The sequence below is a fragment of the Sylvia atricapilla genome, chromosome 3, assembly GCF_009819655.1.
Source record: "Sylvia atricapilla isolate bSylAtr1 chromosome 3, bSylAtr1.pri, whole genome shotgun sequence".
In the NCBI taxonomy this organism is placed as follows: Eukaryota; Metazoa; Chordata; class Aves; order Passeriformes; family Sylviidae; genus Sylvia; species Sylvia atricapilla.
The window spans coordinates 65,917,067-66,061,245 of NC_089142.1; the positions used below are offsets into that span (position 1 = coordinate 65,917,067).

A 144,179-nucleotide genomic window follows, 5' to 3' on the forward strand; every position below is an offset into this window, starting at 1 on the left:
ACTCGTTAAAGTATTTTGTTGGTTTATACCTAATAACAACATCAAGCACTGTGGGAGGACAGAGAGAGGGAATCCTGAAGGCAATCTTGCCCCTGATATATTGCAGCCGTGTTAATTGCCACAGAGTGGGAACAGCCTTGCCCTCACAGCTATGGGTGTGATAAAAAAGTGAGTTAGCTGGTAGGGAGTTAGTTGGAGTGTGCTGGCCGTGCTGTGAGGAGGAAGGGGTAAATTGTGCAAGGGACAGACAGGGTTAGATGGTAGTGTAAGGGATCGGAATGACTTAGGAGAGGGTAGAGAGAAGGAGTCTGTGTTGTGTGGAGCTGACTAGGGGAAGGGTACAGAGAAAAGGTCAGTGCACTAAGAGGCTACTAACTAGCTGGTGCTTGAGGTCTTCTTCAGTGTCAGTTGTACATCCACCATCAGAGCACTTCTATAGCTTTGCTTACCTTAGTGACAAAAAAGTTAATGTAGTTAAAAATACTAATTTTTCTATTATAGTACATTTAAAAAAAATATAAGAGTCTTCCTACTACCCTTGTCTAATAATGCTGTTCATTTTTATTTATGCCACTGTGTATTTTGCAGGCCACCTATGCATTCCAAGGTAGCTGCTTCCCAGGAGAAGAGCAAATTTCCTATTTGGCCAGAATGGAATGATGCAGATATCAATGCAGAAAAATGGGATACTGGAAAAGCTGGAAAAGAAAAGCCTGGGAAAGGTCAAATTTCAGTAAGTTTTATGACACATATTATTTCCACTTCATTTTTTGTACTTGTATTTAATAGAGTATTCGTAAAAACTTCACAATTATGTGATACTGATAAACTTATTAATTCTAAATCATATACTTTTAGTATGTTTAGTTCTTTACTAAATTACATAAATAAACCAGAAGTATCATGCATTTTTATTTGCTGCTTTTAAAATGAACTTATATCTGTGCGCATTAATATGTGTACATTAATGGTTTAAAAAAATACATCTCCAAATCTGTTTCATAGCATAACTAGAACTGAGTATATGGGAACAGCTGAACTGTTGCATTATGTCGGGGCACTGCAGTTTCTGTGGGCTTCAAAGGTTTGATGCATCCGTCTTCATTACGGCAAAAATGGATGTTGAAGTACTTTCTTTTGTATGCTGCAGTTTCTGGGAGTGTGAAGCACTGCAGTTCTAGTATGTAGAAAATGACTTTGCAGAAAGTAAGGACCTGATACGTGCAGAAAAATTTCTGTTTTCCATCTCTGAAATGAATTAAAAGTGTCATAGTGTTTTACTCCTTCAAAATTCCTTTGAAATTTAAAATGCATTCAGTACCTTGCTTTATCATCTATTTTACAACAATTTATCTATTTATAAATTCTGCAATGCTCATGTGTTTCTTATGAGTGTGTCCTTGTGTACTATGTTGGTTTCTGTATATATTCCTATATTGTTTTATTCTTAATCCAAGGTTGACTATATTATATCCCTGTGAGGTCAAAGTATTGTTTTGAGAGAAGGTATACATTCTGTATCAAATACTGCCATTAATTGGCAAGTAAATAATTTCCCTTTGTGTCATTTTCTTGTTCCATTACCACATAAGGTGTCTTTGTGCGGTACTCAACATTTATCTAGCACTAATTTTTTTGGTCTACCAGACATTACTGTCATACATAAACTTCAAAATAACCATATCTGAAAATCTTCCTTCTATTTTAGCACAAGAAATGTTCTGTCTTCTTCACTGGACTCTTCAGTTCAGCTACAAGCTGTATGAAACATTGTTTATTTTACAGGTTTAAAGGAATTATATATCAGTCACAGCAGATGAGTTTACAGATCTAATGTATTTTGTAGTGTGACCTCTTTCAATCCAAGAAGGTAGCCAGAATTCAACATCATTTATGTTGTTTCAGTTGGAAACAAAATTAATAATGTCATCCAGGACCTTTGAGTACCCTTGGAACGTGAATATAAACAGTGCTATTTTCTCGTATGGGTGAAGAAATCAACGTGAAATGATCTCTTTCCTTATAACACTGAAGGTCTTTTAACAAGCACCTGTACACTATGCCCTCTCTTAGAGCAGTGCACTGTGTTGCTGCAGTTGTGCATTTGACCTTGTCTTTGTCTCTTGTGCCCATTTCTTCCATGTCCTTCCTGTTGAACTTGTGGCTGCGACTTCTGTCCTTAGAGCATGAACCCCTGAGACTTGGCACTTGTCTCTTATAGCCACCTTAAATAAATGACGAGTTAAAACTTGACTTTTTTTTCAGCCAAGTTTAGCTAAACTGACAATATTCTTCTTCAAAACACTTTTTGCAATACTAATCTCAAGAAAGGCTGATCTTTCCAGGTATGGATTTGTTTGGTTTCTTTTTTGTTTGTTTCGTTTTTTCCTTTGCTTAGTGTCATGTCATTCCCATCTGCCTCCTTTCTCTGGTTTATCTAGTGTTTAAGAGCTAAACTTTCCTGTTATGCCATGAAGTCAGGGTTGAATGTCTCTGAAAGCAGAATATAAACTCTGTCAATACAGTTTTGTATGGTCCAGGCTCCAAGACATTCTTTAAACTTTCAGGGAAAAAAAAAAATAGAGTATTCCTAAAACATTCCTTCTCTGCCCTCCCCACCCCCGCCCCCCCTCCAGCTTATCTTTTTTCCTTCAGGTGCTGAAATAACTTGTTGCACATTATTATGTTGAAGGAACTAACACAAAGAAACTAACAAATAAAAAATATGAGGGAAAGATTATTTAGGAGTCTTTGGTTAGTGTTTGATTTTTCTGCTTTTGTGATGTACTTTGTTTTGCCTTCCTTTAATCATTAAGGACTCAAAGTACAGAGTTTTGTTCCTGGCAACTCTTCCTCTGGTCTGTAGAAGACAGAGTGCATCGTAGACTGTGGAACACACACTGATGTATAATATGCCTAAAAGCTGTTTAAGATCTAGGCACAAATAAAAGGCATTAACCATGTAACTGATTAGCTTATCAGTGGATATGACCTGTATCAGAGGCATGTCCTCATCCTCCATTGTGCCAGTAAGTAAACTGTTATATATCCTGGGTGCCTTCTGTGCTCAAGGAGGATAAGCATCGCTTCAAAAATGCACGTTTGAAAATGACCCTCTCTTTTTAAAGGGCTAATTCATGCTGTATAATTATAGCTTTCTTTGGTTTCTATAGCAGTGCTATGTGTATAGAACATGCTTATTTTGTGTCTTAATAATTACTTTCGATATTTACTTTCAGTCCTCAACTTAAAAAGCTGTAGAAATAAGGGAGTTAGAAAAAGTATGTAGGAATAACTTGTTAGAAGAGTAATTGATTCTAAATTTAAGCTCATTTTTGTAGCTCTTTCTGAAAGGGGAAAAGAAAAAGAATATTTTCATATAGATTTCTTAGAAAGTGTACACCACATAAACTTCTCTGAACAGTGTAGGTGCTGCATCTTGGGCTTTGGGCTCTTTTTGTTCACTTGTAGGTACTAATAGTTCTTTTTTATGCTATTTTTCTCCTTAAGTGCATTATCCTGAACAATATATTATTTTAAGTCTCATGGAAGATACAATACTGTAATTAAGTGGTCATTTTTTCATGCTTATTTCATGTAGCCTGGATTTGATGATCCTGAAGGGAAAATCAAGTTGCCAGCATCCTTAAAAGTGCATTCATGGAAACGTCCACAAGAGTTTTTAACAAATGAGGTAAGAAACAAGCAAGGTCATGATGAAAAAATGCTTATTGCTAAACTTGTGAAAAGTAGAGTAAAATTAGCAGAGGAAGTTGGTTCAGCAGATAAAAGCTACTTGACACACAGTCAGTCCTGTCTTGGAGACTGGTGTACATGAGGGATCAGTGGCCTGTGTGACAGCTCACCTGTGCTGCACACAGGGCTGGAAACCCTGGGCCCAGGGTGAGCTCACACAACTGATGGTAATGGAGGAGCCTGTAGGCAGCTCCTGCTCCTTACTGGCAATTACATCACCTGCATCTCCTTGACTTGATGTAGGCACAGCAGCAAGTTCTTCAATGCCCTTTCATTTTACGGCAGAAATTGTCAGTGGAGTTGTTTTCTTGTAAGAATATCCTTTCACAGGCCAAATTGTATCATAGATCAGTAAAACCAAAATGGATGGGATCTGTACAGAGTGCTGCATAGATGGATCAGAGGTCTGCTTGATGCCACACAACACAGATTTCTCAGTGTCTAAAAGGACGTAAGATTACCTATACTAACCCCATTCTTTACAGTTAACTGTAATTATAGCATTCTCAATTATACTATTCAGAATCATATTAATGGGATAAGATCACCATGGACCAGCACTTCCTGGTGCAAAACATCATGATAGTGTATTCTCCCACATCTGCTTCCCTTTTTGACTCCTATATAAATTTGGAAGACAACTGGATGGAGAGATGCCTTTCTGTTTTTCTTTGTGTTTGTATTTTTTTCTTTTTTTCCTGATTTAAGAATTATTGTCATGGGTACAGAACAAATTCTGTATGTTCCAGCTGTGGCTTCTATTGAGCAGGTATCTGAAGTATTTGTATTTGTCATGAAACTATGAACTAACTTTACCAGAACTACAGTACTTTTTTTCACTTCAGCTATCATATTTTTCTGGGCTACACAGAGTACATGTCCATGTCTTTGACAGTAGTTGTCTACAAGACAATCATTACATTTTAAAATTATGCATAGTTGTTATTCAGTTGAAGTTTAAAATTAATCACAGAGAAAATAAACAGCCTCCCATTTCAAAGGTTAGTGTTCTCCAATACTGTTACTAATCTAAGGGTTTACATGAATTACATCAGATGAAATATTGACGTTTTAAAGCACTTGGACCACCCTTCCAACTTTTTCAGGCTTGTCACTTTTCCTTTTGTCAGCTTGTCAGTTCCATTTTTTATTAATTAGACACTGAACAGATCTAAGTTTAATTTTTAATGGAAGGAGAGGGGGAGGTCAGAGGAGTAATTGACAGGACCAAAAAGATTGAATATTAAATGCTGCCAAAATGCATAGACTGAGTGGAGGTATCTGAAGAACGAGGGCAAGAGAGCTGGCTGCCCAGAAAGTCATGGAAACATGTATCTGTATTAAAAATAGCTTTTACAATCTATGTCTAGAATACTATGAAAAAGATTTTTTTTTTTCTTTAGGACCTGATTAAAACATTGTTGCTTCTTTTGGTCCAATATATTTTGGATCATCACAAGCAATGATTACCAGAGTTTTTTATATAAAAATTAGTGAAAATGTCAAGCAATGAAAGGCTATTAAGAATTATTTGTTACCTGTTATATTTTTAACTGTAAAACAAAGCATAAACAAGACTATTTATTGTGGTAAGCAAAGAATGAAGCAGTATATGGTGAGAGGCACTGATACATTTAGTTCAATAAACTGCACTCCCAGTCTGTTATTATTAAATTGCTTACAAAAAGGAAATGGGCAGTGCAAGAAGGAAATAGTCATGAACACTATGTAATGCAGCCAAAGGTTTGATAAAGTCACTGTTCGGACAACATCATTGTCAAACTGGCCATGAGCAAATCAATCCCTGTGAACCCTGGTGAGTGGCTAAGGGTATCTCAAAGTATGAAACAGTGGTATGATCATGATTTAAATGCAGAACTTCAAATCTCTTAGAAATTGAGAGCATCCAATTTACTTATGTGATTATTTGATTTGATGCTCTTTAAATCTTCTGGTAAAAATAATAATAATTTTTTAAGAATTTGAAACCTACATTTAAGGACTAAGAAATACCAAACCATCTACAAGATGATCACTTCTAGTTTTCAAATGTGCAGTGAATGTTTGCCAGGTGTCCAACATTTGCATGTTCACTGCAGTTAAATGCTAATATTATTTTTTTACAGATAATTTAGTTATGGACCTAACTAATTTACTTTGTACTAGGTTCCTGTGGTAGTCAACAATGAAACCTCATTTGACCTTGTTTCAGCAAATGAGCACATATTTTGTTGCGAGGTAGGTGGAAATGCATTAATGTTTTTTTAAAAAGGAGAAAATGTTCCTTTAAAAAAAGTTTCATTCAGTACATTGACACAGCAAATTCAGAATTCAGCCCCAGAGGTGTAAGGGAGGAAACAGCAGAAGACAGGTCATGTAAATTTTGATGTCCACAAAACCACTAATTTATTTTAGGACAAGTTTCTTGGAGCATCTGTAGAACTGCTAATTAACTTTAGGGCAAATTTCTTGTAATAAAAGCTTTTTTTCATTCCAGTTTATATAAATCATTGTAAGATTTTGGTAATACTTGCTAAAGTATGACATCTATCAGAAATCTGCATGGTATAAAACACAAGTATAAAGCATGATCAGTTAAAGCTGTTATTTTAAGTTTTAAAATTTACTAAGTACATTAAATAATTTAGGATTTCTTTTACTGTGTACAAATAATGACTATTGAAGGCAATACTGATTTTTAGAAGCTGGCTATTTAATGAGAAATTAAAGAAGTGACAACTCCATAATTTCTTTTAAGATTGTATTTTTTCATTAGCCTTTGTTAAATGATGAATAAATTTATTTATATTGTGCTTTTACTGAGTTTCATTAAGTCATTATTGTAGATAGGTATTGTAATGATTTTAGGAGAAGTTGTAACAGTGAAGTTATTTATTCCATTAAACCCTAGCTATATTTTATTTCACTTTTTTATTTACAACAGGGTTAGTTTTATTCTTTGATCATTATAATATAACTTGATTGGTTTTGAACTATGTGTTACTTAAAAAGATTTTTTTTCTATTTTTTTTTTCTTGTTTTAGCTGATGAGATGGATTGTAAGTGAAATCTATGTTGTCTGGAGGATGCATAATGAAAATTTCTTAAATAGTGAAACACCCACACTTGTTTGGAAACCTTGGGAACACATTTATGCCTTATGTAAAGCTACGAAGGATCACATACCACTGTACAATAAATTTGGGAAATATGTATTGAAACTTTATTGGATGGTGAGTAGTTTCCTCCAACAATATAAAAATATGATGCAGCTAGCATGGCAAATTTTAATGGTTAATGGACTTATATTTTATTATTGGAAATACATAGGTTTTTTGGAGTGGAAAAACTGAGAAATTGTTGGTACTTGTTAATTAAAAGAGCTCTTACGGTTCACATGATTTTTGTACATCTTGTGGCTTGATAAATGTTATTACTTGAGAAGACAATATTTTATAGTTTTGTTGGTTTGATGCAAATGCTTAGTTGAGTCAGACGTGTGGGCCACACTTCTGGTGTATTAGGCTAAATTTTTGGTTTTATGTTTAAGTAGTTGTCTGTCTTTACAGACCTATTTGTATCTAAGCATATTTAAAGACAGTTACATACTTCAAGTGTGAGTACCATTTTCTGAAGATGTACTGGTAAAACTAAAACAACACAAGAATTTGTAAAGATAACGGACAATAACTTCTTAACATATTTGGCAGCCAACAGAGAACAATTAATTGCACATTGGACCTTTAATAAAGAAATAATGACATAACAAAGAACTGACATCTAAAAGTTATCGATGTTTTTGGAGTTATTTCAGTTACATTTGTCTTTTGGAAACAGAAAATGTCACAGCATTCTAAGACCTGTAACTAACCCTATTAAACTTCCAGTTGCCCAAAGTTGAAAATATTTTTGAGACAGTCAGTTGGAAATGAAAACTTGAAAGTGACTTCCCTGAAAGGGGAACACTCATCTGATTAACATGCCCATGCTTTCCTCATCCCTTACTGCTGCCTCCATATGTGGAATAACTTATATTCATAGAGAAAGGAGTTGCATGAGTTTGAGAAGGCATAAGTTGCGTTGCTCAAGTTCTTCAGTAGAGGACATTATTCTGAGTGTGGATTTAATGCTGCAGGTATTTTGTAGTCATGTGGTAAAAGACTAAATTGTAAAGCATATCTAAGAGTTACAAGCATGCTTAATTTTCTTTGTCACTTTTGTCAGTTTTTGTCACACTTCTTTGGGGGTTTTTTTTGTTTGTTTGTTTGGGTTGGTTTTTTTGGGGGGGGTTGTGGGGTTTGTTTGGTTTTTGGGTTTTGTTTTTTTTGGGGGGGGTTGGGTTTTTTTGTTGTTTGTTATGTTTTGTTTTTTGGGGGGAGGGCCTGTTTGTTTATTCTGGGTTTTTTCCTCTGGATATACAGCTGTAGTTTACAGAAAGTAAAAGAGGGTCACATGTTGGAAGATTAGCGAAAATGTACAAAGAAGGAAAGACAAATATCAGAAGAGATGGAGGAGAAGGATTTCATAGGGGAAAGTAGAAAATTAAATGAAAAAGAGGGCAAAAGGTGGAAGAATAATGAACTGATTTCACCAATATTCTGCATTGAGTCCAGAAGGCATAGTGGCGCATGACATCAAACCTGTGGATGATATTTTTTCACATAATTGGCAAAATATATAAGTTCTACCCCACATTCTACTTTCACTTTGCATTCCTGGAGTTTATTGAATTTGTTTCTGTAATTATTTTTTTCTCATTTTTTTCCATCTGTAGATCTGCCCCACATTTTTTAAAATTTTCTTTGGTTTCTTTTCCTTTATTTATCAACTTGTACTGTTCTCCTTAGAAATCTTCAGTAATTATTGGCAAGGAGATACACGATCATATCACTGACTAGATCCTTTTCAAATTAGAGAAGTTTAAATATTTTGTTTTGGTTGTCACAAAATTGTTCTTGCTGTTTTAAAGCTAAACTATATTTGCTTTTTTAATACCCTCTGGCCTAAATTTGTTTTCCTCTTAGACCTATAGAATTCATAGCATTAATCAACTGTTATTTCAGCTTGAATCCATAGTTTACTTACAAGCAGAGAAAGGGTTTTGCACTCTCTGAAAACACATGTTGGACACTTTGGACACTTCAGTGATTTGGTCATTCTTCATCATTTTGTGAGTGAATTAGCAGAAGTACTTGGTATTGGTCTACCTATTTTTTATTATAACTTCATCACTAGGAGAGACACTTTTATTTGGAGAATGTTAGACAATATTATTTTGTGGAATATTAGCTCAGTTTACTAATGAAGTATTTGTTATTTTAGATATCAGTACTTTGTCTTACCTGTTTGTTTCTTATCCCAGAAATGTACAAGTATTTTCCAGACTGAGACCTAGAGAGGCATTTAAAAGCTGCTATCTTGGTTCAGCCTTTTTTAATCATTACTGTTTCTGAGGCATCTGTCATGGCAGCTGAAGAAACAGCAATGAATGCATGCACATGATGTACTACACGTATGCGATGAAATATGTTTGGAAATAGTGGCAATTAAATTGATTTCTGAAACAAATAAGTCAGAGCAGTAATAAAATGCTGTTTCCATGCTTCTCATATATTATGTGAGAACTACTTTTAAAGCCATCTGTGATGCAAATCAAGTTACAGCAGAATTGGATTCTTGGGAAAGCATTAAAAGTTCTCTTAGATACTTTTCATTTGTCAGCCCACAAATTAATTTTTCTTCTTTCTGCTTTCCTCCCCTTCCCCTGTCCCAGGGATGTTGGAGAAAGATCATTGTGGATGACACTATGCCTTTCAGCGAAGAGGAGAATTTGTTATTACCAGCTACAACCTGCCAAAATGAACTTTGGCCAATGTTGCTGGCCAAAGCTATCATTAAGTTAGCAAATACTAGGTATGTTTTGTTATCTCACTTTTGCTTTTTGTGAAGGCACATGGTAATAGCAAAGAGTTGATTTAGCATATATAGGAAATATATTTTGCTAAATTTTTGCAATGAAAATTGTACACTTCCAAAGCTGACACTGTAAATCAGTAAAACATAATCTTCTATGATTACAAAAAGTGCAGGCTTTCCTTTTTAGATGTGTTTGTAAATTTATTCACAGAAAACTTACAAAGAAATGGAATAATCTCATCATTTGCTTCATTTGTTTGTCATTATTCCTTGAAACTGCACATACGGCTTTCTGCTAAACAGAAGTACCTGTGAACCCTTAGTGAAATTGTTATTGTCAGCCTTGACGAGTATTGACTCAGCCAATATTGACAGTAGAGTTTTATGGGCTGGTTTTGATACCTTTGCTACAGTTGTGCTGCCATGTACAGTGATCCACTTCCCTTGAAGTGACCAGAAAAGTAGAAGGTGACCTATGATACAGTGATGGATGATTATGGCTACAGGTTCCTATGAAATGAGCAACGAACACCAAGAGTTTAGATGAATAATCTTGAGGAAAGAATTCAAAACATTCATCTGGGTTGTGAAGCTTCCCTGTTCTTATCATATCAAATTATGTTTGTTAGAGTCATCTAAAGTATGTTTACACAGGCTAAGGAGTTGCCTGTTAGGAAACTGCAGGAATGTGATTGAAATACTGCATTTCTCCAGAGCACAAGGGTTAGCCATACAAGTGCTGGCATCTCTGGACTTGGTCATCCCAGGAAACCTCTCCAGAGAGTAGCAGAGTGTCAGTTTGAAAGAATGAACTTTGTTAGAGTGGAAGTAGAACCAGCCTGTTCAGAATAACCTGGGAGTAAGAGAAGCTGCTTAGGAAATGGAAGTTGTAGGATCATAACCCTATTTTAACACAAGGCATTTCAAACCCACATCTCCAACCCTGCAACTGTGAGCAAGTATATATAGTATGCTTGCTAACTAAGTTGAAAAAAATTTCCATTGTACCAGAGGGAACACTAAAATAAAGGAACCTGATGCAAAGGCACTGACTTTGTAGAGGAGTAGTCAGTAGTGCTTTGGAAAACTCCTAAAATGGCAAGTAATTACTTGTTTTTCATCAATCTATTCTGTGTATGGTCTTATTCCTACAGAAAATAATGTAGACTACAGAGTTTACTGTATTGGTTACATTATAATTGTGAAATGTCTGCTTTTGTCTTATAGTATACATGAAACTGGAAAAAGAGAGATGGAGGAATTTACAGTTCTACAAACACTGACTGGATGGATACCAGAAGTTATTCCTCTCCAGTGCGTTCTTTTATTAAACAATTTATTCATTAGCTGCTTAATGTTTAATTATGTGATGCATTATGAAAAATAAAGCTGATCCCTGAAAGTCCTTCACCATCAATTTTGGAAAGTGAATGGTTTATAATTCAGGCATTTGGGAAATGTACCTTTGAGAAATGCAATTTTATTGTGTTTTTGGTTTTAAGTCATATGGTTCGTTGAAAAGCTATTTAACATGCTGATGCCTATTCTTCACAAAATTAATTTAACTGATTTTAAACAGTGTGTTGAAAACAAGATTAGAGAAAACTATGTCTCATTTAGTATGCAGTTACAAAATGTCTGCCAATAATAATAATATTATTATTATAAAATCTGAATATACCATAGAAAATATATGTCATGAATTTGGAAGGAATCAATGTCAGCTAGTATGATGTTTCCACCCTTTAAATTGTAACAGTTGGCAGAACTTTTACTTTCAACTAAAAAAAAGTTTCCTACCGACAATAACATTTTTCTTGTTTCCTGTATGTTTTATGTTCATTTTGTATTTTTAAAGAAAGACATTCTGGCTTTTGAGCATGACATTCTTTTTACTAAATGAATTAGCTGGATAATGATACTAAATATTTAGACTTTTTCTTTTGAATTACACCTTGTTGCCTTTTTGATATGGTTATGGTTTATATATAATTGACTTAGATATAATTGTTTATTTTTAACCATATTTCACTATTAAATAAATTTAGTCAAAGAATATTTTTTTCCATTGTTCAGTAGTTTTTACAGCTCAAGTTATTCTTGCAATTTAAGTATATGGTATATTGGTGTCCTATAGTTGTGTGTATGTAGTTCAAGGACTTAAAGATCTAAGTAGCCTTTTTTTTCTTTCTATAGTTGATTTTACAACTTCAACAGCAAAAACAATATTCACTTACTAAAAGTATATAGTATCATGGAATATGAAAATGTGAATACTACAGAGTTTTTGGAATAGTAGTATGAGATGACTTTAGCTCATTTTACAATCACTTACTTTATGTAAAAAAAAGTTGAATGCAGTTAGCTTGCATGAAACTTGTTCATGGCCCTGTTTGAGATTATTTCTGGAATCACTGAGTTTCTGTGGAAAACTAACATGACCGCAGCTGTTATGTCATATCAAAACTTTTCCAGTTTGTAAGTATCTTTGAGAGGCTTTTTAATATGCAGAATTAAAAACACAATATTATATTGTATAGTTGTAAAGTGGTCTGCAAGTTTCTCTGCCATAACTTGTATCTGCTAAAAGTCTTGAGAAAGTGGTTATACATGCATGCAAATAAAATATCCTATCTTTTTTTTATGTGTCTTTCTATAAGCTGTCTCAACAAATATTTCAGATACAATGTGTTCTATCTAAAATATCTGCTAAAATAACCCGGTAGCACTTTTTCGAGTTGGACTATCAATTATGGTATAGTGTTTTCTCAATGAAAATCAGACTTTCTTCTCTTATTGGAAATATCCCTACCATTGACATATGCATTTGTGTTTTCTCTTAAAGGCCTGAATACCTGGACAAAGTTTGGGGCTTTTTGAAGGAGATTGTGCCAGAATTCAAGTTGCCAGAGAAGAAGGCTTCAGAGCTTGAGGCTGCTCAGGATGACACAAAACCTGAAGAGACCAAAGACTCAGAGTTCAGAAGTGAAGTTTCATCTGTGAATAAGCTGTCAGATATAACTGAGAAAGTAGAGACAGCCAATAGTGTTAGCAAAGGTCTGTAATTTTGCAGTCTAATCTTTGTAGGCCAAGCATAAATAAGTTTAACATCATCTCTGTTTCAAATAAGTATATTTTGCATATATTGCCACATACGGCTCTGAGGGTTTGTTATTTCACTAAACATGTTGCAATGATGTAAATTCAAAATACTTTTGCTTTAGCTATAGATCACATTAGAAGTAATACTAGTCTTTTATTTTATAAAAATAGCTTCACTTTTTGGCAGAGTTTTTTTTTTTTCAGATCCATGTCACAGCCATTTCTCTGAAGTCTGGTTCCTTGCAGAGAGATACCAATCAGGGAGGTTACAGTTTCTCCAAAGGCAACATTTCTCTGACCATCAATTAATTAAACATTTCATAATGGGTGTTGTAAATTGTGATTACCTACAGAGTTGTGACAAATACATTCTAATGGCTACCTGCATTTTTATTTACTGTAGCTTTTCTTTTATGCTGCTAGGTGTAGGCAATAGTTTTCTTTAAGAGCTGCTAATCCTATTTACATTTAAATGAAAAAACTTATTTAGAAACTTGTTTGTTCCAGTGTATTATTCTTCATTGTTTTGAGACTGAGTTTTCTTAACTGCTGTTTTTATCTTGAAGGCCTGTGTGCAATTTCAGACCACTTCTCATGCTTTTGGAAAATACAAATCCTATGCTAAAATTTCTATTTCTTCCTAGATTTTCAGAAAAGTCTGACTTCCTCACTTTGAACCCTAAAAGCTATGTCCCAATGTCAAAAGTGTTATAGAAGTCTTAGAAGTTACGTGGCTGCGGTAGCATTCTCTCTTCTTAGGAAATCCTGCTATCATTTTGACCCAGCAATCAGTGTGGTAGATATTTCGGAGTATGGAATGGGCATGCCACTGGGAACAGCGCTGTTATTCATCCAACAGGGTGCTCTCTTTTTTTTTTTTTCTTTTTTTTTTTTTTTTCTTTTTTTTTTTTTTCTTTTTTTTTTTTTTTTTTTTTTTTTTTTTTTTTCCTAGCAAACTAAGTAAATTGAATTCTGCCTAAGTCTTAAAAATCCTATTAGTAGCTGAAATAGCTAAGAATCAGGCAACGATTGTGTCACAATACAGCTCTGTAGTCTCCAACTCTGAGGCTGAAAGCTTTGTTCACATGTTCTGTTGATGTTTGGGATTAATGTTTGGATGACAAAAAGCCATCCATGACACCGTGAAAGATAAGGACCTTGAGGGTCCTGGTGGACAACAAGCTGTCCCTGAGCCAGCAGCCCTGGGGTCAAGCAGGATAACGATGTCCTGGGATATATCAGGAAAAGCCTTGCCATCAGGTGGAGGGAGCTGATCCTGTCCCTTTACTCAGTCTGCATCTGGAATGCTGTGTCCAGTCTTGGGCTCTTCAGCACATTAGAGACATGGAGTTCCTGAGTCAGCTCAGCAGAGAGGGCAATTAAGGTGACTGGGAGACTGGAGCATCTCTTAGAAGGAAAGGTTGAGCAAGCTGGGCCTGTTCAGCTTTGAGAAGAGACAACTGAGAGGGGACTCAGTGTGTGTAAGTATCTAAAAAGTGGGTTCCAAGAAGATGAAAACAGGCTCTGCTCCGTGGTGCTGAGCAATAGAAAAAGAGGCAATAGATGCACAGGAAACTCCACCTGAACATGAGGAAGAACTTTACTGTGTGGGTGACCAAACAGTGGAACACATTGCCTAGAGAAGTTGTAGATTCTCCTTCACTGGGAATGCCTTTAAACTGGAGATGTTTAAGAACTGTCTGGATGCAATCCTGTGCCATGTGCTCTAGTATGACCCTGGTGGAGTAGGGAGGTTAGACCAGATGACCCACTGTGGTCTCTTTCAACCTGAACAATTCTGTGAAGCTGTGTTGTGCAGTTTACACAGAGGAAGGAAGGAATGCCATCCGAAAGGACTTGGACAAATGAGAATTGGACCCATGAAAATCTAATGGGTTCAGAAAGTGCAAGTGCAAGGTGCTGCACCTAGATGGAGACAGTCTGAGGCGGAGTACAGAGGGGAAGAAGAACTGAGAGCAGCCCTGTAGAGAAGGACATGGGAGATCTGGTGGATGTGGGGCAGTATATGAGTCAACAGTCTGTGCTCACAGCCCTGAAAGTAATTGTAACCTAGGCTGCACCCAAAGCAGTGTGGCCAGCAGGATGAGGAAGGTGAGTCTCCTCCCCTACTCTATTCTTCTGAGACCCCAACCTGGAGTGCAGTATCCAGCTCTGGAGTCCCAGCACAAGAAAGACACAAGACCTTTTGGAACGAGTCCAGAGTAGGGCCACTAAGATGATCAGAGGGCTATAGAACCTTTCCTATGAAGGCAGTCAGAGAGCTGAGATTGTTCAGCCTAGAGAAGAGAAGGCTTCAGGGAGACCTTGGAGCACCCTCCAGCACCTAAAAGGAACCTACTGGGGAGGTGGAGAGGAACTTCTTACAAGGGCATGTAGTGATAGAACAAGAATGAATGGGTGTAAATTCATAGAGGGCATGTTTAGATTGAATATTAAAAGGAAATTCTTTCTGAGGATAGTGAGCTCCTGACACAGGTTCCCCAAAGAATTTGATTGCTTTATCCCTAGAAGTGGTCAAGGCTGGTATGGGACTTTGAGCAACCTGGTCTAATGGAAGGTGTCCCTGCCCACTGTAGGCTGGGTTGGAACTGGATGATCTTTAAGATCCTTTTCAGCCCAAGCCATTCAATGGTTCTATGGGTTGGGATTTTTTTGCATTTAAGAAGTCCTTCTGTAGTCTATGTTCTAAGGCTTCAAAGAACGTTTGGACTGTGAGAGACTTTCTAATTCCATATCGATTGGGAATCTATGCATTGTCTATTTGAAATTTTTTTGTAACTACTGATGCATGAGAGCAAGAACATGAAGAAAATATTTGGCACAGTGTCAGATATACAATGATTTCTTACACTGTGGTAAGAAAATAAAAGTTGTGCAATAACTAAAAAATGGGACCAAAGCCTTCCTGGCTCCTTCTCAGTAAATAGTCATTTACATCTTAAGGACTACTTTTTATTTTTATTTATTTTAATTAAGTTATATTAGTTTTATATTGTGTCTCAACTCTTGACTTCAAGGAGTTTGTGGTTGATTGTTTTTTAAATTCATCAAAAAATTTCAGTCATCAAATGTCATACAGTGCAAATGCTTTAATACGATTTTAATCTGAGAAAGAAAAATATTTCTTCTTTATTTTGCTTAATAGAAAAAGCAGAGCAGAAAAAAGTAGGAAAGAAAAAAAAAGGAGGAGAGAAAGAAAAAAAGGTAGCACTTCAGTCTCCAGGAAAGTTGGCAAAAGCCCAAGGTGTTGAGGACTTAGAAGAAAGTAAGTCCTATTGTTTTCAAGCTAAAAATAGAGACTGGAGTTATATGTAAAGCAAAAGGCTTTGTTCTAATTTGGTTTTGAACTTTAATGGGGGGAAGTTATAGTTACTTTTTTATTTAGTTTAAATTGTAATTGTTTATAGCTCACATTACATGCTGAAGTCATTCTGACCTAATCTGTTACATAGATTAAGAATAGTATATTTCAGTACTTTGTTTTAGTGGCAAGCTGTTTTGCAGTTGTTCTGTGTTTAACACAGAACAGCTCTTTCATAATTTATTTGTTCAATATCTACTTTATACACTAAATTGCAATTGGAAAAAGCAGGAATGCTTCTTTGTTGAAGGGCAGGGGAGCTGGGGTGGGGGGCAATGGTGCAGAAATATTAGTTAGAATTCACTCCATGATGTAAGTCTTACTGTTTTCCTAATCTTTGTCCAGGAAATACATAGCGATTAATTTAATTTCTGTATTGATATATTCATAAGAGCACAAAAATTAGGTAAATTCTTGCTTTGTGCATTTATATTTAATGCTTAAAAAACTTCCCAAAAATCTCAAGAAAATGCATTTCTTTAAAAAAAACAGAAGTAAATACTAATCAGACAGCTAAACAATCAACTAAGATATTTCAAATTCACTTGCATAAACTGTAGAACTTCACAAATGTACAATAAGCTCATATGCTCTTGGCTTTACTTATGTTTGGATAAATGTGTCATTTCCATGTGACTAGCGGCAAAAAACAGTTATTAACTGGAATAATTTGCAGTTGCAAATCAGTAGGTGAGAATAGGTAGAACATCCTCCTAAGGGAAATAACTGCAAAGTAAAAATGAAATATACTACATAAATCCTGCTTCTTGATTTGAATCTTGATTAAAATTAGTGTTTTAAATTATTTTAAACTACAGCAAACTAAGATTGTGGCTTGTCATCAGCAAATATATTTATTTAAATCCCTGCCTTACATACCACTAAATGAGTTAAACAGCAGTGAATTTTAAAATATATTACAGGACTATAGTTTGCTTTAATGTAGCTGGTATGGAATAGGAACTGAGATGTTTTATGTGAATATAAGTAATGTGACTAGCTAGTACTCAAGCACATAATGGCAAAACAAAGGAAAAGGATCCAAGATATGTATTCTTGTACATGTGTACAAAAATTGTACAAAATGAGTGAAAGAACATTAAAAAAAAGAGGCAGTGCTTCCATTTGAAAAATGACATGAATTTTAGGGTTCTTTTCTGCCACTTAAAGCACAGTTTATGCTTTTTTCTGAAAGACAATTAGTGTCCTGTGAAGAGGTTATTTAGAAAGATTATTAGTTCAGGGCTCAAGTACATTGATCAGAAAACTCTTTTCTGCTTCAAACTTAGGAAAAAAAGACTTCTGGAGAAGAGTAAGAAGTAGGTATCTCTATAGCAACAGAGCAAATTTAAGATTATTATACTGCAAGAAAAAAAAAAGGAATTGTAGTTTGATATAATACTCAATTGCAATGCATTTTTCTTGTGAGAGTAGCCAAAAAAGGACTTTACACATGGCCTGCAGAGTGGCCCAGGACAGTAGAACCATTGTTGTGCATAAAATAACATCTGAAACTAGGCCTTGATTCAAAGTCAGACTCCAGAGGCAATAGTTGTAAAAGTGCCTGAATTGTTCTGGTGGAATTTTGTAATGATGACTTTAACTAATGCAGCAACTTTTTTTTTTTTTTTTTTTTTTTTTTTTTTTTTTTATATATATTTGAAAAGTGTTTCATTTCCACCACGACAAAAGTTCTTATTTCGCTGCTTCAAGTTTTCATTCTACCTGTTGACTTCAAGGGAATTTTTCTTCTTTGTGAAAAATATGGACTATTTCTAAAGAGATATTTAATTACTCTAGATATTATTTATATTTGACTTTTAAACTGGCTAAACCATCTGTATTCATTGCATTGTATATTCATTACCTTGTTATTCATGGCATATTGAAGTACCAGTTACTTCTAAATGCTTGGAGACTTCTCTTACAGGCTTTTGATTTTGTGTGGGCTATAATAGTTGATGAGGTGAGTTGATGCTGTATGGCAGCTAAGCTGCGACCCATCCAGCTGCTCCCTCCCCACAGTGGGATGGGGCAGAGAATGAGGGCTGAACCCTTTGCCCGCCCCCAGTGTTCTTGCTGGGGTTGTGGAGTGAGGAACAGTTTTATTGGTGTGTGAGCTCAGCAGTCACTGGGTGTGTTACCCCCAGTGTTTTGGTCACGTATCTAAAACAGCACCATGAGGACTGCTCTGATAAAAACTCAATCCCAGCCAGGTACAATACAAACATATGCAGATCTGAATCACTTGCATATTACACAAATGCCTGCTGCACCCCACAAATGCAGTATGAGTTGTGGGATCATTGAAGCATTGAACTTGTTTCTCTGTTCATCCAGTTGTGTGGATCCAGCTGCATAACAATCCCTTGACATGGTCAGTCTGAAGTCTTCCTGAGAGCAACCAACTCTTTGGTCCTTTGGCTTATCAGTCAGCCAGTCTTCAAGAAGTTTTGGCAGACAATTCGTATGTTCCTACTGACCCATTTTAACATAGAAATATGCACTTTTCTACTCAGCAGCTTTTTCTTCTGGTAACAAACCTTTCATACTTAGAGTATGCCCTTGTTTTATGAGGAGTTTTACAGTGAAATTATATAAGATGAGGTACTGTGAGGTGAGTGTCCAAAGTGATGTGGGGTTCCCATGCAGGTGCAGAGGAGAGTTGCTTTACTGTAAAAACCAGGCCTTTTAAGCAGTTAGCCCATTATCAGTTACATACTTTTAAATCATAACAAACATAATTCAGCTAACCACCATGCACACGATGTGGACATGTGATGGTTACATAACTTGTTTTTCTACCTCTAATTCAGCTGAGTCACTTTCCCATAGTTCTTTTCTCCTTAGCTGAAGTAGCAGGACTGAGCCATGGTTTTGCAAGGCCTTCCTTTTGTAAGGTTTTACCTATATGCAACAAGGTACCCAGTTGCCTTGTTACTATAAAGAATCACTGCTTTTATTTAGGTTTCCAAACTACTGAGTTTCTTAATAATTTCTGAACTGCTGGAAAGAGAACACTCTTCCATTTGAAAAGGCACTAGCTAGGAACTTGGAAGTTTGTTCTACAAACAACCATGTATTTTGCTAATGCCACTGTGCTTTGACAGAAGTTCTGTAATTAAAGGTAATATTTTCTATGTCACAGAAATATTGAGATTATCCTTATACTTAGAAGTTTTGGAAGTCAAACAAGTAGACCTGTAATCATCAGAGGCAATGAGATAGACGTCACATAACTTTGTAATTTTTCTTTTACCTATTCAAGAGTTTTCATTTACAGTATGGATTGAAGCCTAATGTTTTGGTTTTTTAAATGTGTATTATCATTCCTCGATATTTATGTCCATTCTGAAGAGCACACAGAAAACGAAGACATACTTTCTGCTATGCAAAGCTAATCCACGCCTATCACAAAAGCAGAAGTTGACATCTGAGCTGCATGCCTGATGATCAGGATATTGAAAGCCAACTGATGTGTTTTCTTAGAATGGTTTGAGTTGGAAGGGATCTTAAAGATCATTTAGTTCCAACCCTCTGCCATGGGTAGGGACATCTTCCACTAGGCCAGATTTCTCACAGTCCTCTGCCCTGTGCAACCTGGCCTGGAACACATCCAGGAATCCACATCTTCTCTGAACAACCTATTCTGGTGCTTCAACATTCTCATAGTAAAGAACTTTCTTTTTACATCTAAGCCAGCCCTCTTTCAGAGGGGTTACTTAAAACAATTGCCCCTTGTTCTCTCACTCCATGGCCTGAAGAATCTCTCTTCAGCTTTCTTGTAAGTTCCTCTTTAAGTACTAGAAGGCTGCTCTAAGGTCTCACCTGGAGCCTTCTTCAATCCAGGCTGAATATCACAAACTTTTTCAGCCCTTTTCATAGGAGAGGTTCTCCAGCCTTCAGATTACCTTTGTGGTCCTCATCTGGCATCATTAGTCCTTGGAAAGTTAAACTACACCATCAACTGTTGTTTGATAGATAAATATTTAAAAGAAACATTAAGGGTGAGAAAATTCTTTGCAAGTCATATGCAAAACATATGATAAACAAATAAAAATGGTTAAGATCTATTAAAACCAACAACTTTAATTCCTAGCCTTTCTTTTTAAATGGTTGGATATGTATTTTACATAGATCAATTCAAGTCTTACTTTGTCTTCTCAAAGGGACTGAAGCAGTTGTTCAGGTTGTTTAGTATTCATTCTCTGCAAGTGAATTTGCAAAGCTGCAACTGTGAAACATAAGTAGCTACATGGATTCAAAAAGTTTTAAACAAAGCACTGCAGAATTCTTATATCCACACTGATAGATAGAAATAATAGGCTTTGTGGAATCTGTTTTGTTGTACTGTATAACATTTTTCATCTAATAATGCAATTTTATCAAGGCTATCAGTTAACCAGTTTCCCCCAAATGCTGAATCAACACTAATCATCATTACTTGGTGCCAAAGAATTTGCATACATCATCCTCATTTTTTCACAGTAAAAAAACATCAAATAATATATAATTTTTAAAGCTACTAGCATAATGTACTAGTATTGTCATAGTATTGTTAAAGTGGATATGATGTGCCTAGTTAATCATTTGCATGCTCTAATAATTTGTTCATTGCTGTTTATTGTCTGCCCTGCAGACATTTTATTTCACAACCCATCTGGACTGAGTATGACAGCTTTGCCTTCCACCTGGTATTTGATTAAATACTTTCATTTGAGAAATACTTCTCACATGCAATGAGATCAGTATGCCTTGTGGCACATACTGTTCTGTAATGTGCAGGATATCACAGCTAATATTGCTGTGTTTGTAATCGATCAGATATTCATCTCTCAGGTAAGGACTGAGATGAAAGTTAATTACAGCCTTGCTTTTGAATAAGTTGAAACGCTCAACTAACCCAAGAGCTGTGGTTAACATGGATATCACAAGCATGCAGTGAGAAAAATTAAGAATCCATTGGAAAGTAACTTTTACTTGCCTTTAGCTTATATTTAATTGAGTAATTGAATTCCTGGAAGAATATTTAAGATGCAAATATATTGTACTTTGAGAATAAAATGTTGAATACCCTCTAAATAAATAGATTTTAGATCTGTTAAATCAAATTTTCCAGGCGCTTGCCTGTTTACATGTAGATAGTTTTGTTTTATTTCATTTCACAGAAAATACCTATTCTTACAGCAACTTCCAGCTGAATATTTACTAAACAGAGGAAGCATTTTTCTTATATTTGAGATGAAGCTGAAGGGAATAATGAAAGACAGATAATTTTACTGTGTTAGATAGGGATAGAATCATAAAATCATTTAGGTTCGAAAAGACCTCTACATTCATCAAATCCAGCTGTTAGACTGTACTGTCAAGCCCACCACTGAACCATCCTAAGTGCCACATCTACACATCTTTTAAATACCTCCTGGAATAATGTGCCTCTGTTTGTATTCCTTGTCTATAGCAGAATTATGGGCAAACAAGCTTCTATAACGTATGTGGGAAAAGAGCTTCATACTTTCTGAGGCAGCCATCATTACCTCCATTTTTTTACCTACTTGACAGAAGTGAGAGCAGTAACCCTGGTTTACAGGCACTATGTCTCTCAAATTACTTATCTCAGTCTCCGTATGCCTTGGTAGCAGGGGCCAGAGCTCTGGCTTTGGGTCCTTTTATTGGCAAGATCAAATTTTGCCTTCACTGGTGAGAAGCAGTGTACTAGTACTGACCAATCAGGATGTTTTTACTCCATTTACGTGGATTATGTGTATTATTTTCTTTTTGCTAGTATCTACTGTTTTGAAAAAAAAAAAAAAAAAAAAGTAGTTGAAAGCTACCTCTGACCTCTCATTTTTAAATTGTATTTTCTGTTACTCATTTATGTAAAATAAGCAAAATATGCAAATACTGTTGATGATTTAAGTGAGGTGGGGTTTTTTTCTATCCATGGTTTCTTTTCAAAGTGCATTACAATGAGGTCTTCTTTTGAATAAAATAACAGTCAGACCAAGAACATAGTAATAAAGATAAGGCAGAGAAAGCACAATAATCTAGTGTGAGGTAGAGCTACATTTTTTTTTACTGCTCACCTTGTTCTAAAGCATTTTGATGTTCTCTGTGTAGAATCACCCGTACCAACCCAGCCAGAAATGGTCGTGTACGCAGGCTGTGTACCGCTGCATTTGTTTGAAGAGGATATTTTTGTACTAGCACGAATGGTAAGATTCTCTGCTCTCTGGACAGGAAAGCATTACATACTTCGTTATCAGAGCGCTTCATTTTGCTGCAACAATGTTGTAACAAAAATAATACAGTTAGCACAGTGAAACAGTCAATAGATGATGACTATCACTTGAATTTTTATCTTGATATTTCTGTATTCTGAACACGAATTTTCCTGCCAAAGCCTGCAGATTTTACTCAGTTTTCCTCAGGATTCTGGAAGCTGAAGTCACCTGGGAGAGACTAGATGTGAACTAGAAAATGTATCATGATGACATACTTCTGAACAGAAAGTCTAATTATTTTAAGGGCTACTTGAAAAACAGGAATTTTATTTTTTTAAAGACTACAGTTAAGACTACTCCCTGATAAACATTTTCCAGTATGTTGTTTATTTTTATATTGAAATAACATGTTTATATCGATTTCTATCATTAGTGTTGTAACTGCTGAATGTACCTAGACAAAATGCACTTAATGCAGCTGGGGTAAAAACAACACTTAAATATCCACTTAGTGCTCACACTTCTCAGAAAGCTTTTTATAGTGCCAGAGCAGGCTTTCTTGAGTTGATTACTTAGGTTTCCTTTTTTTTTTTTTTTTTTTTTGTACATTTAAGTAATATCTACCCTATTTAGATCATTACATTTTAAGCTGCCTTCTCAGGAAACTGGTAATCTTCATAGAGTGAAGAAATTTCCAGAAATTACTTGCAGGTGTTATGCTTTAGTGCATTTTTTTTTTCACTTTTTAATTTTTTATTTTTTTTTTAATTTTTGCGGTGCATTTTATGCAGTGTTGAAGATTACGTTGTTATCTGTGATATTGGCTTAATTTATTTTAAGGTCTCAGTCAATATTGTCTCTTTGCTAATTATGAGTAATGCTAGCCATCAAAAAGCAGAGTGGAAGGGGGTATATGGGTTTATATCTTTCTTGCCACCTAACACCCTGAGTCTCAAACTTGACTACAGTCTGTTGGGATATAGAGGTTACTGAAAAAGAGGTATGGCAGATCAAATAGGATGAGACAGATGAATCTATATGTCTAAACTAGTATTTTAGTACAGAGTTGATAGAAAAATTGGAGTTGACAGAAGTTAAATATAGAAGTATAGAGGATTTCTTATGGATAAAACCCTCACCATTTTCAAGCTGTATTTAGGGCCTGGGACAAGCTACACTGATTGAAATAAAGTTTACAAAATTGATTCACTGGGATAAGAGTTGCTCCCTAAAGTTGGAGAAAGTCATTGACTTCAATTGTGCCAGAATTTCTCTCCTGAATTTTTGCAGTATCCCTTTTAACTCTACTTTCTAGTATGGATTTCCTTGGATTGTTGTGGCTTGAATTTGTCTTAGTTTGCTCAAATAAAATGAAAAATATGTCAGTAATTGAGTCCTATAAGTGTGTAGTGTACTCTACAGCTGAATTCTCCTTTATGACACCTAACTGGCTGTCTTCAAAATCCTTTCTAATCTTGGATGTTTTAACTAGCATTTTTAGTTTAATTTGTTGCCCACTCTTCAAAAAACTGAAAACCACAACAACATCCTTCTCTACAGAGTTCATAAATACAGAACCTAAGGAACATTTTAAAATTAGTAGAAGCAATCACAGACTTGCTGGTGAGTATGTTAAAGAACTACGTTTTTGGTGATTTATTTAACATGTAAAAGAAAGTGTGATTTTATAATTTAAAGGATGTACAAATCTTCTAACAGAACTTTCAGTTGTGATGTTAAGTACTGGGCCATTATTATTTTAGTGGGAAGAGCACCACTCAATGTCCACATCTAAAACTGCTCTTAAGTGTGTTCCTATGGGCTTTGATATAGAGGTCAACTGACATGCCTTTAATGTGTTTTATAAATAAGCCATCAAATAAAAAGTATAGCTTTAATGATGTGTTGGTTTAAAGCAATACATTATGGAGTTTTTACAAATTATCTAAAAGACCAATTGATTTTAGAATTCTAAATCTAAATTTAGAATCTATTAAACTTTATAAATTCAGCATGAAGTAGGGACTTTTTCCCTCAGAAAATATTTTTAAGTATGATTATTTTAAAGAAAATGTTATGCCTCTTGCTTTCTTGCATATTCATTTTCTTCACTTGTATGTTATGATTATCTAAATAAGTTAAAAGAAGTGATGAATCTACTATGAAAAGTAAAATACATGTAAATACTTCCAAGGATACTTTTAGTGCTGAATATCAAATTCTAATCAACATGGTTTTGGATAGTCTGTCAGGTGGAATATTTCATTTGTTATACAAGCTGTTAGATTTTTTTGTGTGCATACTGTTGTTTGTTAGACAGATAAAAGGACAAAGAAGATCTGACCCAGTCAGATTATCCTTCCATGTTCCATAGGCAGATTCTTCAGAGAAGATGAGGCAATATGGACTTTCTCATATACACAGCCATCCTGTCCTGATCACTAGAACTAGGTCCTGTCCTCTGGTAGCACCACCAGAACCACCACCACTTCCTTCTTGGAAGCTTTTCCGTCAGAAAAAGCACATTGTTGTGACATCTGAACCTCAAGGTTTGTCTACTAAAAACTGCAAAATAAATTTGTAATTATATTTTAATTATTTCAGGACCATACTTATAATCTGTTAGCTTAATTTCAATTGAACTCAATTTTGTATCGCTTCCTCTTAGCCATATTTCCTACGGGCTTTGAGAAATGTCTTAATTTATGCTGAAAAAAGCATTCTAGTGGAGCAAATGAAGAGGGGTTGTTACCAAAGTAACACAGAAGGTCTCTGATGGAGAACCATGAAAGCTTCTGAACACCTATTAAAAGTTTAAAGTATGTGACTAGTCCTGCTGCATCAACTCATAGTTTTAGAGTAATCTTCTTTTTGGCATTTGTCTGTACTGCATAATGGAGTTAGATGCATTATATGAGATAGCTTGGACATGAAAGTCTTACAGGCAGGCTAGCAAAGTGTACTGGGATGAGGAGTAGAGGAAGTTGGCAAAGGCAAAAGGTGCTGCCATAGTTGTTTTGAGCTACCCTCAACAACCTTACATATAACTCAAGAACAATTTAATACTTTACAGGCTGAGGATCAGAGTGTAAAGTATTGATTTTTTCATGATATGTCACCTAGAACCCCCTCTGGCTTTTTTTGTTCCATTCAAGTGTATGGGATGATACTTGGAAAATTATTTAGGGGTTATGAATCCCCATTGGGAATTATTTCTCAACATTAATAGTATTAAATACTTTAATGAATGTATGTTTTTAACAAGATGCTTTTTTTTTCTAGAGCCTGCAGTAGAGAAACCTGAAAAACATGTTGAGATCGTAAGCCTATTTTTTAAATACAAATTGGATATTATCACAATACCAACAGACACGTAAGTATATAATGCAGTTTCAGCATTAGCATTGTGAAATTCCACTGTGAAAGTGCAATGGCTTATCTTTACTTGTGTCACAGGGAGAAACTGCTCAGATCAAGTCTGAAGCACATCAGGACAAAGCACTCTGTTAATGTGTTGGTGTCATGTAATTAATCAGCTAGAAGTGAACTGTTTAGGATCCATATCAGCAATACAACAGCTAAATTTATATATTAGGTGCTTACAAAATGTTAATAAACACCTAAAAAATACTGAACACCTTCTTTCAGCTAATCACAAGAAATTCTAATCAGTCACACAGATTCATACATACATAATTATGTTCACCCTCCTGTCTCTGAGGTTTACAAACGCCTCCTGTTTTAGGAGTGCAGCACACACTTTGCTGTTGGAGATGAGTCTCTGGGCTTAGCTGCTTCTCCCTACAGTCTGCTCATGTCTGCACTGCTGAGAAAGCTTCCCAGGGGGTGGACATGCATGCAGGGGTCCCTACTTGTCACACCCAGTACAAACCATCCCTTAGGCAGATGCACACTTCTCAGGGCTTCTGACCTTGGAGGACAGGGAGTGCTGTCGGGCAAAGACATGTTGCCACATTCTCTACCCAGTGGGCCCAAAGATGTAGAATTTTTGATAGATTACTCCTGCCAGAAATACGAATATTCTTTGATGTCTTTAAAATTTTTCCTCAAACTACTGGTCTTTTATAATTCTAACATAACAATTGACTGGCCATTCAGTATTTTCACGGGCATCACCAGTTTGATATGGAACGCTTCATGTTTATGAATAAAAGAGGCTGTTCTCTGTTCATGATAGTTCTTACAACAAGCCTGAGAGAGAGTGCATGTGAAAAATCTCAGGGTCAAAATGCAGCTTTGTATAAATGCCTTGAGCTAAAGACTGTTTGGAAGTCCTACAAACCCTTGAAAACCAAAGTCTTCATATAGGGTATCTTAGAGATGTTTTAAAAATTTTTGTATACATAACTTCTAGTCAATATTCTATGCTCAGCATAATACTTGCACCCTGAAAAGAAAAGAAAGATAGCCATAAAGTGTATCAGAGCTGTAGTTTTTTTCCTAGGACACACTGCATAATGCACATCTGTCAGGCTTCAGCTTATGATGTGAACATTCAGACAAGCTCTAGAATTATTAATCCTGTCTCTTCTTTTTTTTTTTTTTTTTTTTTTGCTGAGCTTCTGTGATGAAGCACTGAGTGTGTCTTATACCCAGTGTACACAAAAAGGTTTATGTAATTTTGGAGGATATGCCTTTTGTTGAGACTGAGTCCAACAACAGGTTGTAAATTGTTGGAGATCTACGTATTATCCTAGGGTGTCTGTACACCTTAAGTTGTGTACATCTCTAAATAAAATTACTAAATTACATATGTGTCAAGTTCTACATTTTGATCATCCTAGTTGAATGGACTGATAATAAACCTAAACTAAATATCTAAAATAAACTTAGATATTTTTAAGTTTTTTTGAACAGCAGCATTTGTCCATAGAAGACTTGATCTTGGAATATTTTGATAATGTTATGGGTTTGCTGATAGGGTTATATTTTATTTGTTAAAAGTACTTAAATTACTCTTGTTTTCAAAAAGTAGGAGTAGAAATACGTTATAATGCTTTAAGCAATTAAAAGGCTATCAAAGTAATGAGAGATTGTTAATGAAACTGTTGAAGTATTTGCATTTTAACAGATTTTATTTTTTTTTCATATTTGATAGATAGCTTCATGGTCAACTTGCCCCATTTGGGGAAGGATAGCTTATTTAATATGCTAAGTTTCCATGACCATTAGCTAATTTAATCTTTGTGATTTAATTAACAGGTAGTAGCCAAAAATATATAGCAGGTATTAATGTTTCATTAAAGTAATATTGCTGTGTAAATAAGATAAGGGACTTGGATACACAGTTGGGACTGAAAGTTTTTAATCTTTCTTTTCTTCTAATAAATTATTTTGAAACACTAAAAGGTAATTATCACTGTTACTTCAAAAGATTTTGATCTTTCATTATCTCAGCTGTTAAAAAGGGGGCTAGATAACACATTTTAATTTGTTCTTTATTGCTGTTATAGCACAATTACACACTTAAGTCTAATTAGCATGTATGCAAAATTGTTTTGGTCTTGTTCTTCTAGTTCTTCACTAACAAACAAAGTGTTACTTACATATCCTTCAGTTTTTATTCCTGCCTCCAGTGATGTCAGCCATGGAGCTTTCTTCTGCTAGTCCCAGAATAGGCCTGCACAGGTTTCCTCGATTATCCTATGTTTTAGTAGTCTGGTAGCTATGGAGACCCATTTTGAAAGAAAAGCCAAAATGTATTCTGACACAAAATATTTTGATTTTCGCCTTACTTCCACTCAAGTAGTAGTTTTTCTTGTCTAGGACTATAGTAATTTATTCACTTCTAACATTAGCATCTAATTTTCAGCTAGCTTGGGTTTTGCTTTTTTGAGGGTTAGTTAAGAGGTGTTTCTACCATAGGTTTGTGTGTAGTGCCAAGCCAGTAATGACAAGAAATATATGAAGGGTGTGGATTCTGTGCTGCCCTAGGAGTCTTTCAAAATAAAGGATACACAAATTATTTGGAAAAAAAATCTATTAAGAATAGTTATGAAGACTGTCATTTGAAAGAAAATGTATGGATTAAAGTGTTTGTGTTCTCTTTTACTATTTAGCCACTTTCCACAGTCTACCCTCAAAAAAGGATTTCATTCTATATCCCATCTCCCTTCTGTTACTGAAACTGATGAAAATGAAGATGACAGTAATGGGGATATGAATCAAAACGGGAGACACTCAAATCCAGAAGATTATTCTCAGGTAATAATATTTCTATTTTTTAACTTGTCCTAGTTTTATATTACAAAGGATAGTGAAAGACAAAATAGAAACTATTTAATTCTGAAGTATGTGTTTTCAAAGACATTTGAGAAAGCTTTTTCCCTTGCTATTTAAGTAACTTCACTACCCTTTCCACTTTATAGTCATATTGATGTGTATCAGATGGGAAATCTTTCTTAATACCTTTTACTTTAACTTTCTTTTTTTATGATTTTCCCTCAGATTATAAAAGTTCTATGGCTAACACTGTCTTGGTTTTGCTCTTTAAAACCCTTTTGATGTGAGTATATTAAGAAGATAGTCTGCAGTGTTTTAAATAAACCTTAGTTTATATTATGATTAGGTTATTTCTGCTACAGTGGAAGATGTACCTAGGCATGTGACTAGAAAAATGTAAACTTTATTAACACATGCCTTAAAATGGCATCCTCATTTAGGATTGAACGGAAAGACTTCTGACTGGGATCTGGGAAAAAAGGTAAGGCTTCACTACTCAGCTGGCCTGCTCTCAAATTTCAGCAGCTCTGCATTCTAAAGAAATCCTCAGCTATGGTTTAGACCCTCAGGCTTCCTGTGCAACTCTATGGGGGAATAATATATCTCCAAACAGGTTTACTAGAGGCAGCACTGACTACAAGTTGGCTCAAACCACCCAAGCCAATGCTAGTTACTAGGTAGAAGTCTCCACTGTAATTTTCCAAGCTAGATAAGATTAATCTTACTTAAGTTTAATAAAAAATTGCTAGGATGACTTTGGGAAGTTGTAATTACTGATTTTTGTAATAATTTTTTTTTCATTTCTGTTTTAAATTGGAATGTGTATATGCTACCAAAGTCTTCTTTTAGATAAAAGAAGACTTGAACAAAATCCTCCTTCTAATATTTAAATCTTACATGCATAAGAGAGAAAAAATGATACTTTCAAAGAGTTTCTGAAGGATACCTTTCATGAAAAAATATTTCGTACAGGAAAATAATTAGCAACATAGAAAAATAAAGACTCACTTAAAAACAAACAAAACACAGCTCCACTGAAGTTATTTCCCTTGCTCAACACCTACAAAGAAACTCATTGTGGCAGTCCAGCATCTCTTCAATTTCATTCTTACTGCAGCAAACACTACTCAGAAGACTGTTCAATTGCATTTCCCTTTCGGCTTTAAATTTTTAAATTAATGGGAAGCAATTTTCAATGTAATTTTTGGAGTGTCTATTTATATTTCCTCTGCATATTCATATGTACAGAGTACATTCATACCATTTTTATGTTTCAGATCTATATGTATACTCTGTGTTTAGATAATGTACATGTATGGATATCATTAGTGGATTTAATGATTTTAAAATAAGGCAGTTCTGCAGTGAAGAAGAATACAATAGACTCCATCTATTATCTGTGATTGTGATATATTTAGCTATTCTGTATTTCGTGTACATTTTATAAACAATAACCTGCTTAGTTCTTCAATAGCACTTAACCTTTAAAGTATTTTTCATACGGGCATTGTACAAAAATCATTACAAAAAGCAGCAGGGTAAAAAGGAGCTGTAAGTATGTCTTGCTTTGGGAGAAATTTGGAAGGAAATTTGTCAATGGGGTCTTCCTAGAAAGCAAATTCAAGCTGCCCCTCCCCACCACCAGTTTAGGAAATATTTCCTTGGAGAAAAGTTTTTCCTTGGAAAAACCTATTCATTTAACAAGCAAAGTATTCAAAAACATGAAAAAATGAGTAATACTAAACAATAAAAACTCTTGCTGTTCTGAAGAGATGGCAAATTCAGACAGTCCTTGTCGTGGGGTGTAGCTTGGCTTGCTCACTCTCTCCTGCATTGGAAAATGCATCAGTCCCTCCTGCACTGGAAAATGCCATTTCCCAGGGCCTAGTGGGCTGTAGATGTGAGCATCTTATATTTTTTTTTTCCTAAACTTTGAATCCAAAACTAGTTTGAACAGTTCCAAAAAAAAAAAAAAGCCCCCAAAAATACAGTCAAAAAAACTTCTCTGCTTCAGCGAGCTAAAAAACTAACTAAAAGCAAAAGAAACCTCTTTCTCACTGTCTGTGCTGCAAACAGCATGCCCTGAAAGAAAGAATGTGAAAGAACAAGTGCAATTTCTGCAAACAAGCTCCATGCTTCTTCTCCTCCCCTTCTCTCTCAGAACCAATCTTAAAATGCAAAACTTGATATCCAACATAAACAGAGCAGACAATTAGAAATGCAAGCATCATAAAATCACCAAGCAAAAAGTAGCATCTTACAGCATATAATAATTGTTTTCATTACTTCAGTCTCTAGGTACACGCATACAGACTTGGCTAGTTGCCAAGTAATAGCAGTTTATGTGCTGGAAGCATCAAAGGAGTGTGAAACATCCCTTAGATTTTCTGCCCTAGTCCAAGAGTGATTTAGAGGGCTGATTTATCACAGTAGAACATGCAGTCAGGGAGAGACAAGGGCAAGTACGAAAATACATGAGGGAGACTGACAAAACTGGAATGGTTGGAAGACATGAATGTGATGTAGGCTGATTCAGAGATGAAATGTAAGAAGTTATGAGCAGCTAATTGACTTGTACATGAACTTTACTTTTGCCTCAATTTAAACCTCAGCTGAAAAATGCTATGCCTGTTAATAGCTTAAGTATGCAAGTAGAACTTCGTTTTTACAGATTGGAAAAGAAAATGGTTTTAACCTGAAGAACAATCTTTTTTTCACATATTAAATCTTTTCAACAAAATTATGTGGATACCTCTGGCAAATTCATAAAGACCTTGTTTTCTACAGTTTTAAACTTGACATAGTAATATATACTTTTTAAAAACAAGGCAATTAGTGATTAAAAAAGCAAACACTAAAAGAGAAACTTCGATATCCCAAATTCACTATATTATTGCTAATTTTTAGAATTTTGTATTGCAATATACTGAATGTGAATAACTTTGTCTCCATTTTAAACTGTGTGATTACTAGTCAGGAGACATCTGCTTTAAAACCTTTGATACAGATTTGGTAAATCTTTGGGATACAGCAGTTTTATGCTTTAAGCTGACTGAAATTCAGTTAGCTGCTATGGCAGATGCTCTACAAGTTTAAATTGCCATATTTCAATTCACTCTAATGTAAACTGCATGAAGTAACATTACTGAATATCTGATTCACTGTTCCTAAGATCTGTTGTCACAGAAACAGAGACTAGTGATACCTGAAAGACAAAATTCTAGGAGCTGGATGTACCTTCTTTGAAAAATATGAAGTTGAAAGATATGACATTATATATATATATATAATATATATCCCTCATGTCCTCAAAGTATTCATGCCAAAAAAAAAGAAATGCTTCATTACTGAATTTTTCAAAAATTTTTTTTTATTATTATTATTTTTGCTCTGACATTCCTATTCACTGTTTTTACTGTCCTGGAAACACTTGGATTTGCATTAGGGAAAAAATATTTTAAAATATCTTATTTTGGTAGTTAAATTGATGTTGAACCACTGTTCTTAGGAAAATGCATTTTGTTAATTTTTGTTTAAAAACTCCATTACATAGGGCCAAATTTTCAAATGGAGAGGCCCTCTTTCATTCTTGTTCAATAGGAAGTCAAGTAATTTATAAGTGTAGGACACATTGAAATACATGTGAAAGTATTTTGTGGCCAGGAAAAAATCATCATCATATATAAATTGCACAGTCTTGCAGATTTATGCAACAGTAATTTTGTCAAATGCTTCTGAGAAAGAGATTATCCTGGAGTAGTGTTTCCTTTTAGATCTGCCATTCAAAAGCCTACTTGAATATTCTTCATCAGGATGAAATTTTTGATAGAAGTTATCTCAAATTCCATTGAGAGTAAAGCTCTATGTGTTCTGTTTGAGGAAATGCAAAGCAAGAAAATCAGAATCTGTTTACCATCAGTATGTGCAATGGCTACAAGGTATTTTAATATACTGACCTGATTGTTATGTTCATACATCTTAAGCAGAACATTCATATTTCTCTTTGTGACTTCAGTGTCAATCTCCTTGGCAATGCTAACAAATTAGCATTAGAGCAAAAGTGTTAGAGTCTCCATTCTCTTCCAGTGACAGAAATACAAAAAGCTGCTTCTTTAATGTTCATGTTTCCTTCATGTTTCTTACTTCAGTCTGTCTATTATATATGCAAACTCAGTCTTATCTTCTCATGTGCAACTGGTAATAGTTTATTTAATTTCTACTCTCTGTTGAGTGCTCTTTTCATGTTCCCTAAAAATATTACTGACTGTTGTATCATAATAAGTTTTTTCTTCTTTTCACTCCAGTCTTGTTTTGTGTTTTGTAAGTGCTGTGAATTGGTATTGAGTCACCAGCAGAGCTACGTAGGAAATTTTAAAAAAACTTATTTTCTTTACAAATTTTATCATTTTTAAAATTACTTCACCCTACATAAAATGGAAATTCCCTGCTTATTATTTTCAGGGAAAAATTACACATGACATATGAGGCACATGAATGAGGAGAGGGACTTGAGAAGAGGCATTTAGACATTTGTGGTATAGGGACACTTTGATGGGCCCACAATCATCTACTTGCAAATGCATATTGGGCATCTTCAACATTAGAGACTGAAGAAAAGAGATACCAAATTGGTAATACAGTACTTTTAAGCTATTTCTATATCTCAGTTTGTGCACAGCTTTGCAGATGTTTGTCCTTTTGTAACATTTCCTTTTTTCAAAACCCACCTCTGTTACCTCACATCACAATTAATGAGAACTGATATCCCATTTAGTGAACACAGTGACTGAGGAATAAAAAAAACGACTGTGCAAAACCTGTAGATGCAAAATCCTTTGATGATATAACTCTCAGGTCAACATCAAACTTTGAAATTTAAGACAGGTTTAGACTTTAAGAAATATTGTGATCATCTTCATCATTTTGAAGGAATTTAAATGGATTTTTTGTCTTAAAAATAGAGTGCCTGAAACGTTATTCCTTCACCTGCAGTTATATTCAGAGAGCTTATTTTTTGAAGATGACTTCTGCTTTTCACAAAAAAACTGGTGTATTAAGTTTTGCCATGCATCATTTCTGCAAGAGAAAAGGCTACTGTTTTTATAAGAATATCAGATAAATTCTAAAATTTATTATTTGGTAGATTTAAATAATATAAAAATATAGCTAATGTTAGGAGGCTGAAAAAATGAATGAATCCTTGAACATAACAAGATAGTTATATATTTATGAATTACTACTGTTTTTACAAATATGCATTAATTATTATGAAATATAAAATATTATAAACCATATTTTTAAGTTATTTATGGAATTTTCATTCAGATTCGCCATTCACTGGAGGAAGAACAATAATTATTTCTCCCAGAATCTGTGTGCATCTTTCCATGTTCACAGCTGGATCTAAGTATTTTCCAATTTATTTCTTTATAAGATACTGTGGCAGCAGAGCTGACTTTTCAGGCAATGTGTGTTCATTAAGAAGGGAAACTGCCTTTATTTTCTATTTCTGTGCCAATGTCTTAGGCATGGTACATGAGGGAGGAGAAAAGAGTGAGAACTTTCTTGACACTCCAGTAGTCTCCAAGTCAGTGAGGATTAGGTAGATGACCACATCCTGTACCATTGAAAAAGCAGGCAGCTTTTGACTGTGTTATGTTTGTGCCCCAAAAACTGAGTAAATGAGCCTATGGGAATCTCTACACATCTGTGGTTAGATGGTTTCACAGCTCAGACTGTATGAAGATACTAAGCATCCAGATTTTCCGGGCCACATTCTCCTTCTATTCTGGAAATTCTGTTGAGGCAGTTTTTGAAGATTTTCTGTATCTCTCCAGGCTTTCCTGCTGCCAACTGCTTGTACTGAAAAATTAGCTCTATATTAAGCTACCTCATGTCCATACTAGAAGCATGGATCATGTGCACTGTACATGAGCAGTATATTGGGCAGAAAGTGCTAGACTTGTTGTGCAGATGTTGCAGTCTCCAAGGCTTATACAGTAGATCTCATACTTTTTATACTTTGGACACGACCAGGATTTCTGAGAAGGAACGTGATAAATTTTATAGCTGTCTTGTATCTGGGTGGTAAATCCTGTGATTCCTACAAGAATGGCCACAATGGAATCTTGAAAGTTGTAGGCTCACACAGAGAAATATGACAGCTCTGTGGTTGTGTACTTCTGAACTCACAGTTTAAAGGGAAGAAATAGTCTGTGTGATTTTTCAGTATCATATGTTGAGATATGACTCTCAGTGTGACATGACAAGTGATCACAGCCTGACTTGTTCTGAACAGTTGTGTGTACAGAATTCTGGAAACAGGAGCTGAAGTATATGGATATTTGCAAATCCTTTTCAGCTCATGGAAAAACAAGAAATTATCTTAAAAATTACTGTAAAATGCAATATATTTCAATCACTAAGTTCTTAACCCAGGTGTTAACAATTTCAGCAGTGTCTTAATTTTTCTCTTAATTGCTCTTAATATTAGTTATGTCCCCAGCTTTGACTCATGAGCATTAAAAAAAAACAAAACAGACATGGAATAGAATTTCAGATTTTTGCTGTGCAAAAATGGGACTTACAAATCCTCATAATAACCAATATCACAGTTAAATTATGTGTATTAAATTATTTTCTACTTCCAGTTTTTGGGTAGAGATTCTTAAATCTGTAGTTTACTTGCTCAACTCATTCCTTTGCTAATTCAGAGAATATCAAACACCTAAAATTTTGCCAGAATTGAAATTCCTGAGCCTGTTTTCATGTCCTAAGCTCATAGAGATTCTGTAAAATGCTGCAGGAAGACTTTTATTGTAGCCAGAAATTAAAGTAGGAAGCCATAAGGTTTTCCTCTAAGGAAGTATTCGCCTGTCCCTTCACATAGTGTGTGCAGAGTAGTCTGTAATAGGAGGGTTGAGGCAGACCTGGCTTTCCAGCACAATGACCTCGTGCAAGATTTAGATACTGTTGTGGCCTGTCATCCAGTCTAACTCAGACTCTAAATTATGTCACTCTGCACCTCAAAATATATTTCTTGATTGTACTGAAAAAGCGTAAAATCTGCAAGTCAGCACAGCTCCTCTTTGAAATGTGGAACAGAAAAATCACTGTGTCTGTCCAGCTGTTAGCGAGGCCAGGGCTACCAGCTTCAGCATCAGCACCTTTGACCCATGTAAAGATATATGAGGGAATATATGAGGAGTTTGGGTGGGGAGAAGGGTGACAAATCTAGGTAAAGGGAGAGCTGGGGTGAAAGTAAGCTTGCAAATTTGTTTGTAATAGCCTTTTTAGGCCTTAATATTTGTCTTTGCAAAGGCAAAGCTAGTCCAGCTAAGCCATTCAGACATATGACATTCAGAAAGTAAACTGGAAACTGTGCAGTCTCTTTCTCCTGCCCAACCTCATGAAAAAAAAAAAAAAAAAAAAAAAGAGAGAGAAGTGACTCTTTCAATGTATGTCATATTGCAGATAAGAGGACAGTCAGAAAGAAGGATGACTAGGCACGTGTTTTTTAAATCGAAGATTTTAATCTCCTAAAGACAAGGACCCTATCTTCGTAAATTTAATGAGTGGGCCTTCTGAAAGGCTGGCTAACTTCATTTGAATTCCAAGTGTAAGCAGCTATATTGTGTTCATATTAGTTCAGCAATCCCAGTTTGCATTGACCAGGATAAAATTGTTTGCCAAAAACATTAAATAAGAGGCTACTTTTTATTTGTACAGTGATAGAAAATAAAAGATGCTGTTGTAATCAAGGATGCTGTTGCTAGTGACAGTTGAGTACTGTTGCTTGCACAGAGCAAGACATGCTTGTTGGAAAAGGAGTCCTCTGTATATTTTTCAAGAATGAAAACAAGAAAAAAAATTGAATTGGGTGTAGAATAGGAATATTGGTTCTTAGAATAAAACTTTTTTTTAATAGTGAAGTGGTAGGTATATGAAACAGCTTTTATCTTACATTGCAGATGACATGTACTTCTCTAGAAAAGCATTGAACTGTTGACAATATGTATGTAGGTATTACGGTGAAATTTGCTATGTTTATTTTTAATTTAAAAACTCAGCCCAAACCCATTATGATAACTTACCAGCTTGTTTTTCTGTCTCTGGAAGGACTGCCCCAAAATCAGGTATTTTCTCTAACAAAATAATGCAGGATTATAATCACCATCATTAGTTTTTCTTGTTTTGTTTTTTTTCACTGCATAGGAGACCACTCCCTTGTTGCAACAAAATGCAGAGATAGCCAGTAAAGGTAAGTTGAGTGGAAAGTTTTTAATCAGAGTTTTCCCATTCCCATGTCGTTTGGCATCGGTGTTAATCCTAATGTACATATATCAGCAGTCTTACTTTTTTTATGGGTGTTGGTTTTACTGGAAAAGATATCAAAGAACTGGTAATAACCTGTATAATGTCGTGAAGTCTTCTGTGTGGTATTCAAAAAGTTTCAAACACTTCTCATAAGTTACTCTCCGGGAAAATACAGTGGATTCTGTACATAGAGATCTTTTTAAGGACTGTGAATTATAATATTTTCTCCTTTTTTTCTGAAAAATGGCAAAAAACAAACTAACAAACCAGCTTTCATTTTAAGGAATGTTTCTTTAAAATGTGTTTTATATCACTATTTGAAGAATATCCAAAATCTTTTTCTAAACAAATACCTCATTTTTAAATTACTTTGAATGTTTGAAGAATTCGGTCAGAAAAATAAGAGGCTCTTAAAAGTAAGAGCACTGTGGTTGTTTAACTGAAAGCCTAACACTCATGTTAATTTAAATTGAAGAGCAAGTGTAGATTTTACAGCTTTCAGGTAGTTTTTCCATAGCTGAAGGAAAGGAAAAAGGCCTTTGGTGCCTTTCCTTATATTGCATTTCTTTCAGTTCTTGAAAAATAGTTGCAAACTAATTTAGAGCCGTACATAATCTCTGTGTGTATTAATGATAGTGAAATATTACAAAGCAGATTTAAATATAAATTATGTATGTTTCTAATAGCTTTCTCATTTTTTATACCTGATGTTTGAATATTACCTCATCTTTTTCCTCAGCAAGCATTCTGAATTAATAGCAATTCAGTTCTTCTATTCTCAGTTATTGATCTATTCTCAAAACTATGTTTTGGGCCAGGTCAAACATTTTCAGTAACTATTTATATGAATCTCAGAGAATAAATGCAGAGAATGTTCCATTACAACACAAAAAGTTACTGAGTGATTGCAAAATCTGTGTACATATGTCCATGTTCATATTTTAGTATGAATCTGACCTTAATTCTGATTTTCCTGCAAGAAAATTCATGTAATCTAGTTCAAATCTGTTTCTGTTTAGAAATTCTGTTTAGAAGCAGTTAGACTGATTTGTGTGAATAGCATCATAGGGGGTACTGAGTGCCAGAAGCCAGGCTAGGTCTTTGTGTCCTCCAAATTTCTCAATATTTTTTTTCTGTGGCCTGCAAAATACTGCCTCTTTACACTTTCACTGAATAAGAGCTTTGGACAAGGGGATGTATTTTTCTTTATTTACATGAATTTAAGTTTGTAGAAATCACATGTATGTGCACCTAACAAGCTGATATTGAAGATTCTAGGACACAGTTCAATATGTGGTAGTTTATTGAGGCAGATTACTTAAGCAGTTGCAAACCCTGAATTTCCATATAGAGTTGCTTTAGTCACCATTTGAGCTCCTTAGATTAGTGGGATAGCTTTTAGTTTTAAACTATATGCATAATAACTGATGTATGGATAATTTCCTTGTATTTTTAGGATAATTTTTAAGAATGAGACTAGTTTAACTTGTGTATTGTCACTGTATTGGCTCTGTGTGTCTTTTTATCTTTGCAGAAGAACATGACAGTATCAGTTTAGATGCAAAACAAATGTCAGAAAAAGCTGATACTGATATGAAGAGCCAGACAGAGGCTAAATCAAAGGACGAAACAGTGTCAGAAAAGATTTCAGTTTCCAGAGAAACCTGGATTACCTTTGAAGATTTTTGTGTTTGTTTCCAGTAAGGAATAGAGGGTTTGGGGTTTATGCCATACAATGTAGTGTGTAACAATGGTAAAATTCAAAACATGACTATATAAAAATTGTATCTTCTTAACAGATCTTCTTTGTATATCTATCCTGCCTTTCAGTCTGGCTTCAAGGCTACCCTTCAGACCAGACCTACTGTCCCTGTTGACAGTGGGTCTGTAGCTGCTGCCCTCCTCTGTGTCTTGGGTGTGTCCTCCAGAATACTGTGGAGAACACAACACCAGCTCCATAAAGCAACTGTCAGACTGCAGCTGGGCTGGAAGATTGTAGGTCATGGAGTATTGCAGCCATTAGGTGCTTTTATGACCCATGAGGTGCAGGGCAGACACAGTCTGCATCAAGACAAGACAATTTTAGAGAAAAAAAAATGGTTGAAATCTGTTGCCATCAGCATAGCTTTGCTTGATCAACTAGATGTCTTGTCTCACTCCCTTTTCTATAGAATTCCAAGGCATTTATGCCTCTGAAAACATTAAAAAAAACTAGTGTACTTGTAGCATCATATCTTCAGCTTCTTTCAGATTTAAGGAGCCTGGTACAATATATATCCTTTGGAGAATCTAAGATTGCTGAGGGAAGTATATCACAGAAAATTCACCTGGTTTTCTTCTTGCTTGAATGTGTAACTGAGATTTCTTTGTGAAGCTTCTGTTTCCATAAATAATTATTTAAACTCTGCTCGCTCTCTAAAGGAGAATGTATAACTTTTATACCAGCCAGCAGTACAGGAACTTGGAATACAAAGTCATAGATCACTTTAGGCCTTGTTAAGATTTCTGTGCTACTTTTAGGTAATCCCAGGTCCAGGAAGATAGGACATGCAGAAAAAGCATCACAAGCAATTTAATTTCCTTTAAAAGTCTTGCTCACATACAGAGAATGTGAAATATGAACTTTCTATCTTATTAGCCAAATGTTAAAGTACTGCTGACCTTTTGTAGATCAATATAAATATTAATTAGGGCAAAAAAGCATTTGTCAGTTTCTTATCACTAAATGAGTGAGAGTTTATTTTCAGGCTCAATTGATAAAGTAGCTGTTAACAAAGCATCTTGATTGACCTTTGAAGAATTTATTCCTCAGAAGAAATCAGGCATCTAAGATTTTCATTTTACCTGTCTGTTCAGTTGAAAGCTTTTCCTTCTCTGTCATGCCTACCTTTCAGATACAGTGAAAATAAGAAGAATGTTCATAGTTCATATCAACTTTGAGAAGTGAGGAATATTTTAGTAATTGTAGGAATTGATATGTCAGCAGTATATCAGGATCCCTGTGGAGATTTTGAGTAATAACAACATTGGTTCAGATCTGATTCCATCCTCAATTAAAGCTGAAGCCATTTATGTCTCCCTTGGTGAAACCAAAATCAGAAAAAAAATTGTTGCCAGAAACTATATAGCTTTCTGAAGGTCTGCAAAGAGCACAGAACTGAAAAAAAAATATTAATGAAGTGTATAAAACAGTCCTTCTTTCAGTAATACTTTGTATAAAACTTCATTACAGTAATTTTCTTGTATTTTCATCACACATGCTTTCATGAGTAGGGAAGTTTTTGAGTGATATTTGCATGTTACCATTTATAGATTGAAAATAAGCCAATTAGGGGCCTGACTCTCAATGGAGAAGTGTAGAAATGCAGCGAATATATGAATTAATTTTAGCTGCTTTCTCTGGAAGTTAATTTTATTTACCTTTTTATAGCTAAAAGTGTTGAACCATTTTTGAGAAATAGCTGTGAGTCTAACTTATGAAAGCAAAATTAACATCTTGCACTATGAAATAGACATTTACCTAAACAATGTAATTTATACTGATTATTTTCTTACAGTCATGTATCTCTTATATTTCAATTTTATTTTTTTCTTAGGAGGCTGTATGTTTTCCACAAGCCACATACATATGCTCATAATTATCATAAGACATGCTTTAAGGTAAATTACTGTATTGTGCTTTTTTTTTTTTTCAAAGTCTTACATAATTAGATAATGCATATATCCTGAAGAATATTGGTAGAGCATATAGAACTGCTATTACTGAAAAATAATAATCCATTAAGATTACTATTGTCAACACAATGCATGTTTGCAAGCAAATATTCAGCATTATATATATGTGTTTAAGAAAAGGAAAAAATGCTGTGGTGTGCAACTGCACAAAAACAAACAAAAAAAAGGCTTATGTAAAGAAAAATTATAGTGAATCAAATCTCCAACTTCTCTTTATTTTGATTTAAAACTACCTTCTTTTAAAAATTTGGTGTCTAAATTGAATTTATTGATGATTTAGCTACAGAATCTTCTCAATTCTCCTTCATCTTCCCCTGTCACCTAAAACCCAAATTGTGAGTCTGTTTAGCATAGCACTCCATTTTCTCTTTATATGCAAAGTCCTTTTGCTATTTACAGCATCCTCTAGCAGGGATTTAGAAATACTCTGTAGTTACATTTGAATAATGGAATTTCTCTAAACCTGCCATTAGTTCATATCATCAGAAGGTTATTTGACACGCTTGAATATCCTGTCCTAGCTCTTATTTTATAGTGTATCTGAAGTGTAATTGCAGAGGACGAAAATGTAAACTCCAGGCAGGAGTTCATGTTAAAATTCTGTACTGAGAAGGTTAACTACATGGATTATGCTCCATAATTGTAGTACACCTGCAATTTCCCACCTCTCTGTAATCACATCATGAGAAAATTTCCTAATGACTGCGCAATACACTTTTGTAAGCCATAATCAGCATTAAGACTATATAATAGTCTTGCTTGTAGTGTGCTCGTGTGCCAAAAAAAAAAAAAACCCTAACCCTTTGCTGTAAAACCATTCTAATTTCTAACATTGAAAGAGATGATATATTTATAGTGTTTGTTAAATTTTGTATCGTGCTTATAAAAGAACATTTTCATATTATGATAGGAGAATAAAAACAAATGGATATAAGTCTGGAATATCCAGGAAGACCTGTACTGTAACAGTTCTGAAGAATAAAGCTCATTCACCATTACATTTTGAAGAATTATAGGAACAGTAGAATCATTCTGTAGTTTCTAATATTGGCATAAGAATAATGAATTAAAGTTTAGAGTGAAAAATGTTGCCTTCATAGAGTTTTGAAGGAGAAAAACCCATTTATAAGGGATGTTCACTCATATCTACAAATTCAAAGAATACTTATTTCTTTCAAGCTTTCTGTAATTATTTTAAGTCAGAAAATTACAGCAGAAACCCAAAATTTTTGGTTTTCTATTAATTGTTTATTGCCAAGTAAAAGTACTTATTTTATGTTTTTGTACTTTTTAATACATATGTACCTAAAGAGCATTTAATGATCAGTATAATATAAAAATAGAAATATTCTCATGCAAAAAAAATTCTGTTTCCTTTTATCTCTTAACTGAACACTATTATATATGCAGCATGAGGATCTAGGCTCAAATATGTCTGAAATTCGGAAGAAGTAGTGGCAGTTAATTGCTTACTTCCCATACCATAGCTAAAGTCACCATATCAAAAATCTTATTCCTACTTTGTATGAGGCCAGTTGGACAGTATTCCGTGCAAATAAATGAACAAACATCTATTTTTCTATACAGTCTTCTGAGGAGGAAGTCTTCTATTATTTACTTGTGGACAGTCTGATGCCCATTGAAATCCTGGTTAGCTTTTCTACATTAGTACACTGGTATGATGGTAAGGCCAACAGGCAAAAGTACATGTAAATGTTGTTTTCCCATTCTTGAATATGTTTGTGCTGTTGTGTTTGTCTGTTGTGTGCTTGGGCACAGTTTGAGAGTTTAGCAATAGTTTGAAACAGTCAAACTAGTTTTAAGAAATACACTAATATTCCAGAAATATTTTGTCATTATTTCATATTTACAGTGAACATTTTCATGAAAGATTCCCTCCCTTTTCTCTTTTGTTTATTATGATTTGCTGGAAGGTTTTCATCTGTATATTTCTGGAATGGATTTCCTTGTTTCTTGGGTTTTCTTTTCTGTGGATTCCATTCTTGCAAGCTACTTTATGCCTTAGCTGACACTAATGCAGCAAAAACAGTAATATAAACAAAGTAAATTTTGGAAATTATTTTTAAATTGCTACACAATAAGCTCTCAAGTATGTTTAATTTGGCTTTTTCAAGACCTAAAAACTTGAATGATTAAAATATTAATCCCTTGTATCTCATGAATGAAACTCATGAAAGTTACGGCATTTTATGGTAGTTGGCTTAGGTTAATCAGATATTTAGACACTTGATGTGGATGTAATTCAGTGCATCTGGAGTGGAGTGGAGAGAACTAAAAGAAAGCTTAAAAACCAAAACTGACCATTCTGTAAAAATAATTAAACTATAGCCTATAAGTGTAAATAAATATATGTATTTTTTACAGCTATTTGCTTTGTTTGCATGTGGCCAGAAAGGATTTGTTTGAGTAGCCTTGAGTGACTTGGAAGATGTGTGATGTATGCTTCTTAGTAACATATTTTATAACTATTATTTTCTAGAAAATAGTACAAATAAGCCAAATTTTGTACCACCAATGCATTTTAAGTAACTGGGGTTTATATGTGTTAGCAAAACCTATATTAAGTCTCTTATGACTGTGAACTAGCTACTGATTCTTCATAAGTGTGTCTGAATGTTACTGTTATTCAACCTCCCCATATTATGTCAGTTGTGTATTGTTTTGTTTTCTTGACTTAGGTACTAAAACTGAAGGTTCAATGGGTATGCTGAGGGTTGAATATTTCTCTTGGAAATCTGTGACTCCTGGAGAACTTGTGTTAAAGATGAGTACATCTGCAACCAAAGCTACTGTGGTAAATCTTCCTATTGGGTACGTATGAGGCTTCATCTCTGTCCTGACTATTTAGTTAAGGCTTGAAATGATCATTTACACAGTAACCCAGTAAGAGTTAATTTCCTAAAACATAAGTTTTTGGGGTATCAGACTGGTTGATAACTAGGGTTTGGTAAGACTGGCAAATTACTGTTAGTTTACCAACACTTTTATAAAGATTGAGGTTTTTACTCTTACTTAGGAGCATTTAACAAGAAAAATCACACTGACTTGCTAAAAAATAGATTTAAATTCCTACATATTCCTACTTAAAAGTGTTTCTAACTAGAATGATTTGACATGTTCCCTGGAGTAGCAAGAAAAATGTAAGAATTAGCATTTTTAGTGGAACTGTTAAAGCATGATGATTCCATAGGAGGTTTCAATGCTTTTCTTGAGAAAGGATTTAAGAAATATGACAGGAGAAATTCTAACATGGTCCATGAAGTCTTGCATATCTTACTTCCCATTCACATTCTGCTTAATATGATTTTTTTCTCTTTGCATGTACTCTAAATATTCAGTGTGGGACATTAGCTGATAGTTTAAATAAAGAAATAGATAAAAAGCAAGAGCCCTTGATAAGTTATGTTCTGAAAACCCTTCCAGGGAAACCAGGAAAAGGACATCTTCATGTCTTGTCATAAACATAATATTCCTGACTAATTCACTGAGGCCTTCTACTTTCCCAAACAGGGAAAATCATCAGTTTAATCTCAAAAAGATGAAACAAAATGTATTTTTAAAAAAATTAAGTAAGATGTCAAGTAAATAGGCATAGAAAGAAAATACCACAACACTAGCATACTGAAATTAAATCAAAAGTCTTTAATAGTGCTCTTTATTTATTTTGATTCAGACTAAAACTGGAATAATTATTATTATGTTTATGGACGACATTCACATGTAGTTCTGCACTCATGTGTATTTTCATAGTGTAGTTTCTAAAAATTGTCTCTCTCTATACTGTAGGGGAGCCTAAAATATGTATCTTTTTGCACCTGTAAATTTCAAAGTTAACAGAGATACCATCATCTAAAAATTATAAGTTTCCCCCTTTGATTCTCTTTATTTCGGTCAGAGACAGGAGGCTTTCAGTCAGATTTAATTTGCAAAAGGTGTGGGAGACATATGATTTGTCTCCCCCATTTCATTCCAAAAGGGAAGTCACTTGGTAAGCATGGAAGGCATCCTCTTCCCACTGTCTGTTTTTGGCCGAGGGGCATTTAAATGTCAGTTGAAAAAAGATGTAATTAAATCTATCAGTGTATCTGGAGGGCATTAACTCTCCTTTCTTACTCTCACTGCTGGATCTCTGGTTAGCACTTTGAAGCTGTGGCCTGGATAATTTTCTCCATCTAAACGCAATTCTGACAATGATATTACCAATTTGTGAAAGGAAAAGCTTAAGAATTGCTGCAATTAAAAAATAATTAAAAAGTATGTTTGTTTGTTCTGTCTTGATTGTAGGCGACACATCCTACTCTTCACAGTAACTTGTCCCATAGGGCACCACATTCATCTGTGTACCATGGTGCCCTGTGTCTTCGGAGAGGAGGCTGCTGTGATGCCATCTCTTCAGAAGGTGTGCATAATGACTCATCAAACATTGTGATAATAGTTTTTCTGACTACTAATTAAAGTGAAGTAGTATTGGATTTCCATTTAGAGTTGTGGTGTTAAATGGTATGGTATTAATTTTAATATGAAATTGTGAAGGACATTAAAGATCTGTGTTTCACAGCATGACAGGTAGTGGATGTATATTGCAAAAATTGTCTTACTTAAATATGCAAGTTAAAATTGGCTACTATTGTGGTTTACACAGAAGTGCAGCAAAAAATGTGAAAAATGCTCTTGTTGAAATACATATGTTAGGGTAGCATATAACTCACTCTTTGAGGCATGTCATAAAATACTTGTATAAATATTAATTAATATTGAAAAATACCTACCTGTTTAAATAAAATCTCACATCAGTGAAGTGTGTTTGGTCCCTTGAGGTTGCGTATTACTCACTGGGTCCCAGAGCAGCTTTTATATGTAAAAAGAGAAATTAAATCAAACAACTTTTCATAGCTAAGAGGCCCAGGGGAGAAATTACTACAGCTTTTGTTCTTTGTTTTTCATAATCCAGACAGACGCAAGTGTCATCCATATTTTTAAGGTTTCTTTAGCAAGCACAAGGCCCAAATACTTGTTGAAGTTCCTGAGGGAAGGGAATATATTTTCTAGAGAACATTTGTGCAAAAACATTTTAAAATGTAAGTGTAACTGCAAATTTATACAACTGTCTAGATTCTGGGTCCTAATAATAGAGCACTAAAACAGCTTGTGCAAATTTATCACATTTATTGTGGTAAAGAATTCGAAATACAAGAAGTTGGGTCATTAAAAGTATCTGTGGCTGTACTATACCCTTGCCTTCAATTTTTGGAGGACAAGCTATTATTCATCAAGAAAATAAAGCAGAATTTTATTGTTGGCTTTTCCCTACTCTTCTTTTTGAAGTAACTTCTCCACAGGCTGTTATTTGCAGGAAAGCATCCACATTCTTGCACAGAAATCCTGATGAAGATTATTGAGGCTTTAGGTAGTGTGTATATGATCATTTTTTCAGCAGGATACTAATACTAATTTGTCTTTCCATAACAGAAGATGCTGAGCACTTCAGGTGACAGTCTTATTATCACTGCAGTAGAAAGTCTCTATGTTTTTTTATTAAATTTCCGAGGACTAATGATACAGGAAAAATGAAACATTGAATAGGTATATCTTATGGTGCCAGTTATTTATTTCACTGGCTAAAATCAGTGAGAATTTGATATGCTTTTGAATATCAGAGACATAATTGATTTGTAATATGAAAAAGAACTGCATGAATTCAGAACTTGGTACCTCATCACAGAAAAGAAATGTTGTATTATGTCATGGCCCAGAAAGAAAACCAAATACAGTCTTAAAGCAATCTTTCTAGCCATGGTTGGTTTATTCTCTTTCCCCAGGAGAGCTCTCGATTTATAGAACAGGCTACCACTATCCTGAAAGCTATTGGAAATGTGATAAATAATTTCAGCAATAAGGATGAGCTTCCTAAAGCCTTGAAGGAATTGAAAGTAGCTTATTGTCCTCCTGGCCTCCATGATACTAAAATAGCTAAAGAAAACGTCAAGGTGAGCAAACAGTTTTAATGAACGCATATCTAAAAGCTACAGAAGATGGATAACTGCTTAACATTGTCATTGTCCTCTTCAAAACAATGCCTGTGCACTTAACAAGGACCACCTGCATGCTCTGAATGTGGCATTCATTATAAATCCAAATGACATAACTTGCAACTGTATGATAATTATCTTCTTAAAAAAAAATAAATTCAATCACACAGAGTAGCACATTCTAAATTTAGTCTTTTTTTGTCAATCTAGTTTACTTAGCATACTTAGGGGCAAAAAGCATGAACTGTTTTTATGTTACAACCTTATTTTGAGTTTGAATGATGCTGCCTGAAATGCAGAAAAGTCTAATGGGTACTTTCTGTGCCTAATGTTGATGGAACAGGAAAATATTATTGCAGCTTATATTTCTGAAGGCAGAAATGGGTTCTTTCATTCACAGTATTTCAAGCTGGTTTTCTTTGTTTCTTTGAACTACAGCTTTCTTATTTAACTTTTCTGCTCTGTATGTGTGATAAATTAAAGGCATATGATGAAAACATTACACTTTTCTGTGAATCTCTGTGCTATAGAGCTTTCCAATATTATAAAAAGATTGCAAAAAAAATTTTATAGAACATACATTATTTTTTATCTGTATGCAAATGTTGATCATATTGCTATAGCTTGATTTTTCTATAGTCAATATTTTATATATTTCAGATCAATTTATTTTCATGAAAGTGCTAGAAAGCTCATGCAATTTAGACTGTGTAGTTTAAAAGATTGAATAGAAGAAAGAGTTTCATATTTTTATAACCACTCATATAAAAATTAGAACTCCTGAGCTAGCACTTTTATACATGGGCTTGACACCAGGCTCAAATTCAACAAAATAACAAAATTAATAAAGGATGATTACAGGTGGATCACTCATGAAAGAGGTAATTTACAAGCCAAGTCCACCAGGAAAAAAAAATCAGTTTAACTCAGGATTGGAATATACAAATTTTAAATGCATATGCTTATGTAAAAAAAGTGCAAAATTTTGGGACATCACAAAAAATTCAGTAGTTATAAACACGCATCCCTTAATTTCTCCCTCTCTGCAAAGACTGATGTATAGCTGAAAAGGAATAAAAAGACAGAAATGAGATAAGTGAAAGGCACTGAGCTGACAGTGATTCAAGGATGAAAATATGGAAATTATGTCTTTAATACAAACAGTGAAAAATTGTTCTGAACACAAGAAAGAATCTACTATATTCTTTCTTCCCTAGTTTTATAAATTTAAAAATAAAGGACATGTTTATTAGTATTAAAATACACTAATTATTTCCAGAAAGCAGAAAAATCTGAAACTAAGGGCAATGAAAGAGAAAATTCTTGTTTTTTTCCAATAAGTTATTACTATGTTGTTCAACTTGGATTATGAAACAAGGTCTGTAAAACACACTCTAAAATTCCCATCTACTAGGAGTGGGGGAGGAAAAGACTGGATTTCTGCTCTTTAAAAAGCATCAATATGTCAAAGCATAAAAACAGAGCCAAATCTTCCCGTGCTGTGGCACCTTCTAATGTCAAAAGCATTCCCATTCAATTGTCAGTCTCTGTTCCGAAGCCTCAGGTTTAGAACTACCATTGTCATGATTGCAATTATGTTCTTCCGTCTTCTGGTTTGAGGCCATCAACCCCCTACACATAAACTATTAGCATGTTTCTGGGTGGTAAACACACTGTACAAAAAGTCCTATATTCTTATTTTTATAAGCCAGGCATGAAACATTTTTTCTCTATTGTTGTCTTGAAGCATTGTAGTTCTACAGTTGGGATTATTTTTCAGATACAGTATTTGTTAGACGAAGTTAAAGACTTCATTTATACATGGTAAGAGAAGAGGGAAACAGTTTTTGAAACAATAATGAGAAGTATAAATCAGCCTTTATAAATGAATGATTCTTTGAATGCTTTTCTTCTTTCTGATTTTAGGTTTTTAATAATGCATTTTGGTATTTGATCAAATGTGTGTTAGACAAGAAGGATCTTTGCAGATATAAATTTGCCTTCAGGTGCTTCACTTTGGATTTTAAAGACATTGATATTTCTGGGGATGACACTGTGTTTTCAGGTAATGTATTGATATTGCTCATCAGTTCAAATGTATCTGCCCATTCTTATTCTCAGGGAAGCCAAGTCTTCTCTGTTCTTGTTTTTTCTTGCTAAAGTAGGCACAGTTAATTTTTAAGCCTAAGACTTTAACTGTGGACAGCACATCTGAGGCTCATCTCAGAACAGAAATGATCCTTTTTTTTTTTTTTTCCAGAAAGTCTGTTTACCCTTTGTTAATTTATAAAAATGCCCTTTGTCTTCTCTGAGTTGCATTTGTCAATATTGACAAACGTTAAAAAACATCTGCACTTTTTTACCTGATGTACTGCACCTCATCACTTTTTCCAAGTATCAGCTAAGAAGACCTTAAATGCATATATTGTTCACAAAATGAGAGTGAAGGAAGACTCAAGTTAGTACCTTTATTGAATGTTCAACTGTTTCTTAGTGATGTGTTGAGAGGATTTTGGTTTTTGTTTCAGGGAGGGCTATTTTAATTTTTCTTGGCTTGCTTGCTTGCTTGTTCTTCAAGCTTGCTATATGGGAAATTATTATATGGCTTGGCTAGTCATGCCCATGTAGTGTGGAACTGGCTACAGCACCATCTGCCTCTTCTCCAGCCTGCGGTCAGGCTGTGTTGTGTATCTGAACATACTCTGAGAGAAGCCATTGGAAGGCAAACATATTTATTATGAGCAAGAATAATTCTCTTTCCACTGTTTCTTTGCTTCATTTTTTATGCAGGCTGGAGTTTTATGCAGTTAGAATTAAGTTTGCCTGGCAACCAAATATATGGCTCTTTTCCATTTTAGGACTTATTTTTCAATCTCTGTAACTGTTTAATCTATTAATGTTAGGAATGAATTAAGTAATAAAAGACTTATGTATATGGTTTCATATCACAACAGAAAAATAATTTATCTGATTGGGGGGAAGAGACATGATCACTGCTTGAAGACTTTTTATGGGGACTTCGCTTTTCCTTTGTCTATTGTGAGCTTACAGAATAAATTAAGTTCTACTTAATCAAACAAAATAATACTAACTTCCTTTTTATTAATCAGTTTATTTTGGCAAAATAATAGCAAAAAAAAGCTAAAATAAAATGTATGCAAATATGTTTACTGACACAATGTTGTAATACATTTGTCCTTTTAAGAAAGCATTTATAAGCACATCTCTCTTTACTGCGAACTTTCCTCTGAATCTCCTCTCTTCTGAAGGTTATTCTTCTGTGACATATCAGGTATTTTTCAGAGAATTTCATCCCATGACAAGAGTATGTTACAAGGGTCAGCATATTGACATTTATCACACCACTTGAAGTAAACAACACCTGTCACATTTGTTTAAAGATGACTATGCTAGTGATTTCTGTATCCTAAAAATACCCTTAAACACTTGTCAGCATTAGAAGACATTTTTTAAATAGATTTGAATAATTAGCGCAGTTGACAGGTTGTAGCAAAGATCTTTTATAAATTACTAAAGTATGAGATCCACTGTGACAGAATATTTTTTAGGAGTTGGGCAGGGAATCAAAAAAGTGGAATAAATATTCGGCGATAGAAAGTTCTGCTTCAGTTTTTTTTTCCTCCAGTGCCCTATGTATCCTTTTAAATTATTTGCTTTTCTAGAATTAAATTACAAGAGATCCCTATTGGACTGGAAAGGTAATTGTTTCCCTTTAGTTTTATTGACATTTTTTTGACCTTTATTGATGTTTTGCCCCGCTTAATAAAGATTGCTTTGGAGTAAATGCGTGCTTTTGTTCAGGTTCCATCCAGAACCCTAAAGAAATAAAGCATAAATCAAGTGAAATGTCAAGGAAAAAGAAAGATAGCAAGAAAAACCAGTTGAAAACTGCATTGCAGAAAGGCCTAGAAAGATTGGCCTCAGCTGATTGCCCTGGCCCACATTAGCACTACTGCGATGTCTGGTTAGTTGCTCAAGACATGATGAAGTTGTAAGTTGTAACTCTTTGGAACCTAAGGGACATCAGTGTAAACTACCATACAGATGAATGAAATATTTTTGTCATCTATGTCTGCGAGTATATCAGGTCAGATCTAAGCTTTCTTTGAAACAGCTCCTCTATTCTATGTTGGCATATTCATTTTTCACTTTGTGCTAAATTAATCTCAAGACTTAAACACAGACCAAGGTAGTATGATTTACTGCAGTTTGTGGTGATGCCTGCTAAGGTTTCTGAGAAGCCATCCTGAAAATGATCTAGTCATATTTATTTGACTGCCAAGTATCATCCATCCCCATGGAGCAAGTAGCTGAAGAGACACAAGAAATAAGTGGAGGCCATGACATGTGAACATACCAAAAAAGGATGGAAGTACCTGAAGCTGAGTGCTTCACCAAGGCATGGCTCTTCTGTTGTATCCTGGAAAGAGAGTGAATAAAGGGGCCCTGCAGAACTTTGGGCAGTCATGAGGTACTGAATTTACACAGCTATGTGATGCTTCCTGGGAAACGAAGCCTATCTGGATGATGTTACACAAGAGGCAGCGTTGGCAGTTCAACACAGCCTGCCTGCTCTCTGTTGCACATGTTCTTTGTTTACCTTGACCTGCATTCATTTGGCCCCATAGTGGGCCAGCAGAGCCAGTAGAGGTCTGTGGCACTTAGCATCAAGAGTCTCAAACTCTTGACAGTAATTTAGGCACATTACAAGGCCTACATTTCTTTCTCATGGACAAATTCCAGCTTTGAAGTTGGAAGCAGAGCGTCCTTTGTGTACAGTTCTCTTAAAACCTTCTGGTCTGAAATTTTATCTAGAAGTTGAGCTGTTCTCTGTAAGCTTATCTCTATTTAAGAAGTCCTGCTCAGTTCTTTTTCAGGATAAGCTTGTCTCTCCTCCAGGAACATAGGTTAAGATTACTAATTATACAGTTGCATTATCTTGTATGACTAAAAAGAGAATTCTGAAAATTTGTTTCTTCTTGCACTTTGGATTTGAACTCGAGTTCCAGTAAGGGGTGTGGGAAAGTTTGACATTATTTGGTTGAATATGTAAAGTGCTTCTTGAGTACATGCAAAAGACTCCTTTTTCAAAAAAATCATTGCTACATTGCCTCCAGGAAAACTGCAATGATTTTATGGTGAACAGTGTATTGCTAGGCTGCTTTGAAAGCTTGAGTTTTATTATTAGCACAGTGTCTTCTGATTAACAGCTAAGAGTTGTCAGAGATTTTTGACAAATCTGTTTTCAATCAAAATGTCAAATTTGAAACATCCATTAGTTCAATATTGATGGATTTAAAGCATTCACTAGTTCAAGATTGGTTGATTCAAAGCATTTCACAGTATAAATTTCTCTGCTTATAAGAAAAAATATTAAGTTAAAAAAAAACCTTGATCAGAAGATCAGAATCATTAATTTAGACGACATTATTTTGCCTTAAATGTTGCAAAGAAAAATATTTTTATTTTTATAAACTTGTATAAAAAATTTTGAAAAAAAAAGAAAAGACTCTCCTTAATTATATATAGAATATATAGTTTAGGAATTTATACTCATAATTTTTGGGTTTTAGCCTGATCTGCAGTAACTTTTGACAGTTTCTATAAATAGAATTGATTTCTGTGTGACGGTCCATGCAATTTTTTTATATTTGTGTTTTCAGGAACAGTTCAACATTTAAATAACTTACTGTATATCCATATATTCTTTATCCTCACAAATTAAATGTTTTATTTCTAGAGGTGTAGGTATTTATTTCTAGTTATGGAGTCCACTTGACATCCTCAGTGGTTGAAATTTTCAGCTGGTTCACAGGGCAACACCACACCAATAGTTTTTGTATTTACTTTTCTATATTATTGATTCCTGCTCCATGTTAGGATATTCTTACCTATTAGGTCAATCTGTGTATATGTGTGTTCATATATACAAAACTCTTAGTTTATAATACATTATTTTGCCTTATATGAGGAATGCAGGCTCTGCAGCAGCACTCATTCTTCTGAGCCAAAGCATGAGCTGAAATTTGAAGTCTATTTCCCTTGAAATGAAGACAATGATTAGTGAGGTCAGAAGTCATCTTATTATTTAATGGTAAAATAGACAAATTTGTAGATTGAACAAATTCACTTTGAAATGTGTTACAGTGGTGAATGAATGGGTGAGCCAAACCTTTCCAGAGGTGCACAGACAGGACACATCTTAGAACATGTTAAATTCCAGCTGGATATTAGGAAAACATTTTTTACCATGAGGCTAGTGAAAAATTGGAAAAGAATGCCCACTTAAATTATGGAGTCTCTATGGTTATGGAGTATTAAAAAATGGACTGTACATTTATTCAACAACAGGAGCAACCTGTTCTAAATTCCTCTGACTTTGGCTTTGGGATTGGACCAGATGACCTTCAGTGGTCCACTCGGTTCTGTATTATTCTGTGATTGATTATATGCTTCTGTTTTATAAAAGCACTTGTGTCATTCATATTGTTGAATTCTAATCTGGTTTCTATTAAAGTGGGCTGGTGTAATCTTTCAGTCCCAAGTATTAAAGAGGCTTTCTAGGGTTTGGTAACGAAATACTGATGAGAAATTACAGTTTGAGAACATAGCCAGATTTAGCAATATTGGGTAAAAGTGGTTGGATTGAAATGTGTGATCTGACTGATGAAAGCAGTATCTTAATATAGTTTGTTTGCCTTCTGTGTTGTCTACATTTTTCAAGCAGATTTCTCTTCTCCTTTTCATTTGTTGGAATTTCCTTTTGCAGCACTGTTTCCTTCCTATCACATGGTCTTGCTCCTTTTGTTCCATATGTGTGCAGTTCCAAACTACTCCCCTGGCACTGGCCCCTTGGGGTGTTGCTCCCCACACCCTTACCTAAGTCCTGGTGCTGATGGCTCCCAGGATGCTAATTTCTAGGCAAGAATACCTTCAAAGAGCTCATTTTTAATCTATCAGAACCCGCTAATTTCTATTCCACTTCAAAACTCCTTTGTAAAGTAAAATCAGTCAGATAAATGAACTCTCCCTTTATCATAGATCTTAGCCTTATTCCATGGCTCTTTTGTGAATGCTAAGAAAAATGTTTTGAACAACATTGGTGTTGAAATTATTACTTGATAAAATTATCAGATTGAGAGACAGAAGTACTTCAAATCATGTGAAGCTCTTTTAAGCTTTGTATTGAGTCAGGCTTTGGTATATCAAGTCCTCTTGGTTCATGTTTGGAAGAACATTTTGAAATTATGGTAGGAGATGTGATTTTAAAAAATGTCCCGCAATATCTGTCCATGAAGAGAAAAATTAAATTATTTGATGTTTGTAATTAGCAAAGTAGCTGTCATTTTGACTTTGTGTAATTATACAGTATATTTTCTCCAACTTATGATAAAAACAAAATTTCAAGAGTGATATTTTCATCATAAAATGCTCAAAATCACTCTCTTGCTCTTTTGCATTTGGTTTCTTGTTGTTTATTTTTTCTTTTTAAATTCATTACAGGCAGCTACAGTACACCCAGCTTTGTTGATGTTACTCATTCTCCCATTCCTCCAGAGAGCAGTGAGGAGAAATCCCATAGTAGTTGGGAGAATCGAACACCCACACCTGAAGAAGAAGAAGCAGCTCTCAAAATTCAAGCCATCTGGAGAGGAACCTATATTAGGAAAATACTGAAGAGCAGAGAACCAGGTGTGTAATTTAAAAATGCCTTTCAAAAATGTTTCATACTTTGTTTTATTCAAATCTTCACTGTAAAGATTGTTTTGCTAATTAATATCTAGGTAAAATTAACTGAAGCTAATGAAATAGGAGTTATAGTTCTATTAAGTACAGCTAACTGCTCAGCTAGCACAAACGGTACTAAAAGTATCTGAAAGATACACCCCCCTAGATTTGCATAGATACTAAACCAGAATGTACATTAATGTAGATTTAGGTCAGAGCTGGACTAAATGTTGGAGGATTTATTTCTGGAAATATAAAGGAGATCATACAAGAACCTAAGAATCATAATGAGTAGTTACTGGAACACATACATGGTCAAAGTCCAATGCTGTCCTCCAAAGATGCTGTGTTGACACTCTTCTTCATTATTCTGCATATAGATAGAGGAATCTTGCATAGCAGTTCAGGGCTTGTAGCACATTTCCTATTCAGCAGTTCTATTATCTCAGCTGGACTACTCTGTCCAAGTGCAGTGTCCACAGTCCAGGAAGAAAGATAGATAACAACCGCAAAATTCTGAGTAGAGATGTAAGGATTGAGATTAAATATAGGCCTTGTACTTACAGATTGTTAGTCTTAATTTCAGAAAGACCATTTAAGAAAAGACTTTGCTATAATCTTTAAGTACCCACATGAGGAAAAGAATTTGGTAGTAACTATCTTTAGGCTGATATGCAAAAGGTTACCAAGAAGATCTTTCATCTGATCAAAGTCTGTGGCTTGAATCTGGACATATTCAAGTTAGAAAAAGTGGCATTTATTTTTAAAAAGGATAAGGTATCTATTGGAATAAACCAAGATTCTTATTGTTCTACTGAAGACTTTAAAATCAGTCAAGTCTTCATCTGTATTCCATGTAGAGAAGCAGACACCTTGAGATGACAACACATCCTGTTATGTGAGTTACTCAACATGGGTGGGATGAATTACCCATTGGAGCTGCCCAACTCTTTTCCTGTTAGCTACACAGATAGTTTAGGTACATCCCTACCCCTCCTTGGTATCTGCAGATGAAAGTTGCTGGGAGTTAAAGAACCTATTCTCTGAGGACAGGAATTACCATGTATCACTACAACATGTTACAATGAAAAATCTGTAAATTGGAGAAAATATTAATAATATAATTTCTGCAATTGTAGAAGCCCTAAAAAGTACAAAGATGATGATGAATGGAATATAATTAGTCAAAGGAAAAACAGTTTTCAGCTCAGTGAGACTTCTGTAAAACTCCAAATAAATAAGGCAATTTACTTGTGCAAATGGCATTTTTCAAAATGTTTGACAGGTGTAAATTTAGAACAATAGGAAAATTGGATGCTATATTTTCTGACTTATTTTATTACCTCTAGGTACTAAAGAGAACACTGATGTTGAAGAAACTTTGAAAAACTTGTGGACTATGATTGAGTCAAATTTTGAAGAGTATGCTGTAATGTTGTTAAGGTAATCATGCAATAAATCAAACTATTTTATTTCAGGCAGTTTTAAATTCTTTTTTCACAAAATAAAAAATGGTAAGAACATTATTCATGTCAAAATTACAAAACCCTGATGGAATGATGAAATGTTTTTTACTAAATATATGCTGTGCATTATTCTGTGTACCCTACATGAGTAAAATCTAATTTTCAGATATGTTACAGATTTTTTCTACAGCTTGAGCTCAAATATTAACTTTTTCATGAATTTTATTTTTGAGCATTTGCCAGGCTGCTTCATAAGTATAGATCTGATACCGATTCCTTAGTAAAGCAGTTAACCAGTTGATTTAAAGAAACTTTTTGATTTATGCTACCTGTTAAGCAATCATGGTTGACAGTAGAAAGGAGATAGCTTTACTGTTTATTTGTACCCAGTTTATCATCTCAACAGAGGACATTTTTGTTGCATATACTTGAAGGAAAGTAGATGTATTTCTAGGTAGCAGGAATGTAGTCGGTGTATTTCTATGCTTTCTCTGATATTGTGTTACAGCTTTTGGAAAGACGGCTATTCTAATTTCAGAAGTGTTCATATAAGTAATTTTCAAGCCTAACACTCTTTGGGGATCACATATTTCCATTAAGTCCTCAAAAAAATCTCTCTGCAAATGTTCACACAACTGATCTAGCAGTAAATCAGTTCCTTCAGGGGTGAGGAGTGAAAACTGGCAATAATTACTGCCTGTGGATATAAATCCTCACTCCTTATAACCAGCAATTTGAGCAACACTCACACCAGGAATAATTTTATTTCGCCTTTTAGTGTTTCTAACCTTGTAAAACCAGTTAGGTTTGATGGGATCAGCACTTTGCAACCACAGCCTTTTTCCAAATATTAGCCATCCATCTTAGATTTGCAGTGTTTCTACATCAGCAAAGATGAGATGCAGTTTCTAGTCTGACTTCAGACTTCTAAAACTTACAGGGTTCATAGGCATTGTCCTGAGGGATACATTTGAGTGTTAAAATCATGCTAATGTGCATATGCCTAATTTATTTTTTTTAACAGCTGACAGATTTCCATCTAACATAACAATCTAACACCTTGGCCAATAAGTTTTGCTTTTACTCTTTTGTTGTTCCAAAAAGTTTTAAAACTAAATAAAGGTATTTTAATCTCCTAGTGATTCCACAGCTTTAAGATGACAACTTAAAGAAAGTGAAGTTATGCTAAGTGACATTTATTAGAAAAGAAAAGAGGAAAAGAAAGAGGTAAAGTTTTGTAGAAGTCGTAATATCTTAGGATATTAGAAGCAGCTGTTGTCACAGACTGATTGATAGAAATTTGTGTATATATTTGCCATGAGGTCTGAAAGAACTGATCCCTCCATGATTTTTTTTTATTTAAGAGTGAGCAACTACTAGCGAAACATTAGTAATACATTTTATGTTGTTTTACATTCATGCACAAAGTAGTGTTCTTCCTAATTAGCCTAAGTAAAATTCAGTATATATATATGCCATCCTGATTAAATTGAAGTCTTTATCTTGTTTTTTGCTTTCTAGAGAAATGTTTAAAAGAAACTCTGATTCAGCTGAAAAGTTTCCTTGTTATGCAGATGAATGGTGTAAGATGTATTTCACTGACTATGCAGTAACATATGCCCATCAACCACCACATGCATGGTTTCTGGTTTTCAGGTGAATTTCACAGATTCCTGTACAACTCTTATGGGGAAATAATATCAGTATACTGTGGTTTTTCCCTAACCTGCTTAAAAATCTTCTTATCCGTCTGCTTTCTTTAAAGTCTGACAGGTACTTCTGGCTTTGGCTGGAGCAGAGTTCATTTTCTTCTTGGATTGAGTGTGATAATAATATTGATAACACACTGATATTTTGTTTGTTGAGTCCTTACCCCAAATTGAGGGCTTTTCAGTGTCTCACACTCTGCCAGTGAGGAGGTGCACAAAAATCTGGGAGGGAGTACAGCCAGGACAGCTGTCCTGAAGTGGCCAAGGGATGTTCCATACCAGAGAATGTCATGTTCAGTATATAAATTGGGGGAGGATTACCTGGAAGGGAGCTGATCACTGCTCAGGAACAGGCTGGGCATCGGTCAGTGGGTGGCAACCAATTGTATTGAGCATGATTTGTTTCTCTGGGGTTCTGTTACTCTCTCTCAATCTCCTAATCATTAAAAATATTAATATTATTGGAATATTTCTTAGCGTATTTTGTTTCTGTTGTTAAACTCTTCTAAACACATGAGATTTTTATTTTCTTTCTGATTCTTTCCCTCAGGTGGGTTGGGTGTGGGAAGTGAGTGAACAGCTGCCTTGTTCTTAATTGCTGGGCTTAAACCAATATTTTTTGCTTTGTGTCTCACATATCCTTTTATTTGGGAAAATAATGTTGATATAATTTAATTTTTTTTTTTAGAGAAATATTTATTGTCCCAGAAGACATGCTTATATTGACAAAGGTATTTACCACTATCCCTTCCTGTAGACTTCATGTTCTTGATAATGACACACAGGAGGAAATGCCAAATGCCTTTCTCAAAATGACATCTCAAGTTTATCCCAAAAATAAGGTAAATGCAGTAAGTTGTTGCAAAAAGTATAATTTTAAAACTAATAACAAATGCCCAAATTCTGTGGAGATTTTTAGCTATGTCATAGTGTTCTACTTAAAAGCACAGCCTTATTAATCAGCACGTTTGAACAGAGACTATCACTGATCTGCTTCTGTGCTGAACATTTATTAGTGAACTTTTGATTATTCTCTCTTCTGTACTCTTTCCAGCTGCTGTTGTTTTGGGATTTTTTCCTGTTTATCATGCGTAACACTAAGCACAGTAAACTTTGCACCAATGTTTAACTTGTGGCCATAAAAATTTTGAATAAGTAATGATAAGGGGACATCTTTTCTCCTCGTGGGTACAGCACAGTAGCCTCAGTGATTCTGTCAATTACTAATGAAAATGGCCCTTTTCATTGGATTGCTGCTCTTCCCTATTGAAGAAGTCCCCTCTTAAAGCCATATTTTTGTTATTGTTTACTAAACTAATGGTCTATATTTTGTAATATTAAATGTGGTAAATAGTAGTAAAGACTGATTTTTAGAGTATTAAAACAGAATTGTGCAGGCATGCTGTATTTTTCTACTTATTCTTACTGCATTTCTCAATCACTGAGCTCCTGAGTTCCTCAGTAAGAGTATAACCTTATAGCCTACAATTTAGCTTGTTTCTTCCTATCTCTAAATAGTTGATTATTGTTTCAGCGGGCCTGCACAAGCTTTTGAAAGCTCTGTTGATACTTTGACAAGGCATTTTGCAATTAGTAAACACAGAATACAACAGTATTATTTTAATCTGTTACTTTTTTTTGTGACAATATTTTGTAAAAAATAATCAACAATGTAATACATCAAGCAAGAAATTACACAGTATGCCTGAATTCTTAAATGTCAGTATTATTACATAAAAAAATCATTTTTTTAAAAAAAATACACCTACCAGTTCTGCTTCCAAGCTGTGACTCAGCAGTTTACAACAGTGATAAAAAGGAATCCTGTCAACAGATACTGTTACTCTGCTGCAGAGACAATCCTGGAACACATTAAAGTTCATTTCAGAATGATTGACAATGAAGATAAAATCTGCACACTAGCAATAAAGTCTGTCTTCTTTTTGCAGACTTTACAGCCTAGATGGAAGCTGGCTACTTGCTTAGCATTATTTGGATTTCTTCGGGTTGCATTAAATTTTCTTCTTTTTTGGTGTATTTTTTTCTACTGCTGGATACAGTTAAATTTGTTTTAGTTCTCGGTGGGTTTTTTTTTAATTCTACTCTCTTATTCACAAGTCTTTTGAACAGATTGTAGAAAAGGATAGAGATAAGCACTCAAGCTTCAGCTGACCTACATAGATAAGAGTTTAAGAAATCATCACAAGCATCATATTTAGTCCAGAGAATAGGAGTCTATTTGAGCAAGGACACTGCTCAGTTATTTCTCTTGACTAGTCATAGAAGGACATAAGGGATTCATCTTACTTTGCCATAAAGTTAATTTGGGTAGTATGTTAGGAAATAATGCTTCTGATTCTAGAGGTAGTGAATTGTAACAAGATAGTTACGTAAGTAGTGAAACCTCTTGAAGGTTTTTTAAGAAAGAGACATAAATTTAATGTGGTTGCATTTCATGTTGAGATCTATTTTCTTATTTCTCAGTAGGGACTTGATCTTCCTACCAGATACAAAATTCAGTTATTGTGCTTTCTAATTGCTCATAGTATTCACAAAGTGCTCATTAAAACAAACTTTTGGTCCTAAGCCTAATTTTTCTGAATATTTTTAGTGAATGTTGAGATTGTATAACATTATCTTTATAGATAGGTATACAAAAGAAATTGTACTTCTCATGCATCCCGTGCTGTCAGAAACCATTTGAATATCTGGCTAAATCCTTCTCCATTTCCAGGTGTACTTGATAAGAACAGAGGGATCTGTATGTCTGTGCTTTACTATCTGTCTAAATAAGTGAGTTCTCCTGAATGGTAACCATGAGTGGTTGCTATTACCTTGTGGTGATTAAAGGTTGCAAAGTCCCTTACTGCTACAATTGCACAAATTGGAATCATGAATAATTTACTTTACTTTCATTCTAAATATTCAGTATTCCTGGAGCCACAGCCCTGAATTATTGGATAGTCCTATTTTATTATAGGGATATTTTGACAAAGCTGATTTTGCTGGTAAATGCTGATTTCTTTGAACAGAATTTAGAAGAGGACTGGAAGAAATTAAAGGAGTCTTTCAAAGAATTTTCATTTGGACTATTTCTTGGGTTTAACATGAAATTTTAATATTTGAAATATGGAGATAGTAGGGCTAGTTAGACTACATGAAGAAGGGACTTAATTTTGAGTTCCCCTGCAACATTACAAGTGGTCATTTCACTCCTTATATCCCTTTTTCCTGCCCTTGCCTTTCAAGTAATCACATTCATATTGCCTTCATTTTCACAAATACAAATTCATCAAAGTTTGAAACTTTTTATCTTGAATCCTGGCTTCTTATATTCCTATTCTCAGGATTAATAAAAAACACCTAAATCTGCATCAGCCCTATTAATTGTGTGTTGAATTTTTTATTATTTTTACTTGCATTTCTAATACCAGAAATAATTTCTATTACATCGACCTCTTCATAAAAATAAGATTACTATCTTGTAATTTCATGCTGTATCTGCAGTGGCATTATTAAATTAAGGTAAATGTCAATTTAACCTCAGATTTGAAGACCAAAGTAATCTCATCTCTAAATTTCCATGCAGCAACCTCATCCACTCCTACTTTCACACTGCCTAGGCATGAAGGAGCATTTTAAATCATCAAATAATTTGGTTAGAAAGTGACTTCAGGACTTTGGTTGTACCTGCCCCTAAAAACACCTGCCAGCTTTCCAGTTAGATGAAATTGGATTTAACTTGCTATGCATCTCCTTTGCCAAATATAAATTGCTACAAAAAGAGATGCTCCATAAGTTAGAATAGACTGGAGTTATAAGATTCTTGCTGATGAAGGACATCTTATTTCATTAATAACTGTAATGGACAAAAAAGCATGTTGTATGTAGTCACAAAGTGCCTTTGAGTAGTGTTATTGCCAGATAAAAATGAGTTGTTTTCCCCTTTCAGAAAGGATACACTTTTGTGGCTGAAGCGCACACTGGTGACCAACCTGTGGCAGCTGGAAAATGGACACTGCGCTTCATCAGCTCCCAAAGCGCCCTTCCATTCCTCTCCCGGGAGGCTGTAAATAATCTCTATTTTACTCGACAGTTTAAGGAGCATTACATACCCAACAAGGAGTTCCTAATGTTCAGGTAAATATTGAGAGAAGAATGCATAAATTCTGACTTTTATATCGGTCATCCCTATCAGAAGAGTGTGTTCTTTCCTCTTTCTTAGAAAAGGAAAATATTGATGCAAATAGCTGAATTTTATGGGCTGTCAAATTAACATTTGATTAGTGAAACTGTTATTTGTGAAATATTGCCACTACTTAGTGAAGGACAGGTGTGAAGTACACGGACTATAACTTTAAAATCAAAATCTAGTATTTTCATTTCTGTAAGCTCAGTCTTATCCATACGCCAATTAATGAAATGCCATAGCACTTTAGGGGAATAAACACGTATTAAAATCAGGATTTTTCAGGTGGGGAAGAGGCAAAGTTTGGGGGTTTTTTTCAGCCCTTGGGATAAAGTTTTAATTAATACAGGAATACAATCGTTTTTTCCCAATATATCAGATCAATTTCCATCTTGAAGTATTGGCAGAAAAGGTTATATATGTTTTATTTTAGCGTGCTGATTCCTATAGGAGAATATATTTAACAAACATGTGATTGATTACATTTTTATGAATCCTTTTTAATTGATTAAAGTTTATTAAAATCCCTTCTGAGTTCAGAACCAACCATTACTAAAATGCTATATTGAAGTTTTTACAAAAAGAACTACATGTTGCACTAGGACGGGCCCCGTGCTTAGAGCTGATTAAATGTGATATTTTGAACATTAATTTAAAACATTTTATCCTGATTCCTGAAAGCTTTTTCAATATTTCAAACCAATTGATTATTCTTGGGATAGAGGTCTTTTTAAGAGAAGGAATCTGTTTCAACATACATGAAGATAGCATGTAATGGAAACAAAACAAATGCATTAAACTTTGTAAGCACTCTCTTTCTTGATGATTTTTTTATTCTTTCCCACCTTCTGATGTTACCAATCTTTAAAAAATAGATATATATTTTAGCTCCAAATGTTATGAAGTCAGGGTGATGGATTTTTTGTATGTTGTTGTTTCTTTGCTTGTTTGGTGAGATTAATCAAAACTGATTAATCATCAGTTTGAATGTATGGACAAAGAACATATAATGCATACTGCAGTGGGTTACAACATAACAACTATTTGAACAACATAATTATTTGACTTTTGTCCTCAGACTCTAATTCAACAGGTTTTTAATGCCACAGTCTTAAGCTCACCAAAGCAACTACTGCTATCAAAAGAAGGTAACCCTACCCTTTTGAAAGCATTTTTTTTTCCTCAGGTACTTTTGTAATGATACAGTAGTACATAAATAAATAAGAGTACAGTAGGCAGTCAAATGTCTAATTGGACATTTGATGAGGGAATGAAAAAAAAAAGAAATAGCTAGATCACACCATTTTTCAGCAGCAGTGCTAATTCTTTTTTTGTTGATTTCACTGCATTAAACTTCACTACAGGAAGCTTAGCCCATCAGATACCAGGAAAACTGTTGATTTGTAACTCAATTTTAAGTGTTTGCTTCCAGTTCAGCACAACATTTAGGTACTTTCCTAAAAAAGAATGATCAGGTATAGTTGGTTATATTGCTATAATTTTTTTCTTCCTCTTCAGGTATTTTGTAAAAGTCACAGCACCCCATACTGCTACATTGCAGGTAGAAACATCTAAATCAGATGTGTTCATTAAACTACAAGTCCTAGATAATGAGAAGGAAATTAAGAGTGTCATTGGAAAGGGCAATGCAGTCATCCCAGTTTTTAACTTCTGGAGAAATCAATCACTTCTGAGCTCCCAAGGTAAGTATTGTATTCCATATTTAATAGTTTTATTCACTGCAGGATATACATTCTTACAGTAACTGTAGATAATGACAGAAAATACTGGGTTTTCCTGCTCTTTTCATTAATCTTTAATTTTACTGTTGAAAACCAGTAAGTACAATTGAATGAGGTACATAATTCTTAGACGTTTTTGACAGTGGACACTTGTAGTGCTCAGGTAATTTTAAACAAAAAATTAAGTACCATTCACCTCCCTCCATTATACTACTTATTCGTAATTGATTTTAGAAGCTAGGGCCATGCCATCTTCTTTGATAATCCACTTTTGTTTCCCTGTTTTCTATACACCTCACTCCTAAATCAAATTATTTCTATTTTATTTGCATACTATTTTGAATTATTCATTATAGTTGTGTTTCAATTTTAAAATTAATTCTTTATAAGAATTACAAGTTTGCTTAAATAAAGCAGCTGTTTATAAGCCAACAAGTCTGCTACTGTACTCTCCATAGACACTACTATACATAATATATGTAAAATGAAAGTCTTCAGTCCTTTTATGAAGACTTCTAAACAATAAATCTTCTGTAAATCTGAGTTTGCCTGTTTGAGCATATTGCGAACTTGAGGCAAAGATAAATTGTTCAGATACTGTATTATTGCTTTTCTAAGGTCCAAGATAGCATTATATTTCATCTGCTCACCTCCACTATTTTGAACTGTGGAGTTTTCAAACATGATCCTTTAGCATAATGCGTTATATGAACTCCAGTGCTTTATGGGAAAAATCATTCACTTAATCATATTTATGAAACATCTTGATTTCTGTCTCAACTGCACTTTGTTATTACCAAAATGTAAAATTTTATCCTATGAAGACCATGCTCTTAAAATATAATTCATCAGATGAAAACGTTAGGGTTTTAAAGGAAGTCATAGAGAAGCTGTCATAGTTCTCTCGGAGTTACCAAGATAATCAGTAGCTATTTTTGGTTACTGGTTTTGGAATGTGGAAGTGGTTGAATAAACTTAATAGTAGACTGGTGGATATAGAAACAGGAAAGTATAAAATAGCTCAGCTTAGGATCAGCATCACAATAGAGGCAGTAAGTTGCCGAGTTACCCTCAGTAAAGTGAAGGAGAGATTTTGTTATGGGATACTGTCTCTTGCAAGGGTGATAGTCTGAAGACTGAAGTAAGGTAAAAGGCACAATCAAGTGACAGAGAAGAGAAATGAGTTCCACCAGATTCTGAAAGGAACGCATGGGGCAAAATAACTAGAAGTGGCATTTTGCTTTTGCCAGTCTACCAGGACACATATGTGAGAACTCTTCAAAATATCCTCAGAAATCAGACACACACATTCTAGTTCTAAGGTGCTATGATACAAACAATTTCTTCTAATTTAAATTTTTTTTAATCCACTGTGAATGATTCAATGAAATATCCGCCAAATTAACCTGATTGAAAATAGGAAGGTTTTTGTATCAGGGCTATTTTGTAGTTGTGACCATAAAATTGTGTTAAGATATTAGGATATATTTGAAGTTGAAATTAATATTCTGATGCTCTTTAAGTGTGTGTTAATATATAGAGAATTGCCATTTGGAATGAATGGCGGTGAAGCTGTCACTGTTCGTGGGGTTTTTTTACTATTGCTTCTATTTTTACAATACTTATATTTTTACAATACTAGACCAATAGGCCTTAACACTGAAGTTCTCTTCCTATTAATATACATCCTGTCTATCACAGAGAAGATACATTGTGTAGAATCTTTCATAGCATCAAAATTAAATGAAAATATTGTGAAATGCCCTCAATACAACCAATTTGACAGTATTGTATTACCTGAACTACTGAGTGTCTCTAGGTTCTGTAGTGGTTCAATTTGTGGCATTGTAAAAGTATGTTTCTTTGCTATTGTCAAGTGTTTTTATGGCCTGTACAATAACAATATAGAAACACTCAGAAATAGTGATGCCAAGTTCAAGTGAAGATTAGAACTGACACTTAATACAACAAGATTTCTTTGGTTAGTAGTTCTTTGTTCTCTAAAAATGTGTGTTTTCTCAGAATAGGAATAATCAGAAAATACTCCTATACCATTGGCACCAATCTTGTCAGTTAAGCCATATACAATCCCTGAATTTGACACTTATTCACTACCATACATGTTCTGCCTCTCCTAGAATTGATCACTGTGTTGCCAGAAGTTTTCTTAAGTGACATTATTGTGCCAGCATTGCCAGTAAAACATTCTCTCCCTTGCCCACCTACAGCCTGTTAATTCACCTCCAATTACAGCTGCTCTATTAATGTATTTTACCGCTCAAAACCTACAATAAACCAACTGATTTTGAATATATTTACCTCTTCTGAGATGTAGCACATGACTTGGACCTTGTACATTTGCTTGACAATAAAGGACTTACATATTGACACACACATTGCAACCACAGTTTGTTTTGTTGATACAAGCACAGCAGTTGTGTAAGCACAGATGGGCAAGTGAATGCTCACAATACTTTTATTTTCCATAGTAACAGTCTGATACAATCCTGTTAAAAAGTATAAAAATATCTTTCACATATTTGTTTGAATCTGGAAGCGAGGTAGGCAGAAGTTTCTTCTAGCCAGAACTTAAGAAAACCGGGAGCGACATACCCGTATTTTTTTATGAAAAATAATTTGGTGTTACAGCACCACCTGGTGAGCACTGCGAGAATGATTGGCTGTGTATGTATTTGGGGAGCTTTTCTGAGTGATCTTTCCTGCAAAGGAAGCAGATCAGCTCTTATGGGGGATTCCAACATCTGAGATGAATTATCTTCATGGCAGGATCTTCCTCTGGGAAAATCTTTATAGAATTGTTCAATACTCAAGCTCTTCAGGTTTTAGGAGAGAGAGAAGAGGAGAATAGCGAGGCATTCAGGAAAGCCAGTTGTAGCTTAAGGAATCCAGCCTCCCTTGAACTCCACATATCTTGCTTGGTAGAGGTAAGCTCCTGCCAAGGGCAATGCACATCACCCAAAGCCCCACACAACACATCCTCACTTAGGAGTGGAGCTCACCTCTCTGTTGACTCCAAGGGCGTACATCTAGGTGGCCTCACTGCTTAAATTACCCTTTAGTAAATTACATCTACCGGCCCTTGCTAGCAAGTGCTCAGACAGCACTGAAGATCATTCCTGACTAGAAACCTTTCTGCAAATATTTTAAATGGTAGCCTAAAGGCAATTTATGACATTAGAAAATGTCTTTATGTAGTTATTCTTTCATCTGGAATACAAATTGTTTCTTTGCAGCAGGTTTTCTTGCAGATGTAGAATATTCAAGATTTGGGTCTTTGGATATTGTTTCTTATTCATCCAAATGCACTTCTATTGAGTGAAAGCCTCATGATTTTGGCTTCTTCTGGTGAAAGATCTAATAATCTAACCACTGTGAATTACATCTACTCTCACCTACACAGCATGAGAACTTAACTGATACTTTGAAAGCTCAGCAGCAGCTGAGTGAGAAACTATTCCACAGTTACAGGCTCACTTAGGCATGCCTTTAACAAAATAACAGCCATGGAGTTGCAGCACCCTAAAAATTGTTTAGAAGGAACCAAGTATTGTCCTCCTTCACATTTCTCTCACAGGCTTCCTTGCCACAGGCACAGCCAGAGGGATGGCTCTAGTGGTAAAGATTCTGAATATAAGGCAGAAGAGCAACTCAGGACTTGTGAATAGGAGTCTGAGACCTCTTAAAGAGACCATCTCTGCAAGGTCTAATTTTGATTTCCTAACTTCTACTGCTTTTCTTAGGAACAAGGGAGCACTGGCTTAGGCAGAGGAAAGATGCAATAGGAAGTAATCCATTACATTTGGCGTTCATAAGAAACAATATTTCCTGGCTCCATTTGAGTTTCTAGGGGCACGCTTAACCTCTGATTGGGCATTCATATTTTGACACACCACCAGTAAATTTTGTTGAATCTGGTCTAAGAGTCCTGCCACCTCCTGTGAATTTCCCTGGATGTTTCATCAACGTAAAATGTGCATTTTTCTTTCAAAGTGTTGTAATGATGCAGTATCATTCTTTGTTTATACAATAAACTCCTGGGAGGAGTAAAGCCTCTTATCCTCAGGGAAGTCAAAATACTATCTTTTTCCCAGCTGAGGGTCCAGCTGTCGTTAGTGTAACACAGGTTAAGCTGCTTCCCCAGAGGTGTTCTTCTTTGTCCTTATTCAATTTTCTATGAGATGTTCACTTTTAGAATTTGCTTTATTTTTTCTGTAGACATGCAGGCAAAAGGATATCACGCATTTTGATGGCATTAGAAATGAAAACAGATTTGTTTTCTGAGTTAATATTTCTGTGCCTGCCCTTCTTTAGAACATTCTAGTTTTCAGTTCTTCCACATTAACATCTTTCTTAGGTGACAGTTATATACACTGATAAAGAATTGATCACAAATAATTTTATAGCTCCTTTCAAGGCTGATTTTTTTTTTTTTTAGCTCGAATTAGCTATGATCTTTGTTTCAGGTTGATAGAAAGAGATTAGATAAGAGACTTCTGTAAGGGTCTATGTTCCTTCTGTAAGGAACTGTGGCTAATGCACCTCTTCCTTTCATCCAGTTTTACACAATTAGCTTATCCACAAAGGGATCCCATCATAGGGAGCACAAGGCTGTATGTATTATGTAATGTATAGCATGGTGCTGTGCTGGTTAGTGCAGGAAAGAAGTCTGGGCCTTGATGGGAAAACTTACATGCTTTTTAAACAGTAACAACAGTCATATATACACAGTCTCAATTTTCTCATTATTTACTTTGAAGATATTTTTGATTTGCATTCAAAATGAAATCAGGGTAGTATTTGGAATAAGCACAATTTTAATTGGAAGTTTTTGTGTATAATCCAGTTTGAGAAAATGGACTATGTTTATTCTTTCTGATACTTTCTGGAGGCATCTGTTTACCTCATGCCAGTAATTCATAGAATTTTTGGACCTTTTTTTTTGTCATCTTGCAGTAAAAACCCATCAGGTTCCTCACAGTAGTCCAAAGAAGGGATTTGAAACTCGACGATTAAGAAAAGCAAGTCGTCATTCGTCAAAGGAGGGCAAAATTTCCTCCAAGACAGACCCTGTACAGGAAGTCCCAGTGATACTACTAGATGAATCTTTCCACTTGGAAAACTTTGAAAATAATGTTGGAAGCCCACAAGTAAGAGTTTGTTAATCCCTGGGATTTGGGAAGAAGAAAAAGCAAACGAATAGTGAAGGGTTATTGCTAATTCTTTTGGTACATGTGGAGATTTCCTATCCTGAGGCAGGAACAAGGAATCCAAAATTAAGACTGTTGGTAGTTTTTGAATGTGGTGATGAACAAAGGATAATGTACATGTATGAATGATTAAATAAGTAGGAGGTTTCATATCGAGGTGATTTACTTCATCTTTAAATGTTCTTCATTTGCCAATTCCAGTACAAATATAGTATAACTTTCACATAAAGATCAAAAGTTTCCAGAAATGAAATTAACATTTTGATGCTTCATTATGAGCTTTCTTTGAAATATGGTATTATGGAAGACCATCTGCAATAGTTCACATAGAGAACATCTATTTTCCAGTCAGCTACGAGCTTTGGTAACAGACACATAACATCTGCTACTTGAGCCAAGTTTGTCAGAGGCTAATGTCAAACCATGGGTTTTTCTTGATGTCATTTAGTATTGTTTGTCTATTTTAGAGAAATTAAGTACACTTTCTAAACCAGTTCTTGTTTTACATCTCTTCATGTTTTTCTGCTGTGATTTTTTTCTTGATAGTTGAGTTCAATTGCAACAAAATAACCTAAGAAAACAAAAATTATTGAGAAAGAAACTTCAGAATTGTTCCTTTGACTCAGAACTGAAATTAGAATTTTGGAAAACAATTTCTAAATATAACAATTTCCAATTCAGTCTAGACAATGTTTAAAATGGCCCAAGGACCTTGTCACCTCTACCTCAAATTAAGGCATTATTGAGTGCTAGTACAAGGGCTCAAAGCCCTGTAGTAGGTCTTAAAATCAGAGACAAAAGTCTTTGTTTTAGTACATGGCATACATAGGGAAGTTACATGGAAATCTAACAGGAATGTAGCTCTTTATTGTGTAGCCTAGTTTAGTTTTACTTGATAAACACATGAGTAATTGTTTAATTTCACAGGAATTAAAATAAGATCTGTGGAATTAACATTAATTTTGTAAGCTTCTTGTGAATGCTGTTATGTGCAAGCTTATAAATTAATTATGTGTTTTATTTGCTGAGTTCAATAGCTGGCACTTTACAACCTGCAGGACATGAATGCTTGCTGTAATTGTTATGACTTCAGCATGTTGCATTTTCTTTCACAGTCTCACCAGTATTCCATAGAGGCATTTGTGTTGCATGATAGTTGGCCTCTTACTGAGAGTGAGTCTTTGCTTGTTCAGGAACTGAAAGAAAAGCAGAAAGATGAAATCAAAGGTAGGTTGATATAAGTGCATATTTAGTCAAATGTATCATGTTACTGTTATAAAAAAAAAATATTGTTCCAAGCAGCATTTGGTTGAGTGAAATAACTAGTCAAGAAAACTTTTTCCTCCGTAGCTCTTAGAAATGAAGTTTGACTGCATGAATCTACATCTTCAGTTCACAAAATATAAGGAAACCAGAGAATACACTGCAAGACTTACCTTCTTAGGGCTCAGCTTTAGGCAGAGATCTGGAACAGAAACATGGTGATAATTTAAGAAAATGCACTGAATAAGAACGGGGGGAAAGGCCTGGTTTGGGAAATGTATTGCTTCTGTACTGCTGGGAGAAGAATTTAGTTAGAGAGAAGACTAGGAAAGCTCCCAAGTACAGTTTGTACATCTAAGTCACAAAGGGGACAAATTACAGAAAGTTTTGGGTTTTTTACAGATTATTGTATAATTTCTTCTTAAGGGAGAGTAAAACCAATCCCAAGATACATTAAAAGCATTTAGAATCCTAGTCAGTATTCTGTAAATTAGATAAATGTCTTCTTTTATCAGCAAGATTGACTCAAAATTATTTAGATCTTACTTATGCTAAAGTTTATCACTCTGGACCCAAGAGCCTGAGAGAGACAAGGCTGCTGCCACTGCACATTCCCAGGTCCAACTGTTTGTGAGGCTGAAGATGGGGTCCCACCAAGCACATGCACATAGACACACATACACGATGTATATTTGTATATATATACACACACATTGCACAGATCTCAGACACTCACAGCACACACACAAACATAGCACCAGCTGCTTCATCCTGCTTTTCCCTCTCGAGCTGGAAAGAATGGACATCCCCTAGATGACTGTATATTTCTAAAAAGGTGGATGCTTCCACCAGCTGCAGTTAGGTACCTACTGTGCCCAGTAGCTTGCCTGCATCCCCTACAAGCTCTGAGGCTTCAGTTCTACTCCAGCTGCTGGTGCAGAACATCACGCACATGTGCAGCTAATTTTCCTGTGTTCTCATCCCTAGGTTCCTGCAGAACCTAAAATATTACTTTCCATCATTCAGTAGATATTATGTATCATAAATATTAAAGTTCTATAACTCAACTTTAAAAAGAAACTATAAGAAGAAATTATTTGCTCCCTTATATACATATATTTGCTAATACCCAAAAGAAATTATTTAGGATGGTTTGGTTTTTATTTACTAGTGATATGTCTTACTTTTTATTCTATTTACATATTTCTTTTCAATTGTCTGGTCAAGGTTTTTTTTATAATTTCTAGTACTCTGGACTGAACTTAGAACTTACTTAATAGCAGTAATTGCTGATGGATATTATTTAATTTCTTGAGTTTGGGATGTATGCAATATTTGAGATTTTTTTCAGCGTATCTTCAGTTTTTATTATGGAACTTGAAAAATATGTATCTTCTTGATTTACTGTAGTCTCTAGTCCATTTTAGTAGCATTTGAGGAGCTATTTCATGCAGGCTTACAGCTTTGTACAGAGCTCTTTTAGTGATTTTACCTGCTTGTATTTTGTTGTGTTCTTCACAATATCATATTTTCTTCCTAGATGATTCCATTCATTATCTTAATTTTCCCTGTTAGACTGCTTCTTACAATACACATCTTGTTACATCCTCATACCCTTCTGAGTTGGCTACATAGTGACAGCTTGCACTTGACAATATAATTTTATACAGTTACACTCTCATCTGTAAAACTGCAGGTCAAAGGAGGTCACTTAATATCTAAAGTTTCTCCACTAGTTCTCAGCTCATATCACTGAACCTTGTCAAGGTCATGAGTGTTCTCATGTTGAATTCAAGGTAGCAGTATTCCAGTCCATAGTTACCCTTCTCCAAGCTAACTGATGCTCATTTGCAGTCAAATGTACTCAAGCTACAGTAAACTGATAACAAGCACTTTTTTCTTGGGATTGTTTTAAAATGGTGTAATTTTTTTCCCTTTCATAAAGCTGCCTTTCAAAGTAACTCAAATCTATTTCACAGTTCTTATTAACTGAGTGTTTCTATTTATACAGGGATACCAACAGATTGCCTAGGCCACCAACAGAGTTTAAACACAACTTATATCAAACAATTTAAACACCAATATTCATTTAATAATTAGTGTTTATTTTATGTACCCCTATTAACAGCAATATTTATCTGTGCTTACTACAGTTAAGTATTTTGGGGGAAGGGCCAAACATTTATTTCTTTTTCTGATTGTGAACTACTCTTAAATCAGTTTGAAAACTGACCTTTACCATTTAAAACTGGCAACACAATTGTCAGACCCAAAATTTATATAATAATAATGTTGGTGTGTAGCCAGAAAGGTATTTTTTCACTATGTGATTTTTAAGAACACTGCAGTGAATCAGGTGAAAAAAATTACTGCAAAAAATTTCCCCTTTTCAGGTATCCCTTTTTCCATGTAAGCCAACAGTGCCATCTGGAGTTAATTTTGTATTAAAGCAAATTTATCATGGCAAAAGCATATTTCAACTTTGTATTAAGATCTACTAAAATTTTTTGAACTAGTCTCCCTTTAAATGAAGACTCATGCTATTATACTATTGATATTCACCGATATTTATAACTACTTACTTAAAACGTTTTTGAAGAAAGTAAATTCTCTGCTATAGAGGTTCTATGATAGTTTTGTATTTGTTGATGTTTGTACCTGTAGAAAGAACTGCGTTAGCCAAAGTTACTTTGTGAATAATACTTAGTCATATTTATTATTTATGAAATCCTATTAAATGTTTCCTCAAGAGCCCACTGAATAAACAAAACATTAAAAAGGCATTATGCAGGAAAACCTAAGTACACAGAAATTGGGAAGTTCCACATAGTTTACTTATACTGCCTTCATTCTTTTCTCTCTTTCTTCCTCCATATCTTGGGTTGGGTTTTTTTGTCTCCTTCTGAGCACTGTTATGGATCAAGTCTTCAATAGAAAAATACTTTTGAAAATGTAAGCTCAAGATCATAATTATTTTGAAAAGGGGAACAATTAGTAGGCAATCTTGCAACTGCTAGTACCATTTTCAGTTGCTTGACTGTGTGAAAAAAATAATTTTAAGGTTCATTTTCTATATAGGATTTTCAGCTATTATGGTTTTGCATTCTTTGGTTTTATTTTTCTTGTAGTAAGATCACAATTTTCACTGTGCAACTGTCACAATCCCGAGCTGAATCATCACTGTGTGCTGAATGCTGACTGGAGCATGTATTTTACATATTGCCTTAAATTAAGTTAGGAGTGTAGGCTGTTGATGAGAGGGCTGTCTATGCAACTGGGAAAGCAGAAGATGAGAGTGCTCAGCCCAGGTAGTAGAGGTAGGTTTGAAAAGGCAGGACAGGCAATACGCTTTGGAATATTCCTTTTTATCCTCCAGAACAGTGAAAGTTTCTCGCACAAGTTTTATTTTCTCACAGGAGAACTTGCTGGCTCATACCAAGGAGAGGATTCCATGGGCTGTTTAATGGGATATTCAGATCTTTCTCTTTCCCATCTTGCCTGTCAGCAGTCATTAATCACTTGCCTGGTGTTCAGTGAACAAATAGTTCAGAGAAGATACATGATGATGCTGTAGATCTCTAAGCCACACACTAACCCCACACCACTACTACAACCAGATTATTGGTTTGCTGCTATCCTGGTGTATTTTTCCTGTAACTATAGTGTCTGGGTGAGCCCAGCTTTGGAAAGATTTTTGACATTGCCATCTTTCAAGAATCCTTCTGAGGGTCCAGTCAGAAACAGGAAAAGCAACATCTGAACCTCTCAATTTTTTTTTAATGGAATCTGAAAGTCCCACATGGGGCTTTTTTTTTTTTTTTTTTTTAACAGTCATTACTACCAACTACCAAATGCTCCGAGCCTATTTCAGATAGCGGAAGTGTGATGTCTTCTCAAAGAAATCTGCAAAAGACTCCTCTGTATTATACCTATGAATAAGATAGATTCTCTGTAATTTAAATTTCATAAACCAGGAGTGGCTGTCTATCTTGCCTAAAAAAGAGAATTGATGTATCTCAATCTGAAGCTGAGTTTCAGCTAGGAATCATTTGGTGCAATTGTTTAACTTGTCATAGACAGGACATCAGACTGGATGATCACTTTGGTCCCATTTGGCATTAGACTAAATTAATTTTTGAATAAATAATTGAAGAGCAGTAGGAAAGCTAATTTTAAAGTTGCTGTCAGCTGTGTGTCACCACTGTCAGCCTGTGTAATGCCCAAGCTTTTCTTGGTGCCACAGAGATATAAAAACTGCCACTGAGAGTTTGTGATGATTGATGCATAAGCTATGAGCTGGAATGGCCTTTTACTTTCTGTATCATCTGCCTCCCTTTCTTCTTATCATATCCCATACAAAGCATTTGCCTGACTTTGCCCTTAGAAAAGCCCCAAGTTGCTGCTTGCATCTCCCTTCGAATCAGAGTGGGCTGCATGCCAAAATGCAGTCATTGCCTCTCCAGACATTTCTGGAGGTTGATCCCCAAACTGAGGATACTGCTTGCTCTGCTGAGGGAGTGGGAAGGGCTGGGGGAACCTGGAGATTGCAGCACATGGGAGAGCTTGGAGAGCTCAACTTAATCTTGCCTGGAGCGTTCATATCTGGAATTAAAATCGGTTACCTCATGCTAACCCTGTCATTTCTTATGCTTGCTTGTTCCTTACTGACTTATCAGGGTGTGCTATAAGTTCAGAGTATCAAAATCATATCATTCAGAGTCACAAAATATATCTAGAAACCAGAAAAAGGTTGTAGTATCCCATGACATAGAAAATCTTTGTCTGAGATTATTTAGCTAACTACACAGAATGTCTTTTGAGTGTTTGTGTAAACAATAGTTTATCCCTAAAAATTAATAATTCCTTGAATATTGCATGTACACCAGCCTGATTTATGGTGCTAGTATGTAATGATGATGGGAAATTAAAGGGAAAGCCATTTATGTAATGATTTTATAACTTTGAATTATCATCACTGTTTTATATTTGCATTTCCTGGGGAGTTGGTTTAGTATATTCAGTATTTATGGAGATCACTTTAATTTTTGCTTTCATTCATTAATATATGTCTTAGTAGGACTGAATCAATTTAAGCTTTACACTTCTGTGACACTGGACATTTTTTAAGTAGCACGAGAAGATAAAAATAATACCATTTCTAGATAAGCACATGTATGATGTATTATATAATACATATATAATATTATATACCATATAATATATATTTGTATGTGGAGCTAAATGTAAGTTTAAAATATGCCTCTATATATTTAATATATACAACTTTATCTATCTATATAACCTCAGTCATGACATTGCAGATCTCATCCAAAGCTGATTAATTGTGCAGTTCAATGATTTGTCCTCACTAGAAAGAAATTGGAAAAGCAATAAGTGAAAGATGTATTACCTTAAAAGCATTAAGTGAAAGATACCTTATTATTATCATCAGACTATGAAACAGTCACTCGTATAAACGTTTTTCTGAGAGAAGTCCGCTATTTTATTGTATTGGCTAAATCTGGGTTTTCGACACTTGCCTCAATGTTTTAGGTAGTAGGAAGGTAGAAGGAAACCGATTTCAGACTCAGGCTTTTAATCTTTCTCATAGAGTTTTGCATTCATCTCTGGTTGTTTCAACTGACACATTTTTATGCTATTAAAGTTAAATGCTATTACATGCTTTATATATTCATTTATTTTAAAAAGACTATGACATGCAAGAAGTCTTGTTTACAGATCTTAACAGCTAAGATATTGCAAAATAAGTGTTGCAAATGTCAGTTCTCAGTATCATTAATTCAAACGTATATTTACGTACATATTTACTGATAATATAATTAATTTAAAATCTTCTCAGATAGTTCTGACAATGACAAACGTGCATATTTTAAATATTCATTGAGTCTCACACTTGTTTCTTTGCCTTAACTTCCTTGCATTTTTGTGGGGTGTATCTACATTCTGTGTTCTAGACAGTCCTAGGATGTGAGATCATGAGAACATTGACTTTACCTGTTTTGAGCTTCTTACCTTCCCTGGTGCATAAAGAACACTGACAGTGTATGAGACTGTCTAAGGCAAGTGAGAGTCAGGCTGTGATTCTGCAGGCTGGGCATTATACTGACCCATACACAAAGCAGCAGTGCAGTAACTGCTGGCAGGTACCATGGAAGACTCTCAGTTAAGCCCCAGGAAAAGTGCTATTTAGGGCAGAAAAGGCTGTCACAATATGTTCACCTTGTAAGTATGTTTTTTAAAGTAGTTTGGTCCTCATATTCTTTCTTGGTCTTACTTGAAAGTGTCAACTAATTAACTGGCTTTTTTTTTGTCTCTCTGTATGGCTATTTTGTGTTGTTATTCCACCCTGGGTTTTATGTGGGGAGCTATATTTATAGATAGCAATGGCATTCTCTAATTCATTATGCATAACTACATCTGAGTAATACACAGGGGAAAGGATAAGGAGCACAGCTTTCCCCTAACTCTCACTTCTTTCCAAGTAAAAAAGATTGCACATATTCATAAATCAACCAGAAGATCAAAAGAGAAATCATTTGAGAAGACAGAAAAAGAGAAGTCCCATAAAGAAAGAGCATCACATGAATCTCAGGTGAGAACAAAGCAAAAGCCTCGATTTGTTTGAATGTGTCATCCTAGTACTGAATATAGGGATATTCTCATGTCTGCAGATCAGTACTACTAGGACTTCTAATGTCTCTTGTATTTCTCTATAGCTCTGTTTTGCAACCTTTTTAGCCTAACACCTGAGAAAGCTTAAATTAAAAATGTTGATTGTAAAAGATGCGCATCCTGGATTTAGACATACAATTTGCCCATTTGTTTATGTATAAAGGAACAACTGGTTGTTCCTTTTGTTAGTGTAGTTTTTGTCTCTGCTGAAGGCTTACTAAATTCCAAGAATTCACCGTATTTTTGTCCCATTAATCCCTCATTGTTTTGGCTTCCATGGGTTCCTAGGGAGACAAAATAGGTCTTTCCACTGTAGTCAGTTCCTGTCTCATATATCACAATTGTCATTAGCATGCAGGAATACAGTGGCAGAAAAATTGATGTGTACTTGCTTACTTGGAAGTTCTTATCCCCTGGGGTGGATCATCTCAGTCTTCTGTGCCTGTCTGAAAAGCAATTGCCAGCCTTTATGCCTTAAAAGGAATAATTTATATTATTTGTTGCAAATGGATTAATGGAAAGCAATGTAGGAACTGACAGCTGTTTGTTTAATGGCATAGCTTTTTCTGGGAGTTCTGCTGCCTCATGGTGTGTAGTTTAAGGAAAGAACCATAGAGGTTTTTATGAAGCAATCTCTACCGATTTTGTTAATTGACTAACCTTGCTGCGCAGCAGACTTCCCTGTGATTCATATCCACACCTAATTATACAGAGTTCTGGAACAGTGCTGTACACTGAAGGTGCTGGGCTGATGGTTCTTGGGAGTCCACCACTAAAATAGATATACAAGTTTTGAGATGGAGCCCTCTCAGATAAAGAACATGCTCTCCTTTAGTCTCAAAGAGCTGAACTCCTAACCCTAGTTCTAAGTCTTAGGCTTAAAGCTTCTTCAGATGGGATGCTTTCCAGAAATACATGCAGCACAGTATCTCATTTCTTGGTCAGGCAGCAGAATAGTCTACTAGACTTCAGGCCCTACTTACCCCTTAATTCTGGTGAAGCCATGCCTTAAGGTGTTTTACAGACTTTAGGAAGTGATTGGAAAAGAACCTTACAGGACAGAGAAAGGTTTAGTTCTATACAAAAAGAGAGGAGAAGGGGAAGGAGAAGGGAGGAGAGAAGTTTGGCAGGGAGATAGAACAATTGCATCAAAAATCACATGAAATACTCTTGTTTGGACAAACTGTTCAGAAGAACTAGGAGTGTGGAGCATGCTGCACAGAGGTGGGGGAAAACATGTAAATAAAACACCTCAAAGAGCTCCCAGGCATTGCAAAGTAATCTTTCTTTGCTTTGGCACTCTTTGTTTGTGTCATAATGCATATTAAAGTCTGTTGATGTACAACATATATCAGACAGAAAAATTACCAGTATACAAAAACATAACTTCATCCTAAAGGGTGGTGTTAGATGTCTACCAGTGACTATATGATGTTTATGATAGGTTCACCCAGAAGATTCAAATGCACCCTACTGGATTTTACACATAGTTAGTGAACAGAAAGACGCAGACTTTCTGGAGGTGAAGAAAGACACCCGACGAGTAGATGAGATCAGAGCCATGAAAGAAGCATGGGAGTCTGCACAGCCAGGGAGAGCTGTCAAGGTAATATCAGAGTGCTATCTCTGCAGTGGTGTTTTTTCACAAGTTCCAGGAGTTATTGTAATGGTAGAGCAGTTGCCACAAGAGAAACCTGCCTTCATAGGGCTGTCCTCTTCACCCCTCTGGAAGACAGGAAATTTTACAGTTTAAAGAATTAAAAGTTATTATATGCCTGAATTCTGGTTAGGAATCCAGATCATCTATATCAGGCTTCTGTAGATCACTGAGACTTTAGATTCTACTTTACAAAACATAGAAAAGTTTGTCCTTAGAAAGCCCACTACCTCTACACATTTGCAAAGCTGTTACTTGTGACAAGTTTAATGTTTAGCATGAACAGATTCTATCGAGAAATACACTGCTATAAACATGCCAAAAATTATTTCTTCTGAAGAACTGGCACCTGGTCATATCCATACCCAAATTGTTCTTTGCAGCCAGGATTCCAAATTCAGTCTGCATTGCATGAACCTGTAACATGCTCAGTATAAATTCACTGTTTCGGAGAAGCAACACTGATCTAGTTGCTAGCTGCATCTGGGTGCTTTTGATGTGACATATGCTTGTGATGGAAAAATAATATATGTTCTTTCTAGCAAAGCAAAAAGTGCAGTGCTGATTCTGAATTGGAAGCATCATTTCCAGAGAAAAATAAAAGAACAAAGTGCAGTCTTCAAACTCACCTGAAAGTCATTCCCTGTCACCACCAATATCATGGCCCATTAGGGATATTCAGCCAGAATCCCCAAAATTAGAAATTTGGGGGGTTTATGTTACCTTTCAGAAATGAACCTCAGACATGAGTCTTCCCAGTTACCCGCTCAGATTTTCACAGTTCTTCCCAGTGTGTTCAAAGCTCAAAATGTTTCCTGACACTACTCTATTAAATCCTGAAGCTAAGGAGAAATGCTGCTCTGCAGCTTTGATTGGTTTTGCTGAGACTGAAAATGCAAGTACAGCCTCCTAAAGATTAGCTGGAAATGAATCCCCTTTGATGTGTAAAGACTCTTCAGAATCTGGTTCTATCACCATTACCTTTTTTTTAATCAGAAAGCCAACTGAATGGCAACTAGAGGGTTCCATTTTTGAAGGCCCTTAGGTTTGTGACTTTTTTTTAAACAGCTACTGTTGAGAAAATTGCAGCAACAACAGAATATACTAAAACAAGGTCTAAATGGGAGATATGCAGATTAAGGAGCTCCCGTTTCCTTTCTTCTTGACAACCCTGGCCCAATGTCTGCTTATTCCAGGGATCACAGACCCTCTGACTCTAGAAATTGAGTGCCTGACTCCAGGCTGACCAAATGCCAAAGGTCTTCTCTATCCATTCTGGCAATGACAGCCCTTAAGAGAATGCCAAGTGAGTCAATGCCGCCTTCTGAAAAGACATCAGAAGTGCTGATGTCTGGTTTTGGCATCAAAGGTAATTGAGTCTGAAAGGGCTTGCACCCAAAGGTCTCATTTTTCAAGAGGAAGTCTAAATCATCAGGCTATAGGAGCTATAGGATGAAGTTATAATTTCCTAAGCAGGTGCATTAGCCATACATCCAGCTATACAGCTTTTGTTTTATTTTTAGTCCCAACACTATTTTAAACTTCCCAGAGATCAGTGATTTCCCAGTATTTCATTGGACAGTGATCTCTAGTCTAAGTGTGCAATGTCTCAGGACTGATTCAGTGGGATCCTGGCATCTCTTCCGATTCCAGCACCAGGCAGACTTGCACACTACACCCTGATGTTAGGTCTTAGTGAAGACTTATAGAATCCGGCTTCTGAAAATTCTTTGAGATTTAAAATATGCGGTAAAAGTTTTGTTATAAGTATATTATAAAACTGTAGAATATATATAAATATAAATAAAATATAGTATATATAAAAATATAGTATATATACTAAGTATATTTAAATATAAATAATTTATAAATAAATTATAAACATTTATAAATAAATTATAACTGTGGTCTGTAGGCTTTTCAGGAGCGTGTACGCTTTATTAATAAGTATGCTGTGAGAGATTCAGAGGAACCCACAGATGGGGCTGGGACTGCTGACTTGACACCTATATCAGGAGAAACAGGTAAAGGAATAACTTTCTGTGCCTTCTGCTCAGCATGTTCCACTCCTTAGGAAAGATTTCTGCATTAGATACTGGTAGTAGATGGATAGATCAGCCCAAATAAAGATGTCCAAATGTGCAATGGCAGGCTTACTCTCTATCCCCTCTTTATTTTAATTGTTTAATTGCTCTATTTCCAGACAGATATATCCACAGATACAGCCTCACAGCTCTTGGAGGCTGCAAAGTTACCCTTAAGCAAACTTCAGGTAGCCCTTCTGTAGTAGAATTCTAACTCTAAATTATTCTGAAATTTTTGGAAGTTTATTGGTAAATACCTTCTCCCTCAGTTCCAAGTACCAGAGTTCATGAGTGCAGAAATGCTAAATAGGTGTTTAGCAGCTAAAATAGCATGTCAGTAAGCGACTAATATGCCTAAAGTGAATTCTCTTTATGTTCATTTTTGTGAAAACTGTTCATGGAGAGTGATCTGGAACTGAGGTGTCTTAAAGTGCATACTGAATAGCATTAGTCTCCTGGAAGCTTCCATAAGTGATGTCTAATTTATTTAGTAGTTACAACTTCTGTGGATTCTTCATATGTATTCTCTGCCAGCTTCTGTACTCTGATGAAAAGTTGAACTGGGTACAAGACTTCAAGCTGTTGTTTTCTTTTCTTCTGTGAATACACTGAGATCTGGCCATCACAAAAAGGAAAAAATACTTCCCAGTCTGATTGTGACAATATCTAGGCATGACTCATGTGCATGGAACTAGAACCTGTGACCTGTATGTACTTAACTATAGATTAGTGTTTTTCCATCCCAGTAAATAGTCTTCACAGGAAAGGTCCAGAACTTAAAGTAGAATTAATCCTCACCTAATGCCTTTAACACAGTATTGGTTACTTGAAACAATATTGTTTCCTCTAAGTTACCAGCTAAAGGACTTCAAAATCAATGGGTGTCCACCTAGAGCTTTGTTCTAAACTAAGCATTTAGGGTCTAATATAAGGTCTTAGGAAGTAAAGAGTGACACCCCAACAACTTTAAGTTGTTGTGGTTCTATTCCACAGAGTGCAGCATTTGGCAATGATGGGATTGAACATTTCTGTAATATGCAGTATCTTAGTGAGGATTTTTATATTCTGGAGAATAATGTTCTAATGGGCAGTGCCTAAGGCGCTTAAAAAGATTCAAATCACCCCTTGAGACCAGCAGAGAAGGCTGGTGTTATTTGTCTATGTATAGACAGTAAATATATAAACAGTAATTATTTTAATGCTCAAAAACCTCTTCCTATTTCTCACGAAAAAAGTCCAGTAATATTTTTTACATATTTCAATTGGCTACTGCTGTAAGTAAGGTAATGAAAGAGTTTTTATAAAAGAAAACTAGTGAAGTCACCAGTCAATCTCATCAAATTTCACAGGTTTTTTCAGCACATCCAGACAAATTGAAAGAAGGAAGCATTGAAATAAGGACAAAACACCTCAGCTCAGTGCCATGCTTAATATCAGATGTGTCATTGTATTGCAAGAATGCTACAATAAAACATAGCATGATTATTATCCATATGGTTAAAAAGAGTCTACGATTTCAGAATACCAGTTTTACTATGTCACGGTTTTTCTTTAAACTGGTATTTCTTAAATTAAATCTTCACCCTGAAAGGGAATATAATTTTTTTAAACTACAGCCAGGACTGGAGAATCAGACTTTTATTGATTTTTTAAACAAAAGAATATGATATCCAGAAGTTGTTTTTATATCTTTTAGGCAGTGCAATTTCAATGTTCTTGCTTAGATTTACTAACTGTTGAGTAGAGGAGATTTAGCTAAAATACACATGTTAGTTTTATTTTAATATATGTGGGTTTTTATAGCATCTTTGATTCTATCCTAGGTGTTGGAAATTAAAGGGAAAAACTTATATATCCTCTCCAGCCCATATTCTCATTTAATAATGTATTTTGCTGAGACAAAGGAAGAAAAATTTGTATAAGAATTTAGGTGGAGCTCCCTAGCATAATCAAATAACCAGTTTAATCTGTTTTGTTTTATTTTTCTTACCACAGGAAAGCAAACACCACCAACAGCCATTGACTCAAGATTAAAAACAGAGAAAAAAAAATGGGAACTTATAGATCTTAGTCCTTACATGAGGTAAACTGCTCTAACATAATAAACGTCAAAGGCGTTGAATCACTGCACTCCATGTAATGAGAACCCGACATAAACTTTTGAAGAAAATGGCCATTCAGGCAAACCTACATATTTCAGTGTTCTTGCAAGGAGCATGTTTTTCTAGTTCACAGGACATTCTGAGTTGGAAGGGACTCACAAGGATCATCAAGTCCTGCTCTTACGTGAATGGCCTGTACAGGGATTGATCCCACAAGATTGGTGTTATCAGCACCACACTCCAACCAACTGAGCCAATCCCAGGGTCATAAGAAATTTTTCAGGATGTTATGCTAGCTTAAAATAACATATTTAACAAATGCAGTTTGTTTAATAATATTTAATAGCTGAAATAATTGTATTAATTATATTTATTGTTCAAAAGAACTATATCCTTTATTACAAGAGTTGACATGAACTTATTGAACTAATTTATATGCACCTCCTTATTTGCTGTGCTGCAGCTGGAACCAACTTCATGCTTAAGTCTGTGTTCAGTGCAGCATTTTTGCATTTCACTGATTTTTAAAAGACTAAAAAATGCTGAAAAAAAAATGCTCAATTTTAATTTTAAATTGAGAGGGAAATTTGCATTATATTGAATGAATAGCATTAAAACAGTAGAAAATATCACAAAATACCTTCCACAAGCCTAAATCTTGAAAGCATTTCATTTGTCTTCAATTCCTTGATTTTTACACTAGTCATTTAGGGCAAAATATAAAAGTATATTATCCACTTACCTGCCATTATGCCAAAAGAAGAAAAAAAAAAAAAAAAAAAGATAAATTGCATTTGTCTCAATGCAGAATCATAGTATCAAAACTTCTGAAAATATATTTCTTGCAAATTATAAGTGTCAGATGTAGGAGCTTTTCATATGCTCGAAAATGAGCATGATTTTACAAATAGATTTAAAATGTACACTCAAGTATAAGAGGATCTGGCCTCAGGAATGTATTTTCTCATTTGTGTTATATAGAAGCAGAAAAATAGTGACTCCTCAACCATATCGAACCATACGATGGTGATGTTGTCAAATACAAGCCAAATACCTGCATATAAATGTTATCAAAATAGACAACAACCAAAACTGCAGTTGATATGAGACAAATATCTGGTTTGTATTTCTTTCAGAAAAACTAGGTCTGAATCTGTGCTGAGAAATGAGTCTATCATTCAACAGCAACAGATACATAAAGAAGAAGAAATCAACCACTTTAAGCAACTTCGCACACTGGCTTTGGAAGAAAAACAAAAAGAAGAAAATGACAGAATTTTATTGAAGAAAAATATACTTGAAATGTATGAGAACCTGCAGGTATGTTTTTGAGATTACTTTCCAGTTAACTATTGCTGTGATGTCCACCACTAGTGTGAATACCTGAACAAACATTAGCAAAATTTCTATATTCAGTACTATTAATTAGAAGCAATGAACAAGCTTGAAATTTCACTTGGGCAAAGATTAAAACTAAAACGCAAAAAAATAGTACTGCATGACATTCTTAATCTAATATTTTTAGTACTTTCTTGATACACTCTCTGCAAAAGCTCTGTTGTATCACCATAAAAGGATGGTTATAAGTCAGAAAAACCTGACCATTTGACATACATGATCAGATGCTTATTTGGTAAAGCATCTCCAGTCTGGCTATTTTTTTGGTTATAGAATTGTATACAGCTTTTTGAAAGGTAATTAAAAAAATACACAGGGGAATAAGTTGCTCTTAATGTGTCTAGGAGAAAAGTTAGTTCTTGAAATATACATGATGCCAGCAAATGAAGAATTTAGATTATTAAACCTCAGAAAAAAACATATCTATAAATATGTGATAGCATTAAGGTAGGATCCACTATGACAATTAATTCAGCCAATGAACTGCACATGAAATTGGTACAAATATCTTACCGAATTGGCTTAACTGTTGAGCACCAACAGGAACAAAATTATGTTGCAGTGGTGATACAATAACCACTATCAATCAGCTGGTGACTATTCAGAGCTCTTAAAACTGGATAAGAGACAGTAAAAATAATTTTACATCAAATCAACCTATTTACAGAAATCTTACTTGAAAACATCTCCTTAACTAGTTCCTAGACACCTTTATTTTTATTATTCAACCACAGATCAGCAAGGAGCTGCAGCTCTTCAACAGTGGCTGACCCTAATAAGGATGCCAGTCCAAGTTTTCAGATTTTGGATGCCTAACATATTGTATATTAGAAGGGCAAATTCTTCCCAAGAGTAGATCCTTGACTCTTTCTAGAAAGCATTTCCATTTAAAATGTTTCACAGTATGAATTTAAAATGAGATTTACTTGTGAAGCACTTTTGCTTGTTCTTTCATCTGTAGACCACAAAGAACTATATAAAGACTTCCAGGTATCCCCATTTCTCAGAATGGAAATGAAAAGGGAAATTATTCAGAGGTGTTGAAGTCCCACTTGCCTCAAGTCTGATTGAAGGTCATTATGATTTAGGCTTTAGCTTCTTAAAAGGTTACAACTCCTAAGCCATTTCAGCATTTCTGACTCCTAGTTTTTAATAGGCTTGTTTAAGACTGCAAAGCAAACCAGTAATTGAAAAGGGACTAGATCCAGATAGGTAACTATTCTGTTGCCCTATTCTTCTTTCACACAACTAGCTTGCTATGCCAGCAGTTTAAACAGGATTTTCCTGAACTTTCTTTTCTTCATGGTGTAAAGATTGACATATAGCTGTTTCTTTTGGGAAATCAATAAACATCCATATGAAAAGAAAAGGAGAGGTGCTCTCCTTGTACTTATAGAGTCACAAAGTGGAACAGAACAGGAAGGATGCAGTTGCTTGTGGTAAAATCAAGACTGATGTGTTGAGCAGGGCAGTATTGCTGTTTGTTTTTGGCTAGGTGTCGTTAGATGAAGTACGAGGCAGAGTTTACAGCATTCGGGAAGCATACAGAGATCAGCTGCTGGAGGCTGAGCGCAAAAGAGAAGAAGAACTGGCAGCTCAGGAAGCAGCCATGAAAGCAGAGAAAAAGAAGAAAAATGCAAGCAAAAAGAAAAAATAGTAAAAGTTTAGCAGGGAAAAAAGTGTAGTTGCTATCACTCGTGAATTGTATTTAACAGTTTGGGAAAGAAAGTTCATATGCAAAGATGAGGAAAAGTGTTTATTATTTTCAAGTATTTTTGACAGCTATATCACATTTTATCTCTTTGCCTGTTGCTAGTGAAAAAATTCATCTAATATTCTTTTTAGAAAAATGTTTGGTATTTTTCTTCACACAAAGCTACTTCCTACTATTGAAGTTTTTATGTTTTATTGGAATGACTTTTGCAATAAAATTCATGATCCCTTCAGACACTTCTCCCAAAGTCACGGTGTCATCTTTTTTTTACAATCAAAAAAAATCCCAGTCAGGAATGAATTAGAGTTGAAAGTGAATGTAACCTGTCAGTTTTGAAAGTCTGGCTCCTTAAGTGGATGACAATTTGTGGAGTTTATCATAACTAAATAGTGGCAAACCACACTTTTCATATGCTGGCATTGGGAGGCTTACCAAAGCCTGATTGAGTAGGCTCACAAGCTTTCTGTGTATTGTAATATTTTTCCCTTCCATCATTCTCTTGAAGTGTTTTGGAAGCTTACAGTAACTCTCTGTAGTGACAACTCATGACACAACCTTCCAAGGTTTGTTAAACATTCCTTAAAATCTTATTATTTGTTCATCTTTCCTAAGATATATTTTGCCCATGCTGGCTTTGCTAAAAATGACTAATTACAATAGACTCTCAGCTGGAATTTAAAACTATTTCTTAAATGTAAACCAGCGTGTTAATAAAGTGGCAGTCACAAGCTTTTTATTAAAGTGGTGAAATATTTCCTCTAAGCCCTTGATTCCATTATCACAGAATTCCTGTATTTGTGGTTGTGTCATCAAACACAAAAAACTAATGTCACATACTGCTGCTCTACCTACCATTCTTCCCCCAAAAATCCACTCACAAGTTACCACTCTGTACTCAGACACAATGCTAAAGACTCTTACAATTGTGAAAACTTTCTAGAACAGACAGAGGTGTTTTAAATGGCTTAAATTATTCCCCATGTATGTAACCACAAGCAGAAGTCTGGGAAGTTAGACTAAGTATGTGTTTGTGTACCTGCAATAAGTCCAGGATACCCAAAAGCATTTCATTATCCAGGCAAGGTGAGAAACTATGCAACTCACCCATTTGATGTAAATCACAAAGAAATTTTATCCTATGCATTTCTGGCTACTGGCTAGCCATTGTTTTTGAAATCAGCCTTTCCTCTGCATCTTAATGATCAGATTTTAAGTTTCTGCTGATTTTGCTCACCTCTATTTTATCTGTACCTCACTATTTGGCTTGAACTTGACTCACTCTTCTATTGGTTCTGTGATGTGTGTGCTTTGTACTTCATCACACCTACACACCTGCTGTGATGCTAGTGCTTCCATTCGCCCTCCTTCCTCCCATACATCACAAACTAAACTAACTATCTTGAATTTTTGTCTTTGAAAAGGAAGAATTGAAACCACAGGCCTAAAACTGCACTGGTGATTTTTATTTCAAAGAGTAAGAGTTAAGTTTTGCTTTGACCCATACAGGGTGCAAATAAAAGCCTGTCAGCTTCTTTGCTATAATTGCTCTTTGTCCTCTCTATTTTGGAATATGGGATATACTGCTTCATAATATTCCTTGCTTCATCTTGTTTCCATGGCAATAGCACGTGTTGGTTGTCTTCTTATGTGAATCTCTAATAAGCTTCTGTAAAGGAAGATCAAGTTGAAGTTCTGTTCTTCATGTCACTGCAAGCACTCTAACGGCATTCTGTTGTAAAAATCAATCCGGCTCCAAAAGCTAGCATTGTCAACATCGAAATGTCAAATATTCAGCTAATAACCTTCATGATCACAACCCGTCCCCATGTGTAATCAGCTGTCAACTGACTTAAACTCAGGTACAGTGTACTCAAATCTACATTATCAAATCTTTCTCTGATGTTAAACATAATTCTAAGTTTCATAATTTTCTCATTTTGAAGGGTAATGAGGCATCATCAAATCCTGCTCTGTGGTTTGTGAATGTCTCTATTGGCTCTTTAATCATTTCAACAACACAGATATGATGAGGGTGTGAATTACTGTCACACTGTTTAATTGCATGTACTTTGGAGTGTGTAATGTTTTAAGAGAGGCACAGTAACAGTTTTATTAAATCCCTGTGCATATTCCAGTAGAACAAAATATTCACTTACTTCAGTGGAGCCAGGAAGAGAAAATGCCTTGTTTGGATTGTGTCAGAATTTACATACGTTGGACCAGAAGCAGATGACTGATGATATTTCATATGCATCAGTTTTACACTAACAAAACAGCTTTTTACATGGTCCACTGTATTACAGGCTAGGTTAGTGGGGAAAGATGTACAAAAACTTAAAAAAAAACTATTTCAAAACAGTCATTTATAGTAAGTTAAAAAGCCATTGTGTTTAGCACTTTACTATAAGGAAACTAAGAACAGTATTTTGTGTTTTAATTGATGGGATTTTTGGCTCCAGTTTGTAGACCAGGCTGCCCAATAGTCAAATTATGTGTTCACGTGAGTAAAACATGTTTATTCTTTTGCCCTGTAGGATGAACACAACTTTTAAACACCATAACTTTATAACATTTAATGTAATATAATTTCTGGAATTTGAATAGTCATGAGTCCTGCTTATACTTAACTCAGCCATACAGGGCCAGATTCACTAGGGGCATAAGGAGATGCTTGAAATTACGTGTGTTCTTACTCAGTGAAGAACTTCAGCAAAGGATTCACACATGGAGTCAAGCCCTTTAGAGAACAGAACAGATAGGGCAAGCTTTTCTGGATCAAGACACGATTGCCTGATCTTTCAAGATGACGCTCATTTTGGAGGTGCAATAGCAGAATGGCTGCATCAAAGCATATTATACCAGGTATCTGATAGCATCACACCACAGAAGAGGTTTGAGGAAGTGGGAGCAGGGACCTTCTAACATTTCATACAGAAAATCATCTCTGCAAATGTTGGCACAATTTGTCACACAGCCTCTCATTTTTTGTTCATAGAAGGACTCTGTGTATGAAAAGCAGCACATATATCTATGTTGATCTCAAAAAGTTGCAGTTTAACTGTCATACTTCTCCCCTGAACTTTCAAGTCTGACTCCTGAAGAAGAGTCTGCCAGCCATTTCTTTACATAGATAAAGAGAATTTGGTAACTCAGCAGTTCAAAAATCTTGATCTGTGTCTTGATCTGGCAGAAGATTGTGTGCTTCTTACAGATGGTCTCCAATATAATGGTAAGATTTTCTTTTTTTTTTTTTCTTTTCTTTTCTTTTCTTTTTTTTTTTTTTTAATTCCCCCACATCTTTAAGTACCTCCAACTCATGAATCAAACACACAGCTGATTCCACTCTCTGCACTTGAAACACTGTTGGAAGGGGCTGTTAGTATCTAAACATCAAGAAAAACCAGTTTCAAGAAGCAGCACAGTGGTATGTGAGAGACATGCCTGGTTTTCCTCCTGTGAACTAGCTATGCTGTTGGAAAGCCTAGTGAGCTCAGACTTTAGAGCAATACTGGAAATGTTTTACAATTATACTTGGTGATTGGCTGGAATTTTGAATATTGATTTAGAATTTCATTAGAGCAGAGGGCATCCTTCAGCATATTGTTAAGGTTGAGCTGCATTTTTTGTGTGGTAAAACTAAAAGAAGTTGTTTATTGTACTCTTTCCTGACACTCATTTCTCTTTCAGTTAAAGCGTAGCCAGTTATACAAAGGAAAATACAAAGGAAAAATGCCATTATTCATAGAAATTTTTAAAAGTTTGGATGGAAACTGCAAAAGTCACAGGAGATGGAAAACATGTTAGATTGGATTGTAAATAGTCCCTAAAGAATTTATCAGTGTTTGATTTCTTTGCTTCTACATTTTAGGAAAAATGGTAGATTCACAGTGTGATGCACGTAGCTGAGAAAGAAAATAAGTCTTTGACCTCATCATTCAATTTAATAGGGATTAAGTCCATAAAGATTTATTCACTTGTAATAATTCTTTGTAGGTATGTTCTGTGAAGCTTTAGCAGTTTTCACTGCTTGATCCTTTTCTTTTGACCAGCTATTCTGAATTAGAAGGGATCTTTTCCATTAAAATATGTATCTACAGTTACTTTTTAATGCAAATAGCTTCATTAATCTTCATATTACTTGTCCCATCTGCTTTGCTTTAATTTGGCTGGCATTTACACAGTGAGTTACAGATCAAAAAGCAGACCAAGCCTGTTCCATGTTGCCTCGCTACTGAGACAAGCAATGTGCTGTGAAAGCAGGCTTGGTTCTGGTCTGCCAGTTTGCTCACCCCTGCAAGGTGCAATTTACCCACTCTGTAAGGTCTCATTTTAATTTGAGGAAGACAGAATTTATGCACACGCACAGCATATCCCCTCCAAAAGGCAAGAAAAGTGTCTACATATTTTGTCTGGCAGAAAACATAAGAGAACAGCTTTGCATAATCACATGGCAGTTTGCAGAATTGAAGAAATCTCACTCTCAGAGCCCTTTTTTCCTCTCATTCATTTCTTGAATCAATCCTAAAAGATTTAGAGTCCAGGTCATATCTCAATGATTCAAATATTCTTCTTTGCAGAAAAACAAGATGCTGTTGTCCTCCATCTCAGAAAAGGACAAAGATAGTAGAGGAGTAGAAAGCCAGGAAAAGAAACAATTTGCATTGTATGAAGTGAGGCAACAGCATGAAAGGAAGGTGCAGTGAAGATGTCACTAGCTATAGTAAGAAAAAATATTTGGTGTGGGGGGTGGGGGGGACCTTGTTAGATAGGACTCAGGAACTTTGATCTCTGTGGCATCAAGAATGTGGTTAGGGTCAGTGATTCAGGGACTGGCAGGCTATTCTGAGAATGAGATAGTGTACAGGCCCAAGGGCCAGATCTGGGTGCACACTCCTCTGAAACCTGAGGTTCCCTGCCCAGCACATGGCTTTCCCCTAAAGGGCAAGCACCAAAATGCTCACTCTTCCACGGGTACATGGGTACCTGCGAGGTGTTTGCCTTGCACATGGCAGCCCTGTGGGCACAGCACAATCCATGGAAAATAATATCCAGGCTTGTCTATTCTCAGCCTAAGAAAGCTGGACTCCATGGGTGTGGGCCCACAGACATGACATCCCAGATATCTTTCCCAGACACCATGGGGAACCCATTCTCACCAGACCCATGCTCACAAGACCAAGCACAGGGCAAGAGAGATCCTGGCTTGGTGTATAATCCAGCTCATTGTAAAGCTGTAACATACAAGGAGGGATACAGCAGCTGCATGTTCATGGAGTTCTGTAAAGTTTGACTTGCCTATAACTCATAAAAGCAAATTGTCTTGCTAAGAGGAGATTACTGTTTTGCAGCCCACAGTGTGCTAGATTTGATTTCCATCCAATGTCTGGACATTCTATTCATGGCAAAAAGTAGTAGATGTCAGCTACAGGCAGGTATAGAGGCAGTCCAAGCACTCAGCAGTGTCACAGCTGGGAGCAACCAGAACTACATCAGACATACAGAAAGCAGAAAGTGCCTAAAAGGACAGAAAGGTGCAGTGAAAAAAACCCTGTCCTTCCTCTTCTCTACTCCACTTCTTCATCTTTAAGGCCATAATTATTATTGTTTTTTTTTTTTTTTTTCCCACTACAGAGAAACCTTCACTTGGCTCTGGAGGCTATTGTTGGCAGAGGTTAGAATCACAGATCCAAAAATCCAGCAAAGACTAAAACTACTCCACCCCTAATTCAACAGAATAGACAAAGGAATGAAAGCCTCTATATCACAGGACTTTACATACCCCATAAAAATTTTACTCTTGGGAACTGGAGAAAGATAAGGGACTAAAAATTAGCCACAAGTGCCTAAAGCTATGTTTGTACTCTTCTCTCTTACACCACAAAAATGTGGCATGAGAGAATGTGAAGTTCAGTTAATGCAGGAATGAGAAACTTCCTCTTACCTTGTCCTTACTCTTGGTAGAATAACTTCTACAGCATTTCACCAAATGCATTAGGAAAAGCAAGGGAATGCATTTCTATTGTTCCAGTGCAGAATGTGAGTTTCCTAAAAGCACATTTCTCAGACTTGCTTAATAGCTTTCACCTGAACTATTCAGTGTTATAATTTTTAAAAGACTCCATTGGTAACTTAGGTTTTTCAAGCAGTTTCTTTTTGTCCCCCATATATATAACTTGCTTAGCACGTTGCAGCTGTGATCTAGCAGATGGAAACTGTTTTGATAATTGATGCTCTGAAATACCATATGCACAGGCTGAGATATTTAAGTTCTGTTTAGTGTGTTTGTCTGCCTATGTCCATATCTGCTTTCTCCTAAAGACTCTCATTTGTTTACCACAAAACAACAACAAAAAACCTGGAAACATGGCTAAGATGAGAAGAATGTAGATCCCTGTGGTACCACTTACAAACTGGAACCGGAGACAAGTCCAGATAAAGTATCCTTCTCTTTTCACTCTTCTCACTAAACTTAGCATGAGCTGGAGGTCTATTACTGTCCCCCACCTATCTACCTGTCAGCACATGTGTGCAGACTATACCATTGCTATAATTCAACACACAGCCAGCACTGGTACAATAGTGCTGGTGTGCAGTGCAGAACAATTGCAAATCAAGTGTGAGACATTTTTTCAGATGCAGTCTCTGCTCAGTGACATTCAGCTAGACTTTTGTGGGAGGCCAGCGAGATGCACAGGGCAGAACACTGTGAGATATCCCTCTTGGCAGTCCACTTCAGTACTTTGCTTTCAGACTCACCATGATGCAGTCTTCCTGTTCCATCTTTTTTAACAAGTTCCACTGTATTCATTGCTGCTTTCATACTGTCACTTTGGTAGCCGTGTGGCTGTATGGGGAATAATACGGAAATTAATTTAAGCAGAAACCTGCAGAAACCTACAGAAACGTTGTGCTACAGTCTTTTTTTTTAATCAAAAATAGTGCAGATCGTAGAGTGGAGACGCCTTAATCAGTCACTCAGCCACTTTTAAAAATTCACAATTATGGTTGTTGCCTGGAGGACTTTTTAAACCGCGATGTGAACAGGTAATACACACGGAATATTTCACGCAAGGACTTGAGATTTTCCACGCGGTGTCCCGGCGCCGCCATTCCCTCCCTGCCGGGTCCGCCAGGGGGCGCTGCGTCCGTGCCTGCTCCCGCCGGGATCGCGGCGCCGCTGGGCGGCCCCTGCCCTCACGGGCCGCTCCTTGTCCTTATGGGCCGCTCCTTGCCCTTGTGGGCCGCTCCTTGCCCCTGTGGGCCGCCCCTGCCCTCACGGGCTGCTGCTTGTCCTTATGGGCCGCTCCTTGCCCTTGTGCGCCGCCCCTGCCCTCACGGGCTGCTGCTTGTCCTTATGGGCCGCTCCTTGCCCTTGTGCGCCGCCCCTGCCCTCACGGGCTGCTGCTTGGCGTTATGGGCCGCTCCTTGTCCTTATGGGCCGCTCCTTGCCCTTGTGGGCCGCCCCTGCCCTCACGGGCCACTCCTTGTCCTTATGGGCCGCTCCTTGCCCTTGTGGGCCGCCCCTGCCCCGGCGGGCCCGTGCCCGCGCTGCCGCACGCCCCGCCGCCAGCGCGGAGCTCCTGCTCCGAGCTCTGCCCCTCAGCAGTTCGCGGCGACGGGAGAGAGGCGCTGAATCCTCGCTGACCCCGGCTAATTTCCCAGAGGCTGAAGGCAAGGATAGCTAGGGTTTTTTTGGTCTTTTATTTCCCCCGTAGCAAAATGTGTACTCAGTTTGGAGTAGCGCTATAAATAAAGTAAAAAATAATAACTGGGAGGCACCGGGTCTGCGGAGTACCAAAGCCCCGTGCTTTCATATGGGCCCTGCAGAGCTGTGCCCCGTCTGCCCCTGTTCCACTTGAAAGAGAAGGAATCTGTGTGCACTGGAGGGATTTTGTGTGCCTTTCAGCCCTTCTGCCCGTTTCAACACGAGGGCTGCAGCGCAGCTCCGCTGACCCGCGGCTGAACCCCGCTGCTGCCAGCCCCCGGCCGTGCCGGCGCTGGCTGCGCCCGGCCTGAGCTGCCTCGGGCCTTAGAGCCCCTGAAGCGTTTCCCGCTTTTGTTTCCAGGCTTTGCCTGCGGGCCAGCTGCCGGCCTAACTCGGCTGACCTTCCTCCCCCAGCTGACTCCGGTATCGATCTCACTGCGGTACGGGAGGTGCAGCCAAAGCGCCGAGAGGCGCTCACCTCGTACAGTGGAGCGCAGTGAACTTTCACAGAGTAAAAGTGCTTGTTCAGGAGGCTGATAGAGTAAATCATCAAAAATACCCGCTGTCCATTGCGCCTCTTGACATTCACTGCGCTGCAGCTGTGACTTGTTTTATTGACTTATTGTAAGGATATAATGCATTGGGAAGTTAGAAACTTGCAAAGGGAAGTATCTACTGCCCCATAAATTGTCCCTCTAATTTTGTAACATATTACATTTAAAGGCAGGTCATAATGTTCCAAAGCATTTACCAAAAGGTAGGTCTCTAACTAAAAATTACTTGAGTGAGGAGCTGAGGAACTTGATTCAATTTGGAGCACTGAAAATCAGGCCAGTTTGAATTAACTTCTGGTGGAGCCTAGCTCTGAAAACACGGGCTGCTGTCACCAAGTACAACGCTTGCCTTTTGAAACAGATCCAGGGAATGAACAAGCATAAAAATATTCCAGACGACTTCAGCTCTTCAGCGGTACTGACCCTGCCTGCTCCACTAAGGGGCCTGACACGGCACAAGTGCCATCACCACTGGATGTGCATCTGCTTGACCCTGGACAGGTTCTTCAGCTGGAACCAAATCCACACTCTGTGTGTTGTACAAGAGGAAAATGGGGATTGGGATAAGCAAGGGTCGAGTTTTTTTCCCCTCCAAGTATTCTTGCATGGACTGAGTAGGTAACTGTGTAAGTAAGTAAGATCATAACAGGAGCTCCTTAGATTTTTGAATAGCTGATTGGCCTTTTTCTCCCATTTATGAATCTGATACATATTAGTTAGATAATTTCTTTCAGGAAATTTTTGAGCTGCAGCATCGACAGCTGCAGCAAGCATTTGGTTTGTTTATTGCTTATTTTTCAAATATCATCATGCACCAGAGGTCAGCAGAAGCTCATCACTTCCCAAGGACAAGAAGACTGCAAGAACCTTCTGATGGGGAACAGTCTGTGCAGTCTCCTGCCTACAATAGACTTTTTTTTCCCTGTATGTGGGCAAAAAGAATATCACAGAAAGTAAAAAACAGATTGAAGCTATCATTGTGTTTAAGCTGCAGTATATATTAGGATATGGCATTTGTCTAATGATGAGTCTTATGGCTGAGGTGTTAAAAAAGAATTAGTCCAGGCAATTTAGCCACCAGGCAGCCATTGATATTACCAGAAGCAGGCTGATTGACTTTGCAAGTCTCCAATTATAATCCACGCTGTAATTATGATTATACTTCTCCACAGAGCACGACTGAGCCTCTACTCTTGACTCATACCAGATTCCCACTGAAGCCAGCAGGAGCTGTGCTTGAGATGGGGCTTTCACAGGCAGCACTGTTTGTCCGAAATAAACAAGCTGTTCCTGTAAATTGCTTCCCCAAAATGGACTGTGTTCTTCGATGTATGGTCATAGCTCTGATCAGGCACACAGCTTTTTGCTTTGTTCTAACAGAGGAGCAAAGTCAGGTTTAAGGCACTGGCAGTCCGATGTGTCTTCAGACCTGTCCAGCACTATAAAAGTCTTAACTTTTACTTAGAGGCTTAACTTAGAGGCTAGCTGAAGTCTCCATCCAATAATCCAGTAACAAGAATATCCTGTGCTTGCCTGTAAATCTTATTCTCATTCGTTTTTGTGCAGACAAGTAAAATGTATTTAATTGATTTCATCATCATGATTAAAAGGAGGTAAGTAGATTTATGCAAGAGGAGTAAATACTCAGGTTTACTGTGGAAAGCTTACACAGGAAAAATCTATCTTCATCTCCTACCTTATTACACACTCAGGAAAACTCTATGTATTGATTGTGAGTGAAGTTGTTAATTACCTGGCCAGCAATACAACTGAGGAAAGGTACTTGGGAAGCAATTTTCCATTTTGTAGAAAAAGAAGAAACAAAAACCATAAACTGGGGAAAACATGCAACAGCAAAATTCATAAGACTATAAGTTCATGTTAAGATGCACAATATGAGAAGATCTTCATATTAGGAAGTTTCTGTAAAGGCTACCTTGCAGACAAATTGCCCTCATTATCTTGATAATCACTTTCTAAGCCATAAAAACCATGAATCTCCTATCTTGCAAGCAGATCTGTGGAAATCCAATTCTGTGGTGTAGGGCTGCCATCTCAGGCCGTGTTTGAATGTTCTATTCTCTTATTTCTGGGAGGAATAGGAGCTTCACCCTTTGGTATTTGTCTGGGAATTAAAAAGCATGTATCGGAAGTATACGGCCATTTCTTCATGGAGAGTTTTCAGAAATACGATTACAGCTCTCCTTAAACACTATATTCTACACTTCCCTGTGTCCTGTATAGTGCTCTGCTACATGATGGCTGAGTAACCTAAAGCCTTACTAGCATTTTAATCTTGGACTTTTTATTACTGGCTCTTTTAATCTCAGGCTTTTTTTTTTTTCTTTTTTCTTTTTTTTTTTTTTTTTTTTTTCCTTTACTGTCTTGCCTTTTCAAAATTTGCATTGTCAAATACTTGTAATCAATTGCTGAAGCAGAATGAAGAGTATCACTCAGAAAGATCTCTATCATCGTGGTTGCTACGGCATGTTACCCTATGGTATTTGAGCATTTGTATGCAGGAATGATTCTGCCCCCTAAGAGGGCTGAGGCACAAGGAGCTGTCCTGGTTTTGAAAAGAGTAAAATTGGGGTATTGGCCATAACACCACATAAGCCCCATGACTTTTTTAAACTGGTGTTAGGAGTGAGGCACAGCCTGGCCATGGCTTCACAGTGAATTTGGGGTCTTACAGTACCTGGACCCTGAGCCCACCATACTTATGACAAGCTCAATGCCTTCAGCCATGCTCCACAAGTCAACAGAAGACCTCTCACTGAGCTCTGGTTAGCTTGCTTCTGTTGGGAGGGAACCCAAAACTTCAAAAATCTACCTTACTTTTGCAAAATAATCAGGTGGAGGTTCTTAATGTGCAGCCACTTGCAATTAACCAGGCAGTGACTGTGTCTGAGAGAGGCTCAGGGAGCTCCCACCTGGAGCAAAGTTAATCTGCTTTCAAAATTTCTGTGACCTGCAGCCACACTGAGGGTGGCAGGAGCCTTTTCAAGAGATACGAGTGTCATCTAGTGGTGAAACAAACCCACTCGATCACACGCTAAGGGCCACCACCTGCCCTCTGGTTTCCATACAGAGCACTGGGTGACACGTTTTTTTTCTGCCACACTTTAACAGCCTAATGCAGAATGTATGGAATAACCCTTCTTTTAGCTTTCATCCTTGGGGGATTTCTTTTATGCAGGCTAATGGAAAATAATACGAGCCCATAGTTACCCAGGCAGCAGACACTAATGGCTCTCCAGCTGAGGTTCTTCTGTCCCTGTTGATGGGTACAGCAAGGATCTGTCTCCTTGGGAACAGTGACCACCAGCTCCCTAGGAATTAAGTGAGATTTTTACAGGACAGAGGACTGTTTAAAGCTCTATTTATCTATATTGTGTGATGGGTCTGTTAAGCATTTGTGTTTCAGGATAATTTTTTCCCAAACTCCTTTGCTTTCTTTCACACATAAATCCAGATTTAGTAGCGAAGCAGACCATAAACACAACGGTTCTCTTGTAGTTGGTCAAATAAGAAAGGAGAAACAGCTTCTCACCAGAAGCATCACTAGCAGAGGAGCATGCATGGACAGATGGCTGAGCTGCTAACCAGGTGGAGTGGAGAAATACTGGCTGGTTATGTATAATTTTCCTGATGTGACTTCCTGGCAGTTCATCACAGTAACTGTAATGGAACAAATCCAGCTCAAGGTGTTGTGCAGGTATTCTGAGGGAAAACAGTCTGAATTTAGTCAGCTAGAGCTTATCATGTAAAATTACTGCCAGTCCTTGCTCAGTACACACTTTCAAGTGTAGAACTGGAAGCCCATCTTTTTTTTGGAACAAAGCGGAACTCACCATATTTACAGCTGACCGCAAGGACTGAGACTTAGGAAAAATCCCAAGTGCTTCCCAGTTGAATAGGGGCTGGTAGATGGAAGATGTGGAGCTACCCAGCCTTGGAGCAGTGGACAGTGAAAATCTGAAGATCTAGTCCCTCGTCTAGAGGGACTAACCTTATTTTTCAAGTGGTGCTTCATCTCCCACCATTTCCTGCTAGAGCAGGCCTTGGGCAGTCACGCAGGTTTCATGATCTTAACGGTGAACGCACGAGAAAACAACTAATCGACAAAAAGCCTGATAGGAAGCGCTGAATCCCTTTGCAAAGCCGCCAGCTGCCCGTGTGACACGGCACTGGGCAGGGCCGGATCAGCCAGGTAGTCAGAGGCTCTTGGCAAGCCGAGGACAGCGAAGCATATGGGTCTTTCCCCGGAGCCGCTGTGCGCCCAGAGCCACCGAAGGAAGGGGCTCGAGAGCCGCCAGCTCTCGCGCTTTGCCGGCCCCTCAGCTTCCACCTCCCGCTTCCCGGGAAAGCGCACCCGGCGGCGCTCACGCTCCCGCTCTCATTTGTCAGCCCGCCTGCGTCAGCGCTAATGCCGAGCTCAGCTGCTCATCATCCCAGCTGATAATGTCGCGGGAGGAATTAGACAAGGCATGCTGGTAGGAGGGAGAGAGAGGGCTTGAGGGAGAGTAATCACAGGCACAGCGATGGGAAATAAATGAGATCAGAAAAAAACAACCCTCAAACAGGCTATTCTCAGGCTAGAAGGGAGTGTATTTTTAGGAGATGAGGCCGTTTCAGTCCTAGCTGGGGAGCCACGGGATAGCAGCAGGTCTCCCTGGGATTTCAGCTGGACTTGCTTCAAGGCTGAAATGAGGGCGTTGCTACAGGGCACTTGGCATTCGGCTGAGTTGCAGAAAAGCTAAATGGGTGGGCTGGGAGGCTGGGTTGTGCCCTTGTCCGCAGATGAGTTGTGGCAAGAGGCAGGGGAGGGCTCACGGATGCTGCCGCTTCTACATGGGTTCTCTGCAAGATTTCCGTCTTCAGAGAAAAGCGGAAAGGTTTTTGCCCACACAGCTTCTGCCTGAGATTTGGAGCATTCTTTCCCCATGAAAACAGTGCTAATAAGAAGATGCCATGCCACAGTCATGAAACCCAGGGGGGTCCTGGCCCTCCAAGCAGCACCGTTCACTGCACAGCAGCCAGCTGCAGTCCGGTTCCCGGTATCTCCCTCGACAGCAGGCAGAGCAGAGTGCTGTGTCAAAAGAAGGCATAGGTTTAATCATTTCCTGTGGTGCTGTAAAACTCAGATTTAATTTGAATGTATTAAATACACCTTGGCATTTTAACCACTGCTAACAGTAGAGCAGTGTTATTCTTCTGGTTATTTCCCTACAAAATGTATCTCTTTCCATTGAAATTCAGTAAACATTTTGAAAATACTGCAAGGTCAAGAATGTTTTGCAGAATCTTCATCTGTGTAACCTAAAAGGACCTGGCAACAGAACAGCTTGTGCTCTGAACTTGGGGAAAAAGGTGAAATAGCTCATCCCCATCAGTTCTGCTCTTTGTGTGTGCAGTAAATTCAGAGTGACTCCAAGTGCCATGCAGCATTTGGAAATTCTTCCTTTCAGAAAAGGGAATGAAATCTTGAAATTAGAGAATAAAGCCAAACAATCAGTCTGGAAAGGATATATGATCAAAACCACTGCAATTGAAAAAAAAACCAGAAAATTTGGAAATGGAGTGACTACAACCAAATGGACTGAGATGAAACGAGGGGCAGTGAAGAGGACCAAAACTTCCAAAATTACTCCAAATCACGAAATCAGGGAAGAAATGTAAATAAAGAGTGAGAAGAGAAACAAAAGAAATTAAATGTTAAAGACAAAAAAGGGAAAATTCTGAAGCCAAGTGAAAACAGTTAAAGTGAATGGGATGAGAAGTGCAGGGAAATGGACCGAAGCTTGCCCAATTAATCCTCATTGAAATCGCAAGATTTCATTCCCTTTCCTGGAAGAAAATTCTTCCTTTCTCCAAATGCTTCATGGCATCTGGAGTTACAGTCCCTGGACTGTCTGGTTTTGTGTACCATGTAGCTGTTTGGTTCTCCCAAAAGCCACAAAATGACACTTGCAGGACTGTTCTGTATCCAGAGCACAGCTTGGGCCAACCACAGAGCCACAGACCAGACTTCTCAGCTTAGAAAGCTGCCATTCATGAGCACCAGAGAAGAAATAAGTATCACAGTGCAAAATGAGCTTTTTTTTTAATGACTATTGAATGATGACTAGCACATCTAGAACCAAATACTGTAATCATTTATGCCCATGAGTTGCGCTTTTTTTTTTTGTGCATGTGAATTATTTTGACAGACATTTTCGATATCTCCAAATGTTCTGAAAAGTTCAGCAGTAAATTATTATTTAACAATCAAAAAAATTGCTTTCTCAGACCTTTTATTTTCCTTTTTCTTCTTGTGACTGGCCTCCAGGAGAAACACCATTAGAGTGATGCTGGAATCAAAAGCTTTAGCTAAGATTTTCAGAGTGATTGAGGGAGAGCTGTCAAGAGGAAGGTGTCGGCATATCTGGACTCAAAAGGTAAGCCCAAAAAGGAGATACCTTGGTGATTGAATTCTTGGCCAGTGGTTACATTTGAGCATTCAATTGCTGTGATGGCAAAGCCTCCCTTAAAACTATTTTTTTGCTTGGCACCCAAGTTAAATTGTATTTAATTTCATATTTTTCCACGGAAGTTATTCCATATTGTGTCTTTCCTTTTGAAACATGCTTAGGCTAGGTAGGCATTGATTGCTAACAAACCCAAGAGGAAAAGCCTCGATGACACGAGTTAAAAAAATATGTGAAGGGCTGATAGTTTTGGCAGAAAGCACTTCATGGCCCCTGAGTGAGGATCATAAGCTGTCAACTCTCAGCTCATAAATCACCAGATCAGAGCAAGTTTGATTATTCCACTTGTAAAAATGCTAAAAATAAAATTCACCACTATGATTTTGCCATTGTTTGTTCATCCTCTGTAGTTGATTGTGCACTGCAAAGCTTTTCACCAAGCAGTGTTCATTCCAAGGTAGAGTTTAGGGAACAAAAACATTGGTTCCACAAAAATGGAAAGAGAGTTATGTCCATCAGAAACACTCTTTGCTCTAGTGCCCGCCTCAGCTCCTGCTTTTGGACTCCAGCTGTCCCTTGTTTCTGCTGCCCCTGGGGTCTGGGAGCAGGAGACTGTCACCAGGATAACCATCCTCCTTGAACAGCAAAAGTCTCTCAAATTATACAATGAGGTTTACAAATAATCACATCAGCTTAGCACTAATATGCTTGACACATAAACTCTGTGTTGTTTGTCCTTATTTCACTTCAATTGTTGTTTGGAAAATCAAAAGCCAGTCCCACAATAATCTTTCAGTCGAGCTTCATTTTATTACTGCATTGTGGGAAGTCTTCTGAAATGCATCCTAATTTCATCCCCATCTAGATTTACGTTTTTTCTTCATTCTGCCCAAAGGAAGAGCTTTTTGCAGCACAGTGCAGCATACATGTGCAACACAGCTTTTGATGCAATTTGAGAGTATCTTCCCTCTCTGCAGGTATTCCCTGCAAGAATTACCAATACTTCTTTCATTGGAGGTAACTTTTTTCCCCAAGGATTTTGCTCACTGCAGTTGCAGTAATTGGATGCAAATGCAGGAGCAGGGAGTAAGGCCCTTTGTTTTCAGTCAGACCCCACAGGGCTATCCAGAGACTTAATTCACCATATAACAATTTAATTCCCTTCCATTAATTCAGCACATGCAGGTGCTTCTAGAGAAACTGTAACCAGCAGCTCTCAGATGGAGCAGGCTCTGGTGCTGCAGGGGAGGATTTCAGGGCAGGCTGGTCCAAATACCAAGAGTCAATTGAGGCTTAATGGTGACCTTACCCCTCCTCAATACAAAGCTGGGGTCCATTTGGCTCAGAATGGACTCTTGTCTAAATACTTCCTTAGTTCCCCTGTTCTGTCCCTGCTCTGCTCCTCATGTGCTCTGCCCCACGCAGTGATGTGCCAGCCAGGAGGGAGAACTCCTCTAGGACCTCTGCCTTCACCTCAGGAGAGCTTAGTCTTTGGACAAGTTAGGGCATTCCATGGAACCTGGCCTTTAGCAGGAGAAAGCTGAATGGAGAAAGTAAGTGAGACTTGGTGAAGGGAACACATGAGAATGAGATTTGTCTTAGGCCAGCAGGAAATACAATGTGGACCTCAGAGTCTTCTGCCTTGACATCAGGGTTTATTTTGAGATGAATAAAAAAATAGGTCTAGGTTAGCTTCTGTGAATGAAGGGAATGAGACTAGAGTTGATTGATGAGAGACTATTGACGAAGGAAGAAAATGACTGGCTACAGGCTGAAAGTCTGAAAAAGACCCACATTTTTTCAGGATGGGTGTGAGATGAGACAAGAAGCAGCTGGTATTGCATCCATAAGGATTGAAGCAAAGCCTACCAAAAGGAATGCAATGATGATGGGACCACGTCCCATTTTCTGTGTCACAGAATGAAGAAGTCCAACAGTAACCAGCACAGGGGCTTCTGCACACAGGGAACAGGTTAGGCAGGGTTGTGTTTGGGCTTTCCATCCCAGTGGCTAGGGACAGCTAATAGTCTTGTCCCTCTCTAAGGAAACTTCAAATGCTTAGATATTCCAAGGTGCAAACCTTCCTGAAACCTGTGCATTACATCTCTGCTACTTGTAGCACATCATGAGAGTCAGTGCTTACAGGTCTAACTGGTGTCCATTTTTTGGCCAGTGGGTAAGTTGTCCACCATATTTGCTCCTTATTGAAAGCTATTTATGCTCATTTTATAATACCAGCTAGAGGCCCAGAAAATCAGAGTCTATATATTTCTCAGTATATATCTTCACATACACATAGAATAAACTGTATTGAAAATATACAAGGTTGAAGACTAAGGGAGAAGTGTTAGCCGCATTTTATAAATGAGGTGCTGAAGGAAGAGGAGATGACATGAGTTTCAGATCATATTCAATGTCTGTGATCAGGAAACTCAGGTTTAAGAAGAAGACCGTCCTTCCTTCATGGAATGGAAAGAAGGGAGCTCTAATACACACAGGAAAGATGGGGTTGTACCTTCTGTAGAGTATTTGTAGTGTTAAAATGGCCTCAATTCCCTGCATGAGACAGTGTCCCTCCTTTTTCTTCATTTTGCATTCAGTAGTCTAAAACAAGAATTGTGACACTTATTTGATTTTATTTTTTTAAATTTCTTCATTATTTCAGAATAATCTTCAATAAATCATGCTTGGAAGCTCTGGGAAGTTTGCAAAACCAAGCCCTACTCAGCTCCAGGCATTTATACATGACGCATACAGTCATCAGTGCTCACTGCTGTTGTTTCTCTGCCAATCACCTTACCCAATGTGAAGATGTGTCACAACACTGAGCAAACATGGAAACAGCCACTTTAATCAACCATATTTTCCCCATATGGTAACTTTCCTTTACCGTGGTAGTCCAGCTTTCACACAGATTTTATAGAGAGAAAGTGTACAAGCAATAAAAATTAACAGCCAGTATATGCGCAACAAACAAATCAACATCCCCTTCCCCCATAATGTGTGCCTGAGTGGATCTAATTCAAACTGTGACTAAACTGTGGTTGCATTTCCATGAGATATTTTGCCTAAGGATGTGCAGTGTACACAGTGCATGATTCATTTCAGTGAGAACCAGACCAGGGGTGACAGGAAGAAGTTCTGAGGACAAGCACAGAGAAACAGCCATAACAGAAGAGGAAAGCCACAAAATGATTGTGTTGCCATGCCCTTAGAGCAGTAACAGGGCAGTGAGAGCCTTCATTCCCATGTGCCTGTGAAGAGCTTCACTGACTCTCTTCATCTTCGCCTACTCCTCCCCATAAAGGAAAGAAAGCCCAGAGTAATGTGGTGGGATATTGGGGTAGTTCATGTTTCCAAATGCACTCTCTACCTCAGACTGCCTCACAGCTCCTCCTCTTCCACACACACCTGAAGGATAGTTCTGGGAGCACGTCTTTCCCATAAGTCTTGCTAGGGCTGGGGAGCAGGTGCCTTGCTGGAAGTAATCCTCACAGCTGTCTGGTTCATGTGTTGTTAATACAAGCACATAATTTTCACTGGCATAGATTAGGATTATTAATGGCAACAGAACAATGAATGTCTGTGCAATCAGAATTTGACGTCTTGTATTTGTCATGCCACTAAATAGCTTGTTTCCAAATTATAGAACAGTTGTGTGGTGAAGGGAATCAGGCTGTGATAATTTGTATGTTTGAATGATATTTTAAGACCCACTTGTTTTTTGCATCTTGTTCATACACTGCCAGGATGGATGTTGGGTGGATGGAGGAGCATACATACATTCTGTTTTAGAGAGGCTTCTCTTCTCATTCTGCAGTGTGGCTGAGGGATCTGTCTCTCCTCCAGGTATTCATTTTCAGTAAGACTTGGAGAGGAGAAGACAAACCAAACACAGCACAGCATCTGAGGACATAATGTTTTCAGAGTTGGCTGGCAGTGGTAGTCTGTTGTTCTGTCAAAACAAAGATGATGTGACAGCTCTGCCTGTCAGTCTTGGCCCAAACTTCTCCGTTCTTCCCTCCTTACTTCCACTTGCCCTTCTCCTTTTCTATCAGCAGCAGCACCTCAGTCAAATTTGGCAATGGAAGTGAGGGATATTATCTCTAAGATACTAAGTCCCTGCAGTTTTTGCCAAAATCAGACACCCTGCTGGAGCCCACACTGGGGGAGTGGGCAGTCATTGCATACACAGCTCCCAGGTGCTTCAGTCATTTGCTGCTTTTTGTGCAGTGATTTTCTGCTCTTTGTGCAATTGAGAGGCCAAACACTAGTATTTCCGGTGGGATGCAGTGGGAAACAGGAAGAGCATGGAGGGATTACAGGGATGCTGGATGCAGCAGGCAGAGCTCTGCAGCAGGGGTAGAAGTGGAGCTGAGAACTGGAAGCACTTCACATTGGGCTGAGGATGTGCACAATATTTGTGAGTACAGTTCCTCATGTTGGTGAAAAGGAGAGGGAATCTAGAGAAAAAATTTTGTCTATGATAATAATTAATCTTTTTTTTTTTTTCTGTGTAGAACTTAGAGTGAATTAAAAGCAATAAATCTAACCCAAAGTTTCATAATTTATGTTTCACAGAAACAGTTGTTTCTAGTGAATGCAATGGAAATATATTTTAAGAGAAATGAGGAAGAAGAGGGGAAAATATTTAGGGCTCAAAACCAAGGTAAGATAGGTATCTACATTTAAAATGTTCTCAATTTCAATTCTTTATTCAACCACTTAACCATTTGCTTTGATAACATGCGTTTGACTAATTGGCATAATTTTCTTTGTTAGTAACAGTGAAAGGTGATATCAGACTCAGTTAAGAGATGCTTTGCAGGATGTGGTGATTCCATGATAAGATGAACTTGCAGTAGCTATTGTGCAACTTTTATTTTGGGTTTAGTGGGGATTGGGAGGGTGCTGTCTCCTCTTAGGTGCTTGGGTAGTTTTGAGAGCTAATGATATCCAATGCCAAATCAGCAGAGAGGAATGTCTTATGGGCAAATGCAAACAATTTCTCCAAGCAGGAGAGCAGTGGGAAAATATATATGACCATAGGAAATATTTATGGTCCATGATCGAAATAGTGTAAAGATACAGAAGGCAAAAATTATTATGGCCAGAGCAGTCAGAGGTTACCTGACACCAGTCTGTGGGAACCTAAATTTTCCTAGTTCCACACTGATGGAATTTCTCATTCTAGCAAAGTTTGCTGGCATGGTGACTGCTCTGTTCCACTGTATAGTGACCAGAGAGTGTGAGGACAGTAAGAAGTAACTAAAATAAATTCTTAACTGAAGAGTTTTCCTAGTATGCACTTATATTTTTGTTCAACGTACTGAAATATATGATGTTGTTAAATTCAGAAATAAAATAAATTGACAAATTTGACTTAAATAATTTCATACCTATTCTTCTCTGAAGACCAGTATGCAGTGTATGTGTGATCCAATAGGAACTTCATCAACAGAAATTTAATTGCCAGCATATTATCATTTGAGATTTTCTTTGTCATGGAATATTTCAGCATTGATCTTTGCAGCCCAGCTCCACACAGCCAAGATGCTGGGTGAGGAATGCACTTCAGAGAGCTCCTCCAAAAACAGTGGTATGTGCCCAGTGATCCTCTCTTGCAACTCCAACAGCACACTCAAAATGTCAGGACATTTCAGATCTGCCTTTTCCTGTGTGCCTTTGTTTCTGGTGGTGATGGTGGGTGGTTTAGGTGCAGCTGAAGCAGCTGTGCTATATCTGGACAGAGGAAACCACAGCATTTTTGCAGAGCAAGCATGCACCAGGAAGTTGTCTTATATTCTGTTTTGGCATTAACTCCTAAAGTCTCCTGTTCACTTCTTGGATATAATTTTGTTTTAAAGCAATCTAACATAAAACAGGCTTCCTGAAAACTGATAAAGTTTTTCTTGCTCTTTTGAGAGTAGTGGTGCTGTGCTGTTCCAGCTTGGCTTATCAGAACATTCATTAACTTCTAACCTCTCCAATGATATCAAGGGTAGTTTTTCTTTTCCTGATGAAAAAGATTCTTGAGAGCTAATGGAGTGCTGACTTTCTCATTCTCTAAACTCTTTTTCCTGGTGTTTTTGGTTTTGTTTTTTTGTTTTGTTTTGTTTTTTTCTTTTTTTTACCTGGTGATTGCTGGCAGGGTTGAGAGTAGCTGACATTATGAGATGACAAGCACCTCACCCAACATGAGTACTCACTACTGATTCACACAGGGCCTCAGAGTATTCTAGAGAATAATCAACTACATAGGAGTAGTAGGGGTCATTATCACATAAATAGCTGGCTCTTTAATAAATAAACTATTTATCCTAAGTTCTGTTCATAAACTTTATCAAGATGAATGAATGCCTTAGTCTGTAGGTGCCAGTAAGATAATGATTTTTGCTCACAGTACCACAAATCCTATATGAATCCCTACCCCAGTTTTTTAACCTTAAGAGTTTTGTGTTTCTCCCTTAAATTTGCCCTGGTGCCTAATCTTTGAGCAGACACACAACATCTGATGGGAATTTAGAGCTGCCAGGTCCATCTAGTTCACAAAACTCCTGAGTCATCCTATGGCTGGGTGTCTGTCTGTCTGCAGTATTCAACCAAAGTGTTGTGAACTCACAAATGCTCTTACTCAGTTTTGGAGCTTACCCAAATAGCTGCACTGGGAAGAATATTTCTTGAGTTTTCTGTGGAGAATAAGGCCTGCAGATTTGTGATCCGTTTTTCATTGACTGGCCAATTTTGGCCAAATTTGCTGGAAACATGAAGGTCACAAACTTATTGTCTTATGCTTTCAAGAATTGTCAGTTAGGGAGTTGTTTGAACTGCTTACTGAAGGTACAATTTTTTGGCCAAGGAAAGTGGGTTTAGTTTTCTTTACATTAGTTCATTCTACTCATAAGCCAATTATTTAAGAAGGAAGACATTAAGTCACAGTAACTTTTCATCTCCAGTCCTATTATGTGCCACATCCTGTCCTTCACGTGGTTGTCGCTCCAAAGTCAAATCCTACAGCTCTCCCATCTTGATTTGAAATACAGGCTGAAAACGAAGCCCCTGCAGAGGTTTCAGTGTATGAAGGTTCATAGCATTGCCATTATGTATTTCCCTTGGATCCAAGTGGCAAAAAGTGCAGCAATGTAGGGCCTGTTGCCTTTGCTTAACTTTTTTGTTTCCTGAGCCTTTATCAGGACAAACAGCCATCAGCCTTTCCCCTTTTCCATGAGCTGCTATGAAAATTGGTTCAGTCAGCTGTATGTGCAAGTCTTCCTGTGGTTTTAGAAACAGCAGCAGTGGAGCAACATTTAATTTGCAGCTTCTTCTTCTTAACCTCAGAGGAAAAAGGTGGTAACTGTTAATTGCATCACAGCATGTGTGTGCTGACAAGCACAGTTTGCTCTGACTCCAGGTGTCCTGAGACCAGCAAACCTAACCAAACCAGATTCAAAGCATTATGTGTACAAACCTAAGCCCAAACCACACTGCCCAATGTCTGTGTTTATTGTTCCTGTGGATTTGAAGGCAAGAAATCATTAACCATCTCTCAGAGCTCCTGGATAATGCACAAAGGTATAAAAGATTGTGGGAGTATATATTCACTGGTGAAGGCAGTCACATGCTGAAGATGTTTATGTGGCAGCTGTTTCCAAGAGAGCTTGAAACTGTCCAGATCAGCCATGTTGCTAGAAATAGGTTGCAAAATCTGGTTTTGAGGCACCATTCTTTTATTCTGAAGTCATGCTGGACCTCAGGAATTTTTATTTTTTAGAGGTTTGGTCATTTTTCTATCTAATTCTGCATGCAGTGTGGGGAGTGGCTAGGTGGTTTTGTGTGGAAGGCAGCAAAGGCAAGATTCCAGGGTGAATTCTGCAAGGTTACAAACTCTTACTGTTGTTTCTGCCAGGAGTGACCATCCTCCTTTCTCCCCTTCCCTCCTCCCTTCTCCTCCCTGCTCATTTCTTGCCAAGACTAAAGCTGTCGCTCTATGAGGCAAGAGTTCTAAAGGTCTGTGCTGCTTTAGAGCACCTTGCAGGGCAGCTGTGATGATGGAAGTACAATGAAAATTTGGTATATTCTAATTAACCCCGGGAATATTGCCATCAGGAGTGCAGAGTATTCCCCTGGAAAAGTTGCTTTTAAGTGGCTGATTGTATGTTTGTCCGTGAAGCCGTTATCAGACCATATAACAGCTTTGGGAAAAGCTTGTGAAGACTATTCTTGAATAGGCTTCCATCAGATAAGGAGGGGTGGGAAGTCGGCTCGGGTGCTGAGAGGCAGTCTGTTGATTTTAGGAAATACAGCAAACAGCCTTATAGGAGATAAAAAAAAAAAAAAAAAAAAAATTTAAAAACCCAACAGGGCTCTTTGTTTAATGGCTCAAAAGCTTAGGGCCACCTTACCCGGCAATAGCAAGCAATTCCAGACTGATGATTCCTTGATCATCACACACAGAGGAAAGCTTTTCTGTACCAGAACAAATATCAAATCCTACTGCCATGCACAGCAACAGAATCTGGTAAACTATTTTAGCCTAGCTGCAAAATTAATCTGAAACAGACTGGCACCAGACAATAATAAGGTGTAACCCTGGAGCTTTACTGCTGTTCAATGTTTTTTTTTATTAGTGAGTTCAGAACCTCCGCTGTGTGATCCGGAAAGGTCCATTTCAAACAGCACTGCAGGGTGGTATGGGGCGTTTGCCTGCCTTAGGGCCTGAGAGGCTTGTATTTAAAATGAGTTTCTCCCTACCCCCTCGCCCCTTTTCAAACCTAGAGTTAATTTGTTCCCACACCTCAGTTTGTGTGAACAGATGCCTCCATCTCTGAGCTCACAATTGCTGGCTGGGAAGTGATTCAGCTACTAAACAGTTGTAAGTGAGCAGGGGAATAATCACTGGGTATTGCTGACATCTGAAAAATTAATCTTGTGTTCATGACTTCGCTAGCAAATGAAAAGGGACAAAAATAGAAGCCCAAGCTGCCTTGGAGCATGCCTCAATCTGAAGTCACCTGTAGCAAGGAGCAGTTCTTCCCAGGTCCTTGCTACAGACAACTTCAGATGCAGCTGTGCTCGAAGGATGAGCCCCTCTGCATGCAGCACTGGACCTGAAGAGCTGGACAACAGCCCCACATGGACAATTTGGACTTTCAGAGGAAAAGCACTGAAAGAATAGGGTCACATTGGTAGCTGTGGAGGTTGCCTCCATGTCTTCCCACCATTGTCTTCTATCTTGCCTACAGTTCTCAGCTGGGAAGTTTGACTCATAAAGGGGCATTGCTATCCCCGTGGATGGTCACTATAATGGCAAATAGATGGAGCCACAAGGGATGGGTAGTGTGTAGTGTGGTAGTCCTGTACCTGGGGTAAGCGCTGCAAAGCACCACATGCTGCCTTCAGGGGAGCCAAGCTTTGCAACAGAAGATGCCATGAAGAAACAAGAACAAACAAAAAACCCCAAACTCGTGGGTTGCAATGAGCCAACAGAGGGTTGCAAATATTTCTGACTCACTTTCTTTTTTTTTTTTTTTAAATCTCCACAATAAGCAGTTTGTTTTTATAGTCTTGAGTAGGGTTTTTTTGCATACAGCAAATACATTGGAATCATCTTGAATGTCGAGAAGTTTCTTAGTCAAAGTAGCTGAAATAGCTTTTCACAGTTTATTAATCATTGGAGATGCATTTCCTTTTTGATTAAATTGTGTTCAGTTTCACAAATAGAAATTTGGAGATTAAACTCACACAGAAGTGTTAGCAAAGAATGTCAGTTTGGTAATTTTTTGTAGTGCAAAAAGATGAATCCAGCAAATAAATAAACTTGTAAATTAATCAATAAATAATCCAGAAAATAAAAAAACTTGTGCCAAAACAGTAGCACCTCTGCAGCATATTGACTGCAGACATGTCTTTGTAATCTCTCCACTGTAATATTCTGTTTAAAAATAGACAATTTTTGGGTGCCAAATATAAGAAGGAAATAAAGCTATTAGTTATCATTGAGAGGAAGGCAAGAAAAATGGTGAAGGGTCCAGAGGGGAAGCCATATGAAAAGCAGGTGAGGTCACTTGTTCTGTTCAGCCTGGACAAGAGGAGACTGAGGGGAGACCTCATTGCAGTTTCCTCATGAGGGGAAGCAGAAGGGCAAGCACTGATCTCTTCTCTGTGCTGACCGATGACAAGGCCAGAAGAAATGTCCTGAAGCTGTGCCAGGGGAGTTTTTAGGTTGGGTATCAGGAAAAGGTTCTTCACCCAGAAGGTGGTTGGGCACTGGAACAGGCTCCCCAGGGGAAGTGGTCTCAGCACCAAGTCTGACAGAATTCAAGAAGCATTTGGGCAATACTCTTGAGTGCCTTGTGTGACTTTTTGTGTCATCTTGTAAAAGGCCAGGAGCTGGACTCAAGGACCCTTGTGGGTCCCTTCCAACTCAGGATATTCTATGATTTTATAATAATTCCAGTTTCCAGTTATTCTATAATAATTACTAGTTCAGGAATATGTGGTCCTCTTAGGCTGCTAAATCTAAATTTCAGTCAGTCATCAGAATAAAAATAGTGAACAAAAACTGTAATCTAGTCCTAAATTTCTTTATGTCTAGATGGGCAAAACTATGATCCAGCATCAAAGTAGTAATGTGTGATGGAACTGGAACCCCACAACTAAACCTCTCCAGACCGTAGTGTTCTTATGTAGTGTGTGTGAAGTGAACACAGCTTTAGAAGGAAATTCCAAGATCCACTCCTGGGTATAGGTGATGCTTTTCATGTGAGGATTGTATGCTTAATACAGTTTGTCTGCTTTAAAGATCCAAATCTATCATGTAGATACTAGGGCTGACTTGTTCACTAAGCACTTTTTTTGCCTCCACATGGAGAAATGGATTGACATAGACATTATTCTGCTATACAGGTTCAACAGAACAATTCTTACTGTGCAGAGACAGTACTGAGTATTGCCACTCTTATTGCAGAGTGCAGTGTCTGCACAAGAGCCTGTTTCATATGGCATTGTACCACAACTACATTGATTCCACTCCTCGTGCAAAGCAACCTGTAGCAGTCCTGTCATCAGGCTGGCAGGAGGTCCACAGGGTTCTGTTTCTGGTTAAAAAAGGATTATTAGTTTTCAACATGATAAAAATCTCATCTGTAATTCATTCAAGGAAAAAAAAATTCAACAAGTAAAAATCATTACCGTTACCTAAAATCATTGTTACTGCTCACCAGTTTGTTGCTCATATAAATAATATACAATGATGTCCTGCGAGCCAACTTTGAACCCAGTGAATTAACAGAAGGAGACATGAGCATCTCACCACTATGCGCAAGTAAGTGGGCCACTATGAAAATTACCATAGGAAGGAGGTTTTGCAAGGATTCAAATGTTGTGCTTAAGAGGGAGCATTGAAACTTCTTGACATAAAAGTACCTCTAGCAGGGAAGAGCTTTCTGTAAGGAATTAAAAGAGGGTAGTTGAATTAACAAGTGTTTAACTCTGTCTGTCATCCTCTCAAAATATACAGAAAATACAATAAGGAATGAGAGGCATCATATGCTCATCACAAAAATGAAGATGTTGAGATAGACTCCATGCACTGACAAAGTCCTTGGAAGCCTCTGTGGGTACGTGGCCAGCCTCTGGGACACACACTGTACACGTATTTGTACGCATATACAGATATAGCTGTAAGAGCCACCCCTCACCTGGCCCACACACACTCCTACGTGGTCCCTACTGCTTAATAAAAAAGAGCAGAATGATGTATATATGTCTCATGAATACGTATGGACTGAATTTCAGCAAAGTCCTGCATTCCTGGGAGGAACTCCAGAAGCATTCTCCTGGATGCATCACAGATCAGCTGAGATTCCTTGCCACAGTTCCCAGCATGACCAGTATCTATCATATGGTCGTGTGGGCAGAACTGGATCCTACCCACTACTTCCTGCTGAACAGAACTCATTTCCTGGCCTGGCAGTCCAGCCTGGATCTTTGAAGTGCCAGCACAAAAGACATCTTGAGCAGCATCTTGTCACAGGCAACATAATTGTAACTGTATTAAATTCACAGGTTGCACTGGACTGGGAAGAACTGTGGATATGCTGAAGAACAGGATTATAAATCAAAATTAATTTGAAAAATGTGGTGAATTGAAGACCTCCTTCAAAATGGCATAGAATATGGAAGATTAAGGTGGACAAATGCGGAAACTTGGAAATGTGTATGAATTGCACGAATAGCAGCTTTCCAGGGATGAATTCTGCTAGCAATTTCAGAAGGTAACAAGTTGACCAGGAGTCAGAAAGATCACACTGAAAAGAAAATAGCATATTGCAGGGTGGGATGCACACTGCAGCACAGCCTGAAAGGCACATGAAGTAACTCTTGTCTAGACTGGGGTGGACATTCAAGTAAGATTTGCCCATCTGGGCCTCTTCAAGCATCAAAAGCCTCCTTCTTCTGTTTGAAAGAGCAAGACAGATGCACAATAAAACAGGTAAATTGGGATGAATTCTGTGAACAGCAAACAGTACCAAAAAGGGACAAAGTGAAACAAAAAATCATGCTATGGACTCATACCAGCAAAATTATTATGACAGTTCAATTTACCTCTCAAGTTCACCTTTCCAGTCTGAAATGAAATGCAGACAGCCTCCTTTCCTGTTACCAGATGGAAGCAATATACACATAAGAATGTTGACCTGATACCAGTTTTGCCCTATGCTTGCTTGAAGAAATTTGGGACCTCTCTTTGACTTGAGTGGAGCAGACCCTGAAGAAATTACTGCATAAACTCTCTCCAGCATATTTGCAAGATACTGTGCACAGCTACAACGACCTTTCTTCAATGGGATTATTAATTTCAGTCTTCTCTTACTTAATTACTTCATATAAAGTCTCTAACAGCCTCTCGCAACAGTCAGGGCTCCAAAAACCTCTGCCAAAGCCTTCAGTGAAATCCCTCCTTGGCAGACGTAGGTCTCATAAATTTGCTTTAGTTTACCTTCCCACATTTACCTGTAGTAATGCTATGGTTCCTATAATCTCAGAATTTGGCTTATCACACAAAACCAACACTGTACAAGCCCAAAACATCTTAATCTTGGTGGTAGACTTTGTATGCAGTTTTTGCTTCTTATTTTCTGCATTTTTTTTCTCAGCATTTTAATTTACTAATGCTTAGCCCATCCAAGCTTTGTCATATTAACATAAAAGAAAAATTACATAAGAAAATCTTCCTTTCTTGCATTTTCTGGTAGTTTGAGTCTAGTAAATAATATGATGTTATGATAATATTTTAGAATTGGTTATGGCATCATGTAGCAATGTCAGCCCCACAGCAAAGATCTTTGTAATGTGGAAGCTGCAGACTACTCACTCATTTGGGGTGGCAGCAAAGGAGCATCTGGGAGGGAGCAAATCTTATCTGCTGTTTTCAACCAGCCCACTTCAGCCTAGCAATAGCCAGCTGAAAAGCAAGTTCTGAACTGCTGAGAAATATGTGATAAAAAATCATTTGCAGGAGGTTTTAGGTTGACCCTCCAGGTGTTGCAACTATACTGTTTTACTGTTTCCCCACACTAGGATTTTTTTTCCCTTACCTTGTGTTTTACTTAATATCTTTTGCATGAAAAGCACTGTAGTGAAGAGAGTGGTAGACAAAAACTTTCCCTTGACAAGATCAAGGATGATTCAGGTATGGAAGTAATTTTCTTTATTTAGAAAAAAATGCTTCACCAAGTGCATTGTGATTGGAAAAAAAAAAAAAAAAAAAAAAAAAAAAAAAAAAAAAAAAAAAAAAAAAAAAAAAAACCCACTATTTTAAAAATCATAATAAAAGCAGCCAATATGCCTGAATATGAAGAAGACCATGACCAGGATTTTGGAGACTGGTACCTAAAATGGATCCATCAGCATTAGTCACTGTTATGTTGGATCGCTTGAGGCCATTGTTTGGGATTTAGGCTCCTGAGACTTGCATATTTGGAGTAGGTAACAACTAGGATTTTTTTTTTTTTTTTTTTTTTTTTTTTCTAAAAATCAACAGCTTCTCCAAGTAGCTGGAGCTCAGACACTGGGGCTTTGATTTTTTTTGTAACCCTCAAGAGTTCTGCTTCCATCTGGAAAATTAGGTTCTCCGTTCACCAGGCCCAGAAAATAACAAGAGAGGGGGCAAATCAGGGAGAGCTATGCAAAGCTTTCAGGTGCTTTGTGTAATATTGTAGAGTAATCCAAATATCCTAAAGACGTCAGAGCAATATTTAATAAAACACTGCTGTCTCTCAGGTCCATAGGAAAACAGCTGAGATTCCCTGACTTCAGAAGTCATACTGAAAATTATTTTTACCCCAGAATCCTATGGCTTAAAAAAACCTCTAACAACAACTGTTTCCTGTGAAAAGATATTGGATTTTGGAAAAATTTATTGTTTAATTATCTAATATGGAATCCTCCTGATATGGTTATAGTGGGAGTCAGCAGATGGCACTGTTACTCATAGTGATAAAACTTCTTTTTACAGCTGTGCAAAACTTGCTACGCTATTGCTAAGTTCTGCATTGCTGCTCATTTTCTAATGAAATGTCCTTGGCCAAAAACCAGGCACTGTCTCCCCACCTCACCTTATCAAACCAAAGAAAATTCTTGAGATGGATCTGGCCTTAGAGAAGTGTTGAGATTTCCAAGAAAGGGGTGGGTGGGGGGTGGGTTGTTTGCATGTTCTCTGAGTACTGCTGCTGAAAAAAAGATTAATTAAAGGAAATAGTGATCCTTTTTAGGACTTGTCTGCTGGGAAGTTGATGGTTTCCAGGATGCTGGAGCATGAACCATATGGAGTCCTTCTTGGAGGCCATGAGCACTAATGGAAAGGGTGAAGGGGGATGTTGGTGGTAGAACTGAGGCACTTTAGAGGACAGCCAGAAGACCTTGGAAATTAAACTCACCAGCAAGAAAACTGTGGAAGCACTTGAAAACCCAAGGTAGAAACACAGGCAGAGAGCATTGCAGGGGCAGCAAGACTGGAAGTGTGCCCAAAGACAAGGCCTTGGGGCACTCAGTGCTGGTTATTCATTCTCTGGGAAGACTCAGCCCGTTTCAGGGGATTGCTGGTCCAGTCTGAACTATTTACCGTGCTGATCCTATGGATGGGAAGAAACAGTGCATAAAACCCAGTAATTTTCTCGATAATTGCATCTGTCTTCATTAAGGTTTTTTTTTTTCTCCTAAGAGTCTTGCAAAACCTCTGTGAACAAATTCCACTTGTCAATATTTCATTGGTGTTTCTGGCTTCTGTTATTAAAATTGTGACATCAGTCTCTTCAATCTATCAGTTAATGATGGGCAGACACACAGATACAGACACACAGATACTTTTCATCTCGCAATGACTGTTCCTAAGGTAAAAAGGATTTTACTGTTTGACTGAGATGGCATGATGAAAAATCAGCAGCAGCGTCTGTACCTGGTGAGAACAAAAGCTGGATTATGGGAATCTCACTGGGATGTTCCCATCTGGCTTCTTTTTACATGCAAATCCACAGTGATCCAGGGCCCACCAGAGACCGGTTGAAATTCAGCCACAGCTGAGCCAGCTGCAGGGCACTCCAGGTGGGGGAAGAAGAAGAGTTAATAGGTCTCCTTCTTCCTTTCCTTCTTCCTCTCTCATTTAAAAATATCTGTCTCGCTGTGTTCCTGCTTCTGTCAGTTAATGTCAACATCCCATCCACAAGATACAATACAGAGTCACTCTGCCCTGTGGAAATTTGGAGAATGCATTCTTTCATCAGTCTTCACAAAGTGCTCACAACTGGGTAAGTTTATAGGCAATTAAGAAGCACAGTATTCTAAAAATACTGTGTCTATTTATAGTTTATAAGCTATTGTGCTGCTACCATAGTGGTCATAGGTTTTTTCTCTAGTTTGCAAGACACATTATATGGGGTTTTATTTGTCTAAGAAAATGAAAAGAGTTAATAAGAACTTCTATAATGGTTGACTGGATTAATGTTATGCTTTAGGCTCTTGGTTTCTTAGATTCTGCAGCCAAGTTGTTTGTCAGTTACAAAATTTACTAAATCAAAAGTACTAAAAATGGCTTTTAAAGCAAGAGGAGGAGAAGAGGCTATATTCTCAATTTGCTTGCAAAAATATGTTGCTTGCTTGTGTCATCTGTCCTAGGTTTGCCCGCTCTAATCAATATTTGCACCATCATTGATTAGGGCAGCAGTGGACAATAGGAAAACTGGTAACATGGACTGAGTTGCAATACACAAAAGGAAAGAAAAACACAAGTGTGTAACAGACTTCTATTTCTATTCATGGGGTTTTGCACCTGAACTAATATTTTCTTATATTAGCTTCTCTGTAAAGTTCCCTTTAACTACTGGCTGAATTAGTAAGTGAAAACTCCATCCAGGTGATGAAGGAGTGGGAACTGGATTCTAGAGAGCTCCCTATTTACAGATTACTAAATTATATGAGGAACACTCCTGAACAACATTCTGAGCATATGTTCAGTAAGAGCTGCAAGATTGAAGACCTGCTAAAATCATTTGGAAACAAGTCACTTGCATGGCTTCCTTCATAGGCCTTTAGGCAATTATGTATTTAAACTCTCAGCATCTCTATCTTCTATTTCAATGAACAAAGGGCCACAAAAGAAATCCTTTTAAAATCTTATTCAGACAATGTCCAGTTCTGGGTTTGTATTCCTATCAAATTTTGGTAGGTTCAATAATTTTGGTTGAAAAAAATGCAGTCCTCTGGTGCATAAAGGAAGAGGCTGGAGGGGTAGGGGGAAAACAGGAATTTTTATAGTGAAGTATTATTATAGATAATGGTAATTGTGTAATCATTTTGATGAAAATTGCAAGGTAATAATGCTTAAACCTTTCAGTCTATGTTTTGGAACCACTTTTTTTTAAAAAAGGCATCATCTTATTATCTAGCAGACATTTGATATTGTGTGGCATTTTATAAATTTGGAGACAACTTTTCTTGTTATTTTTTTGTTTCTTGGACTTTATTTTTTAGGTTTTATAAAGGTTTCATTGATAGGACCCAGCTCGGCTAGTTACTTGGCCTTTTACTATAGCTGCCTGCTTACAGAGCAGTATATTGGAGAATATCTGCTTTCAGGACAAGAGGAATGGCTGCATTACTTCAATGAAAAAGTACTCATTTCTAGATTGCTTGCTGGGCAATAAAGAGTTGGGACAAGCTCTCAGCAAAGCTTTGTCTGAGTGTGTATCTGATTATTTCTGAGTTAATGTGAATTGTTTATGGCCAAAGCAAATTTGCAATGTAAAGGGGAGTTCTTAAACCATCTTGCCTTCTCCTCCCTCCCCACATTTAAAGAGGGAATTTTAGAATTGTTTGGGTTGGAAAAAGCCTCTAAGACTGTAAGTCCAACCGTTAACTCACTGCTGCCTAGTGTACCACTAAGCCATATTCCTAAGTACCGTATTCTTTAAACACCTCCAGGGATGGTGACTCAACCACTACCCTGGGCAGCCTGTTCCAGTGTTTGATAAGCCTTTTGTTGAAGAATTTTTTCATAGTATCCAATCTAAACTCCCCCGGCAAAATTTGAGGCATTTTACTCTTGTCCTATTGCTTGTTAGTTGGGAGAAGAGACATAATAGCTATAAAATTTATTGTTTATGACCTCAAGACAAAGCTTTGTGATGCAAGAGGATACAGATGTGAATCCAGTCCTTCAGCTGCAAGGGTTGCCTCTGCACTGAGCAGTGCCTGCTTGACTGAGCAATCTCAGTTAGGATGTTGAACAGGGCTGGTGATTTGGAACTTGGTTTTACTGCTCTCCACCAATGTCCCTGGACAGCACACAGCAGCTGACAGGAGTGGAAGTATCACATGTTGCCAGGATGACTGTTGTCTCCTAGCCAGGAGGTAGTTTCTGGTAAAACTCTGGGACACCACAGAAATGAAGGATGCAGCTCCCTATGTGAAGTGTGGAGACTTAGGTCTAGGATATGTAAAAGCTGGGGCAAAGTGAGCACTTTATGATTCTCCAGAGAGAATATTTTCATCAAAGATGTGCTGACAGAGACATCTGTTTAAGTACTGGTAGCCCTTTTTACAGGCCTGGCATGGGATTTATCTCCTGTCAACACCTGTGATTGGGATTTCAAAGATGTCATTATTTGGAACCAAGCAAAGTAGAGGGCTAGCTCATCCAAGGAGATGGCTCAGGAACAGCCTTTCTGATTAAATCAGCCAGATCTCTCACAGAGGTATTTTGTAAATTTAGGATAAAAAGCTTCACTCCCATTTCTGTTCTGTGATACAGCCCCTTCCCTTCCCAGGGAAGGTTTGTTCACAGCCATTCTGTTTGTCACAGCCTTGTATTATCAGATTCTTGAAAAGCCTAAAGGCAGGTGGTCCTAAATCCCTTATGTTCTACTGAAATATTTAAGGATTATTTTAAACAAGAGCCTTAGCTTATAGTGTGTTTTATAGGAGAAGCAAGCAGGAGAGCTGTCCCAAGCCATGTTTTGCTGCAGTGCTTGCTTGGTTAGTCTGTGTAACTTCAGAACTGCTGATTCATTTCCAGGCTTTGAAACTAGTGACCCCAAACATGACCCTTTTCTAACCTGAGGAACATTTTTTTGGAACATTTTTTTAATGGTATGTAGACAAATGACATGTTAATGTAAATCATCATACTAAAGCTAGAGTTAATTTGATTTGCTTCATGGAAGGCAAAACAAGCAAATTCCTTCAAGGCTGTTCCTCCTATTCAGACTCCAGTCAGAGCCTCTTTCTAGAGCTGCCAAAATGTCAGCAGTGATGAGAAAATAATTGTGCTTCAGCATGGGGAGTGTAACAGCTCACAAGAGAAATGCCTGGCCCATCCCTCCACAGTCTAAACCTGTGCACAAGGACCGTGCCAGAGCGCTTGCCAGACCTCTCTCCTTCTCCATTAATGCTTTTGAGATGGGGCATGTGCAGAATTCAGTGAGGCAGAAATATCGCTACTTCTTCCTCCCAAGACTTTTTCCCTCTGGGGCAGCTTGTTAATGTGGGGAGGAGGGAGGGTGTGGGGGGCTGGAAATCAAGTCTCTGAGTAATACAGGGGAAGTTCATTACAGGTCACACAGCTGTGTACCCGGGCTGAAAAGGGCTGGTTGCTTGCTGATGAAAGAGTCTCTCATCACCGGGGTTAACACACGAAGTAACATGAGATTCTACAGTTGTGCAGGAGATTATGGTACAGAAGCTGTATTTCTGTAATCAGATTAAAAACAGGTGGGGGGTGCAGTAAAAGCAACAGATTGATAGATTTCCTTAGAGGCATGGATATCTGAGCTAGCGCATATGCACATGCATGTGGGTTGCTTGCACTAGGAAAGGTTCAGCTAAGAGTAAAGAAAATCCTTAGATTTGTCCCTTTGTTTGAATTTCACTGCACTCTAGAACAATGTGTAGGGACTCAGCTGCTTCCCTTGGGGCTGTGAAGAGTACAGAGTTTATAACTCTGCCTTTAGATATTTCCAAATACAGAGAGATTTTGCAGAGTCACCTCTTGGCTTCCTACAGGTGAGCTTCTGGATGGATGCACCAAATGCTTGGTCTAAACACAGCTAAGTGTCTGATTAAAAACTACATTTTGGAGAAGAGAAAACACTCCCAAGTAATTAACATCTAGTAGAGTGTTCTTCTTCTAATTGCTAGGTGTATACATTAGCTACCAGTGAAACAAGGATTTGCAGCTAATTGTGATAAATCTGTCTTTGGAAAATAATCGATTAAAGTAATTTAAATTTAAGCAAATGAAGACTGCACCTTGGCTCTTCGTATCAAATCCCTTTTCCCTATGCTTTTGGTTGTTGTAATTTAATCCTCCAGGGTGTATGTGATTTACCAGGCAAGAATGCCTATACCTTTTATTGATATAAAAACTGTTAATGTAGGGTATAGATCATACTCTTCTGAAAACAAAATGTATGCAGTATATTCACTTTTGAATAGAAGAATACTTTTTTCACTCTTCCATAACTATCCATGTTTAAAAAGATGGAAAAATAGACAGGATAAGTAGAGAGGATAAAACTTCGAGGTTACTGTTTTGGAGTGAGTATTCCTGCCAGATGACTCAGGATTCAAGCTGCTGCTCACTTTGCAATGCCAAGTGAAAGTCAAGTACCAACCTCACTGATATGAAAGAGTAGACTGGACTGGACTGAACTGAAATATATTGGCAAAAAATGGAGTTGGATTTCTTTAGTTGTACACCACCATCCCATAATCTTTCTGGGATTTCTTCCAAGAGATGCATACTGTAAAACAAAGATGGAGCAAGACAAAAGGCATACAGGGTCACTGCCTGCAATTTTTAATAATGAAAAATAGTTTGAATGGTCTACTATCCATCTTCCATAGCCTGCAGTTAACTTAGATAGAGCATTAAGTATTTATCTGTGAACTTAAGAGTTCTGCCTGGACAGCATGATGATGCCCTGAAAGGAAACAATTCTTTTGACATTACTTCACTTGAAATTCTTGTGAATCAGCTAGAGAAATGTGGTCTATAAGAAGCTGGGTTGGATGAAAATTTTATTCTCTCCAGACAAGCTGGATGTGGTTATCAATGTTACAGCCTCAGTATTGAAGGAAATACTAGTTGGATTCTTTGTATGAAAGGATATTTTGTTTTGTTGGTTTGGTTTTTACATTGTGCTATAACTTATGATAAAACTTGCATTTGAAAAGTACCCACACATACTGCCTTCATGGAAAGGTTAACTTCTAAATGGCTGAGCCAGAAGTGAGGTCTTTTTCTCCTAAGAAATTGAAAAATACTAAATTGATAATGATGTACTGAGTCATTCTTTCCACTGCACCATCAAATTACATGCTTGCATCTGTCAGCCATATGCCATTCCAGTCTTTCCTGTCTTGATTTCATTAATAGCACTGGGCCAAACCAGGCAGAATTCCTGTTTGTGTAGGCAGGTGCCCTCTCTCATTAGTATCTTCTTGCTTTCTGTTTTAGTGAGTATAGCCCCAATAATATGACATTTTGAAATCACATACTTCCTTAGTAGATGTACCCTAGAGTTAGTTCCTAGATGGCAGAAATAAAAATGCCCTCTTTATTTTCAGTTCCCTGCTTCTTGCACCTTACAGGTACCTCATTTTTGCCATTTTCTTCCCGAGTTGCTTGTTCGGCTAATCTTAGGAGGAGCTTTGTAATACTGACAATGATTTTGTCTGACATGAATATGAATTATATGCTTTGTCTGGAAATAATTATGCTATTGAATTGATCCTCTACTGAAGGGATGGCTTGACCTTCCTACTCTGAGTTGTTCCCTTAGAAAACGCTGTGGGACACAGGCGGGAGGTTGTTTTTGTAAGGCTGGGTGACAGTTCAGAGATATGGGACATAATTGTTCTCTGGAAAAAAACTAAAAAAAAATCTCAGTAGGACAGATATGCTAACAGCCCTTTGCTGCTTTAATGAAAAGGCACCTAAATGTCTGCTGCTGTGCCCAGAAAGCTTTTGGAAGATAAAGCCCAGGCTGTCTCATACAGATGAGCAACTTGGATATGATTGCAGATATGGGACTGAGGATGGGAGTCGTTTTGTTTGAATCAGTGAATGTCACCCCCAATTTTATCACCTTGCTAAGAAGGCATTGCAATTGGGGTTAATTCTTCAACTCCCTCCTAAGTGTTTCTCAAGCTTCTCTCTGTGTCCATAATTATCATCTGGGAACCCTCAGACTGTCTTGTAAAAACCCTTGTGATTCAGGTGGGTAGTCAGTAATTGTCCCGCTGGTGCTGCAAGCTGGGGGGGGTGGACCAGCCACCAGTAGGTTTATGATTCTTAAATACTTGGGAAGTGCTGGAAAGAGGTAAGATAGACAAAAATTTTAACATGTACAAGAAGAAAAGTGGTGCACTACTGAAAAAGTTGTGGTGAAATGAGGAAGCTCTTCATATTTATAATATTGTTTGGAGGTGTAAGCCATGCTACCTTAAGACACTTCCTCCACAGACAAAAATAAAGGGTTTGGATCTATGAATGTCATTTGTCATTGAGGACTCCAAGTAAGTGTTGTGGGGGTTTTGGGGGGTTTTTTTTTGTTTGATTTTTTTTTGCTTTGTTTTGTTTTTTTGTTGGTTTTTGGTTTTGGTGGGGTTTTGGTTTTTGTTTTTTTGGGGTTTTTTTGGTTTGTTTTTGTTGGTGGGTTGTTTTTTGGTTTTTTTGTTGGGTTTTTTTGGGTTTTGGTTTGTTGTTGGTTTTGTGTTTTTTGTTGTTTGGTTTGGTTTGGGGTTTTTTTGCCTGTTTATTTTTAAATTGTTTTGTTTACTGAAGGGGCTGATTTTTCTAAAATTATGGTTTCCCTGACCTGTCTTAATGTTCAACATAGTTCCGTGGTTTTATAGTCTCTTCACATTAACTTTACTGTAAAGTTAATATGATAGAATGACATTGTGCCAGAATCTCTCAACATTTTTTTATTTAAAAAAAATATATTCAAAACCACAAAACAAACCATATTGCTCTCAAAAGAATGGGGATATTCAATCATTTCAAGACTCATTCAACTGATATGGAGGTGAGTTATTTTGTTTTAGGAGTATATTTTGAAAAGACTCAGTCTTAAAGCAATTTTTTATATCCTTTCTCAGTCCTCAGTTTCAACACTGACAATGCTTTTTCCTGACATCAAATCTTTTGCTAAGAGAGATTTACAGTTCTTTCCCAGAACAGAGTAGGTATTTGGCCCTCTTATCGAAGTCTTTATTTACATGCTGACTACTTCTGATTTGGGAGTCTTTAGGCTCTTTGAGAGGAAATGTTATTATTTTTTTCCATTTATATCTCAGTTTTATTTTTATCTCAGGTTTTATTCATCTTTATCCAGGGCTGTTTTACCAGGAAGAAAATGTTGACTTTAAATTTCCGTTTGTTGCATGAATGTACTTTAAAAATCCCCTTAACAACAAATGTCAGTTGCTTTGAAATTATATTTTCCAACTGTTGTTTAATTTGCAAAAGATGTAAAACCTCCAAAGGTACATAAAGAGATTTTTATTTTTCAGCAGAGCTAACAGATTTTGAAATCTGATGAAATGTGGTTGATTCTATTTGAATCAGTTCCATTTCAACATTTCTACTTAATATAACCAAAATGACAGAAAAATTACTTATTTGACACTTGTGATGATAAATATAAAATTTTTTCCCCACTGAAAAACTACATCTACAAAAAGGTCTCCTTTCTATTTGAAAATAGAAGATACAGAATAGGGTGTAACGACTGCCCTGAGATTAGCCAGTCTGTCTCTGGAATGGGAAGACATTGACTAAAGTGTATTCTTCAGGTCTGGAAGGGGGGAGAGAAAACAAATAAAGCAGAATAATCCAAGGTGTATACTCACATATGCGTAAAGCAGTACCTCTGGCAGAAAAATAATTCCCTTGCATTCCCTGCTCACAAGGTTAGGAAGAGGTTTTGTGAGGCTATCTTGCAACCTTGATGTGAATTCCTGAACTCTGTTTTAGGTATGGACCCGCAGCCTTTGACAGCCCTTGATGCTCTTCTGTGCTGCAGGGAAGAGGGAGGGAATGGATTTGCTCAGAGCAGATTGCTCGTGGTATTGGAGCAAACAGCTGGTGTGAGGTCTTGCCTACAGGTGGAATTATATTATTTGCATATATCAACATATGTTGGAAGAGGATAAAGCACTTTTACTTAGGCTAGTGTCACTTGTACAAGTGCCTATAGTGCTATCATTTGGGAGTAAGCCAGTAATTCATACTATTTCTGAGCTACCTCAAAAAGTGAGAGTTTTCTGTGACTTAGCTAGAATATTTATATTCAAGTGCTGTGTAAAAGGGCCTTTCATCATAAACAAGTAAATGCCAGAATCATGTAAGAATTACAGAAATCTCAATGCTCTTAGTGGCCTCTTATGTGCAAGGAAACTGAGTTACGTTAATTGGGTGTAGTTTCCGAAGAGGAGAGAACAGGAGAGCTGGAAAGAATCTCAGCTGAGCTTGTATTGAGTCAATACCCAAGTGGCTTGAATAGGCACCGAGATAACAGTCAGAAACAATGGAAAGAATTCTAGCATCCACTAGTGAGATAAGAAAAAATTTTAGCATCTTCACACAGAATCTAAACTGATTGTTTGTTTTATTGGGATGGCTTTTGTCTCAGTTTGTATCTGGAGACCAGATGTACTTCTTTCCTTCAGCTGTTTAGTGTTGAGTTGTGGTGTGTGATGTTATTCCTGAAGTTACTTGATTAGCTTGGACTGAACCCATCTTGCTGCCCTTTCTTCTATTTATGGAAGTACCTATGTTATTGTTTCACTGCAAAGTAGCCAACAGAAATAGTAATAGCATAAAGACTTCTGTCTCCATCACAGGCGGGATTTCAGTTGGGTCAAATCTGTTGCCAAAACCCCTGGAGAAAGTGCACCAGAGAAACACACCTTCACTCAACCCCAGCTTCTTACTGACCTTGAAAGAGTCACACATCCCATGAATGAGATTTCTAGGGGATTGTGGAGGTTGCCAGGACAGCTCCTTTAAATCCTTAGATGCCGTAATGCTCAGCTCTAATGAGAGAAAATGCACTTTGGAGTGCTGAGACTGGTGATCTCTTGTCTTTTTACTACATACCAGTGACTTACTGTTCCCAGCTGTCCCCTGAACGGGGTGGGAGCTGTGCATCCAGCCCTTCCCAGGCCACACAAGCTTTGGACACACAGCACGTGTGTTATGCAGCACACAGTCTCAGTTTAAACCTTTTCCTCTTTGTAAGTTACAGACAAGGGCAAGGCAGAAATACACTCATTTGGATAGAGGAGTAGGCTGCATACATCTATATAGGTTACTGTTGAGTTCTATACATGCTACCTCAAGTGCAAGGGGCAGTAGGAAATTGAAAACATTGTTAATTGAATAGATATTCATCCTAGAAGCATGGTTTCCTAGTACTTAATGTCTATAAATACTGGAATATTCCTGAAATTTGCCAACTTTTCTAGCATTTACACAGATAACACCAGTGGGGGAAAAAAAAAAAAAAAGGTCTTTTTTCATGTACCCATAGCTGCTTCTCCCCTGGGGAGATTGGCTCCCCTGGGGAGGCTGCAGATTGTGAAGTAATGTGGAAAAGAGGAGGCTTTCAAGAGGCGTATTACATGTGGGAAGGGCTTCTGCCCTTAAACCAGTTGAAGAGAAAGACCAAAGTGTTTGAGCAACAGGACTTGCCAAGATACTAAGGCAGGAAGCTAAGAGAAAAATCTGTGGGATGGAAATCTGAGTACAGATTTGTGGCATGAAGGAATATTAACTGTCTCCTCCCCACATCAATTTCCCTCCTCCTCCCTCCACTCACACTTTTCTTTGGTAGAAAACTCCTGTCTTCTCCTTTGATCTCAGACTAGCCTGTCTGTGTGCAAACAGGCCTGGCAAGGATCCCTGGAACATCTTAGAATTTAGAATTGTGCTTGAGTTTAGAATAAGTTTAAAATTGTGCTCTGTGTGGTTTTGTGTGGTGCTATTTGATAGGACAGTGGTAACAACAATATAGACCATCACTTCCCCATTCCCAGGAATAGTCTCAAGAATTATCTAATTAACAAGGACAAGAGAACACTGGTATTTGCATTCTTTGCTGGATGTTCCTAGGGAGCTGCAGTGAAATGACAGAAGCTCTACTGATATTTAGCAACCGAAAATCTGATTGTCAATTGCCAAGAAGAAACTGAAGTGAAAGAAATACAAGAAATTCCTCTTTTAAAATCTCTTCATCTGTTACATGCCTGCTTTTGTAGAGATGGTATTCAAATTCCTGATACCTCCTCCTTGAAAAGCTGTTGGTCATGGTGAACAGTATTTATTCTGAAATCCAGATAAGCTGCTCTTCTAGATCTGTAGCTCAGATGTATCTGAATTAATCTGGAAGTGAGGTGCTATGCATCTTAATACGACAATAGAAAAAAGTCTGCAGGTCAGACTTGGGGACTGGCTTACTATCCTAGCTGCTATAGTGGCCACAAATGGAGGCATGTGGGAGAGTGAAGAGTAGGAACACGGGTAATCTTGAATATTCTCCCTGGTACAGCTATTATTGTCTTAAGGAATGTTGAAAAATGAACCTTTATCCTTTTGTTTGCTTGCAACTTGGCTCCACATTTCTTTCTTTAATGCTTTATTTATTTTATTGGCAAAGAGGGCAAACTAGTGATGCCTTTTTAACCCATTCATGAACATCATGATTTTGTACACCTCTTCGTTAACCTGCTTTTGTCATCTTTTTGTGGCTGAGCTGTCCAGTCCTCATGTTCATGATCTTTGTTGCTTTCCACTTCTGAATCTGTTCCAGACTCCTGCAAGAGATGCAGAGATTTCAGTTATGATCTCATAATGCTCATGAACCAAATGAGCCGTGGCATCATGTAGGTCATTTTTTTTTCTCTGTTTATCACCCAATAGTGCCTAAACTTTAAGTTTTTAAGCACTTCAAATAATTGAGCTGGTGTGTTCATGGAACTTTATTACATTTATATGGATATATCCTATGTTTCTATTTCTGTCATAGTCTCAAGTTACCACTTGTGAGTGGACATGGTCAGCAAAATGGTAAGGACTGCCATTTATATGTGAAGCTGGAATTGTGCTTTGTCCTCTGTGCATCCTTTCTTATCACTTACACTGAATTTCCTCAACTCCTTTATTGTCCACTCAGCTCTTTGGACCTGCAGTTTTTCTGTTGGCCTTCATTCTTAGTACTTCACCAGGATGGGAATTAACATGAATTCAGGTAGAACAATTAGTCATCAAGAAATGATTTTTTATTTTATTTTTTTTTTTTTTTTAGCTTGCTATTTCTTTGCCCCCTACAGGTCAAAAAGCCTGAAGTTCCCTTGAAACTGTAAAAAAATAACATCACATTTTTTGTGGTCCTCTGATACTGATGCAATGAGAGGCTGCACACTATCCTTGGTAATTCAGTTATTTCATCCTTGAGTTCCTTTAAAGCTCCTGGGTGAATACCATCTGGACTTGGCAATTTGTTAAGTTCATTTTGTGAATTTGTTTCATAACTTATTCTACAGTTACTTCAATTTCAGACAGCTCCTCTGAGTCACTCATTAAAAAAAACCTCCCTCAAAAGACCCCCACCTTTTTTTTTTTTTGTTCTGGGAACATGGGAATCTTCCCAGCTTCTTGTAGAGTAAAAAGCTGTGCAAGAAATGACATCTTCTCTTCATACATTTCTGCTCTTACGTTATTATCAATTGACTTTGCTATCAATCTATATCTCTATGGATGTATTATTTTATCAATTGTGCTTTGAAGAATTTATGTCTGCCTCCCTGTGTGTTTAGGTTCTAGTCTGTAGGAGTTCATGATCTTTTTTATTCTGTTCATTTGGATACAGATCGCTGCTTTCTAAGGGCAGCCTCTGTTAAAGTATCAGGCTGCAATATTGAACTCTTTTTGCTCCCTTTCCTGAGGATTTCTCAGTAGATTATATTTATTTCCCCCAGGTTTTCAATGTTGTGGCTTTACACAGCTTTGAGTATGTGGATGTGATTCTTGTCTTTACCAAGCTTTTATTTATTTTACAAAGAGTTCTGGATTTCTTCAAAATCATTTTCCTGCTATGAGGAAGAAATTTTTTTTCATTTTTTCAGCTTTGAGTGATTGGGTCAGGGATTCCTTGTTCATTTGCCTGGAAGCTTATCCTAGATATCAGCTACAGTTATACCCCCACTTAGATCCTTCATGTGGTCACTGAACATTGTAAAAAACCCTGATGTATATGCATACACATATATGCATATACATGTACTCTTTGTATATATGAAATATATACACGCAATAGTGAAAGGGAAATTGTGCTGTGTCTGAATCTCTAGCAGCATATTGGATGAACTCGCTAATTCTGGATCATTTTTATGATTTCATATAGTAGAGTTCCCAATGTGTTTGTTCCATAGCCTTATCCATTTTTTTCTGTAAATCTCTTTTAATGGGTTGCGGTGACTGTAATGAACAGTTCAGATAGCTCATAGTTGCTAAGCACCAAGTGGGCCTTTAGTAGAAGGGAAAAGATAAGTATGAAAATTTAAAAATACACAAAAAATTGTATTGGTCCCTAACTGCATTATTTGCTTTGAAATTATTTGATTTTGTCATTCTGAAACAGGCAATTAGGAAGAAGAGAGGTCTAACCTGTGCTTTACTTTCTTTGGTTGCATATGGCATGTCTTGGGAGCATATCTTTACAGAGATCTTAACATAAAGCTAAGGTGGCTCAGAGAGGCTTCCTCTTTATAAATTAACAATTTTTATCAGTTACTAAGAAACACAAGCAATATTATCTGCTGGTAACAGCTCTCTGCATGTGGGCATCCTGAAATATTGACATTATTTGAACCATAAGGGTTCTATGCAATTACATTTTTAAGGCTGATTAAAACACTAGCAGAGTTGCATATTAGTTTTAAATGTTATTAATAAAAGCAATTTAAACTCTCTCTTTGAATGTCTGCCTGCCTGATGCTATGGGTCCAATTGATTTGTGGGCATATCCTTGTGTACTCTACATTTATCCTTGTCTTCCTGGGAAAGATGAGAAAAATGCCTAGTAATAAGATGGATAAAGGAAGACATGCTGCTGCCTTCCTAGCAATGACAGGTTTTACATCTAATGCTTTGATCCTACTGGCCCACTGCAGTGAGATTTGAGCCCTGTCTGTGCACTAGAAGTGGCCAGAATGCATCACAAAACAAATTGAAAATGGTTCACTTAACAAACCCCACTTTTTCTTTTTCTTTTTTTTTTTTTCCCTTTTTTTTTTTTTTTAAATTCAGATTCTGTTGAAGGGCTTAATCTGAGGAAGGTCAAAAGACAATTTGGTTGTGATAAGGTTGAGGCATTTTAGCTCAATTTTATCCAGCAATCTCGTCTCTTACACTCAATGTTAAAAGTTGTTTTAGCGTTTGATCCAGCTTTTAATGCCGTGTTGTGCCGTGACCAGAATAGTAGGCAGGGTGTCATGCAGAGGACACCCGCTGCGGGCACCCCTCTGAGAGCAGTGCCAAACCAAAGCAAATATGCCTGAGTCCCTCCAGCTACTGCTGTCATCCAAGAAGAAGGAATATGATTGTTCCCTGTAAATACATCTTGACACAATATGACCAGCACTTCCATGTGCATACACGGTATTATATAATACAGTGTGTAGACATTCATAGGAAACTTTGGAATCATTGTCATATTTTCTTTTCCTTGATCAGTTGTTGATTTACAAGGACTTTCTGATCTCTTTCAGTAGTGATAGAATCATAACTTAACATTTCTTTTGGGTTCTAATTTTAATACCAGCATAAGGGCTATTGCAAGTAATAGTTTATTTTTCAGTGAAGGTTGTTTAATTTTGTGTTGCATGCTTTAATGGCTTGCAGTTGTTGATAGAGCAGTGAGAAACTGTGATAGCATTTTCAGCTTCGTGAGTAAGACTTTTAGTGAGGTTAAAATTGCCTGCTCTTTTATAAGAAGCATTATACATGGTGAAATAGGATTTATTTCGCCTGAACCTTTTTCTCTGAAACAAGTCTAGGCGAGTTGGCTTGGACATATGTAGCTGATGCAGAGAAGAAAGTTTTTTCAACTCGTGAGGCCTCCCATGCATGGAGCTTGCCTCCTTTGGATGTCACAGATTGTCCTGTGGAGTAGGCTTTGTTTCTTCATTGGCTACATATCCAGCTCATAAATGGCTTTATGATGAGTGCATAAAATGAGAAGTGTAGTTGAAGGATTAGGACTTCAGCAATCCTCTGATAGGTTTAATCTATGCAGGTAGGTCAACAGACCTCTACTTCTTCCATTTTCTAATCAAGTGATACTATTTGCTCAGGTGTGGGGTGATGCTATACCATCTTTTTTACTTTGATCTGTGCAAAATGAGTGTGGCCCACTGATCTCAATGTATAATTCACAATGGACTTCCTTATAAGCTGTGTCTTGTTGTGTCAGCCTTATCAGCTGGCAAACAATTAATTTTTGCTGAATGGAAGATATCTACCAAGGTTGATATGCCTGGTTTCTTTAAACACGTCTGAGCTTTCCTGATGCATGACTGTACCATTTTTCTCTTTCTAAAATGCTAAACTGCTTCTGAAACAAGATTCTTCTCTTCAGCTGAATGGTATTGCTGAGGCAATAACTTACAGTTTTAGTATTTATTTACTTATATTACTAAAGAAAACTTTTCACCCTTACAAAGCAAAGGACTGAAAGAGTTTAGAGACAAATGGAAAATACGGGAACACTCCTAACCTTGTATAAACTGAAGCAATCTCTCAAAATGTGGGGGCTGCTTCTTGGGAAAAGAGTTCAAGGACACTTCATATCCTTTTGGAGGCACTCCTGAGATAAAAACTAAAGGCACCTTAGGGAGTCACAGTCCCACCTTGTTTGCCATATAACCTTCCCATACAAACACGTTCTGGTACTGAATGACATTGCAAAGTTAGTGCTTGATAGTTTGCTTTAACAATTATTTTTTTGTCTCCTCTCCCTATAATTCTCAAGTTATTTAATGGTTAAATCATTTCTTTATGTCTGTTGTTGAATTGCAGCAAATAAGCTTTGAGATTACAAGGGAAGGAGACAGAATATATTTAACATTTTTTGTCACTTACACCTGTTTATGCAGAAATGTGAAAATATTTTCAGCCTCTTCCCAGCAGGGATTTCAGCACTTAATGTGATTCCTGCTTCCCTCTTGATTTGGCACTAGTATGTCCTTTAGGAAGGCCTGTGGACATCTGAAAGATGAAGGAAGTATTCTCCAGCACTTGCCAGCTTTGGAGTTTATTGCTATCTGGGGCTTGAAGTAGTAACAGAAGAAAGGATTCATTAGCAGAAAATGGTTGCTACTTTGGATTTGTTATTTGTTTCCCCCGCCTTCATTTTAATCATCCTAGCTATGGAACAAATTATGATTTCCAAGTAGGGCAAATATGTCTGAGTGTGCTGGCACTGAGGTTAGAAACACCACCACAAAAACCCAGGGCACGCTGTCCATATTCTGGTTTTGTACACAATCATCTCAGAAATCAGGCAAATTAAATGGTGAGAAACCTCAAAAGCAGAAAGCTCAGTGTAAAATGGTGTGAGATAATTACTCTGCAGCAGATGATAAAATTTTGTACACAAGTACTGTCTGCAAGGCACGTCTAGCTAGCAGGATGGGTTTTCTTTTAAACCAAGTCACTCTTAATTGCAAAGAAAATATTGCTGACAATTTATTACTATTGAGTTTCTGAAAGAGACATTTTCAGTTGCAAGTGGTAATTATAGAACAAAATTATAAGTTATATTAATATAAGTTACATGTAAATTAAATTGTATTTCAGCTGCAAATCAAGCCACTCTTTCAAGATTATTACTTAGTTTGAAGAATGAGGTAAATCTGAAAAGATAATAGACTTTATGAACCAATAAAAATTTCTGAATTATATTTCAAAATTTCAACTTTAACGAAATAATTAGTGTCACAGGTGAAACACAGTTGAGAAGACAGAAGAGATTTTTTAGTAAAGATAATTTAATTTTCCATTAACTGCTTAGTATATTGGATAGGAACAAAATCTGTCCCATTCACGAGTTACTTGGAGGGTCTTGCTTGAAAAGGGTGAGCAAGATTTACTGGTCTGAGTCCAGATACAGTATACAGCTAATTAACTTCACAGAGCACCCAGCCACAAAATACCTTTTGCATCAGCATCTAAAGCCACATTGTTTTGAATATGCACACTAGAAATATGCAAGCTGAGGGAAATTAAGAGGCAGGGAAGCAATACGCTTTTAGAGTTTTGGGCTCCTTGATCATTCTAATGAAAGAAGAAACAGCCAGTTTTCTGGAGTGAGTCTAATGGGAACATTTCCAGTTTAAGGATAGAACAAACATCCCCATCAGCCAGGTACTTTTTTTATTTTCCCTCAGGTGTCTCTTAAATTAGTAAGTGAAACAGCTTCCTTCCTCCTTCTGTCTACAGTTACCTACTGAAGCAGCCTGGCACACAAGTGTGTTTCCCATGTTTGCCTCCATGAGGGGATTGCTTGCCACAGACTTAATATATTATATTGCTCCACTGAAACCTGAGCTGATCACTCCAGTGATGCATTGTTGCCACTGTGATGCATGGCAGTGCAGCAGTACCTCTAGTCAGACTGCCTCCTGGTTTGTAAAAGCAGCTCCAAAGCCATTCCAAAGCAATGTAGAGAAGTTGTAGAAAGAATCTGATTCCTGCCGGGCTCTTTGCTTACTAGGATTTTTTTTTCTTGGAAAACCTAAAATTATAAACCCATTAAGGTTGGAAAAGACCTCTAAGACCACCTAGTCTAGTCCTTAACTCAGCATTGCCAAGTTCATCACTAAACCATGTCCAATCCTCACACCATTTGAACACTCCCAGGAATGGTGAATTTACTACTTCCCTGGGCAGCCCACTGCTTATCTGCTGCTTCTGTGAAGAAGTTTTTTATAATATCCAATCTAAACCTTGTCTGGTGCAACTTGAGGCCCTTTCTTCTTGTCCTATTGCTTGTTACCTGGCAGAAGAGACCAAACTCCACCTCACTACAACCTTCTTTCAGGGAATTGTAGATTCCAACTTGTAACTCATAGCACTTATCTTCATCCTTTAGCCAGCTCAGAGTCCCTATTAAATAACAGCTGTCTGTGGTCCTGGAAGACCTTGATACAGCTGCTCTCTTGACAAAGGCAAGATGACCTGAAAGCCATAAAATAACTCTGTTCAGAGAGAGAGACATAGGGGTTCTCTCTATTATCAGCTATAGTTGTGATCTGGTAGAATGCCCACTATTGATTTCAAACAACAGGTTCTATGCTGCCTACTGTGACAGCCTTCTCTTTGATTTTTCTTTTTTGTGACCAGAAACTTTCAGAAGTGGCCACAGCCAAGTTCTGGTACCCAGTTTAGAGGATGTGAGGAGCCCAAGCCAAAAGAACTGGTGTTAAGAAATTCACAGGAAAAAAAGATGATCAACTAAGTTTTTTCAGTAATGTTTTGAAGTTGGCTCATTTACACGAAGCATAATTACACAATGCATACTACCTTTCTCACTTTTAGGGAAGAGGACAACTTTTTTTTGTGATATTGAGTTCTGATTTTTCCTAGTTTAACTTCCTTTATTGGTGCAATATAGATACAGCATATATAACTGTGGTACTGTGTCAGGGTACTGCATGTCCTTGAGTTTCTCTTCTGTAGTGGCGTGTAGTGCTAGCATCTTGTTGTATTACTGGGTATACTTATTAAATTATGCACCATTTAATGTTGGGAGTTTTTTAAAAATCTTTTCAATTATTCAAATTTATTTCAATTTTATTAAAAATTGAAATAGATAACCACGTGTTCTCCACATGAAAAAAAAAAAAAAAGAAAAAAAAAAAAAGTAAAATGTGGAGATGAATTAGAACATTTTAATGTGGAACTCTACAAAGCTGCTTTTGTAGCTTAAATTTTTTCCTGGGTGGCTCAGTACATGCAGAACCAGACTTCGTTCAGTTGGCAAGGCCTTGCTTTTAATCAATTAAAGAGCGGCAATGCTTAGCTCTTCTCAAATTTGAGCCTTCTAGATCCTGTGTTCTCACACTAAAATAATTTTTCCTAATTGGAAGCAATCTGGGAGTTTGCTGGGATTAGCACTAGAACTGTGAGTCCCCAAACTGAGTTTTGGAGATAAGACTCAGCACAGCTTCAGTATTTGTGTTAGCCAGTGCAAAGAAGACTGGAGAGTCTGTGCAAGATGTCTGTCTGGGTTGGATTTCTGTTCCCCCTTCACTTACTCATTATTTTTTTGGAACTCTTACTCTATGCAAAATGCCATACATAAATTTATTTGTCCAAAGGCTTGCTGAGCTTGGGAGTTGACTTTGTCTTGCCTACTTAAAGTCAGGAAGTAGACAGCTGGTGAAATCCTGACCCAGATGAAGATAATAGTTGTTCTGCTGTTGACATTGAGAAACAACATTTTCTTTCACCAGGCTTTAGCACAGGAAGGGACATCTGTGTAAGGGACAGAGTACAGATGAGATGTGCTATCTACTAGTAGTAAGCAATCTAATCACCCCAAGAGCCAATACTACCAACTGTCCTCTCTATCTGGAGAGAAAGGGGGTTAAGGAGAATTGGGTTGGTTTTTTTAGGAGTTTTTGAGGTTTATATAACTAGTCTAATTCTTCACTACTTTTGCTTCAGTTGGTACATACTGGCTCACCAGTCTTCATTTTTCAGTGTCTCCACTTTATTTTTCTCATTAAGCCAATTACAGACAAAATTAATACATATATGACTTTGGCAGTCCTACGTGCTGTATTAAAGGGAAGCAGTGATGAATGATCCACAGCTTGTTTGCGGGGCCGTATAAGCATACAGTGTTCCTGTTTCTCTTTACTTGCCAGAAATTTTCAGGGTTGGTCCTTCAGTCTAAAGAGCAAAAGCAACTGGAAGAGCTTCAGCTTCTGTCTAGTCCACTGTGCAACTGAAACAGATGTTCAACTGCCTTTCACAGGAAAGTTTTTGCGAGATAGACTGATCTTTAATGCCCCCTGCTCTCAGAGAGAATGCACTGACATCAGGCTGATGGAGAGGATGCTGCAGCAGTGCGTTTCTGCACAGGCACGTCTGGCTTCCTTCTTCGGAAGCTTAAAAACAAAGCCAGGCCTCTTGAATTGAGGCCTCTAGAGTGATATTTTGTTCTTTCTGTGATGCATCTACTTGGTTTCCTGCTGTCCAATCCAATAACAATTGAGGAAAATAGGAAGTTCCTAAAAGCTAATGTTACAACTGAAAAGAATGAAGTCCATTGGGGTTTTTTTGAGAGACTTGTTTAAAGAAAAACAAATCCTTTTCCAGTCAGGAAGTACGTGAAGCGCATCCTCTGCTCCTCTTCACTTTACGGAGAACATGTTGAGATAGAAAATCTTTCGTAAGCATTTCCAGAAAATCTGTATTTCTCTTCCTCTGAAGTACCCATTCTCCTCCCACTTTTCTTTATAAACAGAAGAAAAATATTCTAAAAGAAGATGGTTAAACATAATAATGCAGTATCTGTGTTGTTTTGGAAATGTGTGCTAAGTAACTGATAGATGTGATACTAAATGAACAGCAGTACGATGCTATCACAGTAGCCACTCCTACAAGCTAAATTTCTTTGCTATTCATGAAGCTCTTACCTGTATCTAGAAACAATTTTCTTTCTAAGGAAGAAAGAATGTACCAAGACCACTTAAGAAATCTGTCCTACACTCAAATAACTCTTAGTATGCAATAAAGTTACAGCTCTATGTAGATGTATTGCAAGTATTCAAAGGGCTACATAAATGCCTATACACAAATTTGACTTCCTCTACCAGAGAGAAGCTTTTGCAGTGCTCCTAGGAGCCATTCCAGGCTGTTTTACTACTACACTTCCTGGTGGGGTGAGATTCCCAGCAGAATTTCAACTGTGGTTAGCTAAACCCCTTTGCCATCTCTCCTGCCATTTACTACTACTAAGGTGTGCTGATTGTAAACTCTCCACGTAGGAGCTGGATAGCTGTGTTGGTAATAGAAGCCTAAATGGTGTAGCTTCAGAGCAGCTGTATATTCAGGGTGTAGAGATTTTCATGATCTTTTTCTGAGTCTGCAAAGTGCAGTGCCTTGAGAGAGTTGGGTGCTAACATGCTGTAGGCATACACTTTTTTTATAAAGTCTTTTTTTAGGTTTTATGGGAATATTTTTGTTACAGTTCTCACTGTAGTGATACACCCAGAAAAGAACACTATACAAATATGCAAGGTCCTTCTATCCTTGTACACTGATTTTGTCCTATATTTTATGGTTTCTGTTTAAATTTGGGGAAAAAAATAAAGGCAGGGCAGAAGAATTGCAATTTGTTCAAAGAGTTGGTATTCATTTTTCATGTAATATATTCAGGTACTACCAGGGGGCTTATCTATGTATTGACAACCAAAATTTGAATGTGGTAAGACTCTGCATCTATTCAAGAAGAGTAAAAGAAGGAAGTGGAATTCTGTTTTTAAAAATGACTGGTTTATATTTGAACTAAGCTGAAAAGAGGCTGGACATTACTACTTACTTACAACAACAATATCAATGCTGAGGACTCCTGGAAGAAAAGTCCTGTTAGTTGCTGCGCATTAGAACTTCCATAAAGCACAGATTACTTCCAGTTAAACTGAGGAGTTGTCTAGCCCTCCCACCCCTTCCCAGAGTGTGGAGGAGCAGAAATTACTGTTTTCACACTCCACTTAGAACTAATACACTACTTTGAACTAATATATATTAATGCTAAAGAACCTGGCTACTATGCATTGCAAATTTGATTCCTATGGACAACTACACAAAGGAATATTCTAAAATGAGACCTATATACAATCGTTACCAAATACTGAGGTGGATAGGATGAGGTGGGCAACTGAGAGCACAGCAAGTTGCTAATGATACCCTTCAAATAAGTTATTTACATGCCAACCCTGTAGTTATAATCTCATTCATACAGTATAGGTCTCTGAGGGGAAAGAACAGAAATAAATTGTGTTTTGCATCACTAGGCATCTCAGTATAATCAAAGCCCCAGATCCAGGTGAGTATGCTATTGAATTGTAAAGTATTCTGATCCTTTCCTAAAAACATCCATTCATATGTATCAACTTTGCAGTCCTTGTTCTCCTGCTTGAGCTCTGCTGCTAAGCTACAGGGAAAATCAAAAGCTCAGTTCAAACCAGATGTGATAATAAATGGCAGTGATGCCAGGATTTTTGTGAAACTTTCAACAATGCGTTAGAAGAAAAGTCTGAATTTGATAAGTGCTGCTGAGAGGCAAACTACTTGAGTTCCAAATGAGAGGCAGGGGTCAGAATTCTCAGTCATGATGCATGTGGACTGAAAAGTAGATGCTAATCTGTGATTTTCAGGTGTTTCTGAGAAGCCTGGCTTCCTAAAATTAGTGTTTATTCATGTTGACTGTGGTGTTTTGTTCTGCGTGTGTGCTGGTGATAATTTATATATCTGTATATGAAGTCAGTACAACTTTTCTGAGTTCTAGGTGTAGAGGAGTTCTTTCAGTATCTGTGAGACTGGAGAAAAGGATTATTGGCTCAAAACAACTGAAGTGTGTGTGAGGGGGAGTGGGCCAGAGCAAGTTCTGTGAAGGTGCACTGCTCTCTTCTCACCCCACTGGAGCCTGGAGTCCAGCCCAGAATGGCTGTCAGTCACTGGCACAGGGACAGCAGTGTCCCACAGCCCACTCTGGAACCTCAGTCTAGCTTTGGAGTGGCCAGATGAATGGAAACCTCACCTGGGAGGGGCAAATGGCCGCAGGAGGCCAGAGCAGATAAAATCCATTGCCCTGAGACACATGGTCAGATGGACCTGTTCTCTTTGGATTTTATGGCAGCTGACAGGAAGCTGGATCCAAGGCAATAGCTGTATCTTTCTTCACCCTCTCTCTTTTTTCTCTCTTTCTGTCTTTTTCTTCTGCGAATTTTCTCCTCTTGAAATCTGGGTATCTTAAATTTGAGTGGGTTAGAGTTTGCCAAGTCAATGCTTTGTTAAATGCTTTATTTTGATCAAATGTTTGCTTTAAATTTTGCCAAGTTCCTGATCTTCTATTTGCCAGTAAAGTTTGGGGTTTAACCTCTTGGGAACTATTGTCCATTTTCCTTTGCATCACCTCAGGGAAAAGTAGTACTTTAGGACTCTTCTAAATAAATTCACCAAATGAGGACTAGGGCTTTACAGTATGGGTTTTTTTTTTTTTCTATGTGCTCCCTGAGATTCAAGATTTAACTTGCTTTTAATTATGGTTTTTAGCATCTTTCTGGTTAGAAGTTTGACTCTGAGCTGGCCCATTTCAGTTTTTATTCTGCATTACCCTTTACAACTGTAATTTGTACAACTTATACTGCCTTGCACAACCATGTGCCAGGCCATGAAGCTGAAACTGTTGGTTCCAGGACCCAACCTTGACATTAGTTGCTCGGTTTAATGACAACTTAGTAAAGTGTGCATGACAAATGTATCTATTCAGCAAGTTTACCTTGAAGAGAGCTAGAGGCAGAAATTCTATATTATCCCTTATTTTTGTTGATGCTCAACTCTTATGTTTTGCCCTGACAGCATTTTTTTCACTGATTTTTTTCCTGATGGCTGTGTGTAATGACCAGCAACTCTCTCATAATAGCAGGGCTGTTGATAGCTTGCAATATATTTTTTACTATTTTTATAAACCTCAAGTCTTCCAGATGTCATTTTTCCCCAAGCTTGCAAGTTATGGCATGTAACATGTAAGTGAATAACCAAGAAGCAGAAGGAGTGCCACAACTTGGGTGTGTGACCTTAGGAATGGACTGTGTTTTCTTTCTGTATTTAAATTGCCCCAATGCGTTCAAAAGAGTAATATAGTCACGCTCAAATCAGAAGTGGTTCAGAGCCTAGATATACATAATCTGTCACAGGACCACTGCTAAGTAACTTAATTACTGTAAGACTTCAACTTTTTACTATTCCCCATGCTGCTTCTCTACCCTGGGAAGCCTCAGCAACAGTAACTTAGGCTGCAGAACAGTCTGTCTGCTTCTGGCACCAGGCACTCCTAGCTCAATAAGGAGAAACTTCCTCACAGGAAACTGAAGTCATGTCAATTGCCCCCAACCTTTCCAGTCCTTCAAAGAACGCTTTATGTTCTTGGTACCTTGCTGTAAGTCAGGTTCTCATAGTATTTTTAATAGCTAGAAATACGGGGGAGGGCACCTAGAGAAACTTGCACTTCCTGCCCTGTAGCCCCACAGAGAGCAGCAATGGTTGGAGTTCTGAAGCATTTTCTGACCCACAGTGCACTCCCAGGAATACCTGGGATAGTCACAACTGACCAGGACATATCCTGCAGCCTTTAAGACTCAATCTCTCTCTGTTGCTGAGTATGTTCAAAAAGTCATGTCCTTCCCTCTGAATTACAAAAGGTCATTAAACTGTACCAACACTAGTTCTCAATACCAAACCCTGTAGGCTCTGCAGAGTTCAGTACTAGTTTGGACTTTTAGATAGAGCAGGCAAACTTGAATTTTGCTTTCACAAGTATACGGAACAGGGACTACTCTGGTGCTGCTCTAGGATGAGAATGGGGAAGCAGGGGCTTAGAGAGGAGCAGGGCTGGGATGGAAGGTGGCTGTGAGAGGTCCTGGGAAATCGAGTCCTACTTCTTCTTCCAAGGCTGAATGAAGAAAAGATGTGGGAAGGGGACTTTACTGTTGCTACAGAGTGCAGCAACAGCCTGTTACAAAAGCCCTGAGCCTTTCCTTGGCAATGGAGGGACTGCCAGCCCGTCTACCCATTGCAATGACAATGCAGGCAGTGAATGGTAGGCTGCTTTGCCACTCCAGCAGTCTTTCATCTGGAGAGCTGTCCTGATCTGATACCTAGAGATGTGATGTCCCACTGTGGACAGAGCCACTGTGCACCAGACGAAGCAGAGCTCAGCTCCAGCCATGCCTGAACAGCCTGGGATCTGCTCAGATCTGCTAAAGATACAAACTTTGAACATGCATCTCAGAAAAATGTGTCTAGCAGATAAACAGGTCTATAATTAAACAACTGTGGTACCTCCAGCTGGTTTTTTTTATTTTATTTTTAAAAGTGCTTCTTACAAACCAGATTGATCTTTTTGTTGAGTGATCAGTTCACCAGATTCTGTCCCTTAGCAGATGTGTTTTGAAACATAGAGTAATTAATGGGACATTTGTCATAGGGTGTTCCTGGGGTAGACAGAACTGGAGGACTTTTGCTCCTTCTCTGTGATGGAAATATTTCCAATGAACGGTGTATTTGCCTGTTTGCCAAAGCTTCTCTCTTCTTGTCTTCTCCCAGACTTGGAGCAGAGCCATGCTCAGGGCCAGATGTCTGAGTCTGCAGGCCTACTTTCAATTTCGACAGCAGTCAGTACTCACCTTCATTAATAATTCAGGTTTTTTCTTCTGTTAGGGAAACAAGAACTTTTCCTCGCTAATCTTTAAAAGATATTTTAGTCAATTTTATCAATTTTTTCATATTTTTCTAGGTGACAACACTGTCTCTGGTTGGATTCTTAAGGTTTTTTACTCTATAGCTTTCACTTTGAGGACCCTTTTAATTATGTATTATGCAATGTGATCATCCCACTTGGGCGTCTGCTTTTTTTCCCCCACATCCTCTCTTGAGACACAAATGTGTTCAGGAAGCTTCTTATTTCTGAAGGATGGGTCCTGTTCTGCTCTGAAGTAAAGGAAAATATTCTCTTATATTTCAGGGGTGTGTTTTAGATTTACTTGGATTATTACTTGAATTACTATGTGATTGTGCTCTAGAGGACCAAGTTTGAAATGTACCTTTTATATGGCTTGGAAACAAGTTTGGGTTTTTTGTGGGGTTTGTGTTGGAGGTTTTGTTGTTGTTGTTGTTGATTTTTTAGTTTTTCATTTTGTTTTTTTTTGAAAGTTCATTTGAGAATAAATGTGTTCCCCAGTTTCAGATTGGCCCTTCATAAAGTTTAATGTGACAGCTTTATAAGGCACAAAGACAGAATTTCTGCTGTGACATCCCCAATCCTTAATAATTTATGAAGACTTGTCCTGCAGTTTGGCTTTCTTTGACATTTTGTGATTTTATTTAAGCTAAATTTAAGCTGGACAAATAAAAAAACCTTAGAAGCCCAAGAAGAATTAGTTCCAAGGTAAGCATACTGTCCAGATGCATAAAATGTTTGGATATAATTTCATCGAAGGCTCACATTCAGCTGACCTAACACAGAATGACATAGTGGCACTTCTTTCTCACTGACATCTTGTTCCCAAGAATCTGATTCCTTTCATTTTAAATGGTCTCTGACATGGTCACTGAGAAAACTCTGAAAGCTGAATGTCACTGGTCTAGTAGTGGCACTGGGGTGCTATGTCCACTGGCATTTTGGGGAACCTGAGAGAATGGCTTTGCAAAGGATGAGTGTTCCATTCACCACAGTGCCCTGTCACAGTGTTGTAGATGCCAGCCTCCTAATGTGCTCCTCCTCTGAGTGTGTGGAAAAGGCCTGGTGGGGAAAATTCTACCCTTCTGCAAAGATGGCTGACTGTGGCAGTGTTACAGAAACACTTTTCCTGATCATCACAGTGAGAAGTGAGTATCCCACACTTGGAAGCAATCAGATCTTTCTCCTCTCCCATCATTTCTAGTTGATATCCATGCCTTAAAGCAGATGATTTAGCTGTTCATCCTGAAACAAACAAGCTTTCTCTGTGGAATGACATTCACTTGTGCAGTTTCTATTACTCCAGACTGCAAGGTCATCCATTTCTGCCGATTCAAGTGTCTAACCCTATCACATCTCTGAAATGCCTCCCAGCTTCATAGGATTGCTAACTTCACCAGCATGCTCCAAGCCCTAACAAGAACATTATGTAAGATGAGACCAAAAGACCAACTGCTAACAAGCTGCACACCTTCTTTTCTCCCAGCTTCATACCCTTTTCCAAACCACTCTCTTTAGCCCATTTCCTGCAGTTTATGATTCTCACAGGTATTCCCTATCTTCTCCAGTTTAATAGTTACATATGTGGTAGTAATTTAAATATTTTCTGATGTTACATCCACCGTATCATTCTGCCCATTGCTTTCCCCAAAACTCTGGGATGTGAATTGTCCTGTGCCTTCATGTCCAGCACATCACTTTTTCAAGTATTTTACTTGTACCTGGCTTGAGGGTATTTCATGTGTGTACATCAAGTTGTCCCATTCTTGCTTTTTTTCAAGGCAAATTTGAAGTAGTTCTCTGGGACCATAGTTGAAATGCCTTCACCCTGAATGCCCTTCCATGGCAGCGTGCATGAGCTCTGTAAGGGCTCAGGAAAGCAGCTCCTCCCCCTGAAGGCACTGAGTCAGCTGAAGGGAGAAGTCAGCTGGTGGTTTTCAATAGCATGTCTTGGGGAAGAATCCCAGAGGAAAGTGAATTCAGTGTAGGTCTTTACAGGTGGAGGAGGTTCTCTTTCTCAGCTCCAAGCTGAATGAAGGCACTGAACCCAAAACCTGGCACCAGCTGCTGCTCTAACCAGTTTTACAGACGTATCTGTGGCAAGCATCGGTAGGCAGCAGGAGCCACTGTGCTGACCTTTCCCAGCCTTAAAAATAGGAAGGTGATAAAGAAGAAAAAAGTCAATTTGTTTTAAAAAAACATTTGAGGATAGATAGTGTCTATTTGGGGATGTGCCACTGCATCTTTGTACCAGTCTCAATGACAGACAGTAGATGCATCTGGGCCAGTAGAAATAAGTCTGCAGTTCATTTCTTTCCACAATTGCAAGAACAAAAGCTGAAATCTGTTCCAGAATATAACCAGATTATAATTGTATCTTTTCTGGTGCTCTGAAGTCGCACTAATACAGGTTTGCAGTGTTTCAGAATGAAAAGGCCTTATATGAATATGGCAGAGACCCTTGAGAAGCTGTAAAACCTTCTTCAGATCGAATAATCGGATACATAAATTGAGCATTTAGGCTACCTGTGATCTACTTAAAATTATGAATGTAAATTTCTTTCTACAAATAGAAGTTAGGGAATTTTTGACCAATGTCTAGGGGTAGAAGGATGCGGAGAGCAAACAATCTCTTTGGCATCCTCATAGGAGGGCAAGACTGGCCTCCTTTCTAATCAAAACAAGCACTAGCAGTATGAATTCTTTTTTGTGATACTCCAAGCACAACCAAACAACCTCTAGGCTCCTCCTGAAAACCTCTCCTTTGCAGAAGCAAAAAGCTTCAGTGTCATAGTAGCATGATATACAAGACAATAAGCATAGATTGCTCTGTTCTGTTGTGTCCCTTGCCTGAGGGGATCATGTTGCAATTGTTTAAGAGCCTAATTGCAGTACTAAAATGTAATTTAGGGTGGGCAGTGAAGACTGACTTTATTACAAAAAGTGAATTAAAAACAGAATGGAAAATAGCCCAAACACAGAGTCCAGAAGTTGGCCAAAGTAGTGAAGGGTAGCACCTTACTTCTCTAATACTGTGAGACTGATTTATAAGACTACAGTTCTGAATAAAATCTGGTTCCTCCTGGAGAGCTTGGATCTTACTTAATAAGGGTTGCCCCTTCCATTTAATTTTTATTTTAACCTGGATCTAGAATATGAGAGGAAAAGGAAAGCATGTACATTCTTCTATGGGCAGACATCTGAATAGCAACAATTCAGTGTTTTCAGTATGTGCAAAGACTCTCAGTCATCACCTTCGAAATAAATTATTCCAATTGCTCCCAAAGCAGTATGGCCACCTTTGGGTCCTGCAGAACACAAAATTACTTATTTTAGTGTTGATTTAGAAAGTCAAGATTTAGAATAGATGCCAAATAACAAAATGCTGGCAAAGTGACCTTTTTGTCAGCAGTTATGAGAGCCTATGCTGCTTGACTGAGCAGACTGGACAGTTAGAACACTGGAGAACACTGGAATGAAAAATTTAATGGAAGAGACAGGAGACTGCATTCCTACATGGAATATGTGCACAAGAACAAATTTGCAACAGAGTGATCAGTGGTATAATATTTCTAAGGGCTTTCTGAATTTGGGGAAAAAATATTCAGTAGACTTGAAATTTCTAGGCCAAACTGAAC

At 37.2% G+C, this 144,179-nt stretch overlaps 1 protein-coding gene and 2 long non-coding RNA genes across 3 annotated transcripts; 1 reads left to right on the forward strand and 2 right to left on the reverse strand.

Annotated features, from left to right (window-relative positions):
* The first annotated feature begins 592 nt into the window (after nt 1–592).
* Nucleotides 593–85,921, forward strand: ADGB (androglobin). The gene is made up of 33 exons (XM_066315637.1): nt 593–733; nt 3,602–3,694; nt 5,923–5,994; nt 6,801–6,989; nt 9,530–9,669; nt 10,900–10,986; nt 12,518–12,729; nt 22,277–22,371; nt 24,755–24,929; nt 25,663–25,753; nt 28,461–28,605; nt 36,838–36,899; nt 38,487–38,639; nt 40,536–40,599; nt 42,262–42,358; nt 43,374–43,506; nt 44,980–45,094; nt 46,515–46,682; nt 48,651–48,789; nt 54,303–54,437; nt 55,823–55,916; nt 57,461–57,595; nt 58,337–58,490; nt 61,601–61,788; nt 63,356–63,540; nt 68,554–68,753; nt 69,923–70,034; nt 76,574–76,683; nt 78,208–78,369; nt 80,336–80,444; nt 82,500–82,587; nt 83,743–83,926; nt 85,500–85,921. The coding sequence occupies exons 1-33, from the start codon at nt 596–598 to the stop codon at nt 85,659–85,661; spliced, it is 4,386 nt and encodes a 1,461-aa protein (XP_066171734.1). The 5' UTR covers nt 593–595; the 3' UTR covers nt 85,662–85,921.
* Nucleotides 69,184–86,875, reverse strand: LOC136359212 (uncharacterized). Its single transcript, XR_010743238.1, has 3 exons — nt 86,823–86,875; nt 69,860–70,003; nt 69,184–69,378 (listed from the first exon to the last, which is right to left on the reverse strand). It is a non-coding gene; the product is annotated as an uncharacterized lncRNA (long non-coding RNA).
* Nucleotides 86,876–87,221: 346 nt separating this feature from the next.
* LOC136358451 (uncharacterized) lies at nt 87,222–106,141 on the reverse strand. The gene is made up of 3 exons (XR_010743102.1): nt 105,847–106,141; nt 92,475–92,562; nt 87,222–87,434 (listed from the first exon to the last, which is right to left on the reverse strand). It is a non-coding gene; the product is annotated as an uncharacterized lncRNA (long non-coding RNA).
* Nucleotides 106,142–144,179: the final 38,038 nt, after the last annotated feature.

Bases quoted from the DNA above. Each gene is read 5' to 3' on its own strand.
- ADGB (XM_066315637.1), top strand. From the start codon at position 596: ATGCATTCCAAGGTAGCTGCTTCCCAGGAGAAGAGCAAATTTCCTATT. The intron at 25,754-28,460 runs GTAAGTATATAA...TTTACTATTTAG, and splicing joins ATCACAATACCAACAGACAC to CCACTTTCCACAGTCTACCC. The intron at 45,095-46,514 runs GTGTGCATAATG...CTCTTTCCCCAG, and splicing joins TGATGCCATCTCTTCAGAAG to GAGAGCTCTCGATTTATAGA.